The following is a 136,948-nucleotide window of genomic DNA, read 5'->3' as shown; positions in this document are numbered from 1 at the left end:
TTATCCCGTCTCTCTCCCCTGTCTTTCCTGTCTCTCTCTACTATGATTATAAGATAAAGCAGAAATGCCCCCCCAAAAATGGTTTAAAAATAAATGTTTGGCCTCTCCCTACCTGCAGCAGAATTATCTGTTGCTGGGCTTCCTGCAGCTCTTGTTCAGTAGTGTTTAGAGAGCGGTCCAAGCGGCTTTTCTCTGCAGAGAGGCGCATACTGCCTTCTTCTGTCTTCAGCTTCTGGCGTTCAACCTAATGAGAGGTGCAGTTATACAAACATAACCAGTATAGCATGGGAACGAATGAAAGTAAAGCCATATGCGACAGAGGATAAACATACTAGACAGGTCTTGCTTTTGTTGTAAATAAAGGTGCAAGTGCACAACTGCATGTGGTCCTGACCTTATCCAGTGTATTTCTCAGTGCATTTTTGTCTTTTTCCAGCCTGGCAGCCTGCCTCTCAGCATCTTTCTTTTCGGTCTCAAGCATGGCAACGGCTCTCTGTAGCCCGCGCAGTCTTTCCTCCACAGTTGCCCGCTCCGTCTGCGCAGACTGGGCGCTGCGCTGGGCTTCCATAAGACTGGCTGAACGCTGGCGCAGAGCCTGCAGTATGACAAAGAGAGGTCATGAACAAAGACATGACTCCAGGGATTGTAAAGTCTAAAGAAATGGCTGTGGAATAGTTAATACATAATAGTACAAAAGTTGTAACGTCATGGCCTATCTTTTTTATCCACAGAGGATTTTTTCACTCTTTCCCAGCTCAGGTAGGGTCACAGCCCTGGGTCGGCTGCAGGTTAGTGGCGCTGAAGCTTGTAAAGTTTCAGCATCTTGCACAAGCAGCAGGTGCGACACCCGCATTTTCACAAAAACATGATTTCACCCCCCACACTTTTTCCTGAGGTAACGTTAGTTACCGCTGAAAAGCAACAAAGTTCACAAATGTAATGTTTGGCGGCTCTTCATCAGTATTTACAACTGTTTCCAGCAGCAGTCCTTCCTTGTTTACGATGGTTGCTAGGCAACAGTAACTTCACTCTTGTTCGTAGTTGGCGGCATGCATGTTGCTCGCGCGCACGCGCGCGAATGTAAACAATGCCTCCTCCTGTCGAAACGGTGTTTCAGTCACTCGCCGTCGACTGTGACAAGGAAACACAGATCAGAGGTTTGAAACGGATGGTTCCATATGTAACCCAGGTTCTCTGACTGGAGAGACTAGATCTAGTATACGATAGAGAACGGCTATTTAGGCTAACTAGTTGGTAATGGTTTTTTTTTGTAACTTTGTCTTAGGTGATAACTTATATCACCTAACATCAGACTTGAACATAAAGTTAACTGTTAAATAGCAGGTGGCAAACAAATTTAACTGAAGCAAATGGTAGCTTGCCAATTTCAACGACTCAAGGAAAAAAGACAATTAAAGTCTCACTGTTTATATTTTTGTGAAAGTCATTGATTATAGTATGTGAATGCTGGTGAATATAGTATCTTATAAGATATGTCTATAATCATAATAACAATAACAACAATAATTTATCATTATTATTATTATTATCATCATCATCATCATCATCATCATTATAATTAGTAGTATTATTGCATGACATTCTTCTTGATTTGGCATGTCGTGGAGACTGAACGGACGTCAAAGGTAGGAGGTTACGGTGCTCATGTCCCAACCCTAGATCCCCCACACTTTCAAAATCGCTGCTCTGCCCCTGCTCACAACACCTCTGTGCTGTCCCCTGATGATGATGATGATGATGATGATGATGGGGCAAGTAAAGAGTCTCTCCCATGTGCGTCTCCCTCACCTCTTGAGTGTTGGTGAGCTCAACGTCCAGCTCCTCCCGTCTCAGCTCGCTCTGGTTCAGCTCCCTCTGCAGACTCTGCACACGCTCAGTGAGGGTGGCCATGTTTCTCTTTGCCTCAGCCACAGATGAGCGGGCATCATCCATTTGTTCCTGAAAGGCACAGAGGAATACTCCGATCACCGGTGAGCTATCACTTGCATCAGCCAAGGACAATTTTTGCATCTCTCTAACTCACCTGTAGAAGTCTTTTGTCCTGTTCTGCTACACTCAGAGTCTTCTGTATTGCGGCCAGGCGGCCCTGCGTGGCACTGTGAGCCGCCGCAGCCTCCTGAAGGCTCTGGTTGAGGTACTGGGTCTTGTCTTTGAGCAAGGATTCTCCCTCCTGTGCTTTGAGCAGAGCCTGCTTCAACTTCTCCACCTCTCTCTGCAGCAGAGCCACACGGGTTTCGCCCTCTGCTACCTGAGAGACACAGATGTCTTTTCATTTCTTGAATCAATGTATGATTCAATGAGCAAACCATCAAAAACGGTGACCAAACTTTATGAACAATTCTTATTTTCTGTTACTATGGTTACAGGATGTGGTAAGTAAGGGATTTTGGAGCTGCTTCTGTTATACTGAATACTGCAAAATGCATTATGCTCAGATAGGAGCCAGCCCTCAGCTCAATATAGGTAAATTTTTCCTGTCCCCTTGTCAAACCAGACAAACTCAACTTTGTATTAAAAACAGTGCTTCTTGTATAGTGAATGCTGCTGCACATAACTCATGTATATAAACCCCAAATCGTTCAAATTTATCACTAAAAGGTATAAAAGGACAAGTTCCTGGCTGTGTTTGGGTTTCTTTTGACAGCTGTAGCCCTGGCCCGCTCTACCTGTTTGAGAAGAGAGTCATGGCGCTCCTGGGAGGCCTGGCTCTCAGCCTCCCTGTCTCCCAGGCTCAGTTTGAGTCTCTGCAGCTCCCCCTCCAGACTGCGCCTCCCCAGCTCCACCCTGGTGGCCCGGGCCTCAGCAGCCTCCAGGGCTTCTCTCAGACGCTTCCTCTCTGCCTCCAGACGCATTTCAGCTGCACGCTGCTTACTTAACTGATCCTGCAGAGGCGGGGGGGGGGAGTAGAGAAACATTTGAAACTTTTGTTGGTGAACATTTAGGCAGCAGATTCTGTTGTTATCTAACAGGGAGCTGAGTTTTAGAAGCAGAGTCCAGACGTATAGAAGGATAGGCAGACACTGCACAATGCCTGCTACTTAAAGGCAAGACAGACACACAGATGATCCACAGCTGGCTGCCCTCCTCCGTCTGTGCATTTACCTTAAATTGTCACGTTTCTCCTGTTGGCTCCTAATAAATCTTGCTGAGACTTTTCCAAAAATGCCTCTTTGTTCTAAAAGTGTTCAATTCCACACTTTTTTTTCTGCAGCCCCCACCCCCTCTTCAGCTCTGACTATCCCCTATATTCCTCATGCCACCAGCTCCCTCAGTCTTACCCACATGGCTCTCTTGATGTCCATGCTCCTCCTGTTGTTCAAAATGTGAATTGTTTTGTGTGTGTGTGTGTGTGTGTGTGTGTGTGTGTGTGTGTGTGTGTGTGTGAAGGTTGGCTTGATAAAACTGGACATATGGAGAGCTGACATGGAAACTCACAAGGGGCATCACATTGTGTGTGGCATCTGTTGTTATTATATTTCCCACCAGTTTCTCCTTCCACACCTTCAACAACCATCGAGCACTGGCATATGGTCGTCTTGGCAGATCAGAGGTCACTCACTGTGCATGTCGCAGTGCGCTTGCATAGTGTCGGTATACACGCACACGAGCGCATGGGTGTGTACCTGCGTGTGTTTCTTTTCCGTCTCCGAGGCTTGCAGCGCTCTCTCTAAATCCTTCACTTTGTCAATGAGAGCTCTTCTCTCCCTTTCTCCTCTCCTCACCACCTCCTCCTGTTGCTGCAGCAGCGTCTGAGTGGTAGTCAGGCGCCCATCCACACCACGTTTCCCTGCAAAACACACACAGATCACTTATACATGCAACAAAAACAGAATGGAGTGTTTGACAATATACATGTGCTTGGTTTGGGAGTGTTTTTCCTTTGATAGAGTGCTTAGATGAATAAAATGACATTCCACCTTCTTGGCATTCCTGCAGGGTGTTTCGTAGCTGAGTCAGACGGATCTCAGCAGAGTCTCTCTCCCCGGTCACCTCCTCTAGCTCCCGCTGGAGAGCCCCCAACTGGCATCGGGCATCATCCTTTACAACAAGCAAGAACCAAAGTCTTAAATCACATAAAAACAAGAACATGTATGGACTATGACAGGTGTATTATGATGAACCTTTCCTGTGTAGTGTGTCATGCTGTGCTGCTGCATTACCCGCTCTCTCTGTGCATCCCGGAGCTCTTGGAGGAAGTCTCGCAGACCACTTCGCAGCGTGTCCGGGTCAAGCTCTGGCAGGGGGAGAGGAAGAGGTGTGTTCCCCCTCTCAGGAGAAATGGGCCCTGAGATTGAAGTATTGTCAGGCGTATTGACCCCGAACTCTGCCAGAATGAAATGACATATACCAGAATTAGTGGAACAGCTCTTGTTTTTTTGTTGCAGCTTCAAAAGAAACACTGTCTTCAAATGAAATATTGTCTTATGTGGCATACTGTTGCTGTCCAGTGAAAAGGTTTTTGCAGGACAATAGTGGAATGTAATGTCATGTTTCACTCTCACCCTTAGGAGGTGACAGCGAGGCGCGTTGAGGGGAGATGCTGTGGTGGCGTGAGAAGCCGCTGGGAGCCGGCGAGCCTCCCCTCGGGCTCCTGCCCCGGCCTCCTGCCCCGATGCCCAGTGTTCGCGTAAGCGCCGACTGGAGGCTGCCCAAACGAAACTCCAGGTCCCTCCTCCCGGCCTCGGCCCGGGCCAGTTCTGCCTCTGTGGCAGCCAGTCGGCCCTGGGCCTCGCTCAGCTGCAGGCTGGACTGAGCGGCAGAGTCCTGAGCCGTCTGGGCGCGTAGGGCCAGGTTCTTGGCTTCGTCCTGCAGCTTCTTCTCACAGCCGCGCGCCTCCTGCAGCTGAGAAGTCAGCTCTCGCTCACAGCTGCGCCAACCTGACTCCGACTCCACCAGACGCTTTTGAATCATGGAAAGCTAGGGCAAAAAAAAAAAAAAAAAAAAGAGAGAAAAGAGGGAAAGACAGGAGGCATGACATTAAAGACAGCAGTCGTAGGTAAATCGGTAAGTCTAGAAAACTCTTTTCAGCCTCCTCCTCCCACCTCACCTCTTTCTTGATGGAGTTTCTCGCTGTTTCGGCTTCGGTTAACTTCTGTTTGAGAGTGAAAACTTCTTTCCCTCTCTCGTCATCCCTCTGCTCCTCCAGCGACAGCCGAGTCTGCAATTCTGCCACCTCCCTCCCTTTCTGCTCTTTCTCTCCATCCAGAACCTTCACCTGGAGCCAAGAAAAGCACACATCATCACACACCCACTCTTCTGAAAACGTTCACAGTTGCCTGTTTTCTGTTGACTACATGTAAGTCCAGACTGAAAACCAAAGCTGAATGGAATTTTGTATTCAAAGCGCCTCTTTACAGTGAAGCGGCTTTTTGCTTATTTGCTTGTTCCAGAGGTGGGAATGAGTATCGCCGGGGTGACTGACCTGTCTGCGGAGCTCCTGGAGCTCTCGCCGCGCCTCAAGTCGTGACCTTTCCACCTCTCTCAGGCAGCTGCGCAGCTCAGTCACCTCCTTCTGGGCCGATGAAAAACTCTCTTCCAGCACAGCAAGTCTTTGCTCCTTCTCCTCACACTGTCGCTTCACACTGACATGCACACACAAACACGCGCACAGTGGCTATGAAAACATTCAAACATGCACATGCACCTCTTTCATTTGTGTTATTGCTGATTTTTTCTTTTACCTGATTCTTTCTGTTTCGGCACTTCTGAGACTTTCTCTTAGCTGGGTGTTTGACTGGCTGAGAGTGTCCCTCTCCTTGGTGAGATCACCGAGGGTGCGGTGTAGCTCTATGCCATCTCTCCTGTGGCCCTCAGCAGCCTCCTGGGTTTGGTTGAGACGCCTCTCCAGGTCCAGCATGTCGCGCCGCAGCTGGTCTCGGCTCTCCTCGCTGGCTGAGAGAGAAGTTCTGCACTGCTCCAGCTGGAAAGGAGAATGTAATGTTGGGTTATTATACTTTGCAGAATACAATCATACCTGCAAAACGTAAGATATGATATGATAAGGGTTTTTATTTTCACAAAACTATTTTTCCATTATTGATTTGTTACTTTTAAATGAGTGTTTCTTCCACCACTGTATGTAGCATCCTCTCACCTCTTTGAGAGCAACATCAGCGTGTGACTGTAAGTCGGTGCAAGTCTCCCGCAGACTCTGCAGTTCCCGGTCATGAGCACAGGCCGCATCCTCCAACCGAGAACAAAGCTCCTGCAGCTCGTTGGTCAGAGCCCCGACTCTAGTCTGGAGAAAAAAAAAAAAAAGAAAAAAAAAAGAACTCAATTAATCTTCCTTCTGGTTTTGTGCTGACAAATCAAGAAAGGATGCAGCAACGAGAGAAGCTGAATTCAGACAATAAAACAAAATCACTGTGTTGTGGCTTCCTACCTGCTCCTGTTCTCTGTAATGAGCTGCCTCCCTGGTCATGCGCTCAGCCTCCAGCGCTGTAGCCGACAGGTCGGCCTGCAGCGTGGACACTCGGTCAGACAGCACTGCCTTCTCTGCCTCCTTCAGGGAAAGGGCCTGGGAACAGGAAATAGGTCTTGTGACATACAGGTGGAGCCTTAATGTAGCACAGTGTAGCTGCGCTGTATCTGCATGGCCTCTCCGAATCCTGAACCCGACTCATTCAGACCTGTTGTTTCTCAGTCTCAGCCTGCAGGAGACACTGATCTCTATCATGTTGAAGGCTCCTCACTTCATCCCTCAGGTCCTCCTTCTCTCTCTCTGCTCTGAGGACCTGATCCTCGGCCTCCTGTCTGAGCTTCCGCAGAGCTGCCTCCTGCTCCATCAGCAGGCTGTGGCGAAGGGTTTCCTGTGGAGCAGAACAGTCAAGGGCCCAAAAACTTAAACATGGATTACACAATCATGTGTATCAGCAGCCTAGTAACAAGCTTAAATGTGAAAACAGGTCTGCATGCAGTGCTTTAAGTAACACTGAACCTCCTCACCTTTTCTGAGGCCAGTCTCTCGACCTCCTCCTGATGTTCAGAGATGGCGTTGCGTAAGGCCTGCTGGGCTTCCAACTGTGCAGCGCTCAGTTCCTGAGTCAGAGCCTGTCTGCTCCTCTCAGCCTGGGCCAGTGCATTCTCCCCATCTGAGCGCACACGCCTCAGCTCGGCTGAAAACCCCGTCCAGAACACAACCAAATACAATTAGTTTGTTGTTGTTCTGTCATTATGTTACTGAGCAATTGTCTTTCTCAGTTTACCAAATGGCTTTAGTTTAGTCATTTGGGATACCAAGAGGCATATTTGTGTCATGATTTCCAGCTGTTTCTCTCCTCTGCCCTTTTGCTGTTTAACTCTATAAATCCACCCCAAATCTGTTCACAATCCTTCCTCTTTCTTTGCTTTTACATATCTTCTTTGCACATTTCTGTCTATTTCTGCTGTTGCCGCCTCGTCCCTCACCTGTTGCAGTCTCACAGCGGACTCGAAGACTTTGATTCTCTGTTTCCAGCTGATCTCTGCGAGACTCCATTTGCACGAGCTGCTGCTGCACCTCAAACAGGCTCGTCTCCAGGGACTCCCGCTCCGATCTGCAGGGGCAGAGACTCAAACACTAGTAACACAGACAGGTACGTCCAAATGTATGCTCTCAACGCTAAGCACATGCACAGCCAACATGCACACACCTGAAGGCAGTCAGCTCCTCTGCCAGCATGGAGTTCTCCCTCTCAGATGCAGTCAGCTGCACCACCAGCGCTGCTCTCTCTCGGGCCAGTTCTGCCCGACCACGACCGGCCTCCTCCAAGGCCACTTCCTGCCGCTGGCCTTCTCCTCTGATAAGACCTAACTCTGATCCCAGAGAGCTCACCTCGCCGCACAGCTATCAACAAAGGCCACACAGGCACAAAGTGAATGACGAGAAAAAAAAACACCAGGAGCCATAAAGGTATGAAATGGAGTTGAAAAGAAAAGGAATATGCAAAGGGAGAATCCGCCATGATATTCAAATCATTGCAGGAGTTTCAGAAGAAAAGTTGTGATTTACAAATTACTGTTCCTTCCTTTTTTTCACCTGCCTCATCTAATTCTGCCTTAGTTAGTGATTTCCTGCATTATCAAGAATGTCTTTGACATCCTCTGAGGAATGGGCACGAATTTGTTGCATTCAACTGTGGCTTTAAGTGTGGATAGGGACAGCCATAGCCATTGTGATGACATAGTAAGAGCAAGACAGCAAGTTTTTCTAGATGATAAAAAGTGAGAGTCATATTCCTTGATCAAAATGCTACAAAATGCTACATTCTACAATGAAGTTCTGTCTGTGTGATTGTTGAACATTAGTGCAAAATAAAGTCTGGAAAGAAACCCAAGCACTTTGATTCTGAGGGACTGTTGATGTTTTAGGTTTTGAGCATTTAACTGCAGGAATAATAAAAAAGACACCATCAAACAACAGATATGCAAGGAATACATCCAAAATAACTGCTTTTCAATGGTATTACCAGGTTTTAGGGTTTATTTTACTTTCCAGTGATGATGCATCATAATCTATTATGTACCTGAGTGACTTTATCCTGCAGTTTAAGTCTCTCAGACCTGAGACTCTGGAGCTCAGCCTCCATCCCAACCCGGCTCAGCTCGGTGTCCTGCAGTGACTGGTGCAGCGTGATGCGGGCAGAGTCGAGCTCCAGCCTGTCCTGCTCCAGCCGGACCAGCTCATCCCTGATGGTCAGCTTCTCCTGCTCCGCCTCCCTCCTCTGAGCCTGCAGCAGGGCCTTCTCCTCCTCCAGCTGAAGGGATCGGTACAAGGCTCAGTGAGGAAACTGCTTGACACTTGTGCAACCCCGTAAGAGGTCACATACACATAATGATTCTCCTACCTGGATGATGATGGTGTTCAGGTCAGCTTTGTCCTGGGCCAGACCCTCATTCATGCTGCCCATCTTGGCCAGAGAGTCCCGGAGAGCCGCTTCCTCAGACTGGAGCTTATTAACCAGCAGGGAGAGTTCTGCATTGCTGCTCTCGGCCTGGACAGAGACAGAGCATTATCATCACAAACAAAAGAAGAACACAGAAAAAATGGGAAAAAATGAATGAAAATGAAAAAGCAAACATTGCAGGTTGACACCCGCCTGACTTTTGTCTTACCCGAGCGAGCGATTCAGAGAGTTGGGCTTTTTCTCGCTCCAGCAGCTGCCTCTCAACCTCCCCCTGCTGGTGGGTCTCCCTCACTGCAGATAACTCCCCGCGCTGCACTGAGGCTCGACCCTCACTCTGCTCCCATTGCCTCTGACTGCATCAAAACATAACATATACAATAACAACACATTTTTGATTTCTGGGTAGGACACTTCTATAAGAACCGGGGTCTGCGTGTGTATTCATTTGCCTGGCATGCATTTGTGTGCATTTGTCTTGCATTAAAGAAACACAGTCTACATTTGTACACAAGGCAGGACGTTAGAAGTCAGGAAGAAGGAAATTCTGGGAAGCTGTGGTCTTTTGAGTGACTACATGCACAAATATACACTATGGCATTTTGTTTTTACTGGTTGAATGTCCTCATCCCATTTACTTAATCAGTTAGGTCACTCACACTCTCTGAGTCTCTGCCTTGGCCCGGTCTCTCTCCTGAACGGACGCCTCCTTCTCCTCTCTCTCATGATCTCGTTCTCGCTGTGCGGAGGTCACCGCCAGCTGCAGCCTCTCACAGTCCATCTGCAGGATCTGCGCACTGCTCTGTGCTGCCTGCGCTGTCTTCTCCAAGCTCACCTTCTCACTAGGAGGAGCAAGACAAGACAAGGGGAACAAATAATGAAAAGAGAAGATACAATAAGACAGTATGTTGTAGAGTTATTGTGCACTAAAAGATCCAAGACTTGGACAAGTGAGGATTGGGAAGTAGCTCGTAAACACGGTGAAAACTATCCATTTACCCGGCCAGTGCGTCTCTCTCCTGCTTCAGACGGTCTCTTTCTCTCTGGGTGGTCTCCCTCTCTCTCTGAGCAGCATCCCGCTCTCCCTGCAGGGCTTGGTTACGCTGCTCTACATCTTTTTTGGCTGACTCGCTCTCTGCAAGCTGCCTGCGCACCTGCTGTAGCGATGACTGGGCAGAGAAGAGACGGCCTCGAACATCCTGCAAACAACAGGACAAGACAGAAGAGTAGATGATTGACTGTTGAGAGGTAAAGGCAAAGTAATCGTTTCACTCTATATCGATGGCAACCTGCTATATCTACAGCAGTGACAGAAATAAAAGGAGTTTATGCTCTACTAGAGTGTGGGTGGATGTTTGTATAGAGGTTAGGCAGATAAAAATTTTCAAATTCAAACTCAAACTGCCAGATCAAATCCTGACTGGCAAAAAAAGCTGAGCAGGTGAAGTGAATGAAGTATAGTTCCACTGTCACGGTGCCATTGAGTAAGGCATTTCGGCTCCATTACTGTGGCATTGGAGCTGGTTACAAGTCACCTGCAGCAGGAGACTGAGGCTGTATCTGGGCAGCTTGAAGCGGACTCTTGCTGAAAGAGACTCAATGTGCAGCAAATCTTTCCCAAAGGTTAAAAATTACGCAAATATCATCCCTCTTCAAAGGTGCATCAGGGTGAAAAATGAAAGTATTACGATGAAAAACAGTGGAGTAAGTATTCGGGGAGGATAGATAAGAGTTTGCTGGAGTATTGCATTGAGATGAAGAGAGACGGGAAAGGTCACAGCAGACTGGAAACCCCATAAATCACAACACACAGAAACTATCTGGATGGATAGATTGCACAGGGCTTAAGTGGGAAAATATCTTTTTTTTTTGTATTTTGGATTAACTGTTCCTTTAAGCACAACTGCATCCAGCATGGTATCCATCCTTAATCTATGTAATGAAATCTGTGCGTACAGCTGAGCACTGTGTGAATACACGAAAACACTGTATTCCAACAGCAGCGTCTGGGATCATTTCTCACGCTGATGGTTTAAAAATGGATGAGATACCTGCAGCTGGAGCTGCCTGTTGGCCACTGCAGAGCGCAGAGCAGACAGGCCTGCCTCTGGGAGAGGAGCCAGGGAGTAGACGCGAGTGGGTGAGGAGGATCTGCGAGGAGACAGGGAGCGGTGCGGAGAGCAGCCGCGGATCAAGGCTAACAGAGGAGCTGCAGAGTTGTCCTGGTCCGCCTCTGAGGATGACTCTCCATCTGACACGACAGTCTGTAAAACGAGATTCAAATGAGACATTCCCATCATTGTGTGATGATGATGATGGTGTGTGTGTGTGTTTGTGTGTATATGTGTATTTGTGTGTTTACCTGGGCAATGTCCCGTAATGTGTCTAGCAGTGTCTCAGTGTGTGTTCTCATCATCTGCATGTCCGTCTCATTGTTATCGCTCCGTTCCTGAGAGAAAACCAGTATAAATGAAGTGCACAGACATTATTCAGCTGCAGCTGCTGGCCAATAAGAAACCGAAACAGCCGGAGCCACAATGGCCAACTCTCACCTCAAGCCTCCTCGTCAAGACAACAACATCTCTGTCTTTCTCCTCAATTTGGCCCTTCAGTCTCTCTCCCTCTCGCACTGACTCCGACAACCTGGAAGGTGAACACATAAGAAAAGGTATGTTAAATTTCTTTTTCAGTTTATTGTCACTCATCTGATGACAAAATTGGCATGAGCACTCAAGCCTCTGGGCTCACTGACCTGACATTGAGCTCACTTCTCTCTGCATCTGTTCTGGTCTGAAGATTCATCATCTCCGTCACTCTTTCTCTCAGCTGCTGCTCCAGCTGAAGCCGCAGGGCTGTCTCCCGCTCCAGGGCCAGAGCCGTCTCTCCGTCCCGGCTCTGCAGCGTGGCACACACACCTGCGCAGGACACCTGTGCAGAGTGGGACGTCCGAGCCAGCTCATTACGCATGTCTGACAGGTCCCTGCCATCGAGAAGGAGGGGAGAGTGGACATTGTGTTAGCATCATATTATTCTATTTTTAGTAAATCCTTATTTCTCTGAGCTGTCCTTGCAAAAAAGCAGTTTTGAGAAGACAGCATTGCCTGGTCTTTTTAAGTACTGTAAACACCAGAGGCACTGAATCCTAAATATGAAACACAATATGAAACATGCATGTGCACACTCTCCAAAGTGCTCACATTTTGAGTCACATGTGAGTGAGTCACATTTTGTTCTGTGCCTTCATTTAAGTGCAAGTCGGGTCAATAGTTGTATTGCATTTTGCAAACTGTTGATTTTTACCTTTCAGTGGCAGTCTTCAGTTCACAGATGTGCCGACGGAAGCCGACGACTTGCCGCCACAGCGTCAGCAGACGACTGTGCTCACTGCTAAAATAACTGTGGAAAGACTGAAAAAGACGCCAGAGACAGGGGAGACAAAGATAATCAGAAAAATAATCTTTAAGTCACATTTCTTCAGATAAGTCGCTTTATTTTTCTGGCAGATATCCATCCCCCTACCTCTTCCTCTCTTCTCCAGTCAGACTCCTTTTGCTCCAGTTCCTCTCGGGCTTTCGTCCAATCAGCAGTGAGCCTGCGTATGTCCTGGCTGAGCGCCTCATTGGCCAGACCAGCCTGCTCCAACTGCTCCCTCAGCATGGCATTGACTGCAGACAAGCTGCTGCTCCTGCAAACACAACAACATCACAAGTCAGCAGCTAATCAATCAAACTCATCGAACGAGTCGCGGGAAATGGGAAGCTGGACAGAAATTCCCAATATTCTGAGATGTGTTCAGGAGATTCAAATCGTCCATGCATGTTACATCACCTTTGTTGTTCCTCCTCCAGCCGGATTAAAGCATCCTCTAGGTTGCTGCTGGGTTCATCTTCATGGCGACTGTTTGATGTTTCACTGTTACCCTAAACAAGATAAACAACATTTGACTATGAAAAACACTATACAGACAATGCGGCGGCGTGGATAGAGTACGGCCACCATATCTAATGTCATGACAAACTTACACTTAGCCTGTGCTGCTCCAACTCAGATGACCTCTCCTGCAGCATCTGCTCTAGATCCCCACACTTCTTTTTGTACTGAAGTACCTGAAATTGGCAATAAAAATATTACGGTCTGTCACACTTGGACAGACCGTAATATTTTCAGCATTTCGGCAAAGCTCAAAATGCTGAAACGCACATACCTTGGCCTGCAACTTCTGCACAAGCTGCGCCTGCCTCTGCTGGCCCTCCTGGTAGGCGGTGAGTTTGCGCTTGTAGGCCGCTTGCTCCTCGTCCAGCCGCCTGCGCAAATCCACATTCTGTTGTGCCAGGCTGCGGGACTCCGATGAATCGTGGTCCCCGTTTCCCGTTTCAAATCGCAGCGCCTGCTCCAGCTGTGGATGTAATTAAAAGTAAGAGGGAGGGCTGATGTTTAATTTTGCACAAGGTCATTTGCCAGAACAGTCGCATTCCTGAATCCTGATAGATCTACATAGATGTGAGCAGATTATTATGTGCAAGGATAAACAGCAGTGTGCATTTTTAAAAAGAAAAAAAAAAAGTCTGACATGATTTACACTTGGGTTGATTAACATTTAATTGGGACCAGTATGCCCCTAATTTTAATAATAGAAAAATGATACATGCTGTTTGTGCTGTGGTGGGATATTTACACTCACAAAGCAGACATATGCTGCTTAATACCGAACTTGGGAAAACTGCCTTTAGTATCTCTGAGCCCATTAACATGAGAGAAGGTTTTTAAACAAACAAACTATTCATTTTTGTGTTTAATTATGTTTTTTCTATGACATTTTATGTTACATTAAATGTCTTAACCCATAGTAGTTTGCATTTTTACATTGTTTTGTTGTTCTGTATCTTATCTCTCTGTATTTTATATGGCCAAATGTGTTTAATCTGTAACTCGACACAACTGTAAGATGAGAAATCTTCCCTAGTGGTTCTCTTGATTTAAATAAAAGCTTAATTATACCCAAACCTGTGTGTAAGACAATCTACATGCAGTTCTATGATATTATGTTCACAGTAGGAACTCCAAATTCCTCTCTCAACCTCTTCTGTTTGTTAGCATGTGTACAGTATGACTGTAATGTGGTTGGCCACTTTGTAAACATATGATTGGTGCTGATGAGTAAAGAGTTAAAGAAGCTTTAGATGTTTCAAACTACCCTGTAGCACTTCTTAATGAACAAGCGTGAGAGAGAGAGTAATCATGGATGTTGAAATTTTATGCTTTAATGACAAAATAAGCAATGGTATTGTCAGTGTCTGCTCTGAATCCCACAGTTCTCAGATATTTATGCAAAATAAATCATGCAATTAGTTTAACTAGTATGGCAGGAGGCTTGGCTAAAGCGTGTTGCCATCCCGACACTGAGCCAAACAAGTAAATTACTTCATATGGGGAAAATGGAAAAGGCTTCAGAGAAATGCAACTTATTCAAAACACTGATTTTAAATAGTTCTTTTACGTCAAATAAATCTCTCTGCTGAGAAAGACGTTGCAGTGAAACCTCTAATGGTTAATGATTTGGGGAATCTGTAGTTCAGTAGGAGCTGGAGTAAACTAAACAGCTGTCCCCAATGAACATCTTTTCACTCAGTGTGTGAGGCTGTTTGTTTGAACATTTATAAGCATCTATGAATTTTGAAAAGAAAACATTTTATTAGGAGGAAAACATTTCTCCACAACGGCTACCGTTTGTTTTTGGGCCCAGACTTGCACACTGCCCTGACTTTGTCCAACCAAAACAACATAAAGCGCCCACCCACTAGACCTCATCTCTTCTCCCCTGAAGCCCCTGTTTACAGTCACCCTGGGTGACAACTGCCATAGCAACATGCCACTTCACTTCATTCCAGCCCCCGTCACCAGGGAGACCAGCAAATCTCTCCCGACAAAGAAAATACTGAAATGAGAAAAAAGGGAAAGGGGTCCTGTGTTCATTCTAGGCATAAATGTCTGTTTAACCTGGCCAAAATTGATTTTTTTTTTCAATGAGTATTTAACAGAGAGTCTTGTGTTGGCACTTTCTATAGAGAGAGTGCAAATAATTGGTTAATCATTTACAAAAGTAATTAAATAGCAATAAACAAGGATCTTCCTACCAATGATCTCTCTTTCTCTCTGTCGAATCGTCTCTCATCGAATCTCTTTATCCAACTGCTAAGGCCAACTTCCACTTATCTGTCCTTGTTTCAGCTCTTTGCACACCTCTACCTGTTTAGCCATGTGTTTCTGCCGCTGGTGTTGTTGTCATTGTGTCTGCCTTACCCTCTCACTAATGGCACCGTACTTGATGGCGAGCTCATCTCGATCGGCTCTGCTGTGGGCCAGCAGGTCCTCCAGCCTCCCCAGCTCTCCCTGCAGCACCCGGTTCTCCTCCTGGAGGGACATGACGGAGGACATGGCTCCTGCTGCTTAGGGAGACACAGAGAGAGAAATCAGATTTAAAAAGCAGGGAGTAGAAGCAATGGTCTTGATTTGACGACACCAGCGTTGCCTTAAAAATTTTAAAAATAAATATTAAGGGGACTGCAGTGGCTTACAGCTATCGTTGAGGTTCTTTGTGACGATTTCCCGGACTCGAGCTGGTAGACATGTAGGAGTGGCGTCTGGTGAAGGGCCTCGGACCGTCAGCCTCTTCTCCTCAGACAGAACGCTCTCCTCCAGCTTCTGACATAAAAAGCAGGCATCTGGTTATTAACACGCAGACAATGAGAGAGGAAGAGACAGGGACAGAGAACAGAGAGGCTGCTGCACACCTGATAAGGACACATCCTCTCTCAAACATGAAACACAGCTCATACAAAGGAACTCAATACAATGTTTGGGGAACTGAATGATAGAGAAGCTCTAATTATGCACCTAGTGCTGTGAGGCCAGGTGACACCACATCAAAACTCCTGCCTGATGAAAACACAATACCGATCCATCCAACACCACACACTCGCGCGTCACACCAAGCGCGCCCGCGACGCACCAGATCACACTCACTTTCTGTATTATGAGTAAAGATGAGAAGACAAGAAAATGTCAGGGCTACTTCACCTGGATCACAGACTCCAGTTTAGACTCGGAGTCTGGATTTTCCGGAGCGCTCATTGCTGCGGCAGCTACAACGTCCTTGCTTGTCGGAAATAGGATTAACGCGTCTATTAACGCGACGGATTCATCAATTTGTCCGCGTCGTTTTCCAACCGGGCCGACAAATTAGAGAAGTTCATAACCTAGAGAGCTATTTGCAGGTGGAGCGGAAAAAACTCTGGTCCTAGTCGGCTTGGATAAAGTGGAGAAGTAAAGGGACCGTCCGGTGCGCGTCCCCTCCTCTCTGAGGAAGCCAGGCAGAGATTGAGGACAGCAGGATTAGCAGGTTTTAAGATGCCTCCCCCCCGTGGACACACACACACACACACACACACACACACACACACACACACACACACACACACACACACACACACACAAACACCCCACTCTCACTGTGTGCGCATTCACCTCCAGTCCTGTAAAAAAAAAAAAAAAATGCTGCTATTCAGCTGCAAAGCGAGAACGAGGTGAAATAAACTTTAAGAGGCGCCCAAAAGTTCAAAGTATGCTCTCACCTTCAGTCACAAATGATGGACCAGTTTTTTATAATCCACTCATAAAACAGAAAATAAAAAAATAAATTAGGATATCAACACTTTTGCATGCAAATGCCATCACCAAACTGAGTTATCCACATATTCATAAACTTCGTGCGTGTGTGGTCCTATTTTTTCAAAGGACACTTGTGGATTTTTTTTTTTTTTTCAAATTATTATCTGAAATATTTTAAAGTAATAAAAGTTAACCAACAGTTTTGCCAGCTACCGTGAAAGTATTTCATGCTAAGTGCCTCAGAACTGCACTCCATCCTGATAGAAACTGAGACAGAAACAACCACATGCAACCGTAAATCATATTCTTACAAAAAGCAGCCTACACAGTTATGAGTCCAAACTATAACAAGCACTAAGCCATCAAGAGCACGAGGCTTTCTGTTTGCATTGCCATAGTTACAAACAAGAGGTTCATTATGTCAGCACCAGACCCCCCATTCCTCAGAGCAGCATCCAACCCAGCACACACACACACACACACACACACACACACACACACACACACACACACACACACACACACACACACACACAGAGAACACAGTTACTACAAGCACAACACAGCCTAAAACCAGTTAATAAAGAAGCAATGCTGTAAATGTTCATTCACAGATAAGGACAGTCAGCAACATTAGCACAGCTGTAACTTCGGTTTGTCCATATCTTGTTCGAGCATTTAATAAGATGGACTAAAGAGCGGTCGCCTGCGTGGGTCCCCTTCAGTAGATTTTACATTGAACTTGGTGTAAATTCTCAACATGTAAGTCCAATTGTTATGTAATATGACATTTGCACAGACAATAATCTTGATCAACTAGATTCAACTATAGATTTTTTTTTTTTAACATCTATGGCGCCCCCTATTGGTCTGTCAACATGTTGGCAAGATGGCCAGCACAGATTTACTTAAAGTTTGAGATAGATAGATAGATAGATAGATAGATAGATAGATAGATAGATAGATAGATAGATAGATAGATAGATAGATAGGTCTTAAAAAGCTCTAGTCCTACACTGGATCGATCTGTAGTCTAAGATCAGAGGTTCAACACTGCCAAGACTCACTCTGTCTGAAGTCACATGAGGATAATGTACTGCTCCCTGATGGAGTAAATGTCACCGGCTGCAGGCTCATCACCGTGGCCGGACTAAGCCTGATTATAGTTGAATGTGCCCAGGTAAGCTGTGTGATGCGATTCACAACCACCACCAGTGATGCAGAAACAAATGAAGACCTGGGTAAAGTTTAACCAGCCCATCATAAGGCAGACCACGACCTGTGCAGCCAACCAGTCACCTGTTACCATTTATCCTCTTGCAACACTTTGGCATCGCTTACTGCGGTGTATTTAGGCCACTGTGTCACTTTCTGTCACCATCCTATCAGTTTAATTCTTCAACTTCAGTGACACAAATGCACCCAAAAGGACACGCCCAGTTTTTAAAAAGTTCCGGAGGGAGATGTGGGGGCTAATGCAGACATCAAACTCAATTAAACTAATAATGATGAATTTGGACTTTTAGGCTTGGCATAAAGAATTGTGCAGTGGATATGTTCCCCTGTGATCCCGATCGCATCCTGGATGCAGGGCTCACACCGAGATGTCCACATCAGCCCCCGGAGCGAAAATACTACTTCCCTGTGTGATTTCCATCCTCACCTCGACTGATCGGCCTGTTGCATATCATTCGGATTTCCTTCCATTCCTCCAAAATCAGGCTTATGATGGGTACAGGGGAGAGGTAAAGCCAACACATAACAACAACAACAACATCACGGTGGTAGTGGTGCCTCTGCGGTGTCAGCAGCTTGCAGGAATAATGTTGCCTTGTTCCGAAAGCGTCTCCATGCTTTTTCCGGGGAGGGACTTCCAGTTCACAGTGCCGAGAGAGCAGCACTGCAGTCGACATGGACATGATGATCACATTGTCATCATGTTGTCATATGACCACACTTCCAATTTCAGCGATAGTCTTTTAATGCTACGTTGGAGGGTCTGCAAATGGTAACGTGTACCTCCATGCTTTCCGTCATTCTCGCTTTTTTTGTTCAACAGCGAATTACGACCTACACGAGGCTGACTAGCTTCTGGAGAGGGCCCACCAAAACGACTCATAAAAACGGTACAAATTGATTAAACATATAACCGTGCTCCATTACTTCACTTTAACAAGAGCGCATTTGAATCCACCGTAGCCTGATCAGACTAACTGATCATTCATGAAAATTTGGGGGATTTTTTTTTTTTTTTTTTAATCAATCAAAGAACACCATTTGAATCTGTGGTTGTCTAACTTTTTGCATGCAAACAAAATAAATGCAAAAAAAAAAAAAAAAAAAAAAAAAAAAAGCCCACAGACCTCATTTTGACTTTGAAGGTGGAGTCACCTCTGACATGTTTTTTGTCAGCAGAGAAGAAAACAAAAGTGGAAATAGTCAAACTAGGATCAGTAGCATTGTGATAAAAAGTAACTGTGCTAAAAAGGAAAGTTAAATTAGGCTCTGGTTCCTTTTGTTTGGGACCCCCCTGCAACACTCTCAATGACCCCTTGTGTTCCCCACACCCCAGTTTGGGAACCACTGATTTACATAGTGTTTGTATGCAAGCCTAAATTACATTTCCTTAACTTGTCATCACCTGTAAACTATGTTTATAACTCAAGGAGACTTATGGAACAGCAATCTAAAATTTATCAAAATACATTACTCACTTGGTAAACCTTTGGATGATGGATGGATGATGTTGATTCCAGTTAACAGGTTAACTGTTAGTACTTTCTGTGTACTTACTGTGCAGCATCATCATCTGTGAAGCACCAGAGCCACACGTTTCAATTTAAAACAATAAAAATAAAAACAAGGCCCAGTTACCAATATATCGTTTATTTACAAGAGAGCATAGGTTTACATTTATACATTTTTTTTTCAGAAAGGCACTTAAGCAAATATTGACTGAAAATTATGACCATAAGATTCTGAGGATTCCTATTTGGTAAAAGGCACATTTTTCAATGTGGAGGAAAAAACAGACCTGGGTGAAATCGTATGATGTGGATATATAAAAACAAAAAGAAATACAAACATCAACACACAACAACAAAAAAAAAAATTCAATGTTCAACTAAAGAGCAATTGTCTTTTTTCCCCAACACCATGAGAAAAACAATTTTAGTATGTTTGATAAGGGCTTAAGAGGTTAATCTAAAATATAATTCAAATCATTATCCCATCTTTGCAAAGTTTCCTTCACGATCTTTAAAAAGCAAAAGCATGACAAGAAATTTTAGTTATGAACAGAAAACAAAATGCACATACACAGCGAGACACAACATGGATACTTCAATAGCAAAACTACTTTAAAAAAGGCAATAATAACCTTGAGAGGAGTGGTGCTGGTCTGATGAGATAAACGTGTGCTGTAAAAACTAAGGAAAACAGTCGCACAAAGAAAACAGAGGGAGTGAAATAAGGCCACCTCGCACCGAAGGCAGTTCATAGACATTTTCACCTGATTAGTGTGACAAGACAACCTTTCCCTTCAACCACCAATAAGCCCCACTACCCCAAACAGAGCACACAGACTCTTTAAGGCAAATGATGACAGGTTTAGTGGTTATCTGACTCCTACAATAAAACGACAGCTCCTATTGCATAGCTGGGTATCAAAACGGCTCCAAAATACAACATTTTGCTTTCTGTTCCAAAAGACTGTGTTGGTCATTGGGCGATATCTGAAAAAAAAAGAAAAAAGGAAAAAAAAAAAAAGAAATCACTCCTTTCACAACAAAGTGCCCTGAAGGAGCCAGGTCAAGTTTGCTAAATAGTTCCTTGCTTTTTGCATTTCATCCACCACAATCTTTCTGTCCATGGAATGTATGGAACCTGAGAGTGTGCACGTGTTTTCCGGCGCTCGACTAAAACTGCACCCATCCTGATTTGACTGTTTCATTACTGGAGCTGTGGAGAGGAGGTGGTGGACGATGAGACATGATGGCGAGGAAAAGGAAAATCCACAAAAACAAAAATCAAGGCAAACAACATATGATGGATTACTGCACAGAAAACAAAACAAAACATGTAGCTTCTTCAACACTTACTTGGAACCTGCAGATGTAAAATCCCCCCACACGTCAGTAGCTGGTTGGGCTGCAGAGATGGGAGACCCAAAGTCTACCAGAGGCGCTGAGATTCAGGAAAGTTGTGACAACAATTAGATTTAGGTGTCAACATGCAAGACGTAAATATTGTTCAGACCATGCAGAAGTATGAAGAATGGGTAGAGAAAGGCTGCAGGAGTCACCGGTGTTTGTTTGTGTAGCAGGGGCTGTCTGCTGGCCTGGAGGAGGTGTTAGGAGGCCACCGGCCTTCACTCCTGGTGGGGGTGGGAGGAGACCCCCACCCACCGGCCGCGATTTTGCACCAGCTGAATCCTTCTTTTTGATGTTCTGGGACAAAGAGAGGCATGAGCGTTTTTAAATATTCCTGGGCTTTGAAATTAGTTCCTTTTCCTCCTGTTCAATTCATTATTTCCATCACTTATATTCAGGATAGGCCAATTACTGATTGTTGCATCGGCCAATATCAGCTTTACCAAAAAATGCTGGTATTGGTCCAATATTATTTTAGCTGTTGATATTTGGCTGATAGTGACATTAGCACTTCTGTGAGAGTGTTAATGAACTTTAAAATCAGCAAGTAAACTGCCATGGCTTTTTTGTTAAAAACAAAATATAACAACCCACACAAATAAGATATTAAGATATACCTGTCTGGAAAGCTTAGCATGTTTGTACCTTCATTTGCACTGTGATTCTTATGAAAAATACCTGTCCATATTGATATCGGCCGTTATCGGTAAAAAGATATCAAACATCAGTATCGGCCTCAAAATGCTCACCCCAATGCTGATTTTGATTGTCTGTCCCTCTTTGAAGCCAAGATCCAGTTTAGGTGCTGAGCTCTGAGAAGCCTCTAGTTTTGCAAGCTCGCCCTCTTGCTTCACCCACCTGTAGGGCCAACAAACAAACTTAGCTGATAATCTGTTGAAAAAGGGTGTCACTGTAATCGTTTCAGATAAGACAAAAATGTCATGATACCTGTTGGGAAACTGGGTTTTTGCAGTAGCAAAGGATATTGATGAGAATACAACAGAGGAACATAAGGAGATTTAAGATGTTCATGAGGCTAAAGCAGAGCCACCGCTGACAGCTAAACAGTTTAACATTTACAAATATAAAAGCGTACAGGCAGTGAAACAACATACACGAGCTGTACAGATGTGAATGAAATGAGCGCTCATTATCATTATCATATTTATAGATGGAGGAACAAATGTGCAGTGTCCAAAAACATATGCAGAACAGATCAGAAGGCAGAGGAGTGTAACTCACTTGAAATGGTCTTGTAAAGCCACGTTGAAGTCAAAGGAGTCTCCACGATCGGCAAAACCGAGACCAATGAAGGCGTGACGTCCTTTAATCAAAACCATTATATCATCACAAACACTTCAGTCTACTTTTTGACTACAGTCTCAAACAGGTCTTTAGAGAAAAGAGATAATTTGCTACACTCTACACAGTGGAGTAAGTCTACTTTGATAAGCCCAATCTAAATGTGCTTCAAATGAGAGACCAAACAAAACACCCTGGGGTTTGTAGCTTCATAAATGATCAATAAATAAACTGCAAGGACTGTTTAATTTCATTTCTTAATACTGTAAACCAGGCAGCTGAAAACATCTCAGAGTGATATTTAATCTAAGCATAACATTTTTTAACCATGCATTCCTCAATATGACTCCAATAAATGTCAATATCTAACACATACACTATGCAAAATATACAGCCTATGATCTAACATTAGGTGTTGTCATAAACAATAGCTATCGCCAAGATTTAGGCCTACTTAAAAAAAAGATTCTTGATATTGATAATCATCATCATGAAATAATACAAAGTTTGTAACAAAGGGTGGAAAACCCTGCTTGATTTGCATTGTTGCAAAGTGTACATGCATTATATATGTGTGTCTTCTTTGCACTATGTTTTCAAAATGAATAAAAATTCCATGCATCATTTTTATGTAAATACATGTATTTCCAAATGTAAACTAAATTGTATTTAGTTTACATTTGGATTAAATTTTTGTGCAAAATAATTTGGGAAAAAAAAAGATTTGAATTGATGTAATTGTGGATCAAAGTGTCTTACCATTGCCATCCTCTATCCGTACCACAAAGTACCTGCTAGAGTCTGTGACTGCTTCGACGGCACATCCTGGATACTGTTCGACTGGGGCTTGGGCAAACAGTTCTCCTGAAAAGAGCAAATTTACACTGATGACCCTGATGAATCCCTCGGGACTGTTTCTGTATCATATGCAGTCAAGAGCAAAGATTGATGGGATCAGACAAAGCTGTGATAACTTGCTTGTTGACAAGTGCTTTGATAAGGTCATAAAACTGTCATAAAAATGTGCTGATTTATTTCAACTGTTCTCTGTTTGATGGATGTGAACTAAACAGTCCAAAACTTGCAAGCCATTAGAATATTGGTGGTTTCTAATAAATATTTAGAGTGATGCCAGCAACATCAAGTTTTAGTACACAGGGACAGAGGAACAACTCCCAGAATCAAGTTAATTTTGATCCTTTATGTCTGGCATCAGTGTGGATCCTTGTTATATTTACACAGATTATAAAAATCCAGATGTAACTGCACCCATACCGCGCTGAGCATCAGATCACACGAAGCAAAGAGGTGGCAGGTACAGACCACCATCAGGATTCATAAAGATTGAGCAAAGCTAAGTGTCTGCTGTGAATTTAGTCAAATGAATTTGCAAATAACTGCAGCGTGAAGCTTTGTTTATGATGCTGTGACATCTACATTTTAGTGTAAAGTAAATGCATTGTGCTAATTCTGTTTTAATGAACCGGAATCAGAATTGCTATTTAAATTGTTTTGGGTCAGTTTGTCACCTGAATTATAATATACTGTGCATTTTATTAGTCTGCCCTGGTGTTATAGAGTAGGTTGTATTTTAAGCTCTATTTATAAATTTTTGCGGAAAAGTGCAAACCAATTTCAGTATGGACATGAGAGATGCATCCTAATTACAGTGTTAATTATACTGTGGCATAATCTTTAGTCAGGATACAAGATATATGTTAATACCAGGTACAGATGGGGCCCTAATTCACAAAGTACAATAAACATGTAGGAGTTTTCGACACTGGTAAAGAAACATCAGCAATTCATCTAGTGAATCAAGCTGACACAGAGGGGACATAAGATAACACAGCCTCACATTCAGCAGCCAAAATCAGCAGGGACATTCCATGTTTGTTTACCTGAGTTTTTGTCCTCTAACTTGATGAAGGCTATTTTGCCCTTGGCAGTGATTTTCATCCTACCACTCCACGCAGGCTCATCCAGCTTCCAGTCAGCAGCTCTAGAGGGAGAGGGAAAACAAACCTGGCTTTTATGAAAGTAGTTTCTGTGACTCATTTGCAGACACAGCTGACAAAAATCATTGTTTTCTCTCTGGCAGCTCTTGCTTTGAAGAAGAGGAAGTGAAATCCAGGGGAATGCACTCGTCTGTCACGCTCTTCAACACAGTTACATCAGTGACACGCACAAACAAATAACTCTGTCCTCTCTTCTGAGCTTAGCTTCAGAGTTTTTGGACAAGAACTGTGGCTGTACCTCATTAATTTTGGAGCTAGAATTAAACAGTGACTGTGATCAATGCGCAGACAGTTTTAAATAAAACAGTATTCAATCCAATCCTATGAAAAAGCAAAACAACAGCACTTCTTGTGCATTACTTCCATATTTTAGAGTGCATGGACTATTTAAACTATTTTTGGGAATTTCCCAGTTTGGGATCAATAAAGTAAATCTATCTAACTATCTATCTATCTATCTAAACTAATACACATGGCATTAAATAATAAAGTGGACCCATGAAGTAAAAAATAAATACATAAAGAACGTAAAAACAAAGTGGAACTGGTGGAATAGCCACTACTTGTTTCACTTCACATAAATTGCATCCTATCTCTCAGATGTCGCATCTGGCTTTGAGTCATGAAGCATAAACTGCATTTCCATTGAAAAATTTGGTTTTTACCGTTTGAGGGTAAAAGTTGCCCTAAGACACTGTCAATATCTCTCATTGTGATTTAGATGCACAGTTGGGTGCACTTATGTAAAAAAATAAAAATAAAGCACAATAAAATAAAATGAAATAAATGAACATATCAATAAGAAAACAAAAAAACACACAGGTATAGGGTGTAAGGTGTGTTTCACTTGCCGACATTAGGAACTTAATAAAGCTTTAGAAAAGATGATTGCCTTGAGAGAGGATATCCAAAACAGCACAAACATAAATTTATACTGTTTATAGAAGTATAAATAGTTAAGTCGCCCCAAATCAGAGAAATACACTACACTAGGGCTGGGCGATATGGACAAAATCAAACATCACAATATCTTTGACCAACTACCTCGATATTGATATTGTAGGGATGATTGTTGGTGCTTTCATAGAATATTTACACACCAGAGATTTTTGATAAACAACCGCCAGTTGTTCACACTGCTCTGAAAACTGCAAACAAATAAATGTGAGAGGTTTTGAATAGCAGTTTGGTACACAGCGCATTTTAAGAGCACATTTCATTGACATCTAATCCAAAATAGTTGTATTTGAACTGCAGCCTTAACTTTGACATCTTAACTTGGACTATTTCCCTTAACCCCAATCATTTCACCTGCAGGTACTAACGTTACAAACTGTTTGTCTTCAAAGCGGAAGATGCAATATAACCCAGCCAGGCAAACAAAGCTCTCTTTAAGTAAGAGGAGACACAGATAAGTTGGGCTGCTTTCTGATACTGTCAACCTGTTGGATAGCGTGTTAGCTTAGCGTCCCAAGGCCCATTATCGGACACAATTGTGCAGTCCCTGGTAATATGTCAGCCTTGACAGCAAGCCTGCTGAAACAAACTACTGATAAACAATGCAACAGTCGTCTTTAAACTCTGTGTCTGGTTCGATAGCTAATGTAACCCACGCCTATGTTTCCTGGACATTTACCAATGCAGCGCAGATACATGTGTCCTTTATCGGACAAGGCACAAAGCCCTGTCGTGTTTGATACCATCAAGGCATTAGTTTGGTATTAAAGGCCTGTTATCATTTCCCATCCCAAGCTTGAGCAAACTCGAATTCCTCCTTCTCTTTTCCTCCACAGCTCGGTCTCCCTGCGCCTTTACCAGCTGGGGATATGAGATGAGCCTGTCCGATTTCAGTAACTTCACAGCTAGCATAGTTATGAGACCAACCTAAATCCGTAGCCTACGTCAAAATATGTGTCTGCCGTTGCAAACTGGCTTCATCAGTAGTAAACATGTTGGGAAACTATGAACTGGTTGTTTAAACGGTTGCCTTTATCTAAACTTGTTTATTGGGGAAATGAAAGCAAGCAGACACCGCTGGTTGTCCGATAATGGACGCAGAGGTGTCAGACTAGCCTTCTGCTCGACACTTGTCCTGCACTCAGTCTCTCACTGCCGTCACTGAAGCAGCTCAGCTTACCGATAGCCTCGGTTTGAGGCCCGCGGCGGAATCCGGTACACATGAACCTCGGGCTTCACACAAAGTATCGACTCATAACTGTTGTCTTCTGCCATTTTGTCAAGTTTCACTAACTACACCAACTTCCCGAAACTCAATGGACGACCTCGGCTTGACTGGAGCGGAGAGACGAGAGCAGGATGAACGCGTCGTGCTGAGTTACAACAGCGCCTCTTGTGGCGAGGATGAGTTCGTGCACCCCCAAACTCATTGATACTGTCATCACAAACCCATAAAATTACGTTGTATTATATTTCACTCATGAAGAGGTTACATCGGCTCTCCACTGAACTCTATGTTAAATTAAATTATGTCCCAGTCTAACAGTTAACGTCCAATCCGCTGCTCTAACATCACCAACAGAGTTAATGATGGACTCAGTTATGTTCCACAGTTATTGCACATTTCCTCAGTAATACATTTGAAAGCAATGGGTGTCCTCAGTGGGAGAGGGCTCATTTAATCTACTTGCAGTGTCATATGCTGACATTAAGTTCATGTCCTCTATTCGTCCCCTCCTTCTCCCTCATACCTTTAATGAAGCAGAAAAAACATGAGTGATTTTTTAAAATAGTTTGAAAAGAGAGACCTATCGCCTTACAGTATATGCTGCTGGTTCTCTCTAGAATCTGAAGAGGTTTCACAAATAATAAAACCTGATTACGTAGTTTACTCTGACTGAAAAAAACAACAACACATTAATGCCACATGAACCAATGTCGACATGTTGATAAAGAGAAGTCTTCATCTTGAATGAGTAATACGGCTATAGAGGTTTTGGCTTGCATGTCCTGTGTTCAGTTCTGTAAGTAACTGTCTGGAGCTTTCAAATTTGGAATTTTGACCAATTATTCAATTATTGTGTATCCATCAGGTCAATCAGTGTTTTTAAATGCTGAAATTAAAATTACAATTAAAGTTGTAACTCAGACTGTGAAGTTGTATGTCATTTAAATTTGTTTAATTGGTAGTAAAACAATAAAATAAAGAGATCTATGAGTTAGAATCCCAATGTAATTATTGGACATCACCAAGTCCTTTGTTTCAAAAATCCATTTATATAACTATACATTATATTTTTCAATGTTGTTCATACAAAAGCAACCACGCTTGCCATCAGTCAGGCCGCTTTATGATTTTTGACTTACTTTCAAGTTGAGTGTAGAATTAATTTTATCTCAAGATTCAAACTAAGCTGTGACATCAAACAATCCATAATAAGCACAAAAAACAACTCACATATGCAAAGTTGTGTCTCTTATTTTCCATCTTTATTAAAGGGTACTCACATTTCATGTGTTTTTCAAGTTTCAAGATGACAAGACAATGACTTGAATTGATTCAGCCTCAAATTGGACAAGCGGTGGTGAATGACTGAAACAGAGATCCATAGATCTACTTCCAATTCTCAATTTAAAATGACTGCAAATCCCTTTAATCTCAATATTTTGTCTCAATCTCTGGGTATCTTCGTTGGTCTGTGTGCACATACATCGTATCCATGGTCATTACATATCATCTCATAAAGCAAAAATACTATTACAGATGCACTAAGCAACTCTGCACACTGATAGCTCCAGTTGTCAGCAAATGGTGATTGGTTTGAATTTCGGAGACTTCAGCATCCAATAAAGACGATTCAGTAAACCATGCACTCCTACGACCTCAAATGTCTTCTTCTTTAGTGGCTGGCTGGCTGGTGAAGTCACTGAGTTCAGCTTTCTCTTGACAAACCACTCGCACGCTGTTGTTTAGGGGCAACTTTTACACTTTGTCAGTTCTACTTTGCACCAACAAAACTGCTCATCGGAGACCATAGCAACACCAGAAATTAATTTGGGCAAACAGGGTGAATGGTGAACAGGACACTCCTCTCTGATGCAGTCTCATGTTATGGGTGTATTTGGGTGGGTGTACTTTTACAAACTTTATGCACTTTTACATAAATAATAATAAAAAAAACTTGATTAATGCAGCTTAAAATACCGTCTCAATCAAGCAGGGTTAACTAAATGAGTCATTTTCATCAGTGAACCTGCCCTAAATTTAAAAAACAACAACTAGTGCAACTTACAACCAGCACTGACAGCACCGTCCACTAGAGTACCTGTAAAAAAAAACTTTCTATGGCCAAACTGCTAAAAAGTGGGGTATCGTGGGGAGAGAACAAAAAACATACATGAGTATCGGCTTGAATGACATTTGTAACTGTGGTCATCATTTAAGGCATACAAGACTCAATGCATTGAGTTTAGTAAAAATCACTTCTCTATTAGGTTATGTGGCACTTGTTACCAATATTGCCATGACAACAGCATTTGATTAGAGTCCGCTTTTGTTGAACTCATGGTGTGCCAGCCATTCCTGGTTTAAATCCCGCTGGGTGAAAAACACCACGATTTACACACACACCAACGCTTGGCAGTGTAGAATTTGACTTCAATCAAAAACACTGGTACAAAGGTGACTTTGGCCTCTCAAATTAGATACATATTTGTTTTTTTTTTTGTTTGTTTTTCATTTAATCACAAGTTCACCTGACCTTTAATAAAAATGTCTGCCAAAAAAGGCAGCAGCTGATAAGCCTCTTTAATGCAACCAACAAACTGGAGTAATGAAAGTATTTATTTGTTCTAAATGAAGTATCTAACTGATTGAAGAAGTCATCGTATGGCTATGTCACCCTCCATGTTGGGCGCCAACTATATATATATTTTTTTAATTCAGTTTCCAAACACAGAGGACAGCAAATATGATAGGTCCAAAAGAGATCAAACTCTTCTTTGCTAGACAAATGCATTACAGCTGGCTGTAAGAGAGGTTAGTCAGGTTTGGCTAGGCTGATTAAAAATAGAAAGGCAACACGAAACAGGGCCATAACACTGGAAAATTTGAGATGAAGTTGAACTGATTAATGTGTAAAAAAAAAAAAAAAAAAAAAAAAAAAACCAACAACAACAAAAAAAACCACTAGTTTATGACACTAGTTTTCTATGCTGTCTACACCATCTACTTTCTTTCAAACCACTGTTGTCCTGACTTAAACATACTATATCTCAGAGCAAAAAACATCCAGAGACATAAACAAACAATGTACACTGTTTAAAATAAGAAATACACAAACATAACAGAGCACAGGTAGTTAGGCAATTTGTAAAAAATAATCCAGGGACTACTTCTTTGATAATTATTGCTTGAACAATCTTAGACTTAGTGACACTCTGTCCCTCCCGTCCATCATCTTTGGCCATAGGCTGAGTGCCCACCAGGCATCTCTCCACAGGCCGGCAGTGCCAAAACAGAAGCCTGTGCCAAGCGCTGGTTCAGGTGGGTGCTGTTGCTAAGCAACTATTTAAAACAGCACAGTGCATTTTTACTAGAAGTTGAATTGTTTTGAGTTTCTAGCGCTCTGCTGAAAACACAATAAGCTCTCAGCACCATCGAGCACTTCATTTCCACAGAGACAGAAGCCAGCGCTGTTGAGACAGGTCCCCGGTGGACACGCAGCCAAACTCCACTTTCTAGCAGTGGGAAAGGCCAGCTCATTCGTTTGCATGCCTCCAGAGGATTTGTACCAATTCATTAACTCTCCTTATTCGCCCCTGGAGGTTAGAAACCCGATGCCCTAGCTCTCAGAGGGGCAACGACCAAGCAGGGGAAATCATAGGGCACCTCATGGTTCATCATAGGACGTATCACAGTATGTAGGGACCTGAGGCGATATCCTGTTCAGCAGGGAACAGAAGGGGGTTCAGATCCCTGGCTGATTTCTGCCAGCCCCTTGCAACTTTCCACACAGGGAAGAGACAAGGCGAAAGCCAAAAACACACACCAGTAAGCAGAGTGGGGAGGGTGGGACAGCTCATCTCATTAAGTGTTACATCTAATGTCAGACAACTTTTCTGTCATCCCACCACTCTGCTCTTCATACACACTGCCACCCTACATGCCCTCTCTGGAGAGACGGCTGATTCCTCACAGCAGCCGGCTCTTATTTATCTGCAGAGGCGGAAGCCTGAGGTGCCATCTGGCCCGGTTGGTTGACGGATCACGTGATTGTTTGGACGAACTGGTTCTGATGGTTGCTGTGCATTCACACGAATTTGCCTGATGATAGGAAGAGATGAAGAATTTGTTACAGAACAGAGTGACGTTAGTACATCTGCATCTGTTGTTCTTTGAATCGATGGAGGATATTATTTGGGGTATTTTCTAAAATAATGTCATACCTGTCCTGGCATGGTTTGTCCTGAGGCATATCTTCAGACGTCGCACTACCCAAAATCCTTTTTCGGGCCTCTGCGTACTCTGCCTCCCGCTGCGCCAAAGACTTCATCTGCTGAGAAGGACGGGAGGAGGATGCAGGGTTTCCTGTAGTACCGTTGTTTGAAGGACGCTTCAAAATGCGAATTTGCGGTGGGGGTGCTGCTGGCAGGGAGTCATCCTGGATTACAATAGCAGTCCGCACAGGTGAGCCACCCGAACCCAAGATGGACTTCCTACATAGGAGTATAAGAATAAAATTATCACTTTGCATCTACACCACATCACCTTTTGAAACACATCTTTGAAATCATTAGGTTTGCTTACTTTGTTTCCTGATTTATTTTCAGCTTCGCCTCAAGTCTTCTCTCTATTTCCTACAGAGAAAAACAATTGAGAGCACTTTTGGTTAATGGACGAGATGCATCATCTGCTCATTGAGTCTCATTTTTCTGTTAGAAGATCACTTTTCTGATCACTTGACACCTGACAAAACCATTTTTAAAAGGAGGGATAGCTCTCATTTTTACATCAAGTTATCTGCACCGGAATTTATGGGTGGGCAGTTTTGACCAATCTGGATTAAAACTTGTTCAGAAAAAAATAGGGGTGGGGAAAAAACTTGACACACCATAGTACTGCAATACTTTGTATGCCAATATTGTATTGATACATGGACGCCAAATATTAATATTGCACTGCCAAGAATCAGTGCAACATGTATGACAGTTTTTTTTTTTTTTCAATGACAGAGCTAGTCAGTCTGTCTGCTTGACAGCCCTATTCTGCTGCAATAAAAATGACTGAAGTGAGATGAACATTATGAAAAATTTATCTTATTAGTTAAAAACAGATGATGACAAAATTTTCCCTTGGGGACAGATTTTGCAGTTGAAAAGGTTTGCAATGCAAGGCATAATGCAAAATGTTTAAAACTGCAATACTATCTTATCGTAACTCAAGTATGGTGATATTATAGGGGCCTCTGGTGATTCCCACACCTAGAAAAAAGCAACAACACTGAATTCCCATTACTACTGTACCTCCTTGCTACAATCTCCACCACTACCACTATCTCTAAAGCTGTTATAGAGCCATGCGCCAGAAATCAAGACAAAGTTATTGGATCTGCAGTCTTTAGTTCAGGCATGTCTGTAAGATCTGAGCCTGGCCATAAACTGAGCTGAGTCTATACTGTAAAGGCAGCGTCAAGCTTGAGTTCAGACGGTCATTTCCGCAATGGGCGGGTCAAAACAATTGGTAGACATAACTGGAATAAAGCTCTCGATTTTAGAAAAATTGAAGTATGATTTGGGAGGTGATTTCTTTAGTGTTTTCATGGTGGCGGACAGGTTTCCCAGCATTTGAAGTTGTGCGGTAACAGCTGACCGTGTGGCCGAGGGGCCCGCAGCGCGCCGCCCGGGCAGCCGAGCTAGCTAAACTACTTTGGACGGGCTGCTCCTTTAACCAGGCTGGTCAAAACAAACCTTGCCTTCTTGTTTTAAACATATCACAAACCCCAACGACGCGACTGCCCTGGCGTTTTAACAGCAGAGAGGTTACACAGCCATGTAAAGTGTGTCTCACCCCGCTATCCGCCGCTTCCTCCCAGCTCTCTGCAATCTCTTCGTCCTCCATGTTTACAGAATCGGTGTGTTTCCCTCTCTCCACCGCCTGTTTTCCATCGAGCGGAGGACGCACTGTAGAGCGGCACAAGCCTCGTAACCAGTTAAACTTACTAAACTTTTATTTTAGAAGCACAAGAGGTATCTGGATGCTAACCGAGTGGCATAGCCAGGCCGTCCGCTCGGTGTGTTGTTGACGCTCCGGTGGCTGAGCGCAGCCTCCCTGCGGCCGCACCACTGTGGCTTTAAACTCCGCGTCACATCCACCTCGGCTCCAAAATGGTCTCTGGCATCTTTTTGTTTTTTCTTCTCCGTTATTTGATTAAATTCAGGTCAAGCGCACGAAATATACAGGATATTTCCTCTCTGTAAATATATAATGGACAACACATAACAAAATGCAGGGGAAAGAAAGAAAGAAAAAACCTTCGGCGTCTGATAACTAATGGGAGTAAATTTGAAATGTCTAAGTAATTTCATGGAGTTTGCCAATTTGTGATATCTGAGTTTTACATTTTCAGTAGTAGTCAATTATATTTTCAAATCGGTTGAAGGAGGGCTTTAAAAAAATAGGTTTCAAATATTATATACATAAATCATTTTATGGATAAAATATGTGACCAAAATAATAATCAAATTAATTATATGAGTCATCTTTTGCGAAATTATGCTGTAAATCAAAGCAAAAGGAAGCACTGTGGAAACGATTAAAAAAGATATGTTTGTTCCCTCCTCAGCTGTTTATTCATGCTCACGTCGTAATACATCAGTAACATTTTAATTCTTCCTAAAATCAGAACAAAGACTGAAGACCTACCTTTCTTAGCCTGTTTTTTTTTTTTTTTTTTTTTAATTTTATCTATTTGTTTATTTATTGTAGCCAGTTTGGACAAACTGGCTACAATACACCGAGAATAAACCAAAAAGGACATCCATTTTGGTCTACCCTCGGTTGTTTGGGTTTAATAACCTGGTAATCTGGTTTTACTCACCTCCATGCATGTCCTCACTTTTCTGTTTTATTATTTCATCTTGCTGTCTTAACCATTTATTTACTTTTTTATCTACTGTTTGGAGGTTTTGTTTGTTTGTGTGTTTGTTTTCTGCTGTTCATATTTTACTCTTTTTTTATGTTGTTTTATCTGTTTCTTATTGGTTTTAATCCTGCATCGGGTGTTTCCTCTTTGCAGATCGACGACATTTATGATAGCACTTCCTCAGCGCCTCTTTTTATTGTTTATTTTTTTCTTGCAAAAATAATGCATAGTTTGATTTAGTGATTGATATTGATTGAGAAATATTGGGGAAAACGAGACCCCTGAAATATTTTTTTGCACTGTGACTAAAGAAGAGAAATGTTTAGATATCTAACTGTGAACACTACTTCTCTCTCTCTCTCTCTCTCTCTCTCTCTCTCTCTCTGTGTCTCTCTCTCTCTCACTCACTCACACACACACACACACACACACACACACACACACACACACACACACACACACACCATCAACCTGTCATCACGAGACAGTGCAGGACAATCAGTGCACTGGGGTTACCATGGCTGCGGGGTCGGGAGCGCGCACTGCCCCTCTGTAATGAAGGGACGCGGCCGCCGCAGCGCCATCACCCCTCCTCATGGGCAAGGTTTATTACATTTTGAAGCAGTGTTTAATAACTAGTCGGTGCATTACCGCCACCAGCTGGAGTGCAGCCTGACACACTGACAGGCCTCTGGCTTGTGGACACACACGCACTGGTTTCCCTCACAGAGCGCATTCTAACTCATCCTGACACACAGCTGCATGACACTGGCTCTCTCCTGTCAATGCTTATCATACAGGCATTTTAAGTGAGGGATATATAATAATTAAAACAATAAAAAATGACACACAAATGATATATTATTGTTGGTAAGGAACCTTGCTTTACTGTTTTGAAAAATACTTTATTAACTATTTTTTAAAAATCCCTGTAAGGAATTTGAGTGATTGCAACAGCAGATATGACACATCAAAGAAACAATAGACTATAACTGAGACTTCAGTAGTAGTTATGAATAGAAGCATGAATTACAAAATTATTTTTTGTGCACCAGATAGCCCTGACAGAACTTTTTGAGCCAAAGAAAAAAATGGAGATAGACAGATAGGTAGATCGTGGTCTCCATGTAAGAAAATAGACCAAACAGGAAAATTGATTTATGCACAAAAATGTCAATATTTTGACAACATTCATGCATGACTACATACATTTTCAGCTGAAAAACTGGTTAAAGAATCACTGATTTTTTCCTGGATACTTTGCAGCAAACCTTAACATGTACAGATGAAATCTAAACCCATGTAGCATTGTAGTACGTGTTAAAACTGTGAGTTCATAAGATGACCATAGCCATTTTGTTTGTAAATTGTCAGTCAGCTGCTAAATGTAAATGTTGATTCCTCTAAGTTCCCTGCAGTCTAAACCTTTGCTGTCATCCAGACGCTGGCCTTGTTCTTGAGACAAAAAAATCGAGTGAAAATGGGGATAATGCGTACTTATGATTTCATTATGCAGCATTAGGAGCAGCACATGGACGGCTGCAGTGTTGTGGGAGCAGGGCACCCACCTTGGCACCATGAGCCCACAGGCACTACAAGCACACACAGAGATTTGTGCGTGCGTGCGTGCGTGCGCGCGCCGTTCATGTTGCGGAGGATGCTGTTCCCACAGCGGAAGATGGCGACTGTTTGGAGTCTGCAGATGAACCAGCGGAGCTGATACAGGAGAAGAGAGGGAAGACACACACTGAAAACCAACAGAGAGGACCACGTCTGAAATAACGGTGACTACTGACGTGCTGGCTGCTTGATGGGTAACACGGCGCCGTGAAAGCCTGACAAAAGTGTCCACCGTTACAGGAGCTAATTACTGTATAGCTACAGCCTGTGCCTCGGTTAGCTAACGTTAGCCCAGATTATCAGCAGCGGCTAATAGGAGCTAGCTAACGTTAGCTGGCGTGCGAGTCAGATTTTAGTCGTCTCTTGGATGGATATCATGACATGTACAATTATGGGACATTTCGTCAGATAGCTGTTTAGAAAGTTTTGTTTCTAACGTTTGGCTGTTAACTGGAAAATACATGGTCCAACGTTACAAAGACGTTTAAAGCCCCCATTGATGTTGATGGTGTTAAAGCTAAAGCTAACCCCAGTCTGTCTTTCAGGACCAAGCCCCATATGCTGATTTAATACAACCGGCTGACGCCGACTAGACAGTGAAATGACGTTTTGGTAGTGGTAGTTTAGGATAATTTCTTTTCACCGAGCAAATCTCGTAGGATTCATATTTGTTAGCTCGTTAGCTTACGGTGTTAGCTGGTATTAGCCATTCATCGTTTCATTTATTGGGTGGTGGCTAACAGCTAGCTGTGGCTAACGATCTGGTAGGGACGTGCTCAGACCCAGGTAATGTGGAGGGGGCAGCTAGCTGCTCCGTCCAAACAGAGGGCACCACCCGTCTCAGACAAAGGGTGTGAAATGAAGACTTCTGCACACTAAATCCTCAACCATCACTGTGTAAGCAGTGCTACATTTTGTACTCACAACAGCTTTGTCATCTTGTGTTTCTTAGGCAGAACCAGATATGTTTCAAAGTCATGTTTAAATCTTATATCCATGATGACTCAGTTACAGTAATTCAAGAAAGAGCACACAGTTTAGGTGTGAGATCAAAGAATGACCAAGAAAAGTGAATCTCTCACTTCTTAAAGCTGCTCTGACCTGCTTTCTTCTCTTATTTAGCCTAGACATAGTTGATGGTGAGTGCTAACATCCTTCATCATCATGGATGGTAATGACTCAATCAGCACCATGTCTCCTCTACATCTCAACAGACAATAATAATGTCCCGGTTGTCTGACAATGAGGACGGATGCTTTGTTGCCATGGATACAGAGGAAGATGGTGCAGACCCTGCTGGGATAACAGAAGAAGCAGAGGGAAAGATGGGGTCCAGCAGACAAGAAGGGAATATGGAAAGTGGTGCCAAAGGGGGGAGAACAATGATGGAGTTGCCGGAGGAAGTTCTCGAATATATTTTGTCCTTCCTCTCACCTTACCAGGAGCACAAGACTGCTGCACTTGTATGTAAGCAGTGGTATCGCCTCATCAAAGGTATGTCAGTCATATCAGCAAAAACTTGTGCTAAACTAAGTCAGTGTGTGCATTTTACCACTATCAAAAGTGTATTGAGAGGTTTTTCCCCTCAAAAGTGTGCAAGTGAAACATTTAAAGTTTTTCTGCCGCTTATTACTGTTTTCTCATACCTAGGTGTCGCTTATCAGTGCTACCATGGCTTCCTGAGGGCTGTCCAAGAGGGAAATATCCAGTGGGAAAGTCGCACATATCCGTATCCAGGAACACCTATCACGCAACGCTTTTCACACAGTCAGTACATGCTGCTTTACAACACTTATTGACTTTGCTCAATTGAGTTCCTGAACATGTAGACAGTGCAGAATTAAACCTTTTTTCTCTAATAATTTCATGAAAATATTCACTATATATGAGCAAAAGATGTTAAAAATACAGTGGGTCATTCTCAGCACCTTGCTTTGAGTGGCAAGAGCAAGATCAGGCACACATTTATGTGATGATCTTGGTCATTAGGAGCACATGATGATGCTTTGATGCAGATTTTTTTTTTTTTTTTTTTTTTTTTTTGCAGCCAGAGGAGTTGTTCTCTGCTTATTCTCCTGTCAAACTCTGTGAAAATGGAACCAGTGGTTTTTGATAAATACTAAACAATATACATGCTGTCTGTCATATTAAGTGCCATAGAGCAGAATTAACTGATATGAGCTGCAACTGATCTTTCAATTTATTTTAAGATCCAAAAGGAATATCAACAAGATATCAGCAAATACTACTATAGCATTTGCATCCCAGCAATCACAGCTAAGCCAGTATGCTTCACTGTTCAACTGTTACAACCATTCAGGGCTAAATTTTTATTTTATTATGGAGGATTTATATTGCAGAATAATCCATCATTTTATAAAAGTGCTTGTCTTAGGTTCTGAAAGGAAAGCTCTCTTGTTACATCTTGGTAGCAATTGTATACCAGAAGGTTTTCACTGTTGTCATTTGCCAATATTCAGGCTCACCTATAATGTTTCCGTTTTTTGGTTGCAGGTGCATGTTATTATGACTCAAACCAGTCCATGTATGTGTTTGGGGGCTGTACTCAGAGTAGCTGCAATGCTGCCTTCAATGATCTTTGGAGACTTGACCTCAACAGCAAGGAGTGGATCCGCCCTTTAGCCTCAGGTACCATTATCACAAGGACTAACAGGGACACAAAAATCAGGCTGCAGTTCATAACACTTGATGCAACTTTGTGAACACACTGGAGAAGTTATGCCTTTTTTGGTTAAGGCAGAAAAACTGTATATTCCAGAGGTCAAGGTGAGTTGAAATATAAGTGTTGTAAAATAAGATAGGATGTACCTGATCCCCTATAGGGGAAATTCATTTGACACAGCAGAACAAAAGAGTCTTAAACAGCCAATAATTACTAATGCAGAAATGACAAACAATACTGCAAATTATAAATTATGTAAAAAATAGTGCCATAACCATACAGTAAGTGCAAATAAACTAAACCATGTCAAACAGTTCACAAATAGCAATTTCAGTCATACCTTAAGAATATTACATGTCTACAATATACATAATGGCTCTTAAAAAGGGAGTGTAATTTTTTCTGTCTTTCTAATATTTCTAAATTGGGAAAAGCATGACTTGACAAGCTCTTTCATATATATTGCTGAGAATTAAGGCTCAGATGAAATAGGACTGCTCAGTTCCTCTAGGCCAGTTTCAGAAAGCTGATGAAGTGGAGTGGACCAAGCGCAGGGCAAGTAAAATGTAGTTCAACAAGTTTTAATGGAGCACCTGCTTTTGATTGCTGGAACCTTGTGGGATCATTGTGCTTTTTTGATTTTGTGTGTTAAAGATGAACTAACAAAACTCAATCCGTGTCAGTGAATGATCTTGGCCTGCGTTCTAAAATAGTCAGTTTTCACGTCATCAAATTTTTAAACATGATGTTCATTTTACCCAATTTGATCTAGGAACTATAAATAGACATATAAGGCATACAGAAATATCTTTGGATACAGATATACAAATATTTGAAAAGCACCAAGAATAACATTTTGCTCCTTTCTTACACAGGCTCTTACCCGTCTCCCAAAGCAGGAGCAACCCTAGTGATGCACAAAGACTTGCTAGTGTTGTTTGGGGGCTGGACTCGCCCGAGTCCTTATCCACTGCATCAACCAGAGAGGTTCTTTGATGAAATCCACACATACTCTCCTTCAAAGAACTGGTGAGGGAGGACACAGTGCTAGTGGATGTACTGATGACTGGTGCTGATGGAGAACTTGAGTGTTTTTTTTTTTTTTTTTTTTTTCTCTTTCACTTTGTATGATTTCTCGCTTCCTCTGTTGTTTCAGGTGGAACTGCATAGTAACAACTCATGGACCTCCTCCAATGGCTGGCCACTCCTCCTCTGTGATTGGCAGCACCATGGTGGTGTTTGGGGGATCACTAGGAGCACGCCAAATGTATGCCATGTTTTTTATTTTACATATTAAACTCCATGGCATAAGTTAAAACTAAGAATTTATGACAAGTTTGTAGTGTCAAGCGTATAATAATAATAAATTTTATTTGTAAAGTGCTTTTCATAAAAGAATCTCAAAGTGCTACAAAAACCGTATTATTGACTGTCGTACCTTTCCCTGTTGCCTTGTGATCAGGAGTAATGAAGTCTGGGTTCTGGATCTTGAGCAGTGGTCCTGGTCCAAACCCCCCATATCTGGCCCATCTCCCCACCCACGAGGAGGCCAGTCCCAAGTAAGGAGGCTTCAACATCAGGGCTAGGCAAAAAAACAAACAAAAAAAAAACTACTACTCAAAGAATGAAGATAAAATGTTTTTGTATTCCACGCACTGAAAATTTCGATTTTTTTAAAACAATCTTAGATGATATTGTTATTTTATTGCTGACTGCGACATCTGTTGATTATTGTAATATTGTTTTTTTTTTTGTTTTTTTTGTACATATGAAATTGAATGGCATCTTTTAAAATGTTTGTCTTTTCTCAGATTGTGATTGACAATGAGACTTTACTTATCTTGGGAGGCTGTGGTGGCCCTAATGCAGTAAGTTTCTTTATTCTAACTTCAGAGCAGTAGTTCTATATCTGTCAGCAAAGGTTGCTTGTGCGGACATTTCAGTTTTTAATTTCCCTATTGTCTTGTCTCTCCCAGCTCCTCAAAGATGCATGGCTCCTCCACATGGGGGCACCACCTTGGACATGGCAGCAGCTGCAGGTGGAAAATGACGACCACGGAGCTCCTGAGCTTTGGTGTCACCCAGCTTGCAGGGTAAGTATGGGTCAAGTGTCATCACTTTTTTATTGTGTAAGATCATTAAGTCCATGGTTCATATGTTTCTTATGTTATTTTCCTGTTCAACTTCCCTTCAAGGTCGGCCAGTGTGTGGTGGTCTTCTCCCAGGCTCCATCGGGCCGTGCTCCGCTCAGCCCAAGTCTTAACTCTCGGCCCTCCCCCATAAGTGCCACACCTGCTCCTCTGGGGCCCGAACCACCTTCCCTGCGCTCTCAGTCCCCTGTACGGAGTGGGGCAGCTGGTGTGGTCCTAGGAGCTGTTGAGGAGGCTCCATGTGTAAATGGTCGATGGGGCACCCTGAGACCCCGGCCTTCGGCCAGAGGAAGTGCCAGAGAAGGGAGCCCCTCCTCTTCGCAGCAGCCTTCTCCTTCACAGGGGCCAGATAGCCCACCCCTTCCTCCACTTCCACCATTACTAAACGGATCCTCCCCCTCACCCCGGACCAGCCCATCTCAGGCTGCATCTCCGCCCCCTCGCCCTCACCCACCTGCCTCCTCGGACTATGGCTGGGAGTCTCCCCCATCTGGCACGCACCACCCTGAGGTGCCCAGCACTAACGGCCTGCACACACCCCCTACAGGTTCCCCACGTACTCCCCCAGGGGCAGTGTCCCCTGCTGCCTTACGACGAGGTCTAGAGGCAGTGAAAAACCTATCCTCTTCATCTTTGCTGTCGTCTTCGTCATCGTCACCATCCCTCCAGACACAGGGAACCGCTCCTGGGGGAGGAAGTAGTGGAGGAGGGGCAGCTCCTCCTGGAACACCTCCCTCATCATCCTCCAGTCCTCCACAGGCTGCTGGAGCTGATGGACATGCTATCCCACCTATTGCACGGCGCCTTGGCCATCACCCACCTCAGAGCCTGAACGTAGGGAAACCACTTTACCAGTCACTCAACTGCAAGCCTATGCAGATGTATGTTCTGGATGTGTCCCGGGCCAAAACGGCTGGCGTGGTCTCCTGGAGAGTGTACGGGAATGGAACTCCCGCTGCGGTGACAGGGCCGCCGGAGACCAGCCTTCACACAGTGGTACAGGGCAGGGGAGAGCTCATTATTTTTGGGGGCCTCATGGACAAAAAACAGAATGTGAAGTACTACCCTAAAACCAATGCCTTGTACTTTGTGCGTGCTAAAAGGTAATGCAGCCACAGCCAGGATTTGGTTGACAGCTCCACCCTGTGGCCATACAAGGGAATTGACACACAAAGCCTTTTTTCCTGTAGAAAGGATTATGGTAAAAGAACATAATCGTTGTTAGATGTTCCACTTCAGACTTAAACTGCTCCCCCTTCTGCCTACTGCAAGCATTCAAAATAATAAAATTTAAGTACACTTTGATAAAAGCATTTGTTTGAATGCCCATCCTGACTTGACCGTGTGTGTGTGCGCGTCTGTGTGAGTGTGTATATGCAGTGATTAGAGAGAACAGAACTTTTATTGTTCCCAAAAAGTGATCTACCATAGAATGACATTTGTTTTTCTGTATCTCCCCTCCCTGAACTCTGAACAGAGATGAGTTGGAAGAATGGACATTAAGAGGAACAGTTGATGACTACCTTGCTTTTTTATCACTCTTTAAGCCTGCATTGTTTACATTGACGACAAAGTGTGAGTGTGCGCGTGTGTGTTATTATGTGAGCATGGTGGTCGTTAAAAGTTGTTTGTTGACTAATGTGTGTAGGGGGGCCATGACGGGTGAAAGATGTTGCATTGTACTCTAAGCATAGTTAAACAATAAAGGCCTCCATGTCTTCTCCAAGACAGTTTCACAATTTCTGATTCCTGGCTTAAATCAAACAGCACTGCATGTGTGTTTGTTTGTTTTATGTTACATTATTCAGAAGTGTTTGAAATAATGGTGCTTGATGTTCTTTGGTTCCTCAAATATCAGTATTTTCTGGTTTCTGCCACCCTCTATGACAGTAAACTAAATATCTTTGGGTTGTGGACTGTTGGTTGAGACAAAACAATTTTTTTATGGACCAAACAACTAATCAATTAATTGAGAAAAATAATTGACAGATTAATCAGTAATGGAATTAATGATTAGCTGCAGCTCTACAATCCGGCTCTAAAATCCTTTAAATGATATTTTGGTGTTTTGATGATAGTGTTGGAAAGTGCTATTTAACACACTGGTCCAAAATCTCCCAAAGGGGTTTAATTGGGTTGCATTTTCATGACTGTGAAGAACATAGCAAACAGTAATTTCGCACCTTTCAGTGAGCCCTTGTGCCCTGTGGATGGGGGCATCGTCCTCCTGGAAGAGACCACTCTCATCAGGATAGAAATGTGTCATCACAGGATAAAGATAATCACTCAGAATAACTGTGTTAATTTGCAGTGAGACTTCCCCGGGTGAAAAAACGTGCCAGGAAAATGCCCCCCCACAGCATAACAGAGCCAGCAGACCCCCCCACTGTAGGGCTCAGTCACTCAGACCTGTAGTGCTCTCTTGGTGGATGCCACACATGCAGTCGCCTACTTTTCTAGAATATGGTGAAGGGTGACTCATTGGACCACATCACTTTGTCTCCACATCTCTGTCGAGCGGTGCCTGTGGTTTTTGCAACACTGAACCCTCAAATCTGCATTTGTCTTTGTAATGAGGACTTTATGCATCGCAAACATGCTGTAACATCCCTGTTTACAGTATCTTTTGGAAGAACAGAGCTCCATCCCTCCAGTAGAGTTCCACAGACCTCCGCAGAATCTATGCCAAGGCACTTAGGAGCTGCACTGACGGCTGGTGGAGCCCCAGCACCTCACTAAGACACTTTATGTTGGTTTTTCCTTTCCTTTTGTGACCTTTCTGTAGGTTTGAGAGCATATCCCTGAAATGATGCATTTTATAAATAAATACCGCTGCATGCAGGTTTCTGCCTCCAAGTGTTGCACCTACTGTTTTCCTGCTTCACTTTTATTTGCACCATCTCATCTCAAGCGGTTTGAGCACAGACCTTTGAATCAGCTGCACAGCAAACACACAGTAGGTCATTACAACTACATGTAACATTGTTCAAACCGCAGCTAATACCAAAAACATCAAATGGCTCTGTTTTGGTGTTTATTGCAGATATTTCTCAGTAGTTCCATTCCCCCATACCATACATTTTTAGATTGGTTTTCCAGCAGAAAAATGATCAATTATGTGGTGCCCAAGAAAAGACTGAGCGTGTTAGTTTCTTTGTTTTGGTTCTCAGAATTGCAGCTATATCCTTGAGAGATTAACCCTGTTTTGACTTGGGCTTGGATACTTGCTCCCTTTTCCATGAGACACTCCACCCCCTCTCTGACCAACAATAACCTTTTACCCAGAGAGATCCCATAGGTCCAAGGCAGGGGGCAGTGAGAGCCAAGCCATTTGATTCGTGCAGAGTAAGGGATGTGGTGAGGTGGCAGACAGGGCTGGATCTGTATTGGCTCAGTTGTGTGGCTGTGGGCGGAGACTGTGACAATGAATGTGCTGAGGACACATGTTTACAATGTTGGCCAGAGAGGAAGAATGGAGCAAAAGAGGACCACAAATCACAGTGAGTTTCTGAATCAAGTGACCAAATTTATCAGAGGTTTTTTCTTTTTAACTATAAAAAAGACACAGGAGAGGGCATTTATATGTGTGCATGTTTGTCAGTTTTAAATATACAATGTTTGTTTGCGAGGTGCTCTTTGTGTTTGAATGAATTTGACAGGTTTGGTGTGAGAGTTGCCTGAAATCAAGTGATTTCATATCTGAGGTCATGTGCTCTTAGCATGTAGCCTTTCATATTTGATTTAACTTCAAGCAAACATGTGCTTTGCTCCATGTTTGGTGTCCTTAGATGTGGCTTTGTGGAGTGTCAGAGGCTTTTTGTTTACCAAGTTACATCTGGCAATAAATATGCCTGGAACTAAAACCTGTTTACTTTGCCCTGCAGGATTGCACTGAATCTTGTCCTCACCACAAGCGCTCCTCAATTGGGCTGGTTCTTTGCCATCTCAAAAATGTTAAATTATACATCCATTAACCATTTTGCAAATGCTGCCTCTTTTGAATAGACCGACTTCCAAGGAGACTAACAAAGTCACAAAGAGACTTCTCACCAAGGAGGCATACCAGAGTGGCACAGTGACGTGTGGTGTCCTATTAGACAAGCACATCACAGATACTAAAATGCCTTATCATAAAACCTGATGCCAACAATTTGTGTCCTTCTATACCAGCCAACATATACTGTCCCAATTCTTTCATAAACTGAGGAAGGTGGACAAAATTAGCACAAGGATTTCCAGGAGACACTGTGAAGATCCTTCTCAGGGATGACCAGCACACAGCTACTGAAATATTCCCCCAAAGACACTCCATTTAGTACTCAGCCACCATGTGGGATGACATCCACCGGGCCTACTCTGCCCTGTGGTGTCCTTACCCCCTCGTCACCACCTCCAGGTGTTTGGCCTCCTCTAGACTTTGCCTTAGGTGCCCTAGCATGCTGTGGGGCTTGTCTGTTTACCAATCCTCTGGAGGTCGTGAAGACCCGTCTGCAGCTGCAGGGAGAGCTGCGTGCACGAGGATCCTACCAGAGGCACTACCGTGGCGTCCTGCAGGCTCTCTGGGTTGTGGGCCGCACAGACGGGCTCCGTGGCCTGCAGAAGGGGCTCACAGCTGGGCTCATATACCAAGGTCTGATGAATGGAGTGAGGCTGGGCTCCTACTCATACTGTGAAGCTTTAGGCTTCACCTCAGTGACCGGGGGGAGTATACTGTCAGGGGCAGTGTCCGGGGCGCTGGGTGCCTTCATTGCCTCTCCTGCCTATCTGGTGAGCAGTGTATCATTTCCTTTTCTCGGCATCCTTTACAACTTATTTTTTTCATGTGGTGTACTATCAAGTCAATAGTTGTTACAAGCCATCTGAAGATACAGTATATTTAGATGATGGCCAAACTGCACAACAAAGATATTTTCCATTGAGGGAATAATGTATGTCATAACTTTAACAGAAATGTAATGTTTACAGACATACAGTCTCACTGTATTCATGATCTGAAGTCCTTATCATTTGTGCACAATGTGGTATGTGAGTTAAGTTGAAGGTTATGCATTATCCATTGTCATGTGATAATTTTGTATGTGCCACCACCATGGTACACGGTACAAAGGACATTATGATGTCATGGCTGCGATTTTGTGTGTGTGTGTGTGTGTGTGTGTGTGTGTGTGTGTGTGTGTGTGTGTGTGTAGACACATTCTTGTCACCACAAGGGCTAAGTATACGACTGAAACGTTATACTTACATGAAAGGTTACATCTGTATTTGCACATTAATGAGGTAAACCTGATATTCTTGATACTATATAAATCTCTTAAGAGTATCATCCATATGTTATGTCAACCTATGTTGACATAGAAATATTTGCTAAGTCATGAGTTGATTAGCTTAAGGAAATATCTAATTTTGCAAAACTGCTTATGTTTAATATACCAAAGTGATGACAGAGGAAAAGTTGGGAGCTCAAGTACCTCTTAATTAAACTGATGCTAAATGCAACATAAATGAACTTGACACCGAATAATCAGGTCAGACTGAGAGATTTGTTTCACAACCAGGTCACATTCGGCTTTTACATTCTCAGTACAGTCTCCATAGATACAGTATAAGTACAGCTGCACAACACAACACACGAAGCATCACTAACACATTTGAAAGAAAAACAAATAGGACAAACAAGTGAAATGGGCTAAAAGGAAAAAGCCAGCTGCTTCATATAGAGCTACTGTTGTAATACAAGAGGGGTAAGAGCGGTGCATTGTCACCCTCTAAAGTAAGCAGCCTGATACATTATGCAAAAGGTTTCATTGTAACACTCATGTCATGCAACCAGATAAGACTATACTTCAGTGCATAATATCAAAGAACATACATCCGTGCACAAAAAGCACTCAGATATTTCCGCCGACAGGGCTGATTGTTGGATTATTAAACTTCAAAGTATTTAACACCGAGGTCATCATTAAGGTCAGAATTCTCTATGGTGGTAAATGTATCAACAAGGCCATAATTCCTTCACTTAGACGAAACATAGCATTTCCACTTTTTAGAGAGATTGATGAGTATATGTCAGTTTACATTATGATAGGTAATTTTTGATTTTCTAAAGAGATTGAACATTACAATGTCACATTACATTCTCATTGTTAACTGTAATACCATGGCCTAAACAACAATGCAAGCAGTTCATAGTTCATTTGCATCAGTTGCCCTATGATGTAAAATATTCTTATGCATTATGAGAAAGATCTTCCAGTGTGTAAGGTAAATCAGAATTTTATAGTTCAAGAAAGTATATGATGATTTTTATAATTATTTTTGTGTCCACTGGATTAATATATTTCCAATTTAATGGTGAATTTGTTGAGCTAGCACAATTTGAATAACTCATTGGCTTGGTGTATGCCAAAATATACAAATGGGGTTGTACATTTTGGCTTAAGGGTTGCACTAGAGGAAAGGTCATGAGGTCAGGAAAGTTGACAGGGTCCATCCTCTTGGTAGTATGAATGTGCTTTCCAAATTTCATGGCAATTTGTGGAGCATGAATGTGCTCCACAAATTTCACAGCAATCAGCTCAGTAGATTTCAAAATCTGAAAAATGTTGAGCAGACAGACAGACCAGGGCCATCCTTAGGCCCTGGTCTGTTTCCATTGTAGCAATAAGGGGTCTGTTGTGCTGTATCTATAACACAGAATGGGTATCGGTAGCAGGATCACATGTCATACATACATGTTGACTGCACGATGTTTGACCTTAAACTGGGTCACTCATGTTTTGCCAATCTGACACTGTGCTATCCGAATTTATCTCCCATTGTTTGCTGTGTCAGAGTGGATGCAGATAACAATGACTTTCACAGATGCGTTTTGCGTTAATGCAGTTTTCATGTTAGTCTTTCCAAACACATGTTTTGATATTGTCACACCAGAGTCAAATTGCACAGTACCTTGATGTGCTTTATGTTTTTGTCATTGCCGCTTTATGTCTCCTTGTGTACTGCTAAGTGTTGTTGTTTATGTGTCTCAGCTGTCAGTCAATACATCATTCGTACATCTACCTTTTTGCTAAGTCATGGAAACACAATATATCTGGTGACAGTTCTGTCTATTTCTAGAGTCACTAAATTTGCCCCACACATGGCATCAAACTACCTCTCGCTGCCAAAAAATGTATCTAGTTCCTCCTTGGGGTGTACTTTTTGGCAGTGAATGAAGGCAAGAAAGCTGAAGGTTATTTCATTTACACTGTGCCTGAGACAGAGTGAGAAACAGCCAGGCTTTCAACGGTGATCATGTGTAACATGAGAGCCAACTCCTGTTCCACAACTGACTTGTGGTGTCACCTTAAGCAAAGGCCATTCTTAGAGAGGCAATGATAGATGAAAATGAACATCTGAAACTGTTTATTGAGGTGTGGTGCAGATATCTTATTGTAAAATTTTGCCCAACAAATCCCGCACATAGTAAATGTTACGGAAGTCATACCTGGCGTCCATTGGCGGAGCTATCTGTAATTGTTATGTAACTCATACTTGGCATCTGACTCAGATGCCAGGTATGAGTTTTAACACTGTTATTTGAATGCACACTAAATCTTGTGTGCATGTTTTTCCTTCATAGGTAAAGACCCATCTGCAGGCTCAGTCTGTTGAAACCATAGCAGTAGGTCATCAGCATAACCATCTGGTAAGATGAGCATGTGTATAATAATGTCTGTCATTCTGAATTTTGTTTGTTTGTTTGGTTGGTTATTTGTATTTATTTATTTATTTATTTATTAGTTAGAAATCTCTAATTTTCTGCCTGGCTAGACACTTTTCTAGCTGAATCGGATGTTTATCCTGCTGTTTGAACTTTGTACCAATGTCACATGTACAGAATGTAACAACCAAACTTAGCAACCAAAGACTAATTATCTGCAATCAGAAATAGATGTGGGATGTGACATTTACACAACAAGACAGTCCCATTGGGAGGTGTGGATGAATACAAAGAAATGCAAGATGGATTCATTGAGGAGGCCAAACATGCTTCTTAGGCTTCGAACAATATACATTTACATCCACTACCAGTCATTTAGCAGCATTACACTATTGTGAAAAGCAGCCTAACAGTTTGGTACGTTTCAAGGTTACAAGCTGCAGAAAGAACAGTATATCAGCAAACTGTTGACCAAAAGATAAACCAGCTTTCTATCACTCTATTCCACTGTCTACCACTATTTAACTATTTGCCAGCCTTTTTGTGTAAAGTGTTGTCAGTCAAAATATAGCCAATGTACTGTTATCTGCTACTTCAAAGTCACCAGTGCCTTTGTTTTTGCTCTCCATTTCAGGGTCTGTCTGATGCCTTTGCTACTATCTATAGAAGAGAAGGCCTTATTGGCTTGTGGAGAGGTGTGAACGGGGCCGTGCCTCGGGTCATGGTGGGGTCAGCTGCTCAACTGGCAACCTTCAGCTCTGCCAAGGACTGGGTGTCACATACCCAGGTAACTGTGAGCAGCTGACATTTGTAGTGAACAATCACAGTCACGCTGAACAGCCAAAGGTCTTCCCATGCCTCCATTAGTCAATTAATACGTGTCTCTGTTCCTGTAGTGGTTTAGTCCAAACAGCTGGCTTATCGCCCTGATAGCTGCCATGATCAGTGGAGTCTCTGTGACGATCACTATGACACCGTTTGACGTCATCAGCACACGGCTCTACAACCAGCCGGTAGATGAGTATCGAAGGGTGAGTTTAACTGACCTGTATAACCAGTTCCTTGCTTTAGTATTTACACTATCTTGCTACGTACATTCTCGTTCCATCAAATATGGCCAAAACTAGCTTCCTGGTAAATACATACTCTGGTAAAATGAAAGTGGTGGAGCTTTATTGTTTTCTTTTCTGCCATCCTTGTAGGGCCGCCTGTACCACGGCTTTTCAGATTGTTTTCTGAAGGTGTGCCAAAGTGAGGGCCTGCTGGGGTTGTATAAAGGCATGGGCCCTGCCTTTGTGCGCTTAGCACCACACACAATGCTCAGCATGCTGTTCTGGGATCTGATGAGACACCACGTCATGCAGAGCAGCCAAAGCCTGAGAAGGACCTAAAACACCCAAATAGGTGTATGTGCTTGAATGGACTGAACTGTGTCAATCTGAATGGTCCACTAATTAATGAGAAGCATTGACTTACACAACTGTGATTTGTCTTGTCCCAGAAAGTGAATAGTGATGCACACTTGAGGACGACGGAGGAACACTCATTTACTTGACGAAACTGACTAAAAATATTGCACAGACTCTCACAAACAGCTTGAGGAGCTTCTGTTCATTTGTCAAATACATGAAGTTGCAGAGAAGTGTTAAACTGTCAGGTTTTACCATATTACCTCAAATGATGAATAAGCTAGCCATCTGGATCTACTGAGCTTTCCTGTAAACTTGTAGACGTGAAGTTGTCAGACACATATGGCTTGCAATTTACTAGTGGGACACCGATGACCTGAAGATGCAGTTCGGATTACTAAGACATGCACTCTGTGTTCCACATTTAGAGTATGAAACTGTGGCTGCTCCTGTTTTCAGATTGTAATACTTAAGTCTAATTGCCTTGAGTGTAATGTAAAGAATGAGATTTGATGTGAATAATCTTTTTATTTTCTGAAATCTGAACAGATTGTGTTTTAAGCCTTTGAAAAGAAGTTAATAAAGATATTTTAATAAAGATGTGCATGAAATCTCACTTTTTATTTAATACACTGTGTGTGCGCAGGGGGAGGGGAGGTTATGTCATTGAAATCTGTGATGTGTCAGAGTCACTGTCACAGCAAAGTCTGTGATTTTATTTTGAATGAATTAGAAACAAGATGCGCCTGATTGTGTTGTAAGCTTTATCATCATTTTTGAGCGGACTTTCAGCCCCTTTCATCAGGAAATGATGAGACTAGCAGCCCAATTCAAGACACTTGACCTTTGGAACCAGAGCATGGGAGCCACTCAGATGTGATCAGCTGGAAGAAATAAAGACAACATGAAATCTCTCTCACAAGTTTGGCTCTGACAATTCAACAGAAACTTGCATGCCTTGCCAAAGTAGAATACATCACTGTAATTTCTGATTAAGAATCAAGGTGAAATAGCATGACTGACAGATCATAACACATTGTGTGTGTGTCCGTGTTTAGATACTGCAAGGAAAACATTAAAATGTTTCTTCCCCTCTCTTGGATTCTGGGAACTTCTGAATTGGAGCCTTTTGAGTCAAGTTTAATTGATCGCTTTTTTCAAGGTGAGTCAGCAACATGCTTTGTATTTGTTTTAGCAAGAAAATCAAACTTTTTATAGGTTGATTTTAAATTCTGAGTACTGTCATAGTATTAAATAGCCTTCTTATAATATAGAACAGATTGTGTGCTCAAGCTGTCTGCAGTGCAGTGGATTAGTTTCTTGCCACATCTCTCTGGTGTTTGTGCTCTGTAGGTCTGGTGGGTGCATGTGGAATCTCAGTGCTGTGGAATCTGATGCGAATTCATCTATTCATTCAAACATGCAGGTGAGGATATTGTGGACATTTTGAGAGAAAGAAATTTGAAAGATATTTAAGTGCACACATCAGATCAATCTCTTGCTGTGTACCTGAGTGTGTGTGTGTGTGTGTGTGTGTGTGCGCGCGCAGTAAAACTTTTTTACCCGCTCTCCCCACACAGTGATTCTGAAGCTGAAAATGAAAGGAGTAAGAGGTCATCTTCAGCAAGCAGACTACTCATAGGGAATTGGAAAACAGTGTTGCACTTCTGGTGGCTGACTGTTCTGCTGTCTCTGGTGGGGTCGCGGGTTTCCTCACTGATAGTGCTGGAGTTTTCCCTCAGGGTTGTGTCTGCCTGGCTCACTGCAGGACTGGTGAGTTCATCTGATGCATGAACAGTGCAGCTGACAAGCATGAAGCTTGTTTCACATCTGTATCAAACTATGCTTGTGGCATTTTGTTCTTGACATTATTGTGCTGATCTTTGCAGTATAGAATGAACAAATTTTCTCCCAACCTCTTCGCTCTGTCTTTACCTAGGACTCCCCCGGAAGAGGCCCCCAGCTGCTCTTGATCCAGTGCCAGTTTTCCCTTGGTTGTGCTCTCTCCTGCAGTGTTGCCTTCCTCCAGCAGGGTGCTCCACACAGTTCCCTTAACTTGTTTCTTGCAGCAGGGCTCGCCTGGGTGCTGGCAAGCGTCTGCCATCAGCTCTGGTGCCATGTGGCCAGGCTCTACCCGCTGCATAGCACAGAGCGCTACTGTGGGAAGTGTATTACCCTGCTGACCTCGGGACACAACATACTGGTTACACTGCAAAGGCTGGTTGTTTTGGCCTTTGCACTAGCAGCTGCGGCTTCCACCGCTACTGTGTATGACCACTTCCTGTCCCAAAAGGATGCTCTCAAATTTTGGACTCCTCTGACTCTCTGCTACACTATGCTGGTGGTCTATATTCAAGGTGATGGTGAGGGCTACAATTTGGGAGGGGAAAAGGGTTTCCACAGGAAGAATTTGTGGAGAGATAAATCTCCTTGCAAAACCTCAAAACCTCCTGGCATTGCCATTCATTTTTTTTTTTTTTTTTTCATTTTGCTGCACAGAGGAGCAACTTCGCCAGACTGGTGCAGAGGCCCTGTTGCATTCTGTGGTCCTGCGTCTCGGGGCCTTGCTGGTGCTCATGCTGACGGTGGGTCACTGGTCTGATGTCCTCCAAGTCCTCGTCACTTTCCAGGGAGAAGTAGCCTGCCTGCTGCAATCCAAGGACATTCTGCAGGCCATATCAAAGGTTGGTGGGAATTTGATAATGTCTCTTCTTCTTTTCTTATGTAGTTTTTGTTTATATTACTGTTTCTGTTCTGTTTCTGTGATTCATCGATGATGTTGAGAAATGTCATAATGAGAGGTGATGTGTAAATGTCTTTCTCCATCTTTAGGAAGAAGAAGACAGTAGCCTGACAGAGTATGACTCAAGTTCCAGTCCCACAACAAGGGGGAGCACATCCACATCATCATCAGGTGGTAGCTGATGGTGTGCCAGTGGTCTACCTCAAATATTAATAACCATGTCTAATGCCAAAGAAGCTCTGATATGCAGTGTTACCACTAACAAAACAAATATTGTTACTATTCATGGCATGGCCATTCATACCATATACTGTTATTTATTCATTACTGTTGGCTTGAACAGAAAGAAAGAATGAAGTCTATATCAATTTACACAAGAAAGCAGCTGCTCATTCCTTAATTTTCCTCCAATTATTAATGGTATCAGCAAGCATGATTTAATCGAGTTATTTTTATTGTGGTGTTCCATTTCATTGTTACTCTTACTTTGTGTAACACAAAGTAAATACATTGTCACTGTCCAGTAAAAAACTTTCTCAGTGTTGGTGAATTACATGTTTTGGTTTTTGGGGGGGATTTGCCTGCTCATTTATGGTTTAGGAACTCTCTATAACCTTTGGGGGTATGAAATCTATCCAAAACTAACAAGATGGACTTAAAAATGCACAGTTGTTGAGCTAGAATAAAGTTTTTCTGAAGTAACATAGCCTAATTTAACCAAGCCAGGGGATTTAAATATTCAGTGGAATATGAATGAGCAGAAAGTTAATAGTCTATACAGAGATTGAGGTGAGGTGTTGTCAGTAAAGTCAGGATGAAAATCTATGAAATAACTTTTGACATGGTACCCGCAGGAAGGTTTGTGAATTTCGTATTTTTCATTGCTTTTCCTTCTCAGCCAATTTATGTTCCTTTTCATTTTCCTTAATCTTTGCAATATAACTTCATTGTTGTGCTATCCACTCATTCATCAAATAGCTAAAATCATGCATCCCTGTTAAAATGATGCCTGTCAGTATCACTCTGTGCAAATAGTCATGAACATGAGAAGTTATGCTGTTAGCCCCGCCACTTGAGTTTCAGGGGTTTGATGAAGACTCTGGCTGTAAGGGGAGGAGCACAGAGCTCTGGGGATTGTGTCATCACTAGGCATGCTCCCTCCTGCAGCTGTGACATCACTGCAGCATTCCATTCCTCGGAGCCTGGAACAACAGAGACCCCCATCTGTCTCCCTCGCTCTATATCCCCTTCTCCAGTTAACCCCTCTCTCACACATTCCTGTCTCACTTTCCTTTCATGTTGACCTACATCCCTCTTGATCTTTTATTGCAAATAAAAGTTTTATTTAACACTTTTCTGCTCTCTTCTTCAACATTCTGTCCCTTCCCCCCTTTAAATTTAGCAGTAGGCTGTACAAGGTTCGGCTCCAGAAAATACCAAAATATTTGCTGATCAGCAGAGCTGATATTGCCAGACGCTTTTGTGGAGACCAGCAAACACAACAAAGCTGCTTGCTCATAGCTTTCTCAGACATCACTCACTGTTCCCCCTCTCCCTCATGTACCAACATCTCATCTTGCACAATGCCCTGATTCATTGTACTGTAATGCTTTTGCTCATTCACGGTTACTTTTAGTAGAAAGGTCGATGAAGAGTTGGAGAGACTGATTGGATGTTAAGAAGTTCTCCTCTTTAATAAGCCAGGGTGAGGAATGCTCTATCTGCATGTCAGCAAGTCAATGTCTGTGACTGTGATAGTAAGTCAAGGCTAAAGACTAAGTGATATAATGTAGTGGGGGAAGGGAAGAAGGAAAGAGGGAGAAGAAAAAAGAAGGCAGACTCATTGAGGGAGGTAGGGAAAATAAAGCTGACAGAACAATGAGGGAGAGCTGTGAGGGAGAGAGAGGAAGAGAGACAGAGAGAGAGAGGGGAGAGAGAGAGAGAGCAAGATAGAGAAAGAGAGGACAGTTTGGGATAGAGAGTTAGTGGAAAAGGCAGGTACAGTCACATCCTGTTGGCTTGCAAAAGATAAAGAGGTTGAAAGAGGGAGGGGGCTGTGTGTACTCCTGTCTATTTATGGGTGAGCACTTTATGTGATACTGTATATTGCATTTGTAAAGGTTTTTCCTGACTGTTTGACTATGTAATTATATTGCACAATAGTTGCATGACTTTGCATGTGTGTGTCTATGTGTGTGCGTGCACTTATGTCTGGCCAAGTTTTCATAGTCAATATATGTGTCATGTTTTCTACTACATTTTGCCAGAGATTAACTGTTCACCTTTTACGGTTGGAAGGGAGGTATTGTCATTCAGCCAGAGAAAGGAGGAGGGGTCGATGGAAGAGAGAGTCGGGGAGGGAGGTACAGAAGGAAAAGGAGTGGCTTTCTGTAGATAGTCGCCCTTTCTACCGGAGTAAAGTCTTCTCAGTGGCAGCTTGGGAGGGAAAACAGAGAAACAAACTGTAAGTGTTGAGAGACAGAGAACGAAAGATAAAGAGGAAAAGAGCTAACTCCAAACCAACTGAGGTATGTAATGCCACCTAACAGCCAACATGATTCTGAGTGGGTTTCAAGGAAACATATCATTCAGATTTCTGATATATGGCTTTAAAACCATTCATTATGGGTAATGAGAGCTGTGAGTGTGTGTCCTCTTCACTATAGTGAGTGAGTGTGGCCACAAAGTTGATTGAGAGGGTGTGTACACTTTACTTTAAATATTTTCTGGATCATAGGGATTAAATGTCATGTCCAACAACGTGCCTTACTTAAATTGACCTCTAGCCAACTGAAAGAATATTTGATTAAACAATTTAACTGTAAAAAGATAGAGAATCAGGTGTTGACTGTAACATGTATGATGTCTTTTAACTGCACTATAAAGCAGGAAGTGTCCAGAGTCTTGTTAGCACTTTCTCTGCGTTTCTGTAAGACTACATATGGGTGTTACAGAGACATGGCATCAGCAGCTACACCAAAAAGGATGGTGTCCTCTGTTTTCATCACTCTGGCGTCTCCTCACCGAGCCACTGTGACCCAGCAGCAGCACGCCATCCAAACTCACAACGCCCCCTCCATAGACAAGCCGCACGCCGTCATGCGAGTTAACCCAGGTGACAGCATCCATGCACTCAGCCAAAGACACAAGAAAGAGGCTCCTTCACCGGAGTCCTGCGGCAGCACAGACAGCGTAGGTTGGACTCGAGTAGAGGCCGTGGCCAGATCCTCAGATATCAGGCCTGCAGCCGCCCACTCTGGACTGAGCCAGGGAGAGCAGCAAAAGGACAAAGATGTCAGGGGGACTGAAGGTAACTGGGAACAGGTGTTTAATGACAAAACCTGTTTTCATGTGTGACTGCAAACTGACTTAAAATTGTTGCCTTTTCCCTGGCCAGCAGAGCTCCTTCCTCCACCCACCTCACTGCCTTCACCTCAGGGTACAGCACTCCCTGAAGAACCAGCACCTCCTCTCCCTCCTTCTCCCCAGGAGCTTTCCTACCACTCTTCATCCCCGGGCCAGTCACCACTTTACAGCAAACAGGTATGCAGATTTCTCTCCAAAGCTACTAGAACTTGCACCACTTGCTTTTTTGTAATACTGCAGCTTGTTCAGTCTGTAGGAAAACAACTTTCCACAAGTTTCAGAAACGCTGTATCATGTTGGGCAGCGATTGATGGAATCATCTGTAAAACACATTAATGGAGGGGAAAAAAAACATCTGCATTTTAGATATGACTAACTGAAACAAAAACACACTGTGACCTCCACACATTTTGCCCTCAAAAACAGAAAGCTTTCCAAACTTTTGATATCTCTATGAAAAACTTTGGCTTTTTGTTGCCTCTATTATGGCTCCATCTCTCTGTAGGAACAATGAAAACAAACCAATAAAGTGGGTAGAATTGGAGCAGGAGGTTTGGATATATGTAGCCATTCCCTTTCTTGGTCACAGGGGAATTTATGTATTTTGCTGAGAGCACTCACAATGGATGGGGCCCCTTCAAAAGCGTGAACTTTATTCCATCCCTATCCAGAAAAGCAGCACATTTGAAAATCTATGCTGTTGAAAATCTGAATAACTGTGTCACCTATTACAATGACTAGCATCTACCTTTTCAATGTGTTTATTGTTTGCCATTTCATTTAATTTAGTTAAATAAAGGATTTCAACGCAAATTACTTTATATATCTCAAAAATCTTATTAATGTAATACCGTAGGAGGTGCCTCTTTTTTCCCGTCAAGGGTATTACAGGTGGAATGATCATATTAATAAATTTGTGCTGTATAGGAACCATTATCAGAAAAAATTGCTTGCTTCCATAAAAACTGGGTGACTGTGACTGTAAAGGTTTAAAAATCAGTTCTATTACAGATTAAGAGCTTGAAGGGCTTAAGCTTGAGAGTGTTCTTGAAAGGTATACATTTTAGAATATTTATTTATTCAAATATTTACTATAGAAAGTGTGAAAACTGATATTATGCTGTTTCCACCCAGAAAAAGATGGAGCTTGTTCAACTATGAATCTGTTAAATTTTAAGCTTACAGAACAAAGTCATTTTTAGACTATCTCCACAATCCTTGAGGCCGGAGATGAGAGACTATGGACATTTGATCCCATTCCTGACTCTGTCAAATGTCCTCAGTGTTATAAATCATTTAGTTTAGAAATGATAGTTCTGACAAGAACAGGCACACAATAAGCTCAACCTTAATTCCGACCCACATTTTGCCCATTCCCACCCCAGCATCAGACTTGACTAAGCCGAATGTTCAGAGTCAAGTGTTTTGAAATGTGGACTAGTCACTTGCCTTTTCTGACATATTGTTCAATTTTGCATTAACTGCTAATGATTCTGCTGTACATTCCAGCTAGAGACAAGAACACCATCTAGTGGGGTGGATCAAGATGAGCAGTCCCAAGGGATCCATAAAAATGGCCAAGAAATGAGTCAAGAGGGTAGAGGTAACACGATCTCTGTTTACATCTTCACCAGGCAGGCTTTAAACTATGCCTCTCTGCCAACACACAGGTAACAACATACTTTGACATTTGATGTTTGTGTATCACACAGACGTGTGCGGCTTCTGTCGGAAGACTGTGGCTCCCGCTGAAGCTGCAATAGAGGCCTTAAATAGGACTTACCACGACGGCTGCTTCCAGTGTAGATACTGCCACACTCCGCTGGCTGGTAAACAGTACTACAACAAGGCAGGAATCCCACTCTGCGAAGACTGCTATCAGGTAGGGACAACCTCATTACAGCTCCATCAGCAGGATGTAATACAAAACCTTTAAACACATAACTGTTTTCGTTTGTTTATTGTTATTTATTGTTTGTTTATTTTGTTGTTGTTGTTATTGTTTTCAATAACCACCTCTTTCTACCTTAGGCCAGTTTGGAACTATGCTGGGCCTGTGGGGAAGTTATCAAAGATCATGTGATCCGTGCACTGGAGCGAGCATACCACCCTGCTTGCTTCACCTGTGCAACGTGTAAGCAAGAAATTGGAGAGCAAAGGTTTGCTCAGGGAGAGGTTGGAGAAGTTTATTGCCTCCAGGACTACTACAGGTATTAAAGGAAAACCAAAACTTTAGCAGTCGATGTAAGAAAGCACACAGGCCAATGGAAATACAGTTATGATAAAAAATAGCCAAGGGCAAATTGCATTGTACTTATAGAACACCACCCTTTTCACTGTGATCATTGAAGTAATGTTCTGTTTGCCTCTGAATTTGGTCCGTACAGGAAATACGCTCCACAGTGCAACGCCTGCAAACAGCTAATCATTCCAAAGGAAGATGGTACTGATAGTTACACTGTCGAGTGCCTGGGACGCTCCTTCCATGAGGACTGCTACCGATGTGAGGTGAGCTTTCTGTACAGAGGCTCATGATGCATCCAGTGCACAGACACATCTACAAATATGTCCACATGCATACTAGAGCTTCACCCTTTTCCCGGTTTCTTTCGGATCTGGGATTTTGGGCAGTGATTCAGTTTCTGTCACAGTTTAGTTTTAAAGTCTGTTTCTTAGAATAACAATAATAAGAAGAATACGTTTTCCTTGTATTGTGCTTTTCCTGGTACTAAAAGACACTTTACAATCAAAATAAAATCATGGAATAAAACAATAGAATGAAATGAATTAAAACAAGCAGAGAATATTACAACAACAGTGACTCAGCAAGTACAAAGCGGGGGCAGAAAAGACCATGGAGCAGGGGAGTCAGATGTTGAAAGCTGTTTTGAAAAGGTTTTCAGCGATGCCTTGGAGGAGTGTGTTGGACTCTCTAATAGGGAACTCCGGAGGGAGGGGGCAGCAATGGAGAAGGACTCTTTTTTTTACTTTTGTGTTTTCTGTTTTTCCACAATTTTTTAGTTGAATAGTGAATGTGTTTAAAAAACAAACAAACAAACAAAAAAAACTTCAAATGCAAGATTAGTGTTAAAAAAATCCCAGATGTACAGTTTGGTGAACTGAGGACTGCAAAATCAAAGTTTTCTGTTACAGTACAAAATTGTTACAGCCCTAATGTATGCAAGCACACACACACACACACACACACACACACACACACACACACACACACACACACACACACACACACACACACACAAACACACCGATCAGTGAAAAATAATGATATCTCTGCTGCAGATCTGTGCCATCCAGCTCTCTCCTGAGCCAAATGACCACGGCTGCCATCCCCTGGACGGGAGGATGCTTTGCAAATCCTGCCATCTGAGCGTGGTGTCAGGCCAGCTCTAACACTGGCCTCAGAGCCCAGGATGAGACAAAACCAGTGGAAAAGTGGCAAAAGTCCTGGTTCAAGAAGACGGAAGACATTTCATGAGCATATAAAGACAAGGACTTGGGAATACACGTCATAATCTTTTGTTTTCAGTACAACAATAACTAAATATGGTTATTTTTATAATGGGCTATATTGTTCTTTCTAATGAACCTCCTATTCTTCTTTTTATACTTGATCATTTTGCACTCATTAAACACTACAAAATGCACCAAATATATTTATGCAACAAAAATTGCAAATAATCTGGCATGTATTTTTTAAATTTTAGGTCTACTTTTTGTAAATGTCATCCAATATATTTCAGTCAGTATAATCTTTTATATAAAAAATAAACTTTTATAAAAAGATAAAAAACAAACCAAAAATTATATTAAAAAAAATAAACTAATATATTTTATAGAACGTTTGGCACCAGTTTTCTGTAACATTACTTTAAGGCTGCAAATTCAATTGATAATTCTCTCTCTCTCTCTCTCTCTCTCTCTTTTTTTTTTTTTTTGAGATTACATTTACATTTTCAGGTACAACTGTGTTTCTAGTAAGCAAAACATAAATTCTTATAAAGATGCAGTCATTTTTCCAAATAGGAGTGCAACATTTATGCAGGCATTTATCAAACCTAAGACCTTTAGGCTCAAGGCTGCAGAAAAAAATGGGAATTTCAAGTAATTTCTGCTTTATGTGGCACACCATCAAGCTGACTATGGACTTTGCTGCCCTTCTTGGTAATGTAAAGCAAAGCTGACATAAGAAACACCTTTAAGATCACTACTTGAGTTTAACAGCTCACTCTTTGTAGGAGACTGTGGTCTTTGCCAGGGTAAATTTGCATGAATTGATTGTGAAAAATTTGCCCGGCCAAATATATGAGTTGTAGTTTCAGGTTGTTAGTACCAAAATAAAGGTTTGAGATAAGATAAATAAAAATAACATAAGGACAATAATATTCCTACAATGGCACTTAAGAATGAATATGCCTAAATTTGAATACAATGTTTAATATTTAATGTTCTCTTTATGGCTTTATGGCTTTAGGGTTTAATATGGTCCGAAAGATTAAAAGTGGTTTAGGCTGAAATGTGCCTGTGTTTTGAACACATGGAGATATTTCAGCTGACGAGCCTATATTGTCCTCTGACTCACTCAACTATAAACTATTTCTGCACATTAATGTGTCATTCCAGTGTTACATTCTCATTCAGACCATAAAGACATCCCAGCTGAATCAATTTATGTTACTTCAAAATGGCTCCTGTTTGGAATTATAGTTCCAAATATTAAAACTTTGTTCTGGAAAAAATGTTATCTTTATCCCATATGTTTTGCTCTTTTTGGATTTCATGAAAATATTTCAATTTTACATTGATGCCAAGCTCAAAACTCAGTTGATTCTTAAAGTAGGGGTTTGTAGAAAATATTCAGCATTCAAGGGATATGCATCAATGTTTATTATATGTACACACTTTTGGATATAGCCAGGCCCATGAATTTACACACACACACACACGCACACACACACACACACACACACACACATATTACTACCACCACAATCATGTTTGCAACTACACATGGTATGGATGCAAGTAAGAAAATTTGCCCTCTAAATCCACATTCTACTGCTAATCCACATAAATTATCATGCTGATCAACAGGTCATAACCTGCTACCTTGTCAGTGCAGCTGTTCAGACAACGGCCTATAACACCCTGGTATTTTTGCTACATTTTTACTTGGAGTAATATATGTGTTAAACTGTCTTCACATTCAGCATGATGATAAGGTCTATGATCAGGCCTAAAGGCCATGGCATATGGGTCAACACAAGCAGATATTGTGAATCTTATAAGCTTATGCACTGCTTTTTTATGAACTAAGGACAGTCACATGTCCAGTATCTCATATGTTAGACTTGGGATGGTGTCAGACAGGACAATGTGAGATCAATACTGATATGCAACAGGCAGGCAACAGAGTGAGATATTGCCAAAACATATTCACATGTTGTCGAGCAATGCATTGGGACTGTTGCCCACCAGCTGGCCAAAAACCTGCCCTGTGTATCAATGTCATACAAAGCTTTGGGACACTTTACCAATCAGTTTGCTCATAAATAGTATTTAGATATTGGCTGTGGTACAATTGGCATTCAAACAGCTGCATGAAAATGTTCTAACTCTCCTGTTAAAATTTTGCCTTTGTTTTTTATTGAATTTGGGCCCCCAGCAATTTAAACCCCCAGAAAATGATTATTTAGAAAAAAATGTTACCCAAGTTTATGTGTCAGGTACTTCATGCATCTTGTTCAGTACCTAAACAGCCCTTTAAATAAAACATAAACCACCACATCCAACCCATCTCATAGGTCAAAGTTCTTGTAGGAATCATATTTTTCCCTCCCAGGTACCACATTTACTATCACTGGTTTTCTCACTACTGCAGGTATGGTTATGTTTGGTTAGGGCTGAAAAGCAGTGAGTTTGAAGATTATAAATGGCCTGCTATTCCTCAGTGTCCAAAACAGCTAAAACAAATGTGTGTAAAATTTTGATACCTCTTTTATATTTTATACAGCTAAAAAAGCCTGAGGTCATTCTGACCCTAAAGAAACACCTATGCGCACAAAATGTGTACAGGACATTGAAAACATATTATCATTTTAATTTTATGTTTACCAACTCATGCCCATTAAACTAGGAAAACTTGTGAAATGTGAAGCAAAAAATAGGAGGGTTAAATTTATTGTGGTTGATAAATTTATTTCACACTGAGTGGTTGTTGACCAGTTCTTCTAACATTTACAAAAAACTACAGCCAAATACTATATACACTATATAGCGATATGATACTTGGGTATCATAACGCTATCTCGTTACCCAATACAAAAATGGGTTTACACTTATCCAAAAATTTAAATCTCACAACAGTGAAAATTAAGCACTCTTTAACAGCTTAATAATAACAAACAGACGTAGATAATATTTCACAAAGCATTTTACTGATCAGGACAGACTAATCACTGACTGAGGCTGCATTAAAAAAAAAAAAAAAACTTTTTGCTGCAACCTTTGCTTCAACAAAATCTGAAGTGTGTCAACAGTGAAAATGGAGCATTCTTCATAAAATAGAATGTTAGATGTAGACAGTGCAGTTACGTCACAAAGCATTTTATTATTCAGAACAGATCAGGTCACGATCGCAGGCAAACCCTATAACTAAATTTGATAGCGTTCAGATCGTTGCATTTTGAGATAAGACTATCTTGCGTGTTCATGTCTAGATAACAATATATATATATATATATATATATATATATATATATATATATATATATATATATATATATATATATATATATAATTATTATTATTATTATTATTATTATTATTATTAATAAGGTAAATTAATCTCCACCGTTAAAACACGCTGTCTCCGCAGTAGCACGCATGTTGACTGTTGTGCTGACTGTCGAGCACGCGCAAATGCACGGCAGATTAAGCCCGGGAGCCGCGCAGCTCGCACCCCGGGTGGCAGCGCCACACATCCGCACGCAGGGCTCGAGGACGCAGCGAGCGGCCGGCGGCCAGGCCGAGAACATTTACAGAGTCCATCTTCGTTCATTTTGTGAGGTGGACCTCCGACCGGCGGGGATTATCACAACGTGCGAGAGCATATGTGTTTAAAGGGGGGGAGTATAGTACAAGATGGTTCGGGAAACCAGGCACCTTTGGGTGGGAAATTTACCCGAACACGTCCGAGAGGAGAAAATAGTCGAACATTTTAAACGGTAGGTTACGCAAGACGAGTCTTTTTTGGTGAGGCAGCGCGCGCTAGGTTTCAATACTAAACGTTAGCTAGCTAGTTGCAGTGGCTAGCTCGTCACTAAGCTAATAAATCTAGCGTTGTTTTTTGAGTTTTTGGAAGCAACTGGGGGGGGTTTCAAATGCGCTGCATATTTAAAATCGTACCTGGCCGGGGTTTCGTAAAATACAAGCGTACAGCACGAATGAAATAACAAATACGACTGTTGGTGTTTTCTAATGTTTAGCTAACTTTTGCTAATGTCAAGAGGCAAACGGCTAGCTATGCTACATTTGCTAGCGACCAACCGATCTACCACCCAACCAACCATTTTGTGGGAAGGCTCAAGTCAAGACGTTTACATGTTCGGTAACTAGCCGAGAGGTAGCTAACATTAGCTATTAGCATGGTTAGCTTTAATGGCCTGTGTGTACAGTTTTGTGATCTCATAAAATTGCCTGATATACCGATATTTATTAAGCCATGTGATGAGAATTACACTAAACACCGAACATAAACTTGATAAATTGGTGAGCTACGAAGCCCATAACCCCACGGACGTTAGCAGATAGTAGGGCTTCATTATGTCGGTTGCCATCTCTGTCTAACTTTAGCCACTAATTTCATAATTTGACCAAAGTAGTGAATAGCAAACCATGACTAACTGTCGCTACTAAGTAAGTAAAGAATCTTAAACGCAGGGGTCAACATAGATTTGTTTCTAATGTTCAGAGATAAGGCTGCAATGCATATCGCCAGCGATTGCTAAGTTAGAGCAAAGGGCCGCTGGAGCGACCGATCAAACTCAGCAGCAACAAACTTACTACACACAGCTGACATTACTGCCTTGTTTTTTGGTTGTAATGCCAGTGCTTTATCAGTACAAGTTAGTTTTTGACGTTAACGTTTGCCAACTAACGTGATGAATTTAAAAATGCTTTCCCTCGTACTTTTTTTCTGACATAGACGTTTGACATGTGTTAAACCCAGGAAGAGCATTTAGCTAACTTAATTTACTGTCATCTTCCCAACACGACTCATAACACAAAGCATAATGATCTTTCTTCATTTATAGTGGAGGCAGTAGCGCCGGTTAAAGGATTTTCAGTCCACATTATTGGTTTGAAAAGAAACAATTGCTCCTGCAAGACTGGACTGGCTTCATTCTTTAGATTGATTAATTATTGTGATTCATTATTGCTTGACTTTAGAAAAATGTTCCTCCCCTACTCTCATTTGCCACGTTTTGGAAAGCAGGATAAACTGCACTTTGCGTATCCTGAGCTTGTGTATGTAATTTTAATAATTGTTTAATTGCCATTCCCTCTTAGGTATGGCCGTGTGGAGAGTGTTAAAGTTCTACGGAAGCGGGGGTCAGAGGGTGGTGTGGCAGCCTTTGTGGATTTTGTGGATATCAAAAGTGCTCAGAAGGCTCACAATGCTGTCAACAAGATGGGAGACAGGGACCTCCGAACTGACTACAATGAACCTGGGTCAGTCCCTAGTGCTGTTCGGGGCCTGGAAGACACCCCCCCCTCGAGCAGTCGAGATGTTACAGGATTCTCTAGGGGCACAGTTGGTCCAGTGTTTGGCCCCCCTGTGTCCCTTCACACCAGAGAGGGACGTTATGAACGGAGAATAGATGGGTAAGTGGACATGGTTTCCCCTTAAATTCCTGGGGATTCTATGTATCAGATAGGTGTTATCCCACTAAAACGTTATCACGTAGTTGGGTTATTAAAGTAAAGTTGCCCCAAGGGGTTACACAAAGGTAATCTAGGGATCGTTCCACTTTTCATCCTAATCGGCTCGCCTTGCCTACGGGATCTAAGTAAAATAACTACACATTATCATTTGGTAAGGTAACTATGTTTCAAGGGTTGGCTTCTGGTTTGGATATTACATCTATGAGGAATATCCTGGTGAGTTTTGGATATATTACATTTTGTGGGAATCTATCCTGGGGAGTTTTTGGATTTTTTTAAAAAATGTTTTTTTTTCCCTCTTCATAACATTGGATCTAACGGTGAAGATTTTTGTTGAACCTGGATTCACTTGAAACTGGAAGTAAATCCTTATTGCTGAAGGATACGATACACATTTCTTTAATAAATCTAATCAGGTAGTATTAATTTAAGGAACTCGCACCTCGACGCGTAGAATTGTTTTTCCTCTTGGCACCATTTGATGATTGGACTACTTTTTCAAGCTTCACATCTTTGGATATGTATTGTCCTGGATTTAAATATTTTAAACTCTTGGATGGAAGAAGTTATTAGGCATCATATCAAACGCCAAGTAGTGCATATTGCCTAGGCTATTTCAGTCATATTAGGACATGTTCAAATTTTTATTTATCCTGATTACGGAGACTATATCTAAAAGAATTTCAGTGTAAGCGGAGGATCCATTCATCAGACCATTCAAGTTTGTGGAGCTATTTTTATTTTGGACTGATGCCCATGAAGATATCTGAAGACCTCATCATTTGGATGTACCCCCTTGGAAGTATGCAATATGATCCCTCATGTTGGATGTATTGATGTGGAGCATAGTATGGATAGATGAAACTGCGATTCCTTTGGATTATTCAACTAAAGTGTGGATTTAGCTGTCAGGCCTCAATGTCTGGGGTGAAGAAATGAGAACTCAATGTATTTGCTGCAGAGAATTGAAGAAGTGAACAGATGAAGCCCGCCAATCCATGTGCCTGATGGGATCCATGAAACTGGAATTTACATCATGCCCATGAGCAGGGATTTAATGTATGCTGATCATCATAGTGTTTGAGGGTTTGCCCGCTTGTCTGCTATTTAACCACAATGGCATCATCCAAGAGGAATAAATATTTTGACCTTTTTGAAGGTGAAGCGTAACCACTGGAAGTTACTACTTTCTGTACTAGAAGACTGACAAGACTGACCCAGGCGGATATGTTTTCTATTCAGCTGACAAATTGCTGTATGTCCCTTGGAATGCGCTGAAATACCCTGAAGTCAAAGTCATCTTTTTTTATTTTTTTAATTCATATTTATGTATTAAAGTCATATGTCGCTGTGTTTTTTTTTTTTGCATATCCTGAAATCCATTAAGAGATCCATTTCTTTGGTTGTTTTGTTTTCCCTTTTTCCATCCAATGAAGAGAATTTAGTAGCCAAATTGTGGATTATACATCAACATCCTACTGGCCTGGTGCTCGCCTCAATATTTGAAGATTACGTGCAGTACGATTCAAGGAAACAGTTTTTGCCTATTAGCTCAAATGATTTTTCCCTTTTGTTTTTCATTTGGGCTCTCACATTCTGACCACGTAGATTTTATTTGGATTAGGTTCGGTAACTTCTTTTCAAAAAGGTTGGTATTGTTCTGCCCTCTGCATCTTTCTTTTTCTAACCTTACTTAGCACCTTTTCATTTCTTAAGTTTTGCATTGCTATTAGGGAAAAAGGTGACCTTCGATCAGATTGCTTATTCTGTGGCTGTTATTCTTCGCTCAGTATCTCTCAGTTTTTGTCACTCTTTTCTCTCTGCTTCATGTAAAAGTCAAATGCCCTGCTTACTTTTAGGTGTAGGCTGAGGTTAGAAATTCAGTGCTATATTTCATTTTGTTATTTTAGCCTTTTTCATCGGTAGCATATACAAAATACATTTTACCCCGTAGAACTGACAGATATTTTTGGAAAATCTGCATGGCATTGTAAATTTCAACACCAGTGGGCTCACTGATAGCAGCCTGGTCCAGTTGAGTCCTCAAAAACAGAACTACACTATGAATGGACAGTTCCTCTTTGTGCCTAGAAGAGTTCATGAACAGTCAACGTCTGGCAACAGCTCACCTGGGCATCTATAAAAACTTAAAGTGATAAAGATTTTTTTTTTTTTTTTACGGCTATCAGCAATTGTAAATAAGAGTAACTGTACTAGAAGGAAACATTTCAACATTGCTAAATTGTATAGTTGTAGGAGTAACTTTTCAGAATGAAAACTGGGGTTGGTTCAAAATCAGATCAGAATCAGAAATACTTTATTGATCCCAGAGGGGAAATTGGGTTCTAGTGGCTGTCCAGGGCAGCACATTTCATACGGCTGTTTGTGAACTTAAATGGAGTTGTGTGTGCTTTTAAATGTCACTGCTCTTAGAAAGTGGCATTAATTAGGCTTTTGTCCGTCTAGGTATGAGAGAAGCGTCATGACTCAGTCCATTCAGTATTTAATAAATACAGTGCTACTATTGGACATGCAGCTTCTGCCCTTGTCATTCATGTCTTGACAAAAAATCAACTAAATTGTTCTGCTTCATTCTCCAATTGTGAGGAATTTCATACTCATTTTTGTTTAGTCATCACTCCCATAGGCTACAAGTGTGCCTTTTAAAAATGCTGAAAACTTCACCACATTTGAGTTAAACTACCATACTAACTATTGCAATGTCAACTACACTACAAGAAAATTTAGGAACTTTCCTTAAAATCATGATCTTGCTGTGCATGGTATGTACATCAAATGTGGGATTTATGCTTTCAAGCTACATTATTCACACTGGGACCCTAGGAAAGTTGTGAGTACATCATGGTTAAGGAAATGTCTGAAAATGTACAGATACAGATGAACAGATGTATGGTGACAGTTTGAGTCACTAACTCTTATCAAGGCAAGAGTGACAAGGTTGGCCTGTTCACATTTGCACTGCCCTTTGCACTGTTATTAAGCTAATTGACCTTACTTTATATCTGGCCTGCTTTTAGTTGGGGCTCTTTAACAGATGAGTGCCCATTTTAGTTTACATTGTTGCATATTATTTAAGAAAAAAAGTTATGGAAGTTGTTTGCCCTTCTGTTTGGAACCAAAATGACACCGTCTCTCCCCTTTTCCTCTTTTTTCTTTTTCTTATTTTACAGTAGCTCAGAAAGCCGGGAACGTGCGTATGATCACAGCCCGTATGGACACCATGAGCGCAGTGGCACTTTCGACAGACAGCGTCACTACAATGCTGATTATTACCGTGATCGTTCTATGTTTGCTACTGCTGGCCCAGGAAGCAGCGCCATAGGAGGAAGCTTTGAGGCATCAGACCCACATTTTGACTCTAGAATTCGAGACCCCTTCACTCTTACAAGTGCTGCACGGCGTGACCTCTACAGAGATGACAGAGGCCGACGTATTGATAGAACTTACCATCACCGTCGAAGCCGATCATCTCATTCCTCACAGTCACGACACCCTTCCCCACAACGGACTGCAGGACAAACCCCGAAAGCTCCCCACTCTCCTAAAAGAGCTCCTCTGTCCCCTGGGAGAGGCCCACGATCTCGGTCCCGCAGCAGATCCTCAAGTTCTGATTCAGTCAGCAGCACCAGCAGCACCGGCAGTGGAAGGTTCGACATGCTTTTTTTTTTTTTTTTTTTTATTTGCCATGTCAAAAGCTGATATTAACCTGTTGCGTTTATATCTATATATGTCTATATCTGTCCATATCTATCTATCCATCTTATCCTCTGGTTTTCTTATGTTTGTTTGGCAGCAGTGATTCAAACAGCAGCTCAAGTGACGGATCTCGTGCACGTTCTGTTCAGTCATCTGCCACACATGCACCTCCCCAGTCTTCTATGGTGCTGGATGCAGATGAGCCTCGTAGAAGCTTTGGAATTAAGGTGCAAAACCTACCAGTGCGCTCCACAGGTGAGTTATTGCATTCTCAGAGGGTCTTAAAAGGGCAAACGTGATCATAGACAGGACAGCGTAACACGATTGTGTAATGCTGTGCTAACATGCTGTAGTTGTACTTAATACTCTTGTCATTACCCCTTATATAAATGTTTGATTACTGTAGAAATATGATGTTTTAATGGTGAAGTTTGCATCTTCTAACATGGAAAATATAAATGTAGTAGCTTACTTATGTGGGGCTGGGTTAAATAAACTGGCCCTTCTCAACTGCTCAGTACAGTACCTATTCTAGTTTTCATACTCACACACAGTCAATAATAATCTTTTTTTTTTTTTTTTTTTTTTTAAGATTACTTTTTGCATTTTAACCCTTCTTCAAAGATATGTCAGAATGTAGAGATAGGAGAAATTGGGAAGGGAACATGTTCCAAACGTCTTCGGCCAAAATGTTATATTTACATTGTGTGCATTTAAGCCCAGTGAGTCAGCTGGACACTTTAGACTGTCGTTTTGAATGGAGTACAAGATGCTTTGTTGTCCATACTAATTGCAAATTATTGTTGGGCTCAACTGTAATATACACCAAACATAAAATGAAGAATAATGAAGAATTATATAGATGGATGATTGGATTGAATGTCTTGTCATAGGCTTTAGCAGTCCATGGCAGTTTGTATTACTTTTCAGAGGGAATAGCCTAAAATTGTGGGAACTGGGGTATGATTGAACATCTTCAGTACTCTTTGTCATTTTCTCATATTTTCTTATATTTTACTGTCAGAAAGCTACCAGCATTTAGTGCTTGGAAGGTATTGAATTTTGCGCCTATTTCCAAAATTACAAGTGACCATGATTCCTGGTTTTTCAATTTTGCTTTTGCAGAAGTCATCTTCATTTGTTGTCATACCATAATTTTCACATTTGGCTTACCTCTCAAGAATGTCAAAGGGTAAAATACATCCGGTACTTACAAGGAAGCTTAACATATTGTCTAGGAACATATCCAAGTAATGAAAACTGTCCATGGCTTCAGTGAGCTTCCAGCAATCATCTTCTGTTTCAAATATGGTACTGTAGGTGTAGAATTTTGTCTACTTTCGTTATCAGTGAAACATTTTGTGCCTTGCTTTGAATAGAACCATGTAGCTCCCCATAAGTAGAGCAAAATGAGATTAACTTTAGGGAGATGATAACAGTATGACAAAGCTCAGCTCAGCACGTGTAGAACATGAAAAATTATAAAAACATTACATAATACACATATTTCTAAGAAAGAAACATTATTGCTGGGAAAAAAAAACCACCGATATGAATTTGTCATGCAACATTTGAAGAATTTTCTTGATTAGCATATCTGCTCTTTTAACAAAATTTACGTTGTCTGTTACAGTGATGTGTTTGTGTTGTATTTCAGAAACATAAGATCTTTTAAATTGATGCATGTAAATGCAGGGTGCAGTTTGGGTCAGGACTTCAGATGTGCAAAATCTGTAGTTTTCGTTAAGTTTTTATTATCTTCCTTTTTTTAAAATGATGGAATGTTACAATATCATACATGTATTTCTTTGCCCTCCAGACACAAGTTTAAAAGATGGACTCTTCCATGAATTCAAGAAGCATGGGAAAGTGACATCAGTGCAGATCCATGGGGCATCCGAGGACCGTTATGGTTTGGTGTTTTTTAGACAGCAAGAGGATCAAGAGAAAGCCCTCACAGTCTCCAAAGGAAAGCTGTTCTTTGGAATGCTCATTGAGGTCACTGCCTGGAATGGTCCGGGTATGTGATAAAGGATATAATGCAACATAGTGATTATTTTAAAGAACACTAATTACGTTCCAGTAGCATTTTTTGTGTGTAGATGATTTTATAATATGAAAATGATGATCTCTCCCCTCAGAAACTGAGAGTGAAAATGAGTTCAGGCCCCTGGATGGACGGATAGATGAGTTCCATCCCAAAGCCACAAGGACACTGTTTATAGGCAACCTTGAAAAGACCACCAGTTACCAGCAGCTCCTTGACATATTTCAGCGCTTTGGAGAAATTGTGGTATGTTTACCATCAGTGTTGGAGAAAGTTAATTTTGAGAGTAACCTGTGACTAAGTAACTCCTCCTAAGTAGTAACTAGTTATTTGACTTGGTTACTCTTTATTGAAAAATAACTCAAGTACTTTTAACTTACCAACAATAACAAGGATTTTAACAATATTATTTTGGTGATGTGATAACTGCTGTTGAGAAAAAGACTTGAGTGCTTTATAAAACGAAAAAGAAAAACTTTCATTTCAATTGAAACACCTTAGTCTGAGACTGACCAAACGTTTTCACTGTTTGTTCACAGCATATGCACAAGTAACGAGTGGGCCTGAGTTTAAATGAAGTGCTTTGAATAGATTTATTCTCGATTCTTAGAAAAATACTCTGGATCCAACAGAAGCGCAGCTTTCATTCTCAACCACACTAACAATAGACCTACTAGCCAATCAGAAGTAGGGCGGGGGTGGGACTTGGGTGTTGACAATCAGGCGCTCCATGTGCTACAGAGACACACTGCAACCCACAGGATGGACCACAGATTCATGAAGCCCGGGGAAGATAGTACAGGTGTCGATAAGGGCGTTAAGAATAAATGGTGCTGGGCTTGGATAGAGGAGAATGGGAGCAGTGTGGCAATAGATAGTTACAAGATAGTTAATAGGGTTATTTTCAAATAATGTTATATATGTTATATGATGATTACAAAATGAACTAACGCGTTAAGTTACTTGATACTACAAAAAAGTGTTTGATTGCTGTAAGTTATTACTGAGTTATTACTGGTAATCATGAAGTACTGTTCAAGTAAATGCATACATTTTACATTTGAGTGTGGCCTCTTAATTGCTCTGTATTTCTTCTCTTAGGACATTGACATCAAGAAAGTAAATGGTGTTCCCCAGTATGCCTTTGTGCAGTATTCTGATATTGCCAGCGTTTGCAAAGCCATAAAAAAGATGGATGGAGAGTATCTGGGGAGCAACAGACTAAAGGTAGTGTTAATGTAGCAAGCAATTATAACATTGTCATGATCTGCTTTAAAAAAATGTAATTCAGTCAGTGTATATGTCATCTAAATATAATTTCTGTCTTCCTCTTATAGCTTGGCTTTGGGAAAAGTATGCCAACAACGTGTGTTTGGCTAGATGGTCTGGCCTCCAACATAACAGAGCAATACCTCACACGACATTTCTGCCGCTATGGACATGTAGTCAAGGTTAATATTTTTCTCTGTTGCCACATGTATTACTGCCTCTGAATTTGATGGTGTTGTTAATTTGTCAAGGTACTAAACCTATTTATAACTTGTCCCATTTCAGGTTGTGTTTGATAGGTTGAAAGGAATGGCTCTCATCTTGTACAACAACACAGATTTTGCTCAGGCAGCTGTAAGGGAGACCAAAGGCTGGAAGATTGGTGGCAATAAAATAAAGGTAAAAAAAATAAAATAAAATTCTTGTTTATTAATCACATGTATTTTGCCCCTTTATTGATAATTTTTTCTCCTCTTTACAGGTTGATTTTGCCAGTCAAGAGAGTCAGATGGCATTTTACCGGTCTATGCAGTCTTCAGGGCAAGACATCAGAGACTTCTATGAAATTCCTCCTGAACGACGGTAGAATGGCCATTTTTTTTGCATGCAGTTAATTGAAATATCCACAATTAAAGATATTCTTAAAAACAAATCTAGAATTCTGTCAACTAATGAAATACCCCACTTAGACAATAATTTTGTAAAAATGCTGATTTGTGCAATATTCTTAAGACCAGCACATATTTATGAACTATTAAGGAAATTTGCAAAAACTGTCTGACATGGTTGGTTAGTCCACTATGATGAGTACAGCTGTACATTCATAAGATATGTATGATGTAATCCTTAGAATCCTTAGAAATAAAATTTTAAAGCATTGGAATGGATTGACCTAGTGGACACAGAATTAATTGCTTTTCTCTTCCAATTCCTCAAATTCCCCCTTTACAGAGAGGAGCGCAGACCCCCATACCATGAATTTACAGCAGAAAGGGCTTACTATGAGAATGTACGAACCCCTGGCCTCTATCCGGAAGATGCTCGAAGGGATTACCCTGCTCGCAGCAGAGACCGTTTCCCTGAACTGGAACATTATCAAGGGGATCACTTTGACCCACGATACCATGACGATCCTAGAGAGTACAGGGATTACAGAGACCCTTTTGAGCAAGACATTCGAAAATACACATACATTCAAAGGGAGCGTGAAAGAGAGAGAGAACGCTTTGAGGCTGACCGTAGTAGGTGGAGCCCCTCCCATCCACGGCGACCTATTACTCCCACAGTCTCACCTTCACCTTCTGAACGTGCCCCCAGAGACTCAGAACGGCGGGTTTACAGTCAGTCCTCTGAGCGAAGTGGTAGTGTGAGCTCACTCTCACCGCCACACTTTGACAAATCTGAAAAGACCCCATTGGAACATGGCTCAAAGGTTGAAAAAACTGATAAAAACAGTCAACCTGAGCGTGTGGCAGGTGCTGAAAAAACTAAGCGGGCAAAACGGAAAGAGAAAGTTGACAAAGACAAAGCTGAGAAGATTAAATCAAGGAAAGTGAAGGGGCAGTCCCCCTGTAACCCACCCCCTGAAACAGAGCTTGAAACTGGCTTTGATGGAGGGTCTGGAAGGGTAAAGGGATCAGACCAAGATGCACATGAGAGACAGAAATATAAGGGGGACAGTGATCCTTTAACAGGAAGTCAGATGTCAACTGCTCACCATGACATGCTAAAAAATGAGAGGTCTGAAATAGGAAAAGGTGATAATTCAGACTTGGATGGAAAAAATCGACCTAAGAAACATCTCAAGTCTGATATTGGAAATGATGGGAAAGACTCCTCAGTGGATTCTGATCGCCTTGCTGCAAGAAAAAGGCGCTTTGCAGATGCTAGTGGTAAAACTATTCGACAGAAGAGGAGTAGGCTTGAGGAGGAAGATGGTAATCAACCCTCAGACTTTGGTGGTAGCTCTGCTTATTTGAAAGAAATGGATACTGACAGGCAACAGAAAGACTCTCAGCGTAGAGACTCAAGGTTCAAAACTGAAAAACCTAGCACTCAGAAGGATAGTCAAGATGAGCTGAGAGGACAAAGAGAAAAATCTGATGGGTCTTTGGACCTGTTGGAAACAAAACGACATGCGGGGCACAATTCATCCAGAAGATTTTCACATGAGGGGAATACAGACCAAGGTAGTTCCAGAGATCAAGAACAACATGGTATTTTCAAATACGGTGCTGCTGATATTGATAGAGGTGCTAAGGACAGGGAAGACCATGTGGACATTGATCTCTCTCAGAGTTACCGCAAGCAAATGGAACAAAACAGAAGGCTCCACCAGCAACAGCAGCAGGAGTCTGACAAACCTGAGAAACCTGGAAGTCCCCAAGGAAGTGAAACGGAGGATTTTGAACACCGCAGTCTTGTCCATGAAGTGGGCAAACCACCTGAAGATGTCACAGATAATTTCCCATCTCATAAACTCAAGAAACTAGATCAATTTGACACTGATCCAGGAGTCAAGAGGGAACGGGTCTACAGGAGCTTTAGACAAAAAAGTGAGGATCCTGACTGGAACAACACTTCTCCAGGACATCAGCATTTCTCTCACCATGTAGATGAGGACTTTGTGGATCCTTCTCTTCAGAAAGAGTTCAGTAGAAATGATGACAAAATTCACTCAGATGTGGAGCTGTCAGTCAAACGAACACATAACACACAGATAAGCAAGTCAAACACTGCTTTACTTGGTGGTGAGGAAGAGCAACAAAAACGATGGGAAAGTAGAGTCAAACAAGACTTGTTACCTGACCTAAACTTCTCCAGAAGTCTAAGTAAAAACATTCACATTCGCAAGCGTTTGGAATATGGCATTTGGCATGACCTGGAACCTGGTGAGGTACGATCAGACTCTGAGGAGGACAGAGAGACCAAACCCCATTCTCCTATGCCCTCTACATCTATGCCTTTTGCTGAGAGACAAAGAGGTGACAGGTTTTCAGACCCCAAATTAGCCAACCTTGAGAGGAACAAATTCTACTCCTTTGCACTTGACCAGACTATTACGCCGGATACAAAGGCTCTGCTCGAACGTGCAAAATCCCTCTCATCCTCTAGAGAAGAAAACTGGTCATTCTTAGACTGTGATTCTCACTTTGCAAGTTTTCGCAACAGAAAAGATACTGAGAAGGTAGAATCAACACCACGGCCTACACCCTCCTGGTATATGAAAAAGAAAAAGATTCGAAGTGGATCTGAAGACAAATTAGATGACAGCAAAGAGGAGCCCAAGCCAGAAGAACAGGAACACAGGGAGCTCTTTGCCTCTCGCTTCCTTCACAGCTCCATATTTGAACAGGACTCAAGACGGCTTCAGCACCTGGAACGCAAGCACGAAGAGCCGGAGCATTCACAAACCCAGCAAACTGGTCAGCAAGGGACAACAGATGGCCAACTTGACTCTGAGCCAGGAGTGCTTTTCCATAGTCGTTTTTTGGAGCTTACACGGCTGCAGCAACAAAAGGGGAAAGACCAGTTGGTACAAGAATCAAAAGGATACACAATACTGACTGGTGAGAATAAAGTTGAAAAAGTGCCTGAACAAGACCAACAGGCTTTGCAATCACCTAGCACCACAGAACCTGCCATGGAGCCAGAAATTAAGCCCATTAGCCCTGCTGAGGAGCTGATTTCTGAACCCCAACTAATACCCACTTTTGTTGCCCAACCTGCACACAAGGAATTGTCTCCCAGAGAGGACAAAGGTGTTGTGTTGTATGCATCTGCTGACCCACTGCTTGCTGTGTCTCTGATAAAGGAAGAGGTTAAAGAAAATGAGCATCTTGAGACACCAACTGATGGTGACCCTGTATCTTTACCAGCTTCAGGTAAACTATCCCCATTTGAAGGAAAATCAGATAACACTGCTGAGGATGTAAAACCTTTGAACACAGAACAGCATTGCCACAGTGATACTCATGACGAGTTTGTCAGCAGTTCAGAAGCAGAGCTAGATCCTGAGACAACCCAGCCAGCACTGCCTGAAGCCACAAGTCCCATACCACCCAGTCTTGTAGAAGAGACGGATGGCTTAAAGAAAGAGGCCCATTACACTTGCAGAGCAGTGACAGAACCTGAAGTAGAAAAGAAACTTGAAGTCAATAAGGTGCAAGTGTCTGTAGACAATGACACTAATGAGGAGCCAGCTTCACTTCACAAAGAACAGAGAGCAAAAGAATTGAAGAATAAGAAATATAAACAAACCCCTGCTCAAACTGCTCCAGTTACTCTTATTTCTGCCTCTGGTTCTGAGAAACAAGCCACACGTAAGAGTGAGCGCATTGATAAAGAGAAATTGAAACGTGGGTCATCTCCAAGAGCTGAATCTTTAAAAGCAACTTCAGATTCCAAGTCCACAGGAAAATCTCCTATTCATGGACCTGATTCTGATAATATCTCAGAGCAGAGCATATCAGTGGGCAGAGCAAGACGAAGAAATGTCAAATCTGTGTATGCCACCCCAGTTGAAGATGATGCTTCAACACGGACTGGAAAGGAAATTACTGAGTCGCCACGCTCTGCACGAAAGCGTGGTGATAAAGATGCAGCCTTACAACAAAATATGGAACAGGAGTCACCTGCTCCAGTCCCGTCTTCAAGACGAGGCCGCCCTCCTAAAAATCGCCGACAGGTTGAAGATAGTTCAGTTAAGGCAGATAAATCAAAAATTGACTCTAAAGACATGGACACAAATGAATCAGAGAGTGGTGAAAAAATCCCGAGAGCAGTGAAAGGAAAACATGCTCCTTATATCCCAAAGGGCTCATCAAATCAAGCCTCCTTGGCCACAGGTACTGGACCATCTAGGAGGGGGGATAAAACTGAGCTGCCTGAGGATGATGATCAAGAAGTGGACCCTACAGATGAAGATAGCTTAGCTTTGCAGGATTCGTCAAGTTCATGTAAAGATCCCTCAATAAAAATTGAGCCCAAGAAAGAAGAGAGAGACAAACATGGAAGAGAACTGGGCAGAGACAAACATGTACTCACTGACAAAGATTGTGAAAGTAAATCAAATGGGAAAGAGATAGATTCCCCTGTCTTAGAAGAGAAACCCTCTTCAGAGAAAGACAAAATTGTCAGAGGAAAAACCAAAGTGACACGGACTCACAAGTCACCTGTCCTTAGGGACCTCAAAATCAGACTGAATGTCACAGAGGTGAAAGATCTGCTTCAGTTAGGGGATGATGAGCTTGGGAACCAAGATGACTGCTCGAAAAAGGCCAGATCTGGTGAACACACAGATCAGATTTTGGAGTCTAATAGTGGTAAAACAGTGGGCTCTAGCAGTGAAGATAAGGAGGAAGCTGCTCTGGAAAAAAAGTCACCACTGGATACGTCAAAAAAAATGCTGTCTCAAGAGCTGGAATTAGTGCAGGCTGTGGAGAACATTGCTAAATTTACAGACCCAGCCTTGCCAACAGAGCCCCCAACTCCAGCTGTCCCAGAAACTGAGATAAAATGTGACACAGAGGAAGAAAAACCATCTAATCCTGCAAGTGAGACAGAGCTTATGGCGGCTATTGATTCTATTACTGCTGATGATGTAACTGTATCATTACCCCAAACAGATCCAGTGATTAGTACAGACCTGGATTCCGAACCAGAGATGCCAGCCTTCATTCAGCCAGAGAAGGAAGATGAACCAGAAACAGATACATCCACTATACCTGAGGAGCCAGTTTTTCCAACCACACCCAAGAAAGGCGCCAAGGGAAGACCTAAAACAATTAAACGTTCTAAAACCCCAAAACCAGTAAAAAAAGACTTAAAGGAAAGACAGTCACTACCAGAGGAATCCACAGATCCTTCGTCAATTGGCACCCCTTCCAATATAAAGATTGCTTCAGAGATGGCTCCATCAGCAGCAGCAGCTGCTGTCATTACTGCGGCTACATGGAAGGCAGAACCTGAGCGTATAGCTGCTAAGGTTACAGATGTAAACATGGAATCAGAATCATCTTCTGAAGAGCAACTTCAGAATCTTAAGTCTGTCTGCCCCCAGTCTAAGAGTCCAACCTCTTCAAAGCCTCAGCAGCTACCGCCTGAGTGTATTTCGCCTTCCCTGTCTCCACCTCCTAACCGGCCAAATATCAGGCCCATTCAACCAAGTAGAATTCCTGTTTCCCCACCAGATTGGCTTAGTCAGTCTAAAGACACAGGAGTCCCCTCTTCACCTGTTTTACCAGTGCCACCATCAGAAAACCCATCTTCAACCCCTGACACTGAAAACATGGACAATGATCATGGTACCAGTGACTTGAGGCGGATTCTTATGAAACACAAGAATGTTTCACTGCCAGGCAGTAGTTCTGTTCCCAGTAGTCTACCCATCCCTCGAGATCAGCACCCAACTGAAAGTAATACACCATCAGCTGTTGTGCCAAATAGATCACCACTACCTGATAATAGAGTGCCAACTCATCCAGGTCCACCTATTTCTCGACCTCCAGCCTCACTACCATCTCCTGAGACAAAGTCTGTCATCTCTGTTATTGCATCCACTGCAACCTCTGTTATCAGTCGTGTTTGCAACCCTCCTGATTCTGAGGAGAAAGTGAACATTAATATTGGAAACCCCTGTGTGGATATGGCTCTTCCCAAACAGACATACAGGCCTAGCATAGATGATAGTGGATCATATCATGGGCCATCCGTTGGAGAAGAGGGTGGGAGTACTGGGCGCTTCATTGTTGAGAGCCCCACTCTTAGTACTGGATCCAGTCCAGGTCTGAGGGTAAATACCTCAGAAGGAGTGGTAGTACTGAGCCACTCAGGTCAGAAAATTGAGGGACCACAGCGGATTAGCGCAAAAATAAGCCAGATCCCACAAGCAACAGCAGGTGACATGGAATCTCAGCAGTTGGTATCCATGCCCCAGATAAAACAGGAGATGTATACTCACTCTCAGTCAGGTGCTCAAAAGGGGCCTCCCTCACAGACAGACCACGGGCATCCTGGTAAGCCACAGTTGGCTTCATCTTCCATTAAACAAGAAGGCACAACTTTGGAAAAGATGGAATCTCCTTACCAGTCTGGGCTTCAAGGAGTAGTGAAGCGTCATTCACAGGGAGTTGGTAACCAGCAAGTAATGAGTTACCATCATTCAGAGTACATGATTATGAAGCATCAAAAGAAAGTGGAGGGTGCTGAACCTCACAGTGCAGATGGTACTAAACCATCTTGGACCTCTGCCATAAGTCCTGCAATAAGCCCTCACCTGCCATCTCCACCTGGCAACCATGTAGGTTTTGTTACAACTGCTGGTGACAGAGCTCCTTCACATCTCAGTGGGACCAAACAGGAGCCACGTTCCCCCCGCAAGTCAGGTTATCCACACTCTCCATTTGCCAAAGTGTCCTCACCAATCGGCTCCTCATCCCCTAAAGGCATCCCTGTGATGTTGCCCTCTGGCCTTCCTGCCATGCAGCAGTACGTAACTGGTGTGCATCATGCAGAACAGTCAGTTATCATGCCTCCCCACAGTGCTCATGGTGGCTTAGGGCGAATGTCTCCTCACCGTGTTACTCAAACAATTCCAATGGGACACCTTGTTCAAGGAGATGTTAGGGTCAATACTCCACCTCTCTCTGGGATGACTTTTGGGATGCATAGTGAGTCTCTTGCCTCTCCCTGGTCTGGTCCCACCTCACCTCAAGCTGTTGGCAGAGACATGGTTCTCAAGGTCAACCCCAGTTCTGTAAGGAGCCATGATGGAGAACAGGATGATGCTAGACGCTTCCATCAGACTGGGCGACAGTCTACAACACAGTTGAAGCCAGAGACTATGCAGTCGGATCCCCGTGGGTCTCTGCGTAGTGGCATCCAGTTGGACACATACATGACACAGAGAGAGATGCGTGCACTCTTGCACCAACAGGGTGAACGACCAGCCCCAGACCCACACACTGGACACAGTCAAGAGGCGCTTCCCTCCTCTTCAGCGTCGTCTAGCATCCCTTTATCCGTGTCTCCAAGGGCACACGTGTTGGCTAAAGGTGTGTCTGAAAAGGACATTACGAAGCCACTGGAGGCAAAGAGGCCACATTCTCCTCTTAATAAGGATGGAATGTTGGGCATTCGACCATCTGGGTCAGCTATGGCCTCTCCACAGCGAGTTCAGCTAATGGCACCAGGACCTAGTGGTTCCTTCCCAGAGTATTCAGGGATGTATTCAAATCAAAGAGGCATCCATTCTCAAATGACAGAGACATCTCCTGGACTTAACCAACCACCGCTGAACATCACACCAGCCATGGTAAGTTTATACACAATATTTATTTGTCTGAATGTTTCAAAAGGCATTTGTAAATAACACAAGATTACAATACATTTTCTTGGATCCTTAGGGTGCAGATCTCCAAGCAAAAACTGATGGCAAGATGACACAACCTGTCAACATGGTGCAGCTGCTCACAGTAAGACGGCATTCTTCAAGAAATAGGGGACAGTTTATATAGTGATTTGGCTTTAGAGACAATTTAGAGACATGACTGATTTTTTTTTTTCCCCAATTTGTTTTTGTCCATTTAAACAGAAATATCCGATTGTGTGGCAAGGCCTGCTCGCACTGAAGAATGACACAGCTGCAGTGCAGCTGCATTTTGTCTGTGGCAACAAAGCCTTGGCTCATCGATCACTGCCCCTACAAGAAGGAGGTGCATTGCTTCGAATTGTCCAGAGAATGAGACTTGAGGCCTCTCAACTGGATAGTGTAGCAAGAAGAATGACGGTACATTTCTTTTTCCTGTACATCATTATTATGTTTCTGTTTTTTGTGACAGTGAATATGATATTGATTAAATTTGTAATGTCCGCTTACACATTTTCCTTTATGTTCAGGGGGACACAGAGTTTTGTCTTCTCTTGGCTCTGCCATGTGGACGAGACCAAGATGATGTCCTAAACCAGACGCAGGCTCTTAAGGCTGCTTTCATCAACTACTTGCAGGCCAAGTTGGCTGCGGGTATCATCAATATCCCCAACCCAGGCTCTAATCAGGTGAGACATGATTGTTCTCATATGGACCTTACTCTCTGTTCTCTTATGACCTTTGTACATAAGTCAAAACTTGCACAAATTAAAATGAATATCGCCTTAAATATGATCAACTGTAAGTCATCTTCAAAACTAGATTTCTGATCTCCAAAGCAGGATGTGTTTGGCAGATTTTTATTGCCTATCTGAAGTGAGAGAAATGACCAAATGTTGGGTCTCCTTAAGTTCATCTATCTAATTGCTCTTATTCTTTGTCTCTCTAGCCTGCCTATGTGCTACAGATTTTCCCACCGTGTGAATTTTCGGAAAGCCACTTATCCCAGCTAGCTCCTGACCTCCTCAACCGGATCTCCAGTATCTCACCCCACCTCATGATTGTCATCACCTCTGTGTAACCTTCATGGCTGGGAGCCACTTCATCGGTGGACGTTCTCAATGATGAGCCTCAGGAAAAGAGAGGAATATGAGAATTAGTTTTTTCCTGGACACAATGGGAATGTGTAGGAAATCCTCAATCAAAACTTTTTTTCCCCATATCAGTCTTTTTCCCCCTTTTTTTTTTGTCACTCCTGTCTGGTATTTTTGTCCTTCTCAAAAGAACTCAGGGATGGACCAAACCAGAGCTCTGTGCAGTCTTATTTGACCATTTCTCTGCTGTATTTGTATTTATTGGGGAGTATAATTTTAATGTCCGGAGAAACTCCGAAGAAAAAATTCAGGAAGTTTGATGAACAAGAAGAATGAGTGACTAACTGGGTGGCCTTTTTCTTTCATCTGTCTTTTAATGATTGTCATATTTAGTTCTTCACAAGAAAGGATCATAGCAGCTGTTGTACTGCAATGGCTCAACAGACATTTCAACATGTAATTTTAAGTAATTGTGTACAGACTTCTTTGCCCTGCCTTTCCTTTAGAGGAGGAAGAATTAACTTCTAAAACTACATGGCCCTGTAGAGAGGACCGTGTCTGTTAACAGCTCCTTTAATTCCACCAACTCTGCTCATTCTCACACACTACTGAAGCAGATAAAGCTCTTGCACCTGCCTTTGCATTGAACATTGCAGTGTGATTTGGGAGTTTTGGAATACTGGACTTTGTAAATATTTTAAATATTTAAACTCTGACAATGGAACTCGGACAACTTGACAGAGACGTAAACATGGACACGTGGAACGCAAAGTGTGGAAAATTCAGATGGATATCCTTGATTTTTGGGGTGTAAATACTTGTAACAGCAGATTGGCAAACTCCACTGTGGAGTCTGCTGATGGCACTTCACATTTTGTAACTCAAATAAAAAAAAAAAAACAATCCAGAAAACTTGAATATTAAAGTCATAATCTTTTATTTCATGTATAATGATTATTCATTTTTGGAAAGGAGTGGAAAGTGATGCTTAAAATTTTATTATGAGTATTACAAAACTTCATCTCAGGAGAAGTGAGGTCCACACCCATTTTTGGTAAAATATAACTATTGGTATCGTGCTTCTCAAAACAATGTTAAGATATACTGTTTATTTAAAACTTGGATAAACATGACTTTGGTTTGCACATCAGACAATAATGACTTTCTATTGTTGCAGACTGGGGTATGTTGAGATGTCAACAGCTACTGATGATTTCTGTGGTCATGTACCAACAGAAAGCAACGTGTTAACTGAAAAAAGTGATGGACCTATACAGTATTTACACAAACATGAATGGAACCGTGTGCAGGAACAAATCCTAAATATTTTCACATCCAACTAATTAATGGTCATGTAAATTGGAAACTAAAGGATTTGGTGTTTGAACTGAACAGTAATTACATAACGTTTGTGTATCTATCAAGTTTAAAATGTAAAAGTGTTTGATACCTCAGTATATAAAATGCTTATGACAGCTTTAATGTTAGCATTGAACATTTAAGCATACATTTAAAAAGTCAGTCCAATATAAAAGTAAGAAATTACTGACCAATCACACCTACAGAAAAAGGTGAAACGCCTGTAATGTAACATACCAAATGATAAAATCACCAATAACAAAACAACTGTTAGGGATATTATCCCAGTAAGTAATCCTACCAGTATGTTTTTTTTTCTGACAGAAGTGGATCTCTGGTGGTCAGTTGTTTTACATGGTAGTGCATTCATAGATAATGGTGGTGTTTCCACATGAATGTTCCACTGGACTGGATCTTACAAGCAACAGTATTTTATATCCTTATAAATTTTATCTCCTGCCATACAAAAAAAAAAAAAAAAGTTTATCTCACTCAGGTTATACCTCAAAGGAAAAGGCATCATTCATGTGTTCCATGCACTGTCTGTGGCTTAAACATCAAACTATTTATGCTGCAGTTCCACCTGCTAGTGTTTTAAATCTACACTGGAGCCAAACAGCGCCACCAGCTGGTCTTCATATTGAGAGATGTTCCTCTTCATGAGCTCCTTGCAGGGGCCTAGCAAACGTTCAAAGGCCTGGATGTCTATTACTGTGTGAGAGAGCGACAAGGAGGAATGAGTAAATTAAGATTAAGTTAATCCATTGCAGCTTCATGTTTAATTTTTCTATTACGCAGATTAGTAAGTTAAGCAAACATGTAATTTTCAAGTCAAGTTCAAAAGTCAGGGCTATAAAAAGTAGATTGGGCTTAGGGTTACGATGGGCTGTGCATTCCCTTTCTACATGGGTGAAGTCACCGTATGAGCTTTGTGTGATGATTGTCAATTTCATTCTACAAACTAAAACAAAACAACAAAAATAAAATAGCATCACAGATTTTGAAACACTTAAACCAGTCACACAGCACCGACTACTATACTAGTTTAGGGAACTTTAACTTCACTCATTCATCTGAGTGGCACACACATGCAGTTAAAGTCTCAGTTGCCTCAAGGCTGCTGTTTGTTCCCAGTCATTTAAAGTAATTTAACTAGAATTAATATGGGGAATCGATGGGTTATAGCCTCACCATTAAAATGTTTGGTCATGCAGATGAGTGATCACTAACTGCTCTTTTCCAGCCAGGTTGCACATGTAGATGTGTAGACCAGCCTGGACTAGTACTTTTTTAAAAGGTGAAAATCAGAAACTGAATGTGGACGAAAGACATAAGACGGTGAGGGGACATCATACCCAGGCATTTAGTTTCTCCGACAGCATAAACTGATGCTGCACGTGGTTTGTTGGTTACCAGCGCCAGCTCCCCAAAGTACTGTCCTCTGGTGCAGCGAGCAACCTCAACCTCTGTGTTACCCTCCTGCCCGGCCTTTGTCTGTCATGGATTAAATTACAATCATAATAATAATTAAATAACAGAACCAATGAAGAGCAGCACCACAAGATACCAGGCAAAAAACTAACATCTTACAGGCACCTATAGTGACTAAACTAAACTAAAAGTTCATAGATAAGACTGAGTGATGAATAAAATCATTTTTATTTTACAGGTTGACTGAGAGTTGACTTACTTTGCTTTTTATCATAATCTTGACCTCTCCTGACTCCACAATGTAGAAACAATCAGCCATCTCGCCCTGTGAGTGCAGAAGCACAGAAGCATCATGTTTTTGATTAGTCCTTGTTCTGGCAGCTAAAGATGAAGTTAGAAATGTTCCAGTGCTCTACCTGCATGATTATGCGCTCCCCATCTTCAAACGCTTTTGCTCCTAATACATCGACAATCTTCATCCTCTCAGAAAGCTTGTGAAGAGGACAATTAGAATTAGAAACAATTAGAAACATGGTGTCAAAAAATAGTTTTTTTAACTTAAAAAATGGCAGAATTACATGGCATATCAATGTTACCATGTCCATATATCATGTTACACAGATCAGATGAGGGGTGATAGAGACAGAGATATAAACTATTTCTATTTATTATTTGTATTTTGAATTACTTTAAAAAAAAAAGAGAGAAAAAAATCATACCTCCAGACACTTAAGAAGAGGAACACACTCAATGAAAGCCTCATACATCCGCCTCTTCTTTGCGTTATTCCTCACAATAAGTCTGTGGAAAGTGGCTCGATCCTGAGAGAGACCCACTCAGTTAGTTTTGTTTTGTTTTTTTTCCCCCCAACATTGATTTCAGTTTTACTTTTGTCTTATTTTCAGAATCTTTTCAATTTAGTTTCTCCAAAATGATTCACGAGTTTCAATCTTATAGCGTCAATGCTTCTGCACTAACACTATAGTAATAAATATATTTCATCCATGCTTCAGATACTTCATGATATAAAAGAGCAGTGAAACCTGAGACCCTCTGTCTGACTCACCAAGCCCCACAGGGCACCTTCCTCCGTTGCAATGATTGTTGCAGCTCGTGGGGTGTTGTACATGAGCGCCAGCTCACCAAAACTACCCTTATTATCATACTTTCCAACACACACACTCACTCCATCCTTCTGCACAAAAATATCATACACACCCCTGGAAATGATGGGAGACAGAGAGGTGAAATACTCAAGGAGAGGAGAGGGCATCACAGAACTGAGATTACAGTTTCTATTTTGAAATTATGAGCACAGTCGCTCACTCACGCACTTCTCTATGACATAGAAATTGTCTCCGTCGTCCCCTTGGTCTATGATGTGCTCCTCAGGTTTGACCAGCACCTCAAACATGCCATCCAAAACCTCGGAGAACTGCTCCTGGACATCACAGTTACATGAGTCAACACACTGCATCTGTGTATTTTTGGACCAATGCTAAAAATGAACATAGTTATACTTTACTGAGGCTACGTTTAGACAACCAGTATAAAGTGACCTAGATCTGATGTTTTTCTGTTTTGGGTTCTGCTCGAGGTTTTCTCCCGGTTAAAATGTTCTTTTTCTCCTCACTGCTGTTGCCATGGAGAAGATTTTGGTTCATGGGATGAGCCAACATTTTAGTCTCTGTAAAGTGCCTGGAGTGAAAAAACACAATGAATCTGAATTATTTTTTGTGATTTGGCCCAGTTTGATATGTGCTCCTCAATCAGATACAAATCTGATTCCTGCTGATGTGACCACCTGTGTGAACACTCAGAGGAGAATTCATGTGGTTTCTCTCCCACTGAGCATGCTCACATTTCTGTCAGTGTCATCATTCATTGATTTTCAGACAAAGTAAAATATGGAGGGCAGGCAGACAGGGGGATGCAAATTTAACATGGCAGGATGCTTCAGTCAAAGCCCTTTTTATTATTTCATTAATTGTGATGATGGACTGTTGTTTAGATCAGATCTGAGGGGAAAAAAAAACAGAATGGGGTCACTGTGAACCGCTGTGTGAACGCAGCCTCAGAGTTGCCCAGGCTGATGGTGCCTCCTCGTAAACGAATCACTGAAAACGCTCACGCAAACTGCTTGGTACCTGGTCCAAGGTTTTAAACAGCAAGATGTCTCTGCAGGCGTCTTGAAGTCTCCTCCGTTGTTCATCTGTCTTGGGGTGCACAACACGAGGCTCCGAGTCATCGTCCTCATCATCATCTGGGTTATAAGCCTCTGCACAAACTGCAGCAGCACAAACACAATAAAACAGTGAACCATGACACATGAACATGATTTGGTATTCATCATACGTAGTGTTCCAGTTACTGACCTGACACTCTGCGGCTGTATTTACAGGCAGTGGATTCTGCAGAGGCGAGAGTGGAGTGTCCGTATTTAAAAAAAAAAAAAAAAAAAAAAAAAAAACGTACAGAAGTCAATACCACTTATGATTATGATGTGATTGGAATCTGCGAGCCTATCATGCATCAAACTCAGCTGTGAGCATTGGCATTATTGCTATATTTTTTTTCTACATACGTGCTCCTGTGGCTCAGTGAATTGAGTGCAGCTCTGACTCTATCTGGGTTAGAGGCCTGATTCCCCCTGGAGCAACTAATGCTAAAAATGTAAGTACTTGTGGTACCACAAAACACTTTGGACAAACCCAGCAACAAAACGGCAGATGCTACTGATACATTTCTGAGTGTTGCAGGGAAGAAACAGATGTTTAGGAAAAATGAGAGAATATGTGTGACACAGAATGCAGTTTGCATCCGCTGACCTCTAAACGGTTACAGAGAGAGGACAATTAAAGGAAGCAATGATAAACACACACAACTGCTGTGAAAACTGTGGAATGTTACTCACTGAAAATCTCCTCCTCTTCCTCCTCATCATTATCTTTCGCGGTCTTACTTGAAGGCGTATCAAATGAAACCCCTTTCCTTGCAGATTTAATGGTGTGTTTTTTCACATGTTGCTTTCTTTGGTTCTCTTGAAGATGTGCAAAATGTTGCACGGCAAATTCAACCAAGTTTGGTGGCCTGCGGCGAAGCACCTCCACAGTGTAACCTTGCAACAGCTCTTTCAAACCCACCGGTATCTCAACGCTACCCATCATTCAGTGTTGGAGGCCAGACCTGTTTCCAAACATTCAAACAATTTTCAAACAAAGGACTAAGTCTAGAGTGTAACTGCGTCAAAAAACGCCTACAACTTCAGGAGACGGATTTCTACATCAAAACTGTCAGCCATTCTGAAAATACTGACATCTGCTTGGTTGTTGAATCTAGGTCTAGGACAATTACTAGAAATTCAACTAGAGCTACAACTAACAAATACTTTTGATTAATAAATTAATCTGTCGATTATTTTATCAATTAATCTAATAGTGGTTGTCAGAAAATGGTGGAAAATGTTTATCACAATTTCCCACAGCCCAGCCAACAGTCCACAACCCAAAGATATTTAGTTTACTTAGATTACTTTCATAGATGACAAAAAAAAAAAAAAAAAAAAAAACAGAAAATATTCACATTTGAGAAGCTGGAATCAGTAAATTTGTACATTTTCTACTTTAAAATGACTCAAGACAATCATTTTCAAAGTAGCTGGCGATGAACTTAACACTTGGGAACTATTCAAACATTTACTAATCGCTGTAATCAGCTCTAAAGCCAACTAATAATTACTGAAACACTGAACTTCAGCTATTACACAAATAAAAACAATAAAAACAACATATGCCTACCAAGTGTAGCTGACTTTTGATCATGTACGTCCCACAGATTTGATAAATGTGCTACTGCCTAGATTGCTTGTCCCAGAAGCAAACTGTCCCCTCCTCCTGTCCCATTCCCTCCCACATTCAGCAAGTCATTGATTTCTTTATTTGGAGCAGCCCATTGGAAAGTATTGACCAGGACTTTTCACATCAAACATAATTAAAGGCTGTCTAATGCATTAAGCCTTAGAGCTTGATTTGGCAAAGCAAAAGCTATGTGAGAACTTCATTATCGTAAAACGGAGGATTTTTCTTCTGTATATCCTGAAAGCTGATCTGTTGTTTACTGCAGAAGCGACAGACTATATAAGACAGATCTGTTAGGGGGGAAAAAAAGGAAAAAAGTGCACCAGATAATGTGATTTCCAAATACAGATTCTGCATTTTATTTATATACATGCTGACATTCACAGACTTGATCCCCTACTGAATCAGCTTGTCTATAACTAGGCTCTTAGCATTTCTTTCATATTAAACAGATAAAATGTGATGTGACGTTATCTGATAACTGGATCACTGAGTGGAATGTGATCATACAGGGAGCAGAGAATCTGAAAGGCATTTATTGCTGAGACTGAACACACACAGTACAAGAAAATGCACCTTTTCCCTGATATGCTCCCCTGCTCGCACATAGCAAAGGTAAGGCACATGATCAGTTTACCCCTATTATGATAAAAATTATACAAAGAAAAGAGAAAAGAAAAAAAAAACAATAAAACGAAGTGAATGAGGACAATCATGGCTATGTGTGAGTACTGGCTTACAGTAGGTAGGCTGTACAGGATCGTCTCTGCAGAGAGCCCTTAGCCTCTGTGCAGGTCTCAGTGATCAATGTGCTCTGTAGTACCATAAGTCTCTCAAAGACAAATGAGCACACTGGTGGGAATTGGTGTGTTAGGATCTGTGGACATTTATGGCGATGGGTGTGTGTGTGTGTGTGTGGACACTCTGCTGTCTTGTTGACGTTCTGCCCCTGGGAGCTGGACGCAGGGCGGCACCAAGCCTTCATCACAGGTTTGGCGCTAACCAGTTCAGTGCCTTCATGGCAACCTCGAATCCTAGGAAGCACGCCTAAAGAGAGAAACGAGACGTGTTTCAAAAACTGCAATGTGAAATTTATCGTTTGTCCAAAGCAAAGCTGCATCAGCAATACTTGTGAATTCATTTCTATCAACATTTATTTGTGTCTTTTGTTGGCCTGCAAAGCTTTTTTTTTTTTGGTGAACCCATGTTTTTGAAAGCATTTCATTAGTAAATTTGACCTGAAATAACCAGGGTCGGATTTGAGTTTTAGAATTGTCAAACAGTTGAAATTCACTGACAAAAGTCAAGAGAAAAATTTACATTGTTTCTTCAATTTGAAATTGGTGATGTACTTTGATCCCACCCACATTTTCAATGGAGCAAAACTACTACTCAGAATGAATGTGGTGGGACGATGAAAAATAAATCTTGGGGTTCAAAGGAAAATTATGCAATTTCACAGGAGGATGAATGGCACCAAGTTCTCAAAATAATAGAACTTTCAAATGCATAAGGACTCTTTTATCTCATCATGACCCAAAATATAAGAGCATTTTGCTGCACTATGTATGCTTTTATGAAAATTTGACATCAAAACATAAAGTTTCAGTATTGGCATTTAACAGTGTTAAAATCATTCTATGCGCTATTCGTCTTGGCATGAACCCGAGAGGTTTTTATCCTTCCTTAGCTTCATCCTTAACATTAGTAAACAAAGTGGTGTGCAATACAATTTCAAACTGCATAGTCTGCCTTTAAGGTCTAAAAATATACATGTCAGGTCAAGCTTTGCTTATGCATTTATTCATTTTCCAAACTGCTTATCTGTAAAGGTTGCAGGGAGCAAGCTTTGCTCTTCTGTCTTAAATTTCAAATTTCTTAAAATGTTCCTTTTCCCTTTACAGCACTGTGTGCATAAAGGTGCCTACAATGAACAATCCAGTTTAATGGTACTAGAGTTTGAACTTTGTCCATTACCAGCCTCATACTGCAGAATTACTCATGACAGGATTTCAACACTGAGCCTGTGCATGTTTTGATTTACTGTCTGTTCACAGCTAACAAATTTTAACAGCTGACACGCCGACACGGTGCATACCAAATTCATGACTGATTCTTCTTCATCCTCCAGACCAACCAAAACAGAGTGCACTCACCGCGTTGGCGGGGAAAGCTCTAAGCATGACGGCATTGAACCCTTTGTACAGAGAGGTCACGCCCTCCTCCCGAATCAGCTCACGCAGAACGTCCCGAAAACCATTTGGATACTTTCCCTCAGGAGCTGTGGGGAAAACATTCAGAACATTCAGGAAATGCTGTGCAATGGATTATGGCCATCTTTACCCAGATACATAAAATCACCCTAGTGAGCTATTTCAGTGTCCATATATTATATGAATTATATGAATTGTTTTTCACTGCACAATTGAGTCGAATTTTGAGATTTGTTATTTGCTTGCAATACAACTCTCAGTTGAAACATTTTTCTTGTGCATTTTCATGTACAAGATGTTGTTCCAGCCTCGATAAACTGTGGAATCTAGAGGCGAACCTGTTTGGAAACGAGACTTGAGGACGTCGGGTGGAATTGCCACGGCCCAGTTAAAGATCCCAGCCATTCCTCCAGCAAACAGCACGCTGGGCACACTGAGCTCACTGGGGCTGTGTGGAGAGTGAACAGGTGGCAACGGATTTAAAGTAATGATTCTAGAAAATTAAATAATTTCACAGCATGATGAATAATTGCAAATAGTTAGTAGAAAAATAACCATAAAACATTCACCTCTTTCCGGCTGGCGTGAGGCTGTTCTTCAGCCATTCATAGGTCATGAAGTACATCCCGCTTGCTGGCACATCTGCATTTCACAACAAGACGCACCATGATCACCACCATGTGTTACACATTACCACTTAGACTGATTAATTAAACAATGGGAATGCATTACTGTTTACACACCAATCAGTGAGAAGCACAATCTAAGCTTTATTACACAGAAATAGATTACATGCAACATATGTTACTATTCGCCTGTCAAAAGACGTTCATTTTAATTTATTAATTTATTTGAACCGTGCTCGTTTTGGCTATGCAAACTTCAAAGTAGGACTTAGGAGGCTGAGAACAGAAACATCACCTTTTCTCAATTTTATTAACACTCAGAATGCAGGATCTTTTACACATGTAATGTTCATATAATATTTCTATACATATTTAAAGTGTGTCTATATACTATGTTCACATAAATGAGTGATATTAATGTGAACTCTAATAAGATGATTTACTCTTAGAGCACACACACACACACACACACACACATACACACACACACACACCACACACGGTATCATAATGACATTGTGTCCCACAACACGATGGCAGCACACACACTGTATAAAGTCAAATCTAATGACATAACCAATTACATCCACCAGGGCTGGGCGATAATTCCATATGATCAAGAGTCAATAATCTCAGGAGCGCAATCGAGCTTAGCTCAAACCCACACAAGTTTATCTCAAACTTCCAATGTTTCCAAAGACATGACATTATGTCCTGCTGAACTGCAGGGAAATGAGTATTAAACGATGCTCCAGACACCTAGGTATTTCATATTTGTTGTAGTACTGCAGCCATAAAACAGTGGTAACTTGGCATTGAATATTTCCTTTAATATAAGTGTGATGTAGCTTAGAGAAATGTCACTTTGAACTACTTGAGGTTAAATTTAAAAGAAAGTTGGACCTCAGGGGGTTAAGACAAAATTAGGCATGAAACATCTCAAGGAATATGACAAATTTAGCTGTGTTTGAGATCCCATCTAAAATTATGATTAGCTTCAATGGGTTGAATATCCGTTTATTTTTTTAATGTGATGCTGCCAACATGAGTTGGCAGCATCACAGTATAATGTGAACATTACACTGTGAGTACGATGTTGATTTCAAGCGTATGGCCCGGCCCTGACATCAGCGACATGAGCAGTACCTCTCATGAGGGTCAGAGCAGTGCCTTTATAGATCCCTCTGATCCCGCTCTCTCTGTACAGCTGTTTGACACAGTCCATCGGTCCAGCGTACTTCACCTCCCCAGATGCTGCCTGGATCTGCACACACACACACACACACACACACAAAATCATCACAATGTCAACACAGCCTCATTTGACCCAATCACCATCAGCGTCCCCACTGTTTACTCCTACTGCAGATTCTGCTGGTATCATTCAACAAAAAATCTGTGACCTGACGATGGGAGCAGCCTACGTGACAAACCCACATCCTTTCTATGCAGTTTCTTATGCACAAGTGATAGCTGCATGAAAGCCTGAGCATCTATAAACAACTCTAAGTGCATCTGACCTGCAGGAGGCATTTGATCCGCTCGCCTGGAGCCATGATGGCTGTGGTGAACACACCAGACAGCATCCCGGCAGCAAACAGCTGTGGATACCTGGAGGAGGGAAGTAAAAAACGCCAAACTCACTTACATAGCTCCACCCACACAATGCCTAGAGCGAGTCAACAGCGTGACAACCTCCGACTGAGCAATCACCTACGTAAGGACATCCTCGGGGCTTTTCTGTTGCAGCTTCTTGCCAAGACCAAATCCAAAGAAACAGACAGCAAACATGGGTGTGACTCCAATTATAGGGGCTGCCATGCCTTTATAGAGTCCCCTCATGCCCTGCAGAGGAAAGATATCACACAGAATCCTAGCTGTGATGGATTAGGAGGAATTTTTTTAAGGAACTTTGACCAAAATTAAAAAATATTAACACTCTCAGCACCACATGTCGGCACGCTCACCTCTTTGGCGAGGGTCTTTTTGAAACAGTCGAGGGTGCCTGCATACAGGAGGCTCTCTCCGGGTTTAGGCTTCGGCTGAGTCTGTAAACGCACCTGAGAGCGAAGGGAAACAGTTACAAATGGCATGTTACAGTTCCTCAGTGTCCAAAACAGCTAAAACTAGCGTGTGTACAATGTTGATTTCCATTATATGTTTTATACAGCTAAAAAAGCCTGAGGTCAAAATGACTCCAGAGAAACACTGATGCATACAAAATGTGTCCATCGTCATATTAATGTTATGTTTACCCACTTGTCCCCATTAAATTAGGAGACGTCCTGACTGAATGGGGTCGGATCAACACCAAAGCTACCAGGAGGGTTGAGGTGAGGTCACCTGCCTACACAGTCAGCCACAGCCTGAGTCATGAAGCCATCAAGCACACACAACAGCAGCTGAATGTGGGTCAAAGGGCAGCTAACACCGTGAGCACCGTGCAGGCCTCACACACTGCACACAGCAAAACACAGCAGCACCAAATGTCCCGAACTGTGTCCCTAAGCCGCACAGACACCTGACACGGGACACACTGATCCACACTGTCTCCAGCTGGAGCAGGAAGCCGCGTTAACCGAGGCTGTGTATTTCCCCTCCATATGTTTTTTTTTTAATCATCATAAAAACAAACGGGTTTACTTTGATGGTGTCGAGTGGATGCCCGGCGAAGACGAGGCAGACTCCTCCGAAGCCGCCGGCGAAGAAGTTCTTCAGCGGGCTGATTGGCTGCGGCTGCTTGGCCATGGTTCCTGCCCTGGAAACAGACAACAGCAGCCGGTGAGACAGGCGCACCGCAGGCGAGTACACGCTGAGCACGGCGCACCGGGACGCACCGAAAACAACCACAAACCTGCTCGGTGTCCGCTGTCCCAAACGTCTTGTTTTAGCTGTCACTCCTGCCCGACCAGACCTTTCACCCAATTATTGTCCCGGACCGATATGACGGGAACACAACTTGGCTGCGGTGCGTCTCTACTGCACGTCCGGGTTGAACTGTGTGCGTCCTCCTCTCAAACAGTGGCTGTACAAAAATGGCCATAAAGCTTCCGTCCAACAAACATTGTAAAAAATAAAATAAAATAAAGAGTCATTTATTAAGTTGATCCATAGATTATTTCCAGTGAAACATGTCGAGCGGCGTGGATGTGAACTGCTTTCTGAAACTTGCTCCCACTTATTTTTGCTCTTGTAAATTTACATATAGGCAGTGGAAACTAATATTTTTAGTGCTATTTTCTATAGAAATATTATATTTGGTTGCTATGTTTATAGTAACAAGGATGATGATGATTTTTTCCCTTATTATTCTATATTTCACTTCTTGCCAAAGTTGCCAGAGTTGCCAAATTCCACATTCACAAATGTAATGTTACATAAATCAATAAGTCAATAAATAAATAAATAAATACATAGATAGATAGATAGATAGATAGATTGTAGCTTATTTATTAAGTAAATGAACAATACGTGTAAATGATTTCTTCCTCACAAAAAAGTCATCAAAGCAATGAACGTATGCAATATTGTCAACATTTTTAAGTGATTTTGTCATATACTGGTGGCTTTAAAACTATACAAAAATACTACAACTACTATATACTATACTATATTCTATACTGAGGACCTTAATCTTATTGCTTAGTGCTGTAGTGACCGTGACTGTAGTGATTATGATGACATCTTTGTTGATGATGACATCATAAATGACTGTCATTATGATTTCCATCATCTTTGGTTGTGACATCATTGTTTATGATGTCATGATGATCATCAAAAAAGAGGTTTTGGCCAGCTAATGTTACACTGCAAGCTTCATCACATCCAGTGGGTTCAACTTTTTGGGCCTTAAAAAGAAATGAGTCCAAGGTGATCAATGATGTTTCATAATTACTTAGTTACACCTTAAACATCATATCATGTAACGCTTTCAAATGGTAACTTTAGTTAGGTAGTAGCTGAATGCTAATGTTAGCTGTTGTCTAACGGTAGCTGATGGGTGATCAAATATGTTGTTTTACCTTGAAATATGACCCTAAATGCCTCTGGGTTTCACAATTCATTGTCTTTTCAAGTGTTCATCCGTTGGGACACAGTGAAATGATGTTTTTTTCAGATTTCCTACATTTATAAAAGACACAACCTAGAACGCAGCAGTAGGCTACAACTTCATTCCAGCACTGAGTGTGACATCAGTGGAAAATGGCTGCCATGGGAATATGATCTATAAAATTTGGCCATAATTTGCCAAAAAGGGTGTGGTTTATGAGCATAAAACGTTTTTATAAATGACAATACAGTCAAAACTAAACCAACTGCACCACACCAAATTACACCAAAATAAAAATAATGTTTATATTTTTTGTTTAACCTGCTCCGATGTCTTGCCAACCTTTGTGGGACTTGGCCAGTAGGCGGCATTATAACAACCCAACCGCCTCAAATATCAGTGGACAGCAAATGTGTGTTGAGTTCAGTGACTCAGTGACAGTCATTGTACATAGATAGACACAAGTACTTATACATAGCTGTGTGTGTGTGTGTGTGTGTGTGTGTGTGTGTGCATATAATGTTTATGTTTATTCATATACATGTGATAGCTCCATAGTTGTTATAGTAGCATTTTAAAAATGATTCCCCCAAGAACTTTTGCAGGACACAAAACAGATCTTAAAAAGATAAAATGATTTTTGTTTAGTTTTGTTTGTTTAATGTTCTTTTTTTTTTTTTTAATAGATTTTTTGATGCAAGAGGGTGGGGGATTTGGAGAATGAGAGGTATTTGGGTGGCGGATAGCATGGAGTTAGGGGTTGACCTCACTCTCAGATACCACCTGTTTTTTTTCCGAACTTCTTTGAGAAGAAGGAGCGCTTCTTTTTGGTCGGCTGGCTCCTGGTGGAGTTGGCGTGTGCGTCTTCATCTGGCTGCTGCTTGCACATGCAGCACAGACTTCGAAGGAACTTACCAATTCTTGACATCACAGAAGGCCTTTTCCTGCGGGAAGTAGAGGCCTGATCTGTAGGAACACTGTGGTTCTCAAGTGGAATCTCCTGCTTGTCATCCCAAGAACTCATCCCCTCCCCTTTGACATCCTCAGTCTCAGCAGGCAGGGGTGAGCTGTTTTGAGTTGTTTCATCATCAACTGGACCGGCAGTCAGGTGATGAACTAGGCTCTGGGATGGGTTGTGAGAGATGACCTTTCGAAGGAAACTTTTTACCATCTCTTCAACAAACATGTACATGAGGTCTTTAGAGTAGTCTCTGGCCTTCCCTGGGACATCCATTCCTGTGGTTTCTAGCAAAGCAGAGTCAGAAAATGTTCTTCTGGCCATAATGAACATCTGCTGAGTCTGGTAGTTCTGTTCCTCAATCACAGAACAGATTCTGTCAGTGAGCCTGTGTGAACACTGAGTTACTCCACTAGACAGGAGCATTTGTAGTTTCTGTGTTGAGGAAGTCTCAGTGGCTGGGATGTCCCGGATGGTGTCCTTGGTGAAGGTCTCCACCATGATGGTGTCTGCTATTTCAGACATTGTTTTTTGCACTGACGAAGTGCAGAACTCATCCATATCTGTGCAGTAGTCTCTGATTTGACAGGAATTCTGCCTAGACATGGCACAGGACAGAGGACTCTCATGTCGAGATGCAGGGAGAAGCAGCTCTGAAATTCCTCTTTCTGCCTGTTCTACTTCCAGCCTTTCAACAGGGAATTCCGAGTCAAAACCAGATGCTGGTTGCTCCATGGCAGCCGTGTCTTCTGTCTCTGAGTTTGAAGCCAAAAATGACTCCAAATTTGATGAAAATGATCTCCCTTCCTGTTTTCCATTCATTCTTTTACAGAGCAGTTCCAAAGAGTCAACAGCAGATGCTAATGTCCTCGTAGAAGCTGTGTCCTTCTTTTTTGACCGTCCAACCATATTTTTAATTGACTTCAGAACATGCCCCAGTAAATCTTTGCAGGTCTGATGGCAAGTAACCATAAAAGCTGGACTGTGGTTTTTGTCCATGAAGTCTGCCATTTCTTGGTCATCATGATATTTGTTGTCTATGCAGAGAGCAGAGTCCGTGGCTGGCTCCACAGTGAGAGCAGCATGACTGGTGTCCTCCATCCCGAGGTTGTCATAATAAGACGGATAAAGTAAGTCAACATCTGGGCTCTCCACCGGTGTTAAAGATGATGAATCTGAGAAACTGTGCCGATGTAAAAGTGTCTGACAATAATTGTTTTGAGGCAGCTTCATACTCGCAATGTTTAAACCCTTTGATGGATTGGCGCGATGACACACAGTCAACAATTTGTGTATCCCAGCAGTCTTCATTACAACAAACTTGCTTTTTAGGAAGGAGAGCATGGTGGTGGTAACTCCATCCAGCATCTGCTCAGCTATTTGCGGGGTTAAAGGGTTGCAGCTGGGATCTGTGACATTGGTAGGGTCATTGTCGATAGAGGACTGGATGGCTATGGACAGGGCAGAATTCACCTGTCTCACAACCTCTCCCACCATGACCTCTGCAAATTCATTAGCTGCCATTTCATCAGCGCTGTCTTCGCCAACTACATGGCAGAGAGACTGGCTAAAGTAGCTCTCCAAGCTCTTTTGGATCTTTTCCTCTGTGATGCCAAAGGATTCTTTGAGAGGCTCTGAGGACATCTGGCAAACTTCTTCACCTGGCACTTGTGTGGTGCTGGTGCTGGGTGACTGGTTGGTGCCTGTTAGGGTGAGGAGGCCATGTGACCTTCCCAATTGCTCTATGGCAGGGATGAAAGCTTCAGCCATTGCCTCTGAAACAAACTTTCTCAAGTCCCCACTCATTGCAATCAGCTGTTGCTTCACTTTCTCATGGTCGCCGACACATATTTCTCTCCATTGCTGTTCGGTCAGACTATCTATTAAATGCAATATTCTGGGATAGAAGGACGCCTGGCTAAGCTCAAAACGTCCCTTTCTGCAGACAATGGCTGCTGTTGGGTTTGCCTCCTGGGGGGTTTCAGGAGGGGATTCAGAGGGGGGTTTGGGAGGGGATTCAGAGGGGGTGTTGGGAGAGGGTTCAGAGGGGGGTTTGGGAGGGGATTCAGAGGGGGTGTTGGGAGAGGGTTCAGGAGGAATTTTGGGAGGTTTCTCCCGTTTTCGGGCTTTTGAGATTAAACTGCCGCCCATGACTCAAGTTGTCTTACACGCTTCTGTGAGTTGATACTGGAATGATGATGATGCCACCATCTCCAGCTTTTACAACCTTGCTATTGTCATTGTTGGTGACATCATCAAAGGTGTCACCGACAGTGATGATTGGTTAGGCTGGGCGATGACATCATCAATGATCATCATTGTTGGTGACATCATCATCTTGATGATGTCACCAACAATGGTTACAGTGGTTAAATTTTGTCTGTGGGGATACAGTGGGAACTGTGACACCTTCACACAAGTGTTCATTAAGAGTTTTATTATATTGTGAACATTATGAAAATACACTTTGATACGGCCACACCTTTTAAACAGCCATTCTAACCACCTCCACTGATAAAATATAGTTTTATTAGTTTTAGTTTTTTTATTATAACAGTTCCAGCTCAAGGTAGGAAGGTGAGTTTTGGGGACAATATTAATTCATGATGAGGACACATTAAGCAGTGAACAGTGCAGGAACAGGTAAACGCTAATGATTGTTAGTGTTTTGACACAAACTAAAAACAAATAACACTGATCTCTGGAGAATGTTTGTGTGTGTTTCTCTGTCGGGGACAAAAACAGAAAAGGAAAAGAAGACAGGAGGTGACTGATCACTTACCGAAAAAACAAGCACTCATAATGGAGAAACGCAAGGAGCAGTACAACCGTACATTTCACTTTTTAAGGATCCATGAAGAGGTAAAGTAAATGCCCTGTGTTTCCTCTGCTGGAAATTTCAGTAGGACCACCTGCTGAACACTTGAAGTCTGAAAATCTCTGGTAAGACTAGAGTACCTTTTGTTCTGTCAGAGCTGCAGCTCATGTCAGCTCTGTTAGCCAAGACATGGTATATTACAGCAAGATTGTTAGTTGTTGTAAAGCACTATTGCAGCACAGTTAGTTCAATATTAATGCAGCAATGCAGGACACAAAAAACACCTAAGTTGAACCTAAAGAAATCTGGAAAAAAAAAATCTGTAAACAGTAAATGACATCTGATATTTCAGGAACTTATTACTTTACATACACAAGTAATACATAATCAACTTAGATTACATTTTCTAGTGTGGTTAAAATGACCAAAGGACAAAATGCACAATATTGAGCCAATCAGACATAGGGTCATAAGTATAAAGGAGACTCAGAACATAGCAGCGTTGCCATTTCAATAAATAGCAAGTTATTTAGCTCAGAGCTTAGTAATTGTAACAAATCAATAGGGATGTGCTTTTCTCACTATGTTATTTCACTTGTTATCTAACCAGCCATGCCAGTTCATAAGGAATTGGGTGGTGAGAGTTGGGGTCAAGAAACATGAACACTATGAGGGAGGAGGTCAATTTGAATGAAAAAGTGATTTATGGAAAAAAAACATGCCCTCAGACAGCAAAACAGTAGTTTGGTCCCACTAAAAGGGAGCACATCAAAAGTTGGCCTGGTGGATTTTAGCTAAGCTAAGCTCTCCATCTATGACTGAACCTCAAAAGTTTATGTTTCATGCATTCACATTTTATTCCCTTCTCCATATGCACTGAGGGCGAGAAAACCTCAGATGCTTTCATCAAATAAAAACATTTGAGCTGGGAAAAGCTGTGGAAAAAGAAGAAGATTTAGCCACCACCGCAAGCGATGCGCACATGCTGCAGCCGCAGATTGTGAGTCCGAGTAAATGTTCTCAAAACGGATTTGCTCTTGTCAGTATTGACTGGCACAGAGAACAGGGCGTCCCATCACATGTCAGTTCTTTGTCTTGTAAGCTCGCACCAATCACCCTGTAATGAACGGGAGCAGACTACAGCGTGGGACTGTGACACTGACACGGTTAGTCCTTGTTCTCACTGATCTGTGGGAACTCCTTATAGATCTCTTTCACAATTAGTTTATCCATCTGTTTGGCTGTGGCACATCCGTTGTCCTCTCCCGTGTCATCATCCTCCTCCCTGAGAATCCTCTGTAGCGCCGCCTGCAGGTCAGAGAGGCGATGCCGGTGCTCCAGGTAGTCTGTCGTGCGTATGATGGAGTGCATGAGGGAGAGATACTCCATCCTCAGCTTCACACAGGAAAAGTGAGTGTGGAGAAGAAAAAACAAATCAGACAAGGCACTAGATCTAGATTTAGCCATTGTGAACGTTGTTGATATTACAGGTGTAACTCCAAACTGAAAACACAGAGCAACTATGTGTGTGTCCAGGTCTCACCTTGTCTCCAGGCGAGAGGTCAGATATTTGACGAACGGCGATGTCGATCATCACCATCATGTCAGTGCGGTAGAAGATGTCCGCTGACTCTCGGCTGGCAAAAACATCCTGCAGAAACTTCAGCACTGAGTGTGGGGCAGGTGGGGTATGTTTGAACACACACACGGGGTCATCTAGAAGGGGAAGAGCAAAGAATTCATCACAAAAACTAGTCCAGTCATTTTATGAAAAAACTAGGACAAATTGCAAGAGAAGCAAACTCAACTGATTTTGTATCCTCAGTATGTCCTGAGTGAGGGAAAAAAAGTCCCAAGAAATCCCTTTGGTGGAAAGTTTTGAAAATCACCTATTTATGACCACATATTACCAAAAAACACTGTTGTTAACACACAGGGGAAAGAGGTTCAAAATTTTACTTTCAGATATCACTATAAAAATTCACAAGTTGATTACACACACAAAGACAAGAAAAAAGTCAATTACAAGTTCTTTGAATTATTCTGTTTACACATGCATATCACACATTATCTGATTTGATATGCACTAATTGGATTATAAGGAATAAATGCCAGAACAGATATTTAAACAATGAATTAAAAGGTTACTATATATATAGTAACCGTTCAAGGTTATTGAAAGGTCATCTATATATATAGATTACCTTACTATATATATAGTAACCTTTCAAGGTTATTGAAAGGTTACTATATATATAGTAACCTGAGGATAAACTGAGGATACAAAATCAGTTGAGTTTGCTTCTCTTGCAATTTGTCCTAGGTTGACCCCAATTTTGGCCTAAAATTACTGGACTAAACAAGCAGAAGGTGAGAGCGATAACATTGGCGAGATGAATACTGTGACGTGAGAAATTAAAAAAAAATTACCGCCTCGGTTTAGAAGCAGCAGCACTTTCTCTGTAAGGATCTTCACATTTTTCTTCATCAGTTCCTGCATAATCACATTGGTGCTGGGCACTGGGTGAAACCGACAAGAAACACCACACACACGCACACACACACACACACGCACACACACACACACACACACACACACACACACACGCACACACTTTAATTACAGTATAACGACAAAATCTCTAAGCTGGGCACCAAAAAATTGCCATACAGCAGGTTGGTCCAACTTTGCTGCTCGTGCTGAGGCGGTGCCCACCTGTGTGGTGCAGATTGAAGGCCAGGAGGAGGTTGAGGAAGAGGTCAGGAAGCTGCTCTGTGGAGTCGGAGGGCAGCCCGTCCTCCACCACGCCCAGGAGAAACTGAACAAACTCGGAATTCAAGTGTTCTGGGAGAACAAAGGCAGGATTATGTATTAAGCGCTGCACATTGTATTGCCTTGTAATACAAGTACTTCAAATGTCTGCCACAGTACTTCTTCAGTGTATTTATGTATGACCGTATCGGTTCATGTGATGGCATGCATAAATGTTGTGATGGTTATCTCATAGCAACTAGCAGAATCCTGAAAGCTCATGCCAATACCAGTGAAATTACATGATTCTCAATACCACAATAAAGCCGGAAATCCCATTTTCCACATACTCCTTTATTTTAAAAACGCTGTATAAACATTTACACATAAACAGAAGCTTTCTTTAATGTTTAAACATACAGGCTACATAAGAATCAGAACTGTAGCCTGATCTCATACAAAGAGACTGTATGAAATGAACTCCACTAACAATAATTATAAATAATGATTATGTGTGCTCTCATTTTGATTTACAGTCCTGTAAGCATGCCTGCGACTTTTAAGTGTTTCAATATTTAAATATTCAGGCGACGGCTGCTGTAATGAGAACACTAATTTACAGAGTGAGGCATCAAGTTTTTTTGATACCACTGATAATAAAAAAAAAATAGCACTGGTATCATTATAAAGATTTTGTTATTGACTTGGTACAGAAGTATGGGTTCTTGTGTCATCCTTAACATCAACATCACATATTGTATCAGAAAGATGGCTCATACCATAGTGATGATATGGCACCTGTTCACCCATTGAGAAGATCATTGTAAGCACCAAGGCCGTGTAACACATCTTCTGGTGCTCTGAGGAGAGGAAGAAGAGCACAAAGTGTGGTAACTGAGAATGACTGCACAGGACAATGGTTACAGTTGGCTTGGGGGTTTTGTGTGAAGTATGAGGAAACCGGGCGTACATTGAGTTATAATAGAGTGAAGACAGGAGGAAAACAAAAACAAAAAGATGCTGTCACCTTGTGTGTCAGTCTGTAAATCCCTAGCCAGCTCCATGGGCAGGATGGAGTTGAGGAGGGTGGAGATGAGGGCGGAGTCCAGGCTGCACATCGCCCCAAACACCTTGAGCAGCAGCAGGCGCAAAGACACACGGTGTTCCTGTCGGGTCACATCATTCAATCAATCATTCAATCAATCAATCAGTCATATTCGTAAAGCATTTTCATTTCATGCACTGAATAAATCTCAAAGTGCTTTCCAGAGGAACAGTTAAAATATGTGCAAATATACATGCACATACTGTACATACATTCTGGAGGAGGAGCGCAGCTAAAGCAGAATATGGCTGAAAAGGCCGCTGATGACCTGAGTGGCTCATAAGACGTCAACATATCAGAAATGTAACTTGGTGCTAGGCGGCTCAGGACTTTGTCATGAAGCATCAGGCTCTCGCTCGGGCTGGTAGTCAGCGCAGGGATTTTAATGTAGCAGTAATAAGCTCAGCCCTTTTTTCCCCCCACTCAGCACTCTGACCACAGCCGCTGCCAACTGCACGTGTGCACTGTACAATGCCAACAGGCAGGGCATGGCGCTAACACTGTAATGTCGAGGGTTCGATTCCCACTGGGGCCACCCATACTACAACATGGATGTGATATTGCAGTTACAGTAGCATTTAGACAGTAGCATTGACCAAATTGAATATGTAGCAAAGAGAAATAAAGATGATTATTGAAAAGGACTTGTGCAGTTCACCTGAAAGAAACGATACCATTTTAACAGGTATACTATAAAACCAACAGCTAAGAGGTAACAGAGAGCTACTTTCTGATGTGAAGAGGTGAGAATAATGAGGAGACTTTAATAATGCTTAAGGGGAAATTGGGCAACAAAATCAAAAGCATGTTTTGTGATTTAGTTTATTGTCAATGTCTCTGCTTTCTATGTCATTTTCTTTCCTGTTGTGTTTTATCTTGTTATATTAATAATCTTTTTCTCTCTAACACATTGATATTTGTACACAGTGGAAAGTGTTACAAATAAAATGCGTCATCATTATGTCTTACCATCTGATAATATGACACAAGAGACAGCACCGGCTCCGAGTGGTTGACCTTGCACATCCTCTTACACACCTCTGGATCTGCGTCAGTCTGGGGAAACAGAAACAAGGATCTTTAGTTCTTGGTTGACAGCAGTGATAAAATAACCTCATAACTGTGAATCTGTTGGACACCCTGGGCAGATTAGAGGATTGCCTGGATGATTTATTCCATATTTGGACATCCTGACATTTAGTAGGGGAAACCTGAGACTTGACTTGGATGTATTATCAGCAAAGAATATCTGGCAGTGTGAAGACTTTACAGTCAATATTACAATTGATGATAAAAATGCAGGGGTAATAATTTGGGAACTTCTGTTCTACAATAAATGTAAAGTTACTTGCCTAACTTCCACTGCCTTTTCTCTGCCTACTCATGTTCTGCTCTTGCTTAAATGTGTGCAGCCTACACTGACGGTGTCTCTGCAGTCACGACTTTCCACAAATTCTTTTTGCATTTTCATCTTTGTTTTTTCCCCAGTGCATCTTACTGCATGGCAGAATACTGTGCATATTAATATATACTGAGTCATGCCAGATTGTGCAAGTCCCTGCAAGTTTAGAGGTTCTGATACCAAGTGTTCATGTTGTTTCAGCATATTTATGACTGAGACAAAAACATCTGTTAAAGTCATTGATGTGTGAGATGCAATACATTTTCAAAATCAAACATGAATTCTAGTCTTCTAGTGCATCCCCAGCTTTAGCGTTTTTTTATAATTAGAAGACAGACACCCTGCCAAATGATGTAAGTATTAAGCTTTCAAGGTGAGAGAAAGGTGAGACAGTGGTGTAATGTACCAGGATCTTCAGCAGCTCCTCCAGGTAGCAGGCGATCAGTGCGTGGTCTTCGTGAAGGGCCCAGCTGCGCTGCTGGGAGTCGTCCCGGTGGCGGGCGAGATCACTAAAGATCACCTCCAGCCGCTGTTCGTCATGACACACCTGGCCCTGTGGCAGCGCTGCACTCAGATCCTTTAGAGATCGCATGACACATCAGAATACGCCTTCACTACAACTTGAAATACCAGTACAGAAGAACTGTTCTTCTAGACTTCAGACACCACTGAACTGAACTGAGTGGTTAACTTGATAAGAGAAATGACATTCTGTAATTGCAGAAAATTGCTCAACATCCCTTGTTGATTTATGGAATCAAAAGGCATTTAAGGAGATTCATGTACGGCTTTAGCTCAGTGTTAATGCAATACTTCTCGGTGCATTTTTTTTTTTTTTAATGAACTGTCCTTCTGCTTTAAATCATTGGTGACGGCTGGTTTGAGCTCATTTTTCTACCTTCAAAAGAAGCCATGTGCTGCCATTCATTTTTGTGCAGTAAGAAAAATAACTTTTGCAGACATAGAAATCATCCACATTGGATAATCCATTCAAGTGCACATTATCACTGAATTTGTTTTTGTGACATTTTTTTTGTGTTTTACTGTTGTTTCATTGTGCATGAGCTGGAAACTCTTTTATCAGAGTGCGCATTCTTCTTGCAGGACCAGAGAGATTTTAGGTTGTTGTGAGTCCAGACATCCTCACAATGGAAACACAGGATGTAGAGATAACTTTTAACCGATCACTGACAGCCATGTGATTAAGTGATGTCCTGTTTACGATCAATCATGTGACTACCATGGGGGGAAAATACAAGTCTCTGCCTGGAAATAACCCCTCAATACCATGTCGCTTAGTTTACAATCTTCATAGTCACAGCCATCTTGTTATTTGGGGCGCCCTTGTTAACTAGGACAGTCGCTCATTGCAAGCCACACTGTAAAATTTGTATTTTGAAAACAACAAAAACCAGCAATTGATAAACAAATCTACTTACAAGCATCATGTATTACAAAATGATTGGGGTGTAAACTATGTAAACTGAAAACAGACAGTAGTAAATGGGTTCTAACTCTAAATCACACCAGTGTTTCTCCTTTAAGCTGCACTGATTGAATCCACATGAACTGAATGGGCCTCTGACCTTGCTCTCCACCAGTGAGAGGAGAACTTGCTCCAGGGCAGAGGAGGCCTGAGGTAAGGCGGTTTGCAGATGGCCCACCACCACGCCAACGGCCACCCGTGACAACTCGTAGCTCAGGCCTGTGTTCTTCCGTACCAGCTCGATCAGCTCTGCCCCGGTCGTCATGGGAACCGGCTCAGAGGTAGTGGGGCTGCCAGGAGGGCTTTCAGCGACAGAGGGAGGGGCGACAGGCCATTCACTGTCAGGCTGGTCCTCCACAGCGGGCAGGGAGGGGGGGGCCGGCTGGGGAGGCTGCGGTGCCGGGCTCTTCTTCGACGGAGCCGGCTGGGGAGGGGAGGCAGAGGGCAGCACGTCTAGAGCCGGAGCACAGGGCTTAACGCGGCTTGGCACAGGGGGAGGGGGGGTGCTGGAGACACTTGGCAGGCTAACATCCGATGAGACCACGGAGTGGGAGGAGCCAGAGTCTATGGAGGTGGTGCTGATAGAGAGGGAGGGGCCAGGGGACGGAGGGAGAGAGGAGACTCGAGAGGGGACATCCGGTTCTGCAAAGAGGGGGCGATCAGGAGGAGAGAGAGAGGGAACAGGGCTCCAGTTACAGTCAACAGAGTGAACAGAAGTGACCTGACTAAGAATAGAGTAAGTTTGTGAGGCACAGAGCTGCAGCAGGTGACATGAGCCAAGGAGCCGCAGGAAAAAAGCACTGCTCAGTTACTGGTTTTACCAGAAACCAAGACAAAATATCTGATGGATAATTACATGATTTAAAACTTTGATTATCACAATAACTGTTTTTGATTAGCAAGTTTTAAACAGGCATAGTTTTGCAGTTCTGTTAAGCATCAATGGGGCGACATGGCTCACGAGGTAGAGCAATCATCTGATAATTGGAATGTTTCTGCTCCTCTAGAGAGTGTTGAAGTGTCCTTGAGCAAGACACTGAACCCCCTAACCGCTCCTGATGGGCAGCTTGGCACCTTGCATGGCAGCTCTGTCATCAGTGTGTGTGTGTGTCTGTGTGTGTGTGTGTGTGTCTGTGTGTGTGTGTGTGTGTGTGTGTGTGTGTGTGTGTGTGTGTGTGTGAATGGGTGAATGTGAGGCAGACATTGTAAAGTGCTTTGAATGGTCGGTGGACTAGAAAAACACTATAGAAATGCAGTCTATTTACCATCAACCAGTCTACTTTTCTGCAATGTCCTCACGATCTGTACATCTCATGGCCAAGACACTAATCATCAATAATGCATTTAATATGCTTCTGTATTTCATATGTTAACATATGGCACTGATTTTGCTATTTTAATGCAAACAGTTCATAGTGCTGATAATTTACATTGTGATTTTCAATTTAAAAAAATGAAATTAATTTAATGTGTATTATAAACATTTTCAGCATGTTTTAGCAACACTGAAAACTGATGATTTTGATAATGATACTCGTGATTTTGAATTTTCCAATGGTCACATCTCTATACTATGGCCTCTACACAATACTCCATAACATGTACCATAATGTATAGAATATACAGTTGCAGGGAATGTTATGGAGGGGAGGGAAGATGTGATGCAGCTATGAGAGCATGGCATGATGATGTCGCTCACTGAGCTCTGACCTGGACGTCGGGAGGCTCGCTGTTTCTCTGGGGGCGGTGGGGTAATCGGGGCTGCACGTCGAGGCTGAGGAGGCACCTGCAGAAGAGGATACAGAAAGGATGAAGATGAAACACATCAAATCGTCTAAATTCGGGCAGTTTGAGTGCATAGCGTGTTTCTGTGTATTGCATGAGGCTGTTACCTGGTAAAAGCCTCGCTCCCCTTGCATATTGTCCAGACTCCCTGACAACGGCACGCTGCCCTGCCGTCCATAGTCTCGGTTAAGGCCGTTGGGTGGAGGAGGGGTTTGACTGAGAGATATTTCACTAGTGGAAGATGGGAGGCCTTGCTTGTGACTGGAGGGAGTTGAACTTCGTCGCGCGAGGGTCTCCTTTCTGTGATGGATCAACTTTCTACAACAGAAAGATCAGACATTCAAATGGGATTTTTTTAATCTGACTATTTGTAGTTGCGGGTGTTTACTGTAAAAGTTCATAGTGTGTACTGGCACTCACTGCAGGACATCTCGCTGCTCCAGATTGTATTTGCCTCCATTTTTCACAGCCACATTATGGATGCCTTCAATTGCTCTGTCAATCGACTGCAAGACCTCATCCTGCTCTGGAGCCTGACAAAAATAGAGGGGACGAAAGAGTGAAATATTCATTGATGTGGCAGCATGCTCGGTTATGAAACTTGAAACAAAAAAAGGGGGGAAAAATGTGGCTTCAAGGCCCGTGTGCCTCCAGGCAGAAACAAACCAGGGCAGTTATCTAACAAAACAAAATGTCTTTAAACAATGTCACACGCTCTCAATAAAAGTGGACAACTATTACAGGAAAGTGCATTCAAATCCAGTCAGTGCTTAAGCCTATTATGAGAGAAAAGGCTTGTTTCGACTAGTTCACTGTCAGTCTGATCCCTCAGAGTATGTGAAACAGGGTGTAGCACAGAGCAAGCCACAAACTATGCACCGTGTGAAATGCAGTTTTACACACTGAACAAGGAGAAGAAGTGCTGGAATTTGAGCGCTGATGATTAAACATTGTGAGCACTTTAACAGGGGTCATAGTTTCCATTTGAAGTGAGCCAGAGCTTTGCTGCATCTGGTGTCTGCTGTCTCTGTCTCTTTCTCTTTCTCTGTCCTGTCCCGTCCTGTCAGGCATGAAGCGGCTGAGCCATCGTCACATGAGCAGATGCACCGGGACACTGTGTGTCGCAGCAGAGGGCCGTGTACCCGGCTGGGCTGGCCATCCCCCCGCTGCATCACACCGTCAGGACAGAGTGTGGCTCCTCTGCAGAGCCGTGATCTCTGTCTAACATCAAGTAGCAGCTGGCTCCAGCACAGCACACTGACTGGAGCCTGCGTGCACCAAAAGAAGGGAACTATCTCATTCTCATCACTTTATTAGCTACGAATATGTCAGATTTAGCTCCTGGGTATGACATGGCACCGACAGTTCCTCCCCTTGGAAAAACACACGCACACACAAATCATTGAGCTCAGCTGGGACCCCACCTGTATTTTCTCGATGTAAGACGCAGGGATGTAGCCGGTTTCCCCCGAGCTGCAGCGGGAGCCCAGCCACCAGTGTTTGTTGCTCCTCTCCAGGATTAAGAAGCTCTCTCCGGCTGCGAAGTGCAGCGAGTTGGGCTCCGCGGATCGGAAGGCGTACAGAGACCGATACATGCTTTCACCTCAGTCCGCCGCCTCGAAACACCCAGGGGAGATGAAGAGAGCCCCGATGTACGGACAGATATGATCCGGTGCTGGTGACGATTTGAGGAGGGCTATCAAGGCATGGCCCGATCACTGCTGTCTATTTACAACGCAGATCATCTGATTTTTGCCCAGTAAACACTGCAGGGGGCGCATGTCCGCTCAGAGCACGCCCCCTAGGCTGTTTAATCAATGCCAGAGAAATGTAATGTTCCACTAAAATCATAAATGCCAAGTCATTTAGGCCTATTGGAGGTTAATCCCACTTTTTCAAATTTTAATCCCACTTCTTATTGTGGTACCGGTATTAAACTCATAGTACACATAATAAGTAGCAGCAAATGTTGTCAAATGCCATGATTATCTTTGCATAACCCTATAATAGACTTTTCGTTTATATTAATGGCTGTTTCTCTCGTAGCAACCAACAACTGAAAGCAGTGCTTTACTCGCCTTTTTGTTTAACACTAAATCACTGGCGAGATTATAGATTATTATATAAATTTGACCGTGATCTTATGAAACTTCGCTCGATTTTGCTTCACACGACACCGGAAACGTGCAGGCGGTGTTACACACAAATCCGTCCCCTGTGCGTGTGTGTGTGTATGTGTGTCTCCTCCGTCAACATGGCCAACGCGATGTGCGCCAGATTCCTGCAGCAGAGATCCACACAGGGCTTAGCTTTCTGCTCCAGAGCCTTCCCAGCTTTCTCAAGGTACCGTGCTTTACTGATGATGATGATGATGATGATGATGATGATGATGATGATGATGATGAGCCAGACTGAGACACATACAGGAGCTGACTTTAACCCCAAGCAGGTGTTTAGTAACTGTCCCTCAGTGTGACTCTCCTCTCTCTGACAGCAGACTGCCCTGTGAGTGCATAATCCCTAAAAATGTGTGCAGACTGAAATCTCTTTTACAAAATCCCTAATGATTTTTTTTTTTTTTTTTTTTTTTTTTAAAGTCAAGTGACTGCAGTTTTAATATGTGTACCGTCTGTAGCATTAGTAGCATTAATGTGCCCTGGTCCATGTCTATAAAACTGCTGATTTAATACATTATTCTCAGGGGGCATTCATAATTTACCCTACATGGTTTAAACATTTGATGCTCCTTCTTTTTTTTTTTTTTTTTTTTTTGTTATTGTTCACTTACATTAGTCTCATACTTTCCATTTTTCATATAGCCTACCAGTTTATTCACAGGTCTAAATCTGGGATCTGGGGACCCCAGGGGTCCTTGAGGTTGTTTCAGGGGGTCCCCACAAAAATGGGGAATGATTTAATTTTACTATTATACCACTGATTAAAAGTTAGCCCAGTGAAAGAATGCATAAGAATGACTCTCCACTGTTAATCTGCCCGTCTACAGTACAGACTATGGAATAACTAAATCTCACCAGGAGGGGATCCCGGACACCATGTCTTATCAGATACAGGTTCATGGTCTGATGTGTGTTAATTTTGAGGCCCCTCACACCAAAAAGGTTGAGAATCACTGGTTTAGCCAAACCCTACTCTCTATTAGTCTGCCTCCGGTCTAGCTCTAACGCTCTTTTGCATCATGGTTGCATTGTGATTTTAGTATGGTTGGTACAGTATGATGATCAATATGATTGTATTTTGGAAAGTGTTATGCAAAATAAAATTATTGCTGTCACATAATCTACATGTATTGTTCTTAACTTGGCAGCATCATGCACTTGTAGAGCCGAGCAATGTGACATGAAACTCCATGCCAACAGTCTCTGCTACTGTTGAAGTCCATGGTTCAGTTCATGATTGAAAACTGCATGATTATTGGTTGGAACAAGCTGTTGTTATATGGTATGATACGGCAAAATTATAGTTGAGTGTTTTTTGTAAAATCATCACATAATATTATGCTACAAAAGTTAGGCAAATGCTGCAGAAATTATGAAATTGCTGATGCAGTAGACTCCAAGGACAGCACCAGCTCAGGGACCTTATCTTGTCCTGCTGGCCGGGTGCCAGTTGGGTGCCAGCTGGGCCTTGAAGGGCCTGAACTCTATCAGATGGCATTTCTGGCTCCATCTGGTGGAGTCGTTAAACACACTGTCCCACTTCTCCATATCAGGCTCATTCACCTTGAAGTTGTTTTGCTATGCTGGTTTATAAACCAGGTGATAAGACAGCAAAGCCACTATAATGTCCCAAACTTCCCCCTCAGAACGCAGAAGGTCGAGTAGAACCTGGTGAGGTTTTTTTCAGCGATAGGATGCACTATCCTTGAAAGAGATGATGTCTCTGCAAGGTGTTTGTACCTGAACATTGGTCCCTGGACTGTTTTGAAGCATAAAGTCTTGGGTGGATAAGGTTTTATGTGGAATAAAGTGTTAAATATATAATCTGAGTCATTATCTCTAGACTGAAAAGTGGGGAAAACAGGCTAAAATAGGCTAAAATCTTCCATGGTGGCTTAGGCAGGCAGAAATATTTATTTCGCGACTGCCTCCTCCCTGCAGAAACAGGCCTTAGGCCTTTGGCTCTCATTTCTTTCAGTAGTTTGGCATTAGAGAGATTCTTGGCTTAAAACTACACCATATGGCAATAATTTTGCAGCACAGCCTGCTTTCTGTAAAGTTGAAGGTGGAGAGGGCATTGGCAGTGCTATTGAAAGAAAGACATAAGAAATCCATTTGTAGTTTGCTACAAGCTATATGAGAAACAGCAAACATGTGGAAGAGAGTGCTCTGGTCAGATGAGACAAAAAAAAAAAAACTTAAACTTTTTGGTTCTGATGGAAAATGCTGTGTGTCACAGAAACCCAACAGTGCACATCACCATCACATCACCCTGAGCACCCACATCACGTCACCCTGAACACACACCATCCCCACAGTGAAACACTGTTGTGGCAGTATCACGCTGTGGGAAAGCTTTTCAGCAGCAGACACTGGAAAGCCGGTCAGCATTGAGGCCATGATGGATGGAGCCAAACACAGGGTGATTGTTGAAGAAAAGCTCTTTCATTCTGCAAGAGACTTGAGACTGGGGTGGAGGTTGACCTTCAGGCAGGACAGTGACCCTAAGCATACAGCCAGAGCTACACTTAAAAGCAAACAACGTTAATGTGTTAGAGTGGCCCAGTCAAAGCCCAGACCTCAATCCTATTGAGAATCTGTGGCCAGACTTAAAAATTGCTGTTCACAGACGGCCTCCATCCAATCTGACTGAGCTTCAGCTATTTCACCAAGAAGAATGGGCAAAAACTGCAGACTGTAGATGTGCAAAGCTGGTAGAGACATAACCCACAAGACTGCTGTAATTTTAGTGCAAGGTGGTTCTACCAAGTGCTGACTCAAGGAGGGTGAATACATGTACATCCAATAGATGTCTGTTTCTTTGTCATAATAATTGTTTGTGTCACAACAAAACGTATTTTGCACAGTCAAAACACTATGCATGTTGTGTTAATGGTAAAATCAAGTTGAACTCCAGGTTTTAATGCTGCAAAATGTGGAAACGTCCAAAGGGGTAACTACTCATGCCAGGCACTGTATGTCTCTGTCTTTGTTGCAGCCCCTTCCTGTCCCGCGCTCACAGACTTGGTCCCAGTGATGATGAAATGTACCAGCGCACCAGTGTGTCGGTCATGCAGAAGGAGGTGGGAAGCGGCGTCATGATCCACAGCTACAGCTCTCGAGGATTCAACATCGACGGCAACAGGGTGTTTGGGCCTTGTGCTGTGCTCCCTCCAGCCATCCTGCAGTGGAATGTGAGCATGATCCTCATTGAGCTGAGTGACCAAACGACCAGGCATCTCACTGGCTACTTTCTGCACCGCCGCTCACAATCCATGGTTTGTTGTGTCATGTGCTGCTAGATAAATGTGTGTTTTATTGTCTGACAACTCTCTCCCTCTGCAGGTTGGCAGTTACGAAGACATCACAGAGGAGAGTGTCTCGCTTTTCCACATGATCGAACCACGGATAGGTAAAAATGAAAACACATCATGTCTAGACAACATATTTTATAGAAAAGAAGACCTAATGCATATGTTTTGTTTTTTTTTTGTTTTTTTTTCTATTCAGAAATTCTAGTGCTAGGCACAGGTGCACGGGTGGAACGAATTAACCCGCAAGTTCTCACCCTGCTGAAGAGAAAAGGCATTTCCGTGGAGGTGCAGGACACGGTAAAGTATGCCCAGTGTCTCAGCATAATGAAGTGCATATGGACTTCCTGACAGTATGAAAAATTGTCTGCCTGCATGACACAGTGCTTTTAAAATGAGTTTCTCTGCCTTAATCTGTATCTCTCTGTCTTTGTTTTAACACTCACTGTTTTCCAGCCAAATGCTTGTGCAACCTTCAACTTCCTGGCCAGTGAACGACGAATGGTAGCCGCAGGTCTGATCCCTCCTCCTGTCAGCACCGCCCTGGAAGTCACACAGGAGTAGTCGTTCTGACGCGAACAAAACCTATGACTGATAATCCCAGAGGTTAGAGCTCCACGGAAGATTTTTGGACCCGTGTGACAGTCATTATCAGTCTGTGATGAAGCTCGCGAAGCAGTTGTGACCCACAAGAGTGAAGGACTGAGCTTGGCTATGCCTTGAGATTTTGCCCAAATATAAAGTACTGTGTTTTTCCCCTTTGTATGACTATATTTAAATTCCTGTCACAACTTCAAGTAATCAGTTAATAGATGTGTATGGGAGCTATGTACTTTGGTATTTAAAAAGTGGACAACCATTGATTTGAAATCTACATGGTGAAGTGTGTGTGTGTATGTTTGCGCGTGAGAGAGAGAGAGAGAGAGAGAGAGAGAGAGAGAGAGAGAGAGAGAGAGAGAGAGAGAGAGAGAGAGAGAGAGAGAGAGAGAGAGAGAGAGAGAGAGAGAGAGAGATCTGTGCATGCATGTGAGGTGAATGTAGTCAAGTGATGTTTGTGAGAGGATACCAATGGTAGAGCATTATACTGTAAGCAAACATAGTTGCATTATCATATAGATATACTCTGATATCAATCTGATATTTGATATATATCTATATCTATATATAAACTATAATGCTCTGCATAAAATAATGCAGATTTTGTGTTTTTCTTGCATAGTATAAGGGTATAAGTGAACCTGATTTGCATATTTATTTAGATATCTGATAAAATAGTTGCTTTCTGTGCAACAGCTAACAGGGATCCAAATAAAAGTGCAAAAAGAGTAAAATAGTGAAGATGATTTGTGTGTTAATGTGTTACAAGCCTTCCACCCAAGGTGCTGGTGACTGTCCTTCATTTGGATAAGCCTCTTTAATCCCTTTGCCTGCCTGTCCTCTGCCTCCAGCAGCACTGCCAACGTCAAGCAGGGAAGGGTTTGGCATAATTGTCATGGTGCTGTCCTTCTCAGACTTAAGCCCCATAGATAAGATGCTCCACAAATCCTTTACACATCATACTGATTCATCTCTAATCATCTGCCTCTATTCCAAAGACTTGATGTCGGTCAGACCGCCTCGCCCTGCCCTCTTTGCTCAAACCCAGCCTACAGCGTTATTTCTTACATCTCGCTCCTGAAAGGGTTTCCACTGATGCATTGGAAGAGTGCAAATACTAACACTTTATTGATCATTGCAAACAGTTAAAATACTTGGTTAATACAAACACACTGATGTCAAAACACACACACACACACACACAAACAAATCAGTCTGTCTCAGTGTGTGTTCGTGGCCTTTGTGTAATTTTCAGACCACTGGAGGGGAAAACAAGACATTGGTGGTTTACTACTCAGGAGCTATTTGAGGGATGTAAATGATGAAACCTACAAACTTTACACCATAATTACTTTAATGATGGTTAAAAGATAACATCCTGCGGTGTCTCATACCACGACACAAATGGCAACAGCGTGCAGCCGACAGTACAAATACATTGACAAGTTCAAATAGTGCAGCAATCATAAGGTCAGTTTCTGAAACAGTTACTTCACGTGTGGGGTTTTACAGGATTTCACACAGTGGAGAGGTGGAAATGGATATTAACCACCTCAGACTCTGTGCCATCACCAAATTGATACTACATAGTAACAGCTATACAACATCCTCGGCTTTAGAACCGGGGAGTAAATCCTACATGTTTTTTTTTTGTTTGTTTGTTTTTTTCATCATGATATACCATTTGGTCTTCAGGTCAATAGTCGTCATCGGAGTCCTGCGACATGTGTCTCTGTGATCCTCCGCAGCTGAGCTTTGTGCCTGTGATCCTGTGGTACATGTCCATGATCTCCTCACACTCGTTGTCAAAGTGACTTGTTGCATCATAGGAGCTGGACACAAATATCTACAGAGGACAGAGGAGATGGGAGAACAAAAATCACAAATCACAAAAAGTCCTGTGGACGTCCCAGTGTCAGTAAAAATCAGCACCAATGCCTCCTCATGCTGGTTCACAAATTTGACCAAATTGACAAAAATGACAGCTAAAGACATTTTCTGTGTAATCTAATTTTATTTTAGTTAGTTTAGTAAATAAAATCATCTCAGTTAATTTTCGTTGTATTCAAAAGTCTAGTTTTTATTTTTAGTTCAGTTAACTAACTAACTAACTAAAATGTTTTTTTCACACCTATTTTTAGTTTTTAGTTTAGTTTTACTTAACTATCCTTGCCCTGGACACATCCCCCTCCCTCATTCCTTTTGTAAAGAAACGTGCTCAGAAATATATCTGATCAGTCCGGTGCCGAGGCCTGGAGAAACCGCCCTCACCTGACTCTTTCTCCCATCGTCATTGGGAACCAGCAGGTTGCTGATTGAAACAAATCTTCATGCCGAGTGAAGTCGCAGCAATAAGTCAAATGTGAGCACAGAAAAAAAAGAAAATTCAATTAATGCTCAGAAAAAACACTTATGTGCTTATATACAAAGTAAAAGGTAACTGTTAAGGTTAGATCAGGTGCAGCTTACTTCTGCGTGATGGGTTCAATCAGCTCCAGAGCCGGCCGCACTTCTTTCTCTGGGTTGCTCGTTTCTATAGTTGTGCTCACAGTGGCAATGTACATGCCGTCTGCGCACACATTGTGGCTGTATGATACTAAGGATATGTAAATGTCTGCATGAACAAAAGAGAAGAGAATCAGTATGCATGGCAGTCCATAAATAAGTCAGAGTGATCTACTTTTCATGGCTGACTTTCAACCCAAATAATTTATTTAGAGCCTGTAAACTGCATGACATGCACACACAAACATATCTTGCCACACAATTTATGCAAGTGAATGTGGTGACTGGAAATAGAGGAAAATCAAAACAAATTGCCCTAATTTAACCATGAGTGCACAATATTCTTATTTCTTGTGTCGCATTTCTTGCGGACATAATACCTGACTTCCTGTTGAGCTGTGTTTGAGGCAGGATGATTTGACAGGAGCTGGCCTCATGGGTGTGTTTGATTGGATGATTCAGTAAACAGATGACCCGTATGACACGGCCCACCTTCCTCATGCGACTGGGCACGTAGCTGGGATCACAGATCAGCTGTTTACAGTGGAACAGCTTTTAGAAAGAAACAAAACAGGTTTCAATGCGGGGCCACTCGACATTTTCTCCCACACCTCCATTACTTCGCTCTAAATAATCGCCGTTTACACCAAATTGTTGCCTGTTTCTTTCCAATTTCTACTCTCAGTTACACTCACCTCTCCATCACATTTCACAGCTGTCACTTTGCCGTTCTCCATCACAATCTCATCCACGTCTTTGTTCACCATGTATGTTCCTCCATACTCTGCACTCAGCCTGCAAAACACAGGCACAGGCATTGTTGATATGAATGACTTTCTGAATGTATCCATGATTGTATGTATGTGTGTGTGTGTGTGTGTGTGTGTGTGTGTGTGTGTGTATGTGTGTGTGTGTGGAGGGGGGTGGTGAGTCTGTTTAACCTGGCAAATCCCTGTGGAAGTTCAGCAAGTCCATAGATGGGGTAGAGGTATGGACTTGTGCTGTGGTGGGTCAGAGATTCACAGTACAGCTTGACGCGTTTGACAGTGTCGGCGTACGGCTCGTCCAGGTAACTGCAGGCGACACAGGGAGACAATCTGGGCAAAACTGGGCAACTGCTGTCATTTTTCTTCTATTGAATTTTGTTTTTACAAGTTTGCGCCTACACATTTTCACTGACCTGTCATTGGAATGCAAGGCTATGGCATGAGCTGTGAACTCCATGACCTCCGGTCCCAGGTCAAAGTGGTGGAAGAGGTCCCGCGTGGTGATTCGCCTCGGATCCATGTCCTGGTGGGTCCGGGGGTTCCTCTCCTCAAAGTTCAAGGCGAAGAGCAGCAGCTTCTTGAACCTTCTCTTGTCAAACATGCCCATTAAGTCTGAAATGCACACCATGTACATATTAATAAGCACTCATAATTTGACCTCAACTTAACCTGACCAGCTTTGCATTATGAATGTCGTCAGGTTTTTGACAGAGTCACCTGAAGCGAGGGCCTCTGCCTCTGTGGCGGGGACTTTGTGCACTTTTCCTGCTTTGTATACGTAGCTACCTTCGATCACTTTTAAGTCCAGGTACCTCGTCACCTCCGTGTGAAGCAACAGTTTGACCAGCTGACCTGATACAAACAGAGCAGAGGGCATGCTGAAAAATAATGCGCAGTCATAATTCACCATGTATTGTGCTATTCTATTTCCTTTTTTCACTTTAATGAGCGGAAACTGTAGATATGCTCTCACCATTGGCAAGGAAAAATTTGGGGATCAGGTCGACATTCCACTCTTTCCCAAGTCCCATAGAGTTATTAGGACCTCGAACCCTAAATTTCCTGTACAGCTGTAAATGTAAACAAAGTGTGTTAAGAAATACCACAAACCGATATGAAAATGTACATCCCTCCTTAATGTGGAGGGGCTGTGCATGTCTGTGCATGTGTGTGTGAACACACCTCCTCCAGAGGGGAAACAGATGCACTCTCTCCTCCATAGTGAGGATTTCTGTCAATGTGGAGAACCTTTTTCCCATTTACTGACATTAAGCCGGAGAGGATACATTCCTGAGACAGACAGAGGGGTGACAAGCCAAGGCAAATGGTGTCAAAAAGGTGTAAAGTGCATCTCAGCAGGTTTCCCCAGACCGCAGCCAGCAAAAGGATATAATTTCTTAAAGTAACGGTGTTAAAAACCTCAAACATTGAACAGGATATCAGTTCATATGGATCAACAGACTATGGACACAATTAACTCAAACAGAAGGGCTCTAACTTCACTTTACAAATTAAAGAATAGCTTATTAAATGACACACACAGCACCCTGCCCCACCTGCACCTCCTCATTAACAGATCATCTGTTTCAGCATGGTGACTAGTGTGAGGATGACTGTGTGAGCTTAGCTCAGCCAAATAAAGCTTTAATATCAGTTAGCACACATTAATTTTACTGTAACTGAAAGATCTCTCTTTCAGTTACAGTCTTTCTCTCTCTTACATCTAGAGAAAAAAACTTCAGTATAGACACATCTGCACAAATGAAATTCTCAGGCCGGAGTAAAAGTACACACTTTTAAAAACTCATACAGAAGTAGTATTGTTTAAAAAATCAATCAAAGTGATCAGCAGAGACTGGATGTCACACTTGGTCAAATCAAAGTTAACATATTGTGTTTAAAATACAAACACAGCCTAAAAACAGTTACCTTTTACACTTTTAGGCTTAATGACAAAATACATTTAGATTCATTTCTGGGGCTAAAACAGGTTTTATTTATTTTTACAGTTGTCAGAGTATTACTTTCAAAAAGCCAGTTGAATGGGCACACATGCAAATGTCCTATGAACCTGCAGAGTCTTGCAAATCTCCAAATGCACCATTTATATACCAAAGGTGCTAAATATTTAACGTTTATAGCTGAAGCTGCCTTACCTTGAGTCCTGTCCCGAGCACTATAACATCATACTGCTGCATCCTAATGATCTGTCAGTTCCCCGGAGCCCCACTGCCTCTGTGCATCCTGAACCTTGCAGGAGCAATGCGTGTGTGCATGTGTGTGTGCATGCGCAGATGTAGGCACGTGTGTTCAAATTAGAGAAAGAGAGACTGACAGAGAAACAGAGATACGATGGTGATGATGATGATGATGATAATAATGATGACGAGTGACACTAATTGCTTTGTGTTCCCTTTATGATAATCCTCTTATGATAGGCATGACATCATTTGGAGTGTGTGTGTGTGTGTGTGTGTGTGCGCTAGGGTTAGGGCTAACATGCACGTGCGTGCTTGTGCGCATGAGATTGGGATTCATCTCATTGGGCTTTATCTCTTGATGTACAGCGGCAGAGCGACTTCACTACCTGTGGCACTGACAGGCCAAAACACTGTGAAAAAATAAACAACACAAATAAATAAACTATGATAATAATGATAAATTATAATACACTAGGCTATTTAAAAAACAGATAATTATTGGCTAATTGTGCTTATTCCCACTAAGCAAAAAGTGGTCCAGATAACGTTTAAAAGACGTCTTTTCTGTACCTCCAGAAGACGTCTTCAGAGGGGCCAGAATGGAAGTTTTTAATACGTCTCTCCTGGATGTTGTTACTTTGTCATCTCTGAACCGTCAGAAGACGCTGCAAAGTTTCTGGAAAAAAATTAATTAAATATGCTTGCCACCCTTGTGACGGCGTGGACATACGCTTACCTGCCAACCCTATGCTGGTTGCAAGCAGTGTAGGGTTGTTGTCGTTGCTTTGGGCTTTCAAACTGTGTCAAAAGTATTTTCTAACTCCCAAAAATGTATGCGTTTTTGCGAGTTGAAAAAGTGTGTGTTTCTCCTTCTCTCCCCAGATTTTGAGTTCCAGATATAATGGGAGTCTATGGGGGAGAGAGCTGGCACTCCAGCCTTGGTTAGTGTTACCGTTTAAAAAGTTGAAGCTACTTTGCTTTTGTATTTACATTTTTCAAAGCAAAACTAGTTTTCCTACTACTTAACCCGAAAATTTTTGCATGTGGAGTGAAAATAGTGGCCAGTGGAGCAGTTTTAAGACAAGATTTTTAGGCGATTTTCCAATTTTCCAGGGCTGCTCCACTCTAGCCATCAGGTCTCTCACTCTAGCTCACGCAATACACGGCCAAAGAATGACTGAGCTGTGAGGCTTTGGAAATGCATGGGTGTCGGCCAGGTTTCCCTTTATTTTTCAATGAAGGTGAAAATCACAATTTTAAACGTAAATTAAGAAAAATCACAGTGTCGGATCAGTTTGAAAATCGTCACACCGCTTCTGCTAGATAAGACACACGTTTCTTGTATTTCGTGCGTGGACGCAAGTCAAAAGCTCTGTTTCAACTAAATATTGAAATTTCACATAGATATTTCATTTTAATGTGCCATATGTGGGTTTTCTCAAACAAAATATGGCTGTCCCCAAGTACTCTGGTCATTACCATCACTTTGAACAAATCACAGAATAATAAAGTTTTTCCAAAATCAGTTCATTTCACTCATCTGCATATGTGAAGAGGCAGATGAGCACATGGCTGTCAAGAGGAAAGTTTGACATTTTGATCATCAGAAATGTAAGTAAATTCAAGATTTATATAGGGTGACAGTAGAGTATGTTTATTACACGTCATTACCAAATAAGCTTCAATGTTGTTATTTTAGTGTAGTTTTATGAAAATTTGCTCTGTTTGTGTGTAACTAGAGTGCATTTTATGCTAGCTGTTGGGTTAGCCTTACCAAGTCATACAATGAGCTATTTTTTTACCAGGAAAGTAAGAAATGTCATTACCATCACACGTCATTACCACCACACAATAAGCTGTGATGGTAAAGACAAAGTGTGGTGGTAATGACATTTCTTTTTTTTTCTTGCCTCATACTCAATGATTTTTCCTTATTTAATGGAGATAACTGAGTAAAGATAAAATTCACAGATATATTATCAATGTCTAGTACACATTTTGACTATTTTGACACTGGGGTTTTAGATGCGGTCAATTTGGGCCCTGGCTTCTATAAAACATATACAGTACAGGCCAAAAGTTTGGACACACCTTCTCATTCAATGCGTTTTCTTTATTTTCATGACTATTTACATTGTAGATTCTCACTGAAGGCATCAAAACTATGAATGAACACATGTGGAGTTATGTACTTAACAAAAAAAGGTGAAATAACTGAAAACATGTTTTATATTCTAGTTTCTTCAAAATAGCCACCGTTTGCTCTGATTACTGCTTTGCACACTCTTGGCATTCTCTCTCGAGCTTCAAGAGGTAGTCACCTGAAATGGTTTTCCAACAGTCTTGAAGGAGTTCCCAGAGGTGTTTAGCACTTGTTGGCCCCTTTGCCTTCACTCTGCGGTCCAGCTCACCCCAAACCATCTGGATTGAGTTCAGGTCCGGTGACTGTGGAGGCCAGGTCATCTGCCGCAGCACTCCATCACTCTCCTTCTTGGTCAAATAGCCCTTACACAGCCTGGAGGTGTGTTTGGGGTCATTGTCCTGTTGAAAAATAAATGATCGTCCAACTAAACGCAAACGGGATGGGATGGCATGTCGCTGCAGGATGCTGTGGTAGCCATGCTGGTTCAGTGTGCCTTCAATTTTGAATAAATCCCCGACAGTGTCACCAGCAAAACACCCCCACACCATCACACCTCCTCCTCCATGCTTCACAGTGGGAACCAGGCATGTGGAATCCATCCGTTCACCTTTTCTGTGTCTCACAAAGACATGACGGGTGGAACCAAAGATCTCAAATTTGGACTCATCAGACCAAAGCACAGATTTCCACTGGTCTAATGTCCATTCCTTGTGTTTCTTGGCCCAAACAAATCTCTTCTGCTTGTTGCCTCTCCTTAGCAGTGGTTTCCTAGCAGCTATTTGACCATGAAGGCCTGATTGGCACAGTCTCTTCTTAACAGTTGTTCTAGAGTTGGGTCTGCTGCTAGAACTCTGTGTGGCATTTATCTTGTCTCTGATCTGAGCTGCTGTTAACTTGCGATTTCTGAGGCTGGTGACTCAGATGAACTTGTCCTCAGAAGCAGAGGTGACTCTTGGTCTTCCTTTCCTGGGTCGGTGCTCATGTGTGCCACTTTCGTTGTAGCGCTTGATGGTTTTTGCGACTCCACTTGGGGACACATTTAAAGTTTTTGCAATTTTCCGGACTGACTGACCTTCATTTCTTAAAGTAATGATGGTCACTCGTTTTTCTTTAGTTAGCTGATTGGTTCTTGCCATAATATGAATTTTAACAGTTGTCCAATAGGGCTGTCGGCTGTGTAGTAACCTGACTTCTGCACAACACAACTGATGGTCCCAACCCCATTGATAAAGCAAGAAATTCCACTAATTAACCCTGATAAGGCACACCTGTGAAGTGAAAACCATTTCAGGTGACTACCTCTTGAAGCTCATCGAGAGAATGCCAAGAGTGTGTAAAGCAGTAATCAGAGCAAAGGGTGGCTATTTTGAAGAAACTAGAATATAAAACATGTTTTCAGTTATTTCACCTTTTTTTGTTAAGTACATAACTCCACATGTGTTCATTCATAGTTTTGATGCCTTCAGTGAGAATCTACAATGTAAATAGTCATGAAAATAAAGAAAATGCATTGAATGAGAAGATGTGTCCAAACTTTTGGCCTGTACTGTATGTCTGTCTTTGTCTGTGTGTGTGTGTGTGTGTGTGTGTGTGTGTGTGTGTGTGTGTGTGTGTGTGTGTGTGTGTGTGTGTGTGTGTGTGTGATTTTCTGGAGGTTTAATCCCAAGGATAATATGTGTTAAAATTTTAAAATAACAGCTGTGTTAAATAAGTCCATTATAACATTATTGAATAACATTTTTCTGCACCAATTCATAAATATTATGTCTGAATATTTTATAAAGGCCTCACGTGTCATTTAAAATAAATTCATACATTTTCTCTTAATAGGCTACAGTTAATTCAACATGGCACCAAAAACAACTGCGCAAAGGTCAAAAACATTAACGTTAACTGTTTTGTAACAAGGTAATAAACATTTTCTATTTAAAAAGGTAGATTTGATTCATTTTTACTTTAGCTGTTTGTATCAAATGTCATTACCAAAACATTTTGTCATTACCGCAACACACAGTCATTACCACCACAGCGCATATTTTTTTAGAAAAACAAATTTATTAAATAATTTCTATATATTTATTTTGTATTTGTGAGAATTTAACATTTTTTCTTAACATTTTATCCAAAAAATATATAAATTATTAATTTATTGAAAGCATAAATTTAATTGTCAGAGTAGCATCTAACATAATATTGAAATATCAGAACAAACAACTCCTATAAATATGTTTAAAATGAAATAAAAATCATTCTCAGCACAGCTTAGTCAAAATTAATGTTTGAAATTACATGCAACGTTTTAAAAACACCATATTTTCATGTTGTTTTGAAAAATAATTCATTATTTGATGATGTGATGCTAATGACGTTTTGTCCTGACATCTTGGAAAAACCTATAAATATATTAATATATCTGAAATAAATGGTCACAACCATCCACAAGAATGAATTCCTGAGAAAATAAAAGCAATATTCAGATGGATAAAAATATGTTTCTACAAGTTGTATTTTCTTACAATTTAAGAAGTCAAAAGTTCCCTCAGTTGAAGAATTACCCTTATATAGACGTTCATATTATGGCCTGTCTCAACGTCTATCCTCGACTAGTTCTTGTCGTCTGTCGAACTGTTGTCGGCTGAACAACATCACTCGTGTCATTACATGTTTCAACTAAATATGGATGTCTTATTGACGTTCAGATTATGTTCTGGGCGGACTGACGTGATATCTACTTCTTTTGGACGTCCATGGACTTTGCTTGCTCAGTGGGCTTGTGTATATGATTTTTTGCTTAATGTATTTAAACAAACTAGTCACTGAATTTGGACTTATAAATCTCAGAGAGCAAACAATTAATGAAAACCTCTACCCTGCTAAATGTGTTCATTTTGCACCCCGAGCTGCTACACAGACTACATTACCCATCATGCCAAGCAAGGAGCACCCGGAAGACGGAGAAGAGGCGTAAAGTTTGCCTTTGGTGCTTGTTAGCGTCTTGCTCTGTGACCGTCGGTGTGTCAGCTGCGAGTCCCCCGGCATCTTTACACACACCTCCAGCCTTTCTGTCGGACCGGGAGCCGGACAACACAGAGAAATGTCCTCGGCAGTAAGTTGGTCTCATGTTGGCTCTCACCTTCCCTCTATGGGCGCGTTTTACCGCCCGTCTGTCTCAGTGTCAGAGCTACACACACAGTTTCTTCATTACCTCATAGTACAGACTTATTCCTCTGCTTTTTGCATTGCACATGGCCGCATTCATCACTTTTAATGTAGCTTAGGGTGAGGAGGAGCAGGTCGTAGCGTGAGGAAGGGTGTGTGCGCTGTCCATGCCAAACTCTGTGGCAGGAGCAAGAGGATTATCAACTAAAACCAGTCTGTCTGATTTTATACTTAAGATCAAAATTGTGTGTAATTGTTGGAGGATTTACAGTGTAGCTGAGTGTCTGGACAGTGTGTGTTGGAGTGCAAGTGGAAGATGTGTTAGTTTTCTGATATGTTACTCCAGCAGAAGTAGAGGTCCTGCTGTAAAAATGTACTGAGGTAAAAGTAAACAGAAACTCATTTAAAATGCACTTCCATGCTGTTATAACAGGATGAGAGTTCACGCTTCAAACTCGACTCTTTTCAAGGCGCATTATGCTGAACTGCAGTGAGGACCCTGTAGACTCAACTCAACAAATGTGGAATAAGTTTGAGTCCATATGGTTCTCATCGTCAGGCCATCTCACTATTTTTCCCCTTTCTTCCACTTTCTTCCTCATTTTGCTGGTTGAATCTAAATGGTCCTTGCTTCCAACGACTACCTGCAGTTTTTCCATTGTGCACGTTTTATTGGAAATTTGGAAATGACCTAACTGTAACTGTACCTTTAAAACCTTAAAAACAGTGTAACTGTACCTTTAAAACAGTGTCGACTGCAACTCAAACTCAGAATCACACAAACTGAACCTGTGTTTGAACTTCAGCTTGTAAAGTTTAAAGGTGACCCTTGAGCTAATGTCAATTTAAATGATTCATTCATAAGCAGTGACAATTGAATTCACTGAAGTAAAGCTGACTAAAGGTTTCCATGTTATATCTACGCAGTCTTGAATCGTTTTTGACTGAACTCAACTTTTTTTTTTTCTCCTGTCAGTTTTCAGGCACAGACCATAACCAACACAAGCGTGTGACTAGCCGCTCTAATCCTGGATTCCTTGAGCGTTTAAGTGAAACTCTTGGAGGAACAGTTTTAGGTGTTGGACTGTTCTTCCTCTCGTTCTACGTTCTCTTCACCAACGAGGTAGGAAACTCATGTGGAGGCACCCATATACTGCATGCACAAGGGATGCATGATGATATTGGCATGTTGTCGATATTGGCTTTAAAATGAAGTAAATTGACTTGAAATTAAGATTTCTGCCAGTATGACATAACAATATGTGAAATTTGCCCTGGCTGTGGCTATTGCTGGTAGCTTGTTCACTTGGGATGAATCATATAGTTTTGTTTGAAATAAAATGTTATATAAAAACAAATATGGCATGTTTTACATAACGCAAGCTGAAGTAGTTTTCTGATTTTGTCCAGTGAATATGTACATTTTGCGAAGCACTGTATTTTATGTCTGAATCTGCCTCTGGGCCTTCTCAATAAGAGCAGGCATACTAATAAGTTCATTTCACTACAGGAGAGACTTAATGTTCTCTGCAATCTGGTGCCAAAAATGTGCATATCTCAGCATCTGCAGCTGGCCAAAAGAGTTGGCATTTGGGATATTGGACCATGTTTACACAAACATCGCTAATGCATACAAAGCCACCCCTCCCCCACTCGGGGCAGTTGAACCACATCTCTTTGTTTCTACTCCCTAAATACTTAACACTTATCAAACATGTGAAACTGTCTGTAAAAACAGTTTAACTGTGGCCAGAGGGAGCTGAGACTGCACTTCAGCACCGGTTTCAACACATTGACTGAAATATGGTTGCTAAGCAGGCTACTCTGGACATCAACCACTTTGCCTCCTCAGTCCTGAGTTGCATCAAAACCAACTCAGACAGTGTCACTACCCTCAAACGGATCACTACATTCCCGAATCAGAAGGGTTAGGGCTGTGTACAAACCACAGAGTCACTGTAACTGTTCCTCTGCTCAGGGAAGGGCGCTGCAAACGGCATCCTCCCTGGATGAAGGGCTTTCACAGGTCGTGTCCTTGGATCCTTCCTTCAGCCTCGACCCCCAGAACAACAACCGTCTAGTTCACCTGTCTGCACAGCTGCGCACCTCACAGGTAGGCTGTACGGGACGTGTTGGTTGCAGCTCCAATGCGCCGGTGTCTTTGCTCAAGAATAGACCTTTATAAGCACTGAAATAGTCTGATTCCCTGTCTGTTGTGTGTCTGTGTAGCCCCTTCATGACCCCAACTACAGAGTGGTTGTGCAGGCGGTGAAGCTGAAGAGACAGGTGGAGATGTACCAGTGGGTGGAGTACCAGGAGAGCAAGTGAGTCCATGCTGCCTGCAGGGCTACAGTCAGGGTGGGGTCTGATCTAAAACAAAACAAAATGAAAACTTTGGCTGCCACACACATTGTTAGATGTTTTAGATTGCTATTATGCCTTGTATTAGCCATTAAAGTCCCTGTGAAATTAACTCTCATCACATTCACTTCCTTGGAAATAGTGTATCTTAATGGTGACCTCACACTGCACCAGGGGTTGGAAACAAAACTTTTTAACCATTAAAACCTTCATAAAAGTTTGATTAATCCTGCCCCTTCTCTCATTCCATCAAATAAAACAATGCTTCTCTCCCTAATTGATGTCCCGCCCGACAACCTGTTATAACTGGAAATACATTGTTATATAATCTCATGCACACCCACAAAGTGACAGGTGTGTCAGAGGAATGGTTCAGTATCATCAGAGACAGAAGGTTCCTGCACACGGGAAATAATATTAAATCAAGGATGTGCAATAAAATCTTTTGAACTGCTTAACATGGGAAGAGTAGCTTAGTTCCAGTATGTTAACTCTTTATTTTTAGCCATTCATTTGTAATTCTGACACCCCTTTTCAAATGAACGCCCGCATGTCATTACTAAACCTCAGTGAGTGTCTTGCTGTCGTTCTTTTCAGGGACTATCAGGAAGATGGCGAGACCAAAACTGAGACGACATACACATACAGTGAGTTGTTGTTGTTTTCAAGATGGCTCCTTGTTAGACTTTGGTCTAACAAGGAGCCATCACTGCAGTTCAGTGTAAAGCTTGGCTGACTCCATTGCGGAATGTATTTCTGGTTGCTGTTTATGTAGTGACAGTGACACTAATCCAGCGAGTTGAAACTGTGTTCATTGTTTGGATGTGCAGTGTGAGGCAGTATCATTCCTATTTCCCTCAGATACAGAATGGAAATCTGAGTTGATCAACAGCAGGAATTTTGACAAGGAAATTGGCCATATCAATCCAAGGTACTGAAATTTATTCAGATTATTCTATTCTATTCTATTCTGCTCTATTCTGTTCTTGGGCTGGGTGACCTATCAATATCTTGCTAAGAGACTAGAGATCTAGGATTGTTAATATTGTAAAATCATGATAAGTGCTGTTTTTTCCTGGTTATATGGGCTGAATTACAGTAAAGCAGTGCAATTTTCTAAACATATTAGACTGTTCTAGTTGTTCTGCCATTTGCCTCCACATGCTTGATCATTATATCCACATTACTAAAAAAATCTCTTGCGTGCATATATCTTATGAAAGAACCAACAGTCATCCCCACAGTATCAACATGGAGGTAAAGATATTGTCCATGATTTTGTCCACATCACCCAGCCCTGTTCTAATCTGTTCTGTACTTTGGCAATGAAATGGATTTATTTGTAATGGGTTTGTGCTTAATCGTTGTTGAATATTATCTTTGTTCTCACTTAGTGCCATGGCGGTCGAGAGTGTGACAGTGGTGGCTCCTGAAGTCAGGGTCGGGCCTTTCGTTCTGTCTAAAGGTATGTTTCCACACACACTGGGGCAGAAACACACACCCCATCCCCACTGCTCTCAAAGCCAGCTCTCCTGTTGATGGTTTCTCTCAATGACAGGACTGGTGGAGCAGATTAATAACTTCCAGACCCTGAGTCTGCGGGATTTTCCTGGCTCCAACCTGGACCCCTTTCTCACCATAGATGAGGATTATTTCTACCACACCCCTCACCCCCGCAGACCAGAGGTGAGAGTGACGACACTAACACATTCACGACACACACCTGTGCTGTGAGCGGTGGGTTCAGTCATTATGTGTTTGGTGTTTTTTTGTTAGGTGGGGGACGTGCGTGTGAGCTTCTCGTTCGCTGGACTTAGTGGTGCAGGATCTTATCCTGGCCCGGCCCAAACGGTGAGTGTCTCAAGTTCCATGTTCTGGTACCGTTGTTATTCGCACATAATCACCAGAATTACAGTAGATTACAATCAATTACACAAAAATGAAGATGAGGATGAGGTAATTCTGTTTTATTCATAGTGTATTCTTTTCTTCACATCACACACTGTGTTTAAACTTAAATCGTGGTCTTCCTCAGTTGCTGGTGAAACATTTACTGTTTTTCAGGTCAGTGTGGTGGCCATGCAGAGAGGTGAGAACCTGATCCCCTTTAAAACCAAGTCAGGAGACACTCTGGAGATCCTGTACCTGGAGGACCTTTCTGCCCAGGTCAGCGTGCATTTTGTTTGATTTTGTGGACACGACTGAAAGTGGTTTATATTAGAATATCTATACCCATGTGTCTGCGCACACTGAAGTCGTTGAAGGACTGATTTCCCATGTGACTCTTGGCGCTGATAGTTGCAGTTGTGTTTGGTCTGTAGGAGGTTTTTGAGAAGGAGCAGCAGCACAACACCATGAAGACATGGGGCCTCAGGGCTGCAGGCTGGGCGCTGATGTTCCTTGGCATAAGTTTGACCATACGCATCATCCACACACTGGGTAAGCTCTTGCTACACTCACTCACACACACACACACACACACACACACACACACACACACACAGCTATTTAATACAAAGATTCAACTCATTACTGTTTTCCTTCATTATGAATTCATGTTCTTCATTGTTTTCCCCTGCCAGTGGATTGGGTCCCCATTCTCAGAGAGCTTGTTTCCTTGGGGCTGAAGCTCTTCGCCCTGTGTGTCTCCTGCTCTCTCTCCCTGCTCACCATTGCAGTGGGTTGGCTCTTCTACCGCCCCTTAGTGGCAGCAGCCCTGGGTGCCGTTGCTCTGCTCCCGGTGTTGATTGCCCGCTCTCGTGTTCCGGCCAAGAAGCATCAGTGACTATGACCATGTTAGCATTCGAACGTCGTCGGCTCTGAAACAAGCAGTTTCTGGCGCGTTTCCACTGTGTCTTGGGTTGTCCATCCATCTGAAGTGTGTCACTGTTTTGCCGCTGGTTTTTCCACAATGGTTTCATCAAACCGCTCGGGTTCGTGAGTAGGACTTGAAGAAATGCTCTTTCACAATGCTTTGTCTCCTGTAGGTGCAATAATGAATACAGTCCAATGTCCAACAAAGTGCCTATGATAGTGAATGAATTTCAACATTTAAACTAGTTTTGTATAATTGTCTGTTTTATATTTACGCACAAAATGCAAAAACACATCCTTGCAGACTTGAGGAAGGTTTACAAATGTCAAATGTTTTTTTTTTCCCCTCTTGATGCTACACTCATTGTTTTCTCAGTTGTTAGACTGTTGCTCATAATGAGCAACATAAAATTACTGTAACCCAGATTGTTAGGTTACTTAGCTAATATTTTTCATCGTGGTAAATCTTCATATTTCTAATTTTTATTCCATATCATATTACTATCACAGTAAAAATGTTTAGTTTGCACTGTAAATATCACAATGATCCAAACATACAATTATTCAAGTAATCTTACCCATCTTATTAAGTTACTCTGAAAGGCTGAAAACTGCTTGAGGTCATGTTTCTCTGCCCCAGTCTTGCAAGGCTTGTTTTGTCAAAAACATTTTTTGATCATTATTAAGGCTTGTTCATGAAACCAAAGAAAAAGAGGAATCTCTGCAGTTTTGCTGTTTGTTTATATGCACTGCACCTTGAATTAAAACATTTTGTTGTGTGAGTAGTGGGAGTCCTACAGTACCTTATTGTGTGTCATCTTTCCAGAGTCCTGCATAAACTGTACACAGGACTTCCTACTGTTTCCAAACGAGAGGTCGTGCAATCTTTATCAAGCAAATGAGGCAAGCTATCAAGATTCTTACAAAGTAATTTATTACACAAAAACACTAAGTTTTCATTTGTGTTTTAACAAAATGAGTTTCCAGTCTTCTCATAATGTGCATGTGATCATAATGCACAGGAGGATTTCTAGATGAAGCACACAAACAATTTGACTTCATGTGAGCGTCTGTTCCTTGAAATAATTAAAGGACTACGGGTCACAGTGTATAGGTACCTCACCCTAGTTGGCTGTGGAAAACATTCCTCAGATCAGCAGGCAGGGCTTAAGCACTTAACTGTAGTTGGCAGGTATGACACAACAGGTCCCCTGGCTGACCTCTGATTACATAGTATGTGTTGATAAAGGTTTTATTATGGCAGATTTACTCATGTTAAAGTACAAAAAAAAAGCATATTCCATAACCTCAAAATTGAATACTGACAAAACCTGACTACTTTTGCTTAAGACAGAAAAGTAAAAGCATTACACCTTTAATAAAAACTGGGGAGAACAGTCTTTTGTGTTGGTGTGTCTGGGGGGCAGGTTTGACCTAATATTCCTTCCTCTCCCCCCTGTAGGAAGCAGTCCTCATGCCTCCGTTTACAGTAGGAGACATTTGCTGCTCTTCTTTCCCCTCCGGGCCTGTAGCGCAGCCCTAGTAGCCATCTCAAAAACTTCCCTCACGCCATCCTTTGTTTTTGCAGAGCACTCCATGTATCCAAAGGCACCGATCCTGTTTGCCATGTCACGCCCCTCCTCTGGTTTCACAGGCTCCTGCAAAAAAAGTTAACCAAAGTTTTAGCAAACGGGCCTTCACCGCTCACAAGATCGTATATACAAGCAGGTGCATGCATTTTAAAAACTTTACCTGCTTCATTTTGGCGAGCTCCCTGCGGGTGTGCTCGTCATTGCGCAGGTCCTTTTTATTTCCCACCAGGATAATGGGAACATTTGGACAGAAGTGTTTGACCTCTGGAGTCCACTTCTCTGGGATGTTCTCTGGATAAAGGGAGGATATTCATCAGTCACAGACAAGAGATAGTTCCAGTGTAATTTCATTTTATAAGATGTGGTGATCTGGACCTGATTAATGACTGAGCAGGAAATGTTTTATCCTAGATAGTGAAACGGCCTTAAGACGAAGCCCTCTGTACGGATTCCTCACATCTTTTAGGATAAAGGCCTTGGTGCCTGACTACTTTTGATGTATAGCGGAGAGTGAATCGAAGAACATGGTAAAATATGATAAATCAAGTAAGTGCACATACACTTCATCATGTCCAGTAGTTGCATTTTATCACTTTGTGTGTGTTGTGATTGGTTTCATACTAATGATCATCAGGGACATTTGTTTCTAGGAGTGCCTGGCAAGTATTCTGAAAGTTAAATTTAAGTACCCAGAAAAGGTATGGACTAGGACACAATCAAGGCTGATTGTGAAAATTGGCATAGGAGTGTGTCACTTATTACAAATTTAACTTAGCAACAGAGTAAAACTAACATGGTCTTTAGTTTAAGGAAAAAAGTTATCTGTGTTCCTCCACACTGTTTTCCCATTTGAAAAGCCTGACCTGTTTTTTTGCACCTGCATTTGTATTACGATTCATACAAAAATGCCCATTTGTATTGGATAAATATATCAGCACTAAAACAACAACAACAAAAACACTCGGGTGTATTCCTGCTTCTGAATCTTACATACCATGTAAGAACTGGTAAAATGAAAAACCGCATTTTACTTACCAAGACTGTCAGGACTGTCAATGGAGAAGCACATGAGAATGACATCAGTATCTGGATAAGAGAGTGGGCGCAGTCTGTCATAGTCCTCTTGACCTGCTGTATCCCAAAGTGCCAGCTCAACCTGCCACAGGAGGTCACAGATTATCAGCCAGCACACAAAGCCACAGCATGTTTATAACACTGCCGGTCTATTAAGTCAAAAAACTACACAAGCACACTAATGAGTGGTGACACAATATCCAGTTATTATTCAATATTACTTCAGTAATCTATTTATGTTTTTTTTTTTTTTTTTTTTTTAAAGAAAACTTAAGTAATTAAAGAATGACATTCACACACAATGCTCTTGTATAATTTGATCCTCTATGCGGCTCAAAGCACGACAGCATCACAGTTTGAGGACAGTATACACAGGTGAGGTGCCAACCCATCTGGTGCACACAGTTATAGAAAACCTGTGTTACACCTACATCAGCTGAGAGGCTGAGGCTTCATATCCTTTCGTCTTACTTTTTGATTTCAACGCCTATTCAACCTCAGTTTCCATGGTAATATTCAGAATATTCTATGTTGTGAAGACTGGGATGCTGGTAGTCAGGATGTGGAGATGCACAATTTCACAGTTTATGCACATTAAGAATTAAAATGGGATATTTGCCATTGTAAAGAGTAACATGTTAAGACAGTCAGAGACCCCCTGCTCTGCAAAAAGCTCTGTCGACCAAAGTCCTCAAGGTAAGGAAGCCTTTTGTACTATTTAGCATATAAGCACAGCTTATTGAATTTCTTGCATATGGTCAAATGATCAATATTAATGTACAGGGTGGAGGACTGAAGAGAGAAAACATCCTATTTGCTGTTTAGACTATACGCGTCAGTGTAAATAAAGATCATGCTGCAGGGAAACAAGACATACCTGTTTGCTATCAACCTCGATGTCAGCCACGTAGTTCTCAAAGACTGTGGGTACATAGACCTCTGGAAACTGGTCCTTACTGAACACGATGAGTAGGCAGGTCTTCCCACAGGCTCCATCTCCCACTATGACCAGCTTTTTTCTAATTGCTGCCATAGCTGCAGAGAAAAAAATATATCAATATATATAAAATGGTAAATGTTGGGAAAGAAGATCACTTCAGCTAAAGCAACACTGGGGTCTGGTTTATTGCACTCAGTCATTGCTGAAAGGCACCACTGTCATCATGAAAAAAAAACAAAAAACAAAAAACATGAGGCTGACAGTACACTTAATCTGTATGAAACAAACTGCAGAGGCTAGCCAGTTTTTTGTGGCAAAATAAAGATTACAGTGTTGGAGTAAAGCTAATGGGTGGTCCATCCACTACAGCTCCCATACAAGGAGGAAAACACGGATGCACAGAGAGCCTTTCCAGCCCAAATCTGCTTTAGTGCGCTTCTTAACCTAAATGTCACACAGGGAACCTTCTTCCATGATGATACATTTCCGCCCCAGTCAGTGCCTATGTGACCCACCCCTGAGGCAAGCTGGGCTACACTGACAAATATTGAGCTTCTACGGCTAATCGAGAACAGAATTATCAAAACTCAATTAAAAGAGAGCCTCCTGATCAATAACTGTGAACAAACTCTGGCCGAGCATTAAGTTAGCGCTAGCTAGCCTGGATCTCAGCTAGCTGGGAGGCTGCTCTGTTTACAAAAGACTTCGCTAACAGGCTACCTTAGCGTTAGCCGAATGTGAGGATAATAACGCTGTTTAAATTAGTATATTACAAAATAGTGGTGTAAGGTTAATAAGCGTTATTTGTGAAAGAGTATATATATATTCACCTGTGAGTGCAACAACTTATTTGACTGTTTGCAGTCCAACCAGCTTCCCCAAACCCCGCTAGACTGAGTCAGACAACAAAACAGCTAAGGCTAGCCAGTTAGTCGAGGCTAGCTTAACATAACGGAAGTAAACGAGACTTTGCTGGTCCGTTAGCTAGCTAGCTAGCGCAAGTGGGGTGTCGGCAGAAAATATAGGTTAACTAAACCATATAACGACAATACGGGTGACACCGCAATGCCCTTTGCGTGTAGTGATGATATGCTTACCTGGTGACTGGTTTAAAGGCTACCCAAATGATTTCCAAACAATGATTTGCTGGCCTCCGTCGTCCCTCACTTCGCTGCGCCGCTGGCCGCTGTTGGATTAGCAGGGGGGAAGTGAGGGGGCGGCGGGGGGCGTGGACAAGGCCTCGCGGCGCACAGCTATACTATACTATACTATACTACAGTACTTTACTACGCTATCCTATCCTATCCTATCCTATCCTATACTATACTGTACTGTACTGTACTGTACTATACTATACTACTCTACACTACACTATACTATACTTCACTATAATATACCAATTTGGTTTTAAAAGTAAACACTACAGATCTGTGTAGATATGCTCTTAAGGGAGTTATTAGTAAGAACAGTAGACATAACTCCAGTGTTAATATGTTTTCTGGATGCATGTAAAGCATATGACCATGTCAATCATAGTAAACTGTTTTTAAAATTACAAGAGCGAGGGGTTCCCCCATATCTGATATGGATCTTGCATTTTTGGTATTTACATCAAACCATGCAGGTGAGATGGGGTAGAATTACATCTGCATCATTCAGGGTGACCAATGGCGTTCAACAAGGCGGAATTCTTTCACCTGTTCTTTTTAATTTATGGATGATCTTTCTAAGAAGCTAAAAGGATGTAAGACTGGTTGTATGGTAGGGGAGAGCCTCATTAACCATCTGATGTATGCTGATGATTTAATTGTCCTGTCTCCTTGTAGTGCTGGTTTACAACAACTGCTCAGAGTGTGCTCAGGTTACATTGTGCAGTTTGACATTTAGTTTAACTCTAAAAAGTGTGTTGTTGTGATATTTAAAACTATAGAATACCAGAAGTTGAACTTTCCATTGTTCCTTCTGTCTGATCAAGTACTGAATGTAGTGAATAAGGTAAGATACTTGGGTCACTTCATCAGAGATCATTTATGTGATGATGATGATGATGTGCAGCGCCAGTGCTGTAAATTATATGCGCAAGCGAACATGCTGGCACACAAATTCCATATGTGTACTGATGATGTTAAAATAGCCCTTTTCAGATCTTACTGCACACTACTCTATACAGCACACCTGTGGTGCAGTTAAAGCAAAGCAAAAATGAAAAAGTTTAATTTGGCAGATAATGATGCTTTTAGAATCCTGCTAAAGCTTCCAAGGTGTACAAGTGCAAGTCAAATGTTTGTGAGCAGTAATGTCCCCACCTTTCATGCTGTGCTGAGGATTTTTATGTTTAAATTTATATATCGATTGTCTGACTCGAAGAACGAAGTTATTCAGGTCCTGGTTGAGCCTACAAGGAGCTTCTGGAGGCACCGGAGTGATTGTCTGTATGTGTTTTAGCTATTGTGACATCTGAACTTTTGTATTGTTTTTTAATCGTTGTGGTTGTTTTTTTGTTTGTTCTTATATTTGTGTTTATATGGACCATACTGCTCTGAAATAAAGTTGAAATGAGTATAGTATATTGTACTATACTATACTATACTATACTACATTACACTACACTATACTACACTATACTATACTATATTGTACTATACTATACTATACTATACTATACTGCACTAAACTACACTATACTATACTATACTATACTATACTACAATACTTTACTACACTACACTATACTATACTACACTATACCATAATACACTATACTATACTATACTATACTGTTTTATTTTATTTATTCATTGTTTTTATTTTATTTTGTGTGCATTATTGTTATTATTATTATTGTTATTATTATTATTATTATTATTAGTAGTAGTTGTAGTAGTAGTAGTAGTATCGTTGTTGCTATTGTTGTTGTTGTTGTAATTAGTTGCTATTTGGATATAGTTGGTTATTTACAATAGTAATCGGCTAACAACAGCAGCCAACAAGAACAACAACAGAAGCTAGAATAGTTAATTAATAATTACTGTTAATTATTCAGACTGGATGTAGTGGTGACAGTTATTACTTAACTGCTAGATGAGGTTGTGGCCAGGACAGGAAACTGTTATTGTTATTAGAGCAAAGCCTTGCAATGAGTGAGTGATGATTACACTGTCATAAACAGGGGTAATTTACAGCAGGAGTCCCAAGGTACAGTCTACACAAATGTACTGTAATTATTGGACATCAAGGTATAATTATGTTTACCATACTCAGAGCCAAAAAGGTACATACTATGTTCCCAACATACATATATATACCGTTTCCTCTAAACGTTAAGGCACAATACCAGGAAACAGCATTTGTTTTGTCAAATACAATGAATGAATAAATAAAAATGCATGAATAAACATATAAACACCAAAATAAAGAAATTAGATATAATATTAATTTAAGGTGGATTTTAACTTGTGGGCTATGTTTGAGTAGCCTTGAAATAAAATAAGTTTTGTAGATTTGTTGATATAAAAAATAGGTAATAGAGTTATCCAGTCAATAATGAAGTTATGATGCAGGAAAAAGAGCGGTCTGTATCAGGCACAAACCACGAGGCGGCAAATAAGACCCCAATGTCAAGGGTACAAAAGCAGCACCTTAGAGGGTCCTGCCCCAGTGACCAGCCACTGTATACCTAAAGGTACAGTTATGTACTTCATCCTCTGAGAGTGTAGATAATAGTTGTTGAAGGAGCTGCAGTGGACACTGATTTATCATAGCACACTAGTTTTGTAGAGGCTGAGAAGTGCGTGCCCTCTGCTCTTTGATCGAGCTTATCTCACAATATTATTACAACTCTGTTGTAGGTGTGATAAAGGAAATAATATTTAAGATGATGTCTAACCAGTGCGTGTCTACTTTCCTTTCCTGTCTCCCCATTCTCTCTTCTTCCTCTCTCTCTCTCTTTCTGTCTCTCTCCCCTTCTTGCTAGTCTATTTATTAAACTATATAAGGAGAATATAAAGACAAAGTTACATTATGTTTATTATTTACAAGTTACTGTGGCTATACTAAGGACTGTATAGACAAAAGTCCAGCAATACTTTTGATCATTAATTGTTGCAGTCTTTTGTTTTTTTAAATACCATTTTTACACATGCTTATCGTGTTTGGAGTAGCCTGTGTCTTGCACAATAAAAGGCATGGCAGAAATTTAAATACACTTACTCCATGGTCTTCCACTCTACTTTTATCACACTCTGTGTCGGATTATACTGTCTAGATTGTCCCGCTATTCCCTTTTAAAGGAATATGTGAAAACTGCAGTTTTACAGTTTTGAGGAGCAAGTTGGGTTAGGTTAAAGAAGACCTGTTGATATCTGTGATACTTGTTGGTTACTTTGACGTGCCTGTTTAATATGGACTGAAAAATTATTTGAAAATTTCAGATTGATCAATTGAGAGCGTGAAAGAGAGAGAGTGAGAGAGAGAACAGTATGTCCTCTGTTGTATTAATAACCATGGCTCTTACTCTAATCCTGATAAGAGGCTTTCTCAGCACTGCTCAGATTCAGTTCATGGAAACCAACTCAGGCATGTTTCCATGGAAATGAACAAAGCTGTGTATCACAGCTAATAGTAATAGTTGATTTTCACATGTATTTTCACATGTGTCCAGTGGTTAAACAGTGAAGAACTATTTCCATTTTGGAAAACAGATTTGCAAGGTGCATTTCTCAGTTTCCCATGAAGATAAATAACACCATTTTGTAAATAAAGGCCTTACAGTAGCTAACATCTTCCCTTTACCAACAGCCATTTCATCAGCCACTTCAATCATTTTGTACAATGGGTCAGTGTGCAGGTTTGTTTTAAATGTCCCATGTTTCATTTTGGAGGATCATTCTTCAGAGTTTTCACTTGATTGAAACACTTCATGCTATCTTTGGTCTTTTGCCATAAAATTGCCCTGCCAGCCTCTGCATGTCATTTATTCTCAGCATGACCTCATTTTGTTGCAAACTCATTAAGTCTGTCTGCATGTGATGGTCGTACGCAGCCTAAAACTTGTTCAGCTTCATGTTTTGAACATGCAGACACACGGGAAGAAGTAAAACAGACATTACTTTGACACCTTCCAGGAATTTGAACTCTAGTGTCCTCCAGGCGTCAAACACTGGTGACTTTTGTGCTGAACTTTGAAAAGC

General features: G+C 41.9%; 15 protein-coding genes across 30 annotated transcripts in view; 7 read left to right on the top strand and 8 right to left on the bottom strand.

The window, feature by feature from the left end:
• The window catches only part of crocc (ciliary rootlet coiled-coil, rootletin), a 22,078-nt gene extending 3,700 nt beyond the window's left edge, over positions 1–18,378 (bottom strand). Inside the window, exons 1-35 of one of the 7 annotated variants that reach the window (XM_030050646.1) lie at positions 18,235–18,378; positions 15,479–15,605; positions 15,204–15,346; positions 13,108–13,299; positions 12,926–13,009; positions 12,732–12,823; positions 12,423–12,588; positions 12,204–12,310; positions 11,656–11,883; positions 11,456–11,546; positions 11,266–11,352; positions 10,955–11,167; positions 9,903–10,102; positions 9,563–9,745; positions 9,115–9,259; positions 8,847–8,993; positions 8,526–8,756; positions 7,653–7,846; positions 7,429–7,556; positions 6,967–7,136; positions 6,651–6,830; positions 6,404–6,538; positions 6,116–6,259; positions 5,703–5,941; positions 5,444–5,603; positions 5,069–5,236; positions 4,524–4,938; positions 4,182–4,345; positions 3,939–4,059; positions 3,645–3,808; positions 2,688–2,903; positions 2,045–2,269; positions 1,810–1,959; positions 395–595; positions 113–244 (exon numbers count right to left, since the gene is read on the bottom strand). In XM_030050646.1, coding sequence (XP_029906506.1) covers positions 113–244; positions 395–595; positions 1,810–1,959; positions 2,045–2,269; positions 2,688–2,903; positions 3,645–3,808; positions 3,939–4,059; positions 4,182–4,345; positions 4,524–4,938; positions 5,069–5,236; positions 5,444–5,603; positions 5,703–5,941; positions 6,116–6,259; positions 6,404–6,538; positions 6,651–6,830; positions 6,967–7,136; positions 7,429–7,556; positions 7,653–7,846; positions 8,526–8,756; positions 8,847–8,993; positions 9,115–9,259; positions 9,563–9,745; positions 9,903–10,102; positions 10,955–11,167; positions 11,266–11,352; positions 11,456–11,546; positions 11,656–11,883; positions 12,204–12,310; positions 12,423–12,588; positions 12,732–12,823; positions 12,926–13,009; positions 13,108–13,299; positions 15,204–15,338 — 5,607 coding nt within the window. In that variant the 5' untranslated portion in view covers positions 15,339–15,346; positions 15,479–15,605; positions 18,235–18,378. Of the gene's footprint in view, positions 1–112; positions 245–394; positions 653–704; positions 1,960–2,044; positions 2,270–2,687; positions 2,904–3,644; positions 3,809–3,938; positions 4,060–4,181; positions 4,346–4,523; positions 4,939–5,068; positions 5,237–5,443; positions 5,604–5,702; positions 5,942–6,115; positions 6,260–6,403; positions 6,539–6,650; positions 6,831–6,966; positions 7,137–7,428; positions 7,557–7,652; positions 7,847–8,525; positions 8,757–8,846; positions 8,994–9,114; positions 9,260–9,562; positions 9,746–9,902; positions 10,103–10,954; positions 11,168–11,265; positions 11,353–11,455; positions 11,547–11,655; positions 11,884–12,203; positions 12,311–12,422; positions 12,589–12,731; positions 12,824–12,925; positions 13,010–13,107; positions 13,300–15,203; positions 15,350–15,478; positions 15,606–15,980; positions 16,269–18,234 lie in introns of those variants that run through there. The other 6 variants (XM_030050642.1, XM_030050643.1, XM_030050644.1 and 3 more) reach the window with 6 other exon arrangements.
• A 1,063-nt stretch (positions 18,379–19,441) lies between these two features.
• necap2 (NECAP endocytosis associated 2) lies at positions 19,442–26,353 on the bottom strand. The gene is made up of 8 exons (XM_030050749.1): positions 26,180–26,353; positions 23,926–24,026; positions 22,784–22,888; positions 21,965–22,046; positions 21,472–21,580; positions 20,875–21,019; positions 20,672–20,756; positions 19,442–20,531 (listed from the first exon to the last, which is right to left on the bottom strand). The coding sequence occupies exons 1-8, from the start codon at positions 26,272–26,274 to the stop codon at positions 20,489–20,491; spliced, it is 765 nt and encodes a 254-aa protein (XP_029906609.1). The 5' UTR covers positions 26,275–26,353; the 3' UTR covers positions 19,442–20,488.
• Positions 26,354–28,686: 2,333 nt separating this feature from the next.
• Positions 28,687–32,355, bottom strand: LOC115358763 (SUZ domain-containing protein 1-like). The gene is made up of 4 exons (XM_030050769.1): positions 32,069–32,355; positions 30,809–30,858; positions 30,448–30,717; positions 28,687–30,325 (listed from the first exon to the last, which is right to left on the bottom strand). The coding sequence occupies exons 1-4, from the start codon at positions 32,117–32,119 to the stop codon at positions 30,214–30,216; spliced, it is 483 nt and encodes a 160-aa protein (XP_029906629.1). The 5' UTR covers positions 32,120–32,355; the 3' UTR covers positions 28,687–30,213.
• Positions 32,356–34,771: 2,416 nt separating this feature from the next.
• fbxo42 (F-box protein 42) lies at positions 34,772–41,322 on the top strand. Its single transcript, XM_030050677.1, has 10 exons — positions 34,772–34,927; positions 35,978–36,257; positions 36,414–36,530; positions 37,278–37,412; positions 38,322–38,475; positions 38,603–38,713; positions 38,909–39,005; positions 39,258–39,314; positions 39,423–39,539; positions 39,642–41,322. The coding sequence occupies exons 2-10, from the start codon at positions 35,987–35,989 to the stop codon at positions 40,701–40,703; spliced, it is 2,121 nt and encodes a 706-aa protein (XP_029906537.1). The 5' UTR covers positions 34,772–34,927; positions 35,978–35,986; the 3' UTR covers positions 40,704–41,322.
• Positions 41,323–42,966: 1,644 nt separating this feature from the next.
• Positions 42,967–49,311, top strand: slc25a34 (solute carrier family 25 member 34). Its single transcript, XM_030050728.1, has 6 exons — positions 42,967–43,096; positions 43,481–44,363; positions 47,218–47,283; positions 47,933–48,085; positions 48,195–48,329; positions 48,501–49,311. Exons 2-6 carry the CDS (start codon positions 43,863–43,865, stop codon positions 48,687–48,689), a joined length of 1,044 nt encoding a protein of 347 aa, XP_029906588.1. The 5' UTR covers positions 42,967–43,096; positions 43,481–43,862; the 3' UTR covers positions 48,690–49,311.
• Positions 49,312–49,787: 476 nt separating this feature from the next.
• Positions 49,788–51,890, top strand: LOC115359255 (transmembrane protein 82-like). Its single transcript, XM_030051623.1, has 6 exons — positions 49,788–49,869; positions 50,061–50,133; positions 50,288–50,480; positions 50,647–51,064; positions 51,207–51,391; positions 51,540–51,890. The coding sequence occupies exons 1-6, from the start codon at positions 49,788–49,790 to the stop codon at positions 51,630–51,632; spliced, it is 1,044 nt and encodes a 347-aa protein (XP_029907483.1). The 3' UTR covers positions 51,633–51,890.
• Positions 51,891–53,118: 1,228 nt separating this feature from the next.
• Positions 53,119–58,511, top strand: fblim1 (filamin binding LIM protein 1). Of its 3 annotated transcripts, none has more exons than XM_030050721.1 (9): positions 53,119–53,530; positions 53,749–53,978; positions 54,405–54,760; positions 54,848–54,993; positions 56,326–56,419; positions 56,529–56,698; positions 56,848–57,026; positions 57,204–57,324; positions 58,117–58,511. In XM_030050721.1, exons 3-9 carry the CDS (start codon positions 54,409–54,411, stop codon positions 58,225–58,227), a joined length of 1,173 nt encoding a protein of 390 aa, XP_029906581.1. In that variant the 5' UTR covers positions 53,119–53,530; positions 53,749–53,978; positions 54,405–54,408; the 3' UTR covers positions 58,228–58,511. The 3 variants fall into 3 exon arrangements, with proteins under 3 accessions (XP_029906581.1, XP_029906582.1, XP_029906583.1); XM_030050723.1 differs by having other exon boundaries at positions 53,120–53,530; positions 54,851–54,993; XM_030050722.1 differs by having other exon boundaries at positions 53,119–53,978.
• Positions 58,512–61,822: 3,311 nt separating this feature from the next.
• Positions 61,823–81,214, top strand: LOC115358675 (msx2-interacting protein). 6 transcript variants are annotated; one of them, XM_030050630.1, is made up of 15 exons: positions 61,823–62,060; positions 63,406–63,720; positions 66,975–67,448; positions 67,595–67,752; positions 69,317–69,517; positions 69,639–69,790; positions 70,646–70,771; positions 70,882–70,995; positions 71,099–71,212; positions 71,295–71,395; positions 71,765–79,127; positions 79,219–79,287; positions 79,407–79,601; positions 79,712–79,870; positions 80,131–81,214. In XM_030050630.1, the coding sequence occupies exons 1-15, from the start codon at positions 61,978–61,980 to the stop codon at positions 80,260–80,262; spliced, it is 9,756 nt and encodes a 3,251-aa protein (XP_029906490.1). In that variant the 5' UTR covers positions 61,823–61,977; the 3' UTR covers positions 80,263–81,214. The 6 variants fall into 6 exon arrangements, with proteins under 6 accessions (XP_029906490.1, XP_029906489.1, XP_029906488.1 ...); XM_030050629.1 differs by having other exon boundaries at positions 66,972–67,448; positions 67,598–67,752; XM_030050628.1 differs by having other exon boundaries at positions 66,972–67,448.
• Positions 81,215–81,785: 571 nt separating this feature from the next.
• prkar2ab (protein kinase, cAMP-dependent, regulatory, type II, alpha, B) lies at positions 81,786–86,894 on the bottom strand. The gene is made up of 11 exons (XM_030050781.1): positions 86,863–86,894; positions 85,980–86,251; positions 85,441–85,476; positions 85,213–85,352; positions 84,400–84,506; positions 84,132–84,285; positions 83,785–83,886; positions 83,482–83,556; positions 83,325–83,390; positions 82,990–83,128; positions 81,786–82,345 (listed from the first exon to the last, which is right to left on the bottom strand). The coding sequence occupies exons 2-11, from the start codon at positions 86,230–86,232 to the stop codon at positions 82,221–82,223; spliced, it is 1,197 nt and encodes a 398-aa protein (XP_029906641.1). The 5' UTR covers positions 86,233–86,251; positions 86,863–86,894; the 3' UTR covers positions 81,786–82,220.
• A 360-nt stretch (positions 86,895–87,254) lies between these two features.
• slc25a20 (solute carrier family 25 member 20) lies at positions 87,255–92,775 on the bottom strand. 2 transcript variants are annotated; one of them, XM_030050740.1, is made up of 10 exons: positions 92,616–92,775; positions 92,405–92,519; positions 91,729–91,821; positions 91,479–91,606; positions 91,282–91,372; positions 90,908–91,025; positions 89,705–89,777; positions 89,474–89,583; positions 89,079–89,203; positions 87,255–87,969 (listed from the first exon to the last, which is right to left on the bottom strand). In XM_030050740.1, exons 2-10 carry the CDS (start codon positions 92,507–92,509, stop codon positions 87,907–87,909), a joined length of 906 nt encoding a protein of 301 aa, XP_029906600.1. In that variant the 5' UTR covers positions 92,510–92,519; positions 92,616–92,775; the 3' UTR covers positions 87,255–87,906. The 2 variants fall into 2 exon arrangements, with proteins under 2 accessions (XP_029906600.1, XP_029906601.1); XM_030050741.1 differs by having other exon boundaries at positions 92,405–92,514.
• A 4,411-nt stretch (positions 92,776–97,186) lies between these two features.
• nckipsd (NCK interacting protein with SH3 domain) lies at positions 97,187–108,255 on the bottom strand. Its single transcript, XM_030050674.1, has 13 exons — positions 107,543–108,255; positions 106,539–106,651; positions 106,226–106,436; positions 106,044–106,119; positions 104,434–104,975; positions 103,254–103,424; positions 102,415–102,501; positions 101,368–101,506; positions 101,120–101,200; positions 100,305–100,433; positions 100,019–100,108; positions 99,132–99,304; positions 97,187–98,983 (listed from the first exon to the last, which is right to left on the bottom strand). The coding sequence occupies exons 1-13, from the start codon at positions 107,711–107,713 to the stop codon at positions 98,756–98,758; spliced, it is 2,211 nt and encodes a 736-aa protein (XP_029906534.1). The 5' UTR covers positions 107,714–108,255; the 3' UTR covers positions 97,187–98,755.
• Positions 108,256–108,300: 45 nt separating this feature from the next.
• On the top strand, positions 108,301–112,182 carry ndufaf3 (NADH:ubiquinone oxidoreductase complex assembly factor). The gene is made up of 5 exons (XM_030050757.1): positions 108,301–108,461; positions 111,294–111,489; positions 111,641–111,707; positions 111,806–111,906; positions 112,063–112,182. Exons 1-5 carry the CDS (start codon positions 108,352–108,354, stop codon positions 112,168–112,170), a joined length of 582 nt encoding a protein of 193 aa, XP_029906617.1. The 5' UTR covers positions 108,301–108,351; the 3' UTR covers positions 112,171–112,182.
• A 1,357-nt stretch (positions 112,183–113,539) lies between these two features.
• On the bottom strand, positions 113,540–117,775 carry LOC115358719 (rab GDP dissociation inhibitor beta). Of its 2 annotated transcripts, none has more exons than XM_030050705.1 (11): positions 117,632–117,775; positions 116,658–116,765; positions 116,449–116,545; positions 116,193–116,327; positions 115,889–116,087; positions 115,650–115,781; positions 115,404–115,503; positions 115,089–115,263; positions 114,673–114,817; positions 114,475–114,529; positions 113,540–114,049 (listed from the first exon to the last, which is right to left on the bottom strand). In XM_030050705.1, exons 1-11 carry the CDS (start codon positions 117,671–117,673, stop codon positions 113,900–113,902), a joined length of 1,338 nt encoding a protein of 445 aa, XP_029906565.1. In that variant the 5' UTR covers positions 117,674–117,775; the 3' UTR covers positions 113,540–113,899. The 2 variants fall into 2 exon arrangements, with proteins under 2 accessions (XP_029906565.1, XP_029906567.1); XM_030050707.1 differs by having other exon boundaries at positions 115,089–115,260.
• A 4,977-nt stretch (positions 117,776–122,752) lies between these two features.
• On the top strand, positions 122,753–128,938 carry tmem43 (transmembrane protein 43). The gene is made up of 12 exons (XM_030050720.1): positions 122,753–122,925; positions 123,955–124,101; positions 124,957–125,091; positions 125,208–125,302; positions 125,937–125,986; positions 126,201–126,270; positions 126,734–126,804; positions 126,898–127,025; positions 127,116–127,190; positions 127,404–127,505; positions 127,661–127,778; positions 127,922–128,938. Exons 1-12 carry the CDS (start codon positions 122,914–122,916, stop codon positions 128,122–128,124), a joined length of 1,206 nt encoding a protein of 401 aa, XP_029906580.1. The 5' UTR covers positions 122,753–122,913; the 3' UTR covers positions 128,125–128,938.
• A 126-nt stretch (positions 128,939–129,064) lies between these two features.
• LOC115358757 (transforming protein RhoA) lies at positions 129,065–132,995 on the bottom strand. Its single transcript, XM_030050761.1, has 5 exons — positions 132,857–132,995; positions 131,697–131,854; positions 130,781–130,901; positions 129,906–130,036; positions 129,065–129,811 (listed from the first exon to the last, which is right to left on the bottom strand). Exons 2-5 carry the CDS (start codon positions 131,850–131,852, stop codon positions 129,638–129,640), a joined length of 582 nt encoding a protein of 193 aa, XP_029906621.1. The 5' UTR covers positions 131,853–131,854; positions 132,857–132,995; the 3' UTR covers positions 129,065–129,637.
• Between the last annotated feature and the right edge of the window lie 3,953 nt (positions 132,996–136,948).

The sequence above is a fragment of the Myripristis murdjan genome, chromosome 5 (genome assembly GCF_902150065.1).
Source record: "Myripristis murdjan chromosome 5, fMyrMur1.1, whole genome shotgun sequence".
NCBI classification, from domain to species: Eukaryota; Metazoa; Chordata; class Actinopteri; order Holocentriformes; family Holocentridae; genus Myripristis; species Myripristis murdjan.
The sequence above is the reverse complement of the archived record's forward strand: the minus strand, read 5'-3'. Positions and strand labels throughout refer to the sequence as shown.

Excerpts from the sequence above, each read along its gene's own strand:
- necap2 (XM_030050749.1), bottom strand. The coding sequence starts at position 26,274 with ATGGCAGAAGACAACAGTTATGAGTCGATACTTTGTGTGAAGCCCGAG. Across the intron at positions 22,889-23,925 it reads GTTAGAGGACAAAAACTCAG|GAGAACTGTTTGCCCAAGCC; the intron begins GTAAACAAACAT and ends TGCTCTTTTCAG. Across the intron at positions 21,581-21,964 it reads GCTTTACAAGACCATTTCAA|GTGGGTGAAGCAAGAGGGCG; the intron begins GTGAGTTACACT and ends TTGGCCCTACAG.
- LOC115358763 (XM_030050769.1), bottom strand. The coding sequence starts at position 32,119 with ATGGAGGACGAAGAGATTGCAGAGAGCTGGGAGGAAGCGGCGGATAGC. Across the intron at positions 30,859-32,068 it reads AGGAAGCGGCGGATAGCGGG|GAAATAGAGAGAAGACTTGA; the intron begins GTGAGACACACT and ends TTTTCTCTGTAG. Across the intron at positions 30,326-30,447 it reads GACAAACCATGCCAGGACAG|GCAAATTCGTGTGAATGCAC; the intron begins GTATGACATTAT and ends TCCTATCATCAG.
- fbxo42 (XM_030050677.1), top strand. The coding sequence starts at position 35,987 with ATGTCCCGGTTGTCTGACAATGAGGACGGATGCTTTGTTGCCATGGAT. Across the intron at positions 37,413-38,321 it reads GATCCGCCCTTTAGCCTCAG|GCTCTTACCCGTCTCCCAAA; the intron begins GTACCATTATCA and ends TTTCTTACACAG. Across the intron at positions 38,476-38,602 it reads TACTCTCCTTCAAAGAACTG|GTGGAACTGCATAGTAACAA; the intron begins GTGAGGGAGGAC and ends CTGTTGTTTCAG.
- slc25a34 (XM_030050728.1), top strand. The coding sequence starts at position 43,863 with ATGACCAGCACACAGCTACTGAAATATTCCCCCAAAGACACTCCATTT. Across the intron at positions 47,284-47,932 it reads GTCATCAGCATAACCATCTG|GGTCTGTCTGATGCCTTTGC; the intron begins GTAAGATGAGCA and ends TCTCCATTTCAG. Across the intron at positions 48,330-48,500 it reads CGGTAGATGAGTATCGAAGG|GGCCGCCTGTACCACGGCTT; the intron begins GTGAGTTTAACT and ends CCATCCTTGTAG.
- LOC115359255 (XM_030051623.1), top strand. The coding sequence starts at position 49,788 with ATGTTTCTTCCCCTCTCTTGGATTCTGGGAACTTCTGAATTGGAGCCT. Across the intron at positions 50,481-50,646 it reads CCTGGCTCACTGCAGGACTG|GACTCCCCCGGAAGAGGCCC; the intron begins GTGAGTTCATCT and ends GTCTTTACCTAG. Across the intron at positions 51,065-51,206 it reads GCTGGTGGTCTATATTCAAG|AGGAGCAACTTCGCCAGACT; the intron begins GTGATGGTGAGG and ends TTTGCTGCACAG.
- fblim1 (XM_030050721.1), top strand. The coding sequence starts at position 54,409 with ATGGCATCAGCAGCTACACCAAAAAGGATGGTGTCCTCTGTTTTCATC. Across the intron at positions 54,994-56,325 it reads CACCACTTTACAGCAAACAG|CTAGAGACAAGAACACCATC; the intron begins GTATGCAGATTT and ends TGTACATTCCAG. Across the intron at positions 57,325-58,116 it reads AGGACTGCTACCGATGTGAG|ATCTGTGCCATCCAGCTCTC; the intron begins GTGAGCTTTCTG and ends TCTCTGCTGCAG.
- LOC115358675 (XM_030050628.1), top strand. The coding sequence starts at position 61,978 with ATGGTTCGGGAAACCAGGCACCTTTGGGTGGGAAATTTACCCGAACAC. Across the intron at positions 69,518-69,638 it reads CACTGCCTGGAATGGTCCGG|AAACTGAGAGTGAAAATGAG; the intron begins GTATGTGATAAA and ends CTCTCCCCTCAG. Across the intron at positions 79,128-79,218 it reads TGAACATCACACCAGCCATG|GGTGCAGATCTCCAAGCAAA; the intron begins GTAAGTTTATAC and ends TTGGATCCTTAG.
- prkar2ab (XM_030050781.1), bottom strand. The coding sequence starts at position 86,232 with ATGATGGGTAGCGTTGAGATACCGGTGGGTTTGAAAGAGCTGTTGCAA. Across the intron at positions 83,557-83,784 it reads CTCTTCTTAAGTGTCTGGAG|CTTTCTGAGAGGATGAAGAT; the intron begins GTATGATTTTTT and ends CCTCTTCACAAG. Across the intron at positions 82,346-82,989 it reads CGGAGAAACTAAATGCCTGG|TAATAGACATCCAGGCCTTT; the intron begins GTATGATGTCCC and ends TCTCTCACACAG.
- slc25a20 (XM_030050740.1), bottom strand. The coding sequence starts at position 92,509 with ATGGCCAAGCAGCCGCAGCCAATCAGCCCGCTGAAGAACTTCTTCGCC. Across the intron at positions 91,607-91,728 it reads AAAAGACCCTCGCCAAAGAG|GGCATGAGGGGACTCTATAA; the intron begins GTGAGCGTGCCG and ends TTTCCTCTGCAG. Across the intron at positions 91,026-91,281 it reads GGATCAAATGCCTCCTGCAG|ATCCAGGCAGCATCTGGGGA; the intron begins GTCAGATGCACT and ends GTGTGTGTGCAG.
- nckipsd (XM_030050674.1), bottom strand. The coding sequence starts at position 107,713 with ATGTATCGGTCTCTGTACGCCTTCCGATCCGCGGAGCCCAACTCGCTG. Across the intron at positions 106,120-106,225 it reads GGGAGCGAGGCTTTTACCAG|GTGCCTCCTCAGCCTCGACG; the intron begins GTAACAGCCTCA and ends CCTCTTCTGCAG. Across the intron at positions 98,984-99,131 it reads ACCTCTCGCCTGGAGACAAG|CTGAGGATGGAGTATCTCTC; the intron begins GTGAGACCTGGA and ends TCCTGTGTGAAG.
- ndufaf3 (XM_030050757.1), top strand. The coding sequence starts at position 108,352 with ATGTGTGTCTCCTCCGTCAACATGGCCAACGCGATGTGCGCCAGATTC. Across the intron at positions 108,462-111,293 it reads GCCTTCCCAGCTTTCTCAAG|CCCCTTCCTGTCCCGCGCTC; the intron begins GTACCGTGCTTT and ends TCTTTGTTGCAG. Across the intron at positions 111,490-111,640 it reads CAGCCATCCTGCAGTGGAAT|GTTGGCAGTTACGAAGACAT; the intron begins GTGAGCATGATC and ends CTCCCTCTGCAG.
- LOC115358719 (XM_030050705.1), bottom strand. The coding sequence starts at position 117,673 with ATGCAGCAGTATGATGTTATAGTGCTCGGGACAGGACTCAAG. Across the intron at positions 116,766-117,631 it reads TGCTCGGGACAGGACTCAAG|GAATGTATCCTCTCCGGCTT; the intron begins GTAAGGCAGCTT and ends TGTCTGTCTCAG. Across the intron at positions 116,328-116,448 it reads CAAATTTTTCCTTGCCAATG|GTCAGCTGGTCAAACTGTTG; the intron begins GTGAGAGCATAT and ends TGTTTGTATCAG.
- tmem43 (XM_030050720.1), top strand. Across the intron at positions 125,092-125,207 it reads CACAGCTGCGCACCTCACAG|CCCCTTCATGACCCCAACTA; the intron begins GTAGGCTGTACG and ends GTGTCTGTGTAG. Across the intron at positions 126,805-126,897 it reads GCCTTTCGTTCTGTCTAAAG|GACTGGTGGAGCAGATTAAT; the intron begins GTATGTTTCCAC and ends TCTCAATGACAG.
- LOC115358757 (XM_030050761.1), bottom strand. The coding sequence starts at position 131,852 with ATGGCAGCAATTAGAAAAAAGCTGGTCATAGTGGGAGATGGAGCCTGT. Across the intron at positions 130,037-130,780 it reads TGACAGTCCTGACAGTCTTG|AGAACATCCCAGAGAAGTGG; the intron begins GTAAGTAAAATG and ends CCCTTTATCCAG. Across the intron at positions 129,812-129,905 it reads AGCTCGCCAAAATGAAGCAG|GAGCCTGTGAAACCAGAGGA; the intron begins GTAAAGTTTTTA and ends CTTTTTTTGCAG.